This window comes from Salvelinus fontinalis, chromosome 22, assembly GCF_029448725.1.
Source record: "Salvelinus fontinalis isolate EN_2023a chromosome 22, ASM2944872v1, whole genome shotgun sequence".
Lineage (NCBI taxonomy): Eukaryota > Metazoa > Chordata > Actinopteri > Salmoniformes > Salmonidae > Salvelinus > Salvelinus fontinalis.
This window is the reverse complement of record NC_074686.1, coordinates 127,144-246,199: the sequence shown is the minus strand read 5'-3', so window position 1 is coordinate 246,199 and position 119,056 is coordinate 127,144. Positions and strand designations below refer to the sequence as shown.

The 119,056-nt window shown below is 42.7% G+C and overlaps 4 protein-coding genes across 7 annotated transcripts; 2 read left to right on the top strand and 2 right to left on the bottom strand.

Annotated features, from left to right (window-relative positions):
• Positions 1 to 6,622: 6,622 nt before the first annotated feature.
• LOC129819497 (small conductance calcium-activated potassium channel protein 2-like) lies at positions 6,623 to 52,210 on the bottom strand. 2 transcript variants are annotated; one of them, XM_055875801.1, is made up of 10 exons: positions 48,706 to 52,209; positions 48,101 to 48,196; positions 47,517 to 47,798; positions 35,382 to 35,503; positions 30,684 to 30,825; positions 24,280 to 24,390; positions 23,913 to 24,040; positions 23,607 to 23,676; positions 23,234 to 23,458; positions 6,623 to 7,304 (listed from the first exon to the last, which is right to left on the bottom strand). In XM_055875801.1, the coding sequence occupies exons 1-9, from the start codon at positions 49,561 to 49,563 to the stop codon at positions 23,234 to 23,236; spliced, it is 2,034 nt and encodes a 677-aa protein (XP_055731776.1). In that variant the 5' UTR covers positions 49,564 to 52,209; the 3' UTR covers positions 6,623 to 7,304. The 2 variants fall into 2 exon arrangements, with proteins under 2 accessions (XP_055731776.1, XP_055731777.1); XM_055875802.1 differs by lacking the exons at positions 6,623 to 7,304; positions 24,280 to 24,390 and having other exon boundaries at positions 20,195 to 23,458; positions 48,706 to 52,210.
• On the top strand, positions 13,730 to 20,096 carry LOC129819498 (40S ribosomal protein S27). Its single transcript, XM_055875805.1, has 4 exons — positions 13,730 to 13,833; positions 14,576 to 14,684; positions 18,281 to 18,391; positions 19,855 to 20,096. The coding sequence occupies exons 1-4, from the start codon at positions 13,828 to 13,830 to the stop codon at positions 19,881 to 19,883; spliced, it is 255 nt and encodes an 84-aa protein (XP_055731780.1). The 5' UTR covers positions 13,730 to 13,827; the 3' UTR covers positions 19,884 to 20,096.
• A 2,017-nt stretch (positions 52,211 to 54,227) lies between the features above and the next one.
• LOC129819496 (neuronal acetylcholine receptor subunit alpha-7-like) lies at positions 54,228 to 74,427 on the top strand. Of its 2 annotated transcripts, none has more exons than XM_055875799.1 (10): positions 54,228 to 54,633; positions 58,017 to 58,156; positions 58,378 to 58,422; positions 58,568 to 58,677; positions 58,787 to 58,866; positions 63,789 to 63,956; positions 64,101 to 64,295; positions 66,047 to 66,133; positions 67,139 to 67,248; positions 72,292 to 74,427. In XM_055875799.1, the coding sequence occupies exons 1-10, from the start codon at positions 54,582 to 54,584 to the stop codon at positions 72,991 to 72,993; spliced, it is 1,689 nt and encodes a 562-aa protein (XP_055731774.1). In that variant the 5' UTR covers positions 54,228 to 54,581; the 3' UTR covers positions 72,994 to 74,427. The 2 variants fall into 2 exon arrangements, with proteins under 2 accessions (XP_055731774.1, XP_055731775.1); XM_055875800.1 differs by lacking the exon at positions 54,228 to 54,633 and adding an exon at positions 54,886 to 57,653.
• Positions 74,428 to 77,613: 3,186 nt separating this feature from the next.
• Positions 77,614 to 113,238, bottom strand: LOC129819495 (sorting nexin-27-like). 2 transcript variants are annotated; one of them, XM_055875797.1, is made up of 13 exons: positions 112,653 to 113,237; positions 104,692 to 104,923; positions 101,020 to 101,212; positions 95,907 to 95,971; positions 95,718 to 95,822; positions 92,478 to 92,556; positions 91,990 to 92,156; positions 88,433 to 88,522; positions 87,954 to 88,103; positions 87,678 to 87,806; positions 87,370 to 87,429; positions 82,019 to 82,067; positions 77,614 to 81,448 (listed from the first exon to the last, which is right to left on the bottom strand). In XM_055875797.1, exons 1-13 carry the CDS (start codon positions 112,961 to 112,963, stop codon positions 81,381 to 81,383), a joined length of 1,698 nt encoding a protein of 565 aa, XP_055731772.1. In that variant the 5' UTR covers positions 112,964 to 113,237; the 3' UTR covers positions 77,614 to 81,380. The 2 variants fall into 2 exon arrangements, with proteins under 2 accessions (XP_055731772.1, XP_055731773.1); XM_055875798.1 differs by having other exon boundaries at positions 81,439 to 81,508; positions 112,653 to 113,238.
• Positions 113,239 to 119,056: the final 5,818 nt, after the last annotated feature.

The following is a 119,056-nucleotide window of genomic DNA, read 5'->3' as shown; positions in this document are numbered from 1 at the left end:
TTTATTTCAGCTTTTATTTCTTTCATCACATTCCCAGTGGGTCAGAAGTTTACATACACTCAATGAGTATTTGGTAGCATTGCCTTTAAATTGTTTAACTTGGGTCAAACGTTTTGGGTAGCCTTCCACAAGCTTCCCACAATAAGTTGGATGAATTTTGGCCCATTCCTCCTGACAGAGCTGGTGTAACTGAGTCAGGTTTGTAGGCCTCCTTGATCGCACACGATTTTTCAGTTCTGCCCACAAACTTCCTGACTGATGTCTTGAGATGTTGCTTCAATATATCCACATAATTTTCCTCATGATGCCATCTATTTTGTGAAGTGTACCAATCCCTCCTGCAGCAAAGCACCCTCACAACATGATGCTGCTATCCCCATGCTTCATGGTTGGGATGGTGTTCTTCGGCTTGCAAGCGTCCCCCTTTTTTCCTCCAAACATAACGATGGTCATTATGGCCAAACAGATAGTAAGCTGTCCCTGATTGAGAACCATACCCGGCCAAAACATAGAAAAAAGAACATAGAATGCCCACCCAAATCACACCCTGACCAAACCAAAATAGAGACATAAAAAGCTCTCTATGGTCAGGGCGTGACAGTACCCCCGCCAAAGGTGCGGACTCCGGCTGCAAAACCTGAACCCATAGGGGAGGGTCTGGGTGGGCATTTCTCCGCAGTGGCGGCTCTGGTGAGGGACGTAGACCCCGCTCCACCTCTGGCTTGGCCCACTTAGGTGGCGCCTCTAGAGCGGGGACCCTCGCCGCCGACATACAAATTTACATACATACAAATTTATCCAATATAGGTCCAACAGCGAAGGCTGAAGTAAAACGTAGAGCTTATGAAAATAAAACAAAACTTCTAATATATCAATCAGCTCCTGATCTGTCTTCCCCAGAATCTCTGCTCCACTTTCCTTATCTTTTACATTGGGTTTTATACCCTTTAATTGCCCAAGCCCATGTCTCCTTTGACTATTCTTGGAATAGAAACACCATAATATTAATCAAAATAATTAAGTTAAATTCTTCTCAAAGATGCCCTCTGGTGGTCAAACTAGCACTAACTAGCATTAATGGCAACAGTGCCTGACACTTAAATAACGTGTCATAGAATTCTGCGGCAGCCCGCAAGCTTTGATGCAGTATGACGCAACTTTTAAAGGAAGAACCACTGTACCATGCAACACTAGAGGTGGGTCTAATTACATTTACATTACATTTAAGTCATTTAGCAGACGCTCTTATCCAGAGCGACTTACAAATTGGAAAGTTCATACATATTCATCCTGGTCCCCTGTGGGGAATGAACCCACAACCCTGGCGTTGCAAGCGCCATGCTCTACCAACTGAGCCACACGGGACCTAATGATGTCTAATGATGTCATAGCAGTGATAAATTATGATTCAGGCTGCGTTTGTTAATTCGCAGAATAACTGATGAATTTACGAACGCTCAAAACCCGTTGAATATGGCCGGTGTCAGTAAACCTCGGCAAAAAAGCGTAATTAAATGGTTGTCAGCAGCACAGTTATAGTCCCCAACTCTCTGTATAACATTAAAACAGCCTAACCAGCTCTGTTAGGGCGAGTAAAATGGTCAGAGTGAGGTGTTCTCTCATTTGTGTCTGGAAGTAGCTAGCAAGCTAGACAACATTAGCCAGTTAGCTTGGGTGCTTGACTGCCGTTGTGAGATCAGAACACTCGGATCAACCCTACTCCTCTGCCACTCTGAGAGTGAAACGCTCTGAATTTACAAATGGACAATCTGACAACGGACTGAATCTACGAACGCCCAGAGCATACTCTGAGCGCACTCTGGCACTCCAGATCTGGGGACCCATGCCAAATCTTTTCAGTCTCCTGAGAGGGAAAAGGTTTTGTCGTGCCCTCTTCACAACTGTCTTGGTATGTTTGGACCATGATAGTTTGTTGGTGACACCAAGGACACCAAGGAACTTGAAACTCTTGACCCGCTCCACTACAGCCCCATCGAGGTTCCTTTTCCTGTAGTCCACGATCAGCTCCTTTGTCTCGCTCACATTGAGGGAGAGGTTGTTGTCCTGGTACCACACTGCCAGTTCTCTGACTTCCTCCCTATAGGCCGTCTCATCATTGTTGGTGATCAGGCCTACCACTGTTATGTTGTTAGCAAACTTAATGATGGTGTTGAAGTCATGTTTGGCCATGCAGTCGTGGGTGAACAGGGAGTACAGGAGGGGACTAAGTACACACCCCTGAGGGGCCCCAGTGTTAAAGAACAGCGTGGCAGACGTGCTGTTGCCTACTCTTACCACCTGGTGGTGGCCTGTCAGGAAGTCCAGGATCCAGTTGTAGAGGGAGGTGTTTAGTCCCAGAGTACTTAGCTTAATGATGAGCTTCGTGGACACTATGGTATTGAACACTGAGCTGTAGTCAATGAACAGCATTCTCACATAGGTGTTCTTTTTGTCCAGGTGGGAAAGGGCAGTGTGGAGTGCGTTTGAGATTGCGTCATCTGTGGATCTGTTTGGGCGGTATGCAAATTGGAGTGGGTCTAGGGTGTCCGGGAGGATGCTGTTGATGTGAGCCATGACCAGCCTTTGAAAGCACTTCATGGCTACGGGGCGGCAACTTAAAATGTATCATTTTGTTGCAATGTTTTCATAAACCATGTCCAATATTTGATTGGCAATACAAAAAGATGCTGTTGGTCACATTAATGCTAACAGTAACGCACACTGTGCAGTTCCAAAATAATCCAAATGGTGGCAGCCTAAACCACATGAATGTTTTTCATTAATTTTTTTTTATAGTTACGTGCAATTTAGCAGGATTGGGATTTTAGGCTGCCATTCTTGGGATTATGTTGGAACTTGTCATGGAAATTCATGTACACTGAGAGAGACTTGGACAACTATTCAAACAATCAATCTTTATTTAACATTGATTAATTATTGCAAAAATGAAGCTGGTCGACAGCACACTATAAAGTGCGTGTTGCCGAGAGCTTAACCTTTACAGAAATGCAGAGTTCTTTATATAGTAGATCTAAAAATGCTTAGTCTTGGCTGGTTCCACCCATCCCATGCAGATTGGGGCATCATAAGACACTCTGGGTTCATCCTGTCGTTATCTACACAGGGGGGTGTTGTTTTAAACCCCACCCAGTTTAGTCTCCAAGATGCAAGGATGATTTTGAGACTAAGGATTATGTTCTACTCCTCCAGGCTATCCCTATCCAGGTTACACCCACCACATCTTGTCTATGGAATGCAGTCTTTAACTCATTTGTCAGCTCAAGCCATCTGTAGTGACCATACACCCAGATTATCTGCAGGAAGCTAGAGTGAAAACCATCCCTTTACAGAAACTGTCACGTTCCTGACCTATTTCTGTTAGTTTGTTGTATGTGTTAGTTGGTCAGGACGTGAGTTTGGGTGGGCATTCTATGTTTTCTGTTTCTATGTTGGTTTATGGGTTGCCTGGTATGGCTCTTAATTAGAGGCAGGTGTTTGGCGTTCCTCTAATTAAGAGTCATATTTAGGTAGGTTGTTTCACAGTGTTCGTTGTGGGTGGTTGTCTCCTGTGTCTGTGTTTGTCGCACCATACGGGACTGTTCGGTTTGTTTTGTTATTCGTCATTTTTATGTGTAGGCTATTTTCCCTGTTCGTGCGTTCTTCGTGTTATGTGAGTCCGTCGTCCAGGTCTGTCTACACCGTTTGTTGTTTTGTTAGTTTATTAGTCAAGTTCGTGTTTTCGTGTTTTCTTTAATAAATCATGTCTTCAAACTCCGCTGCATTTTGGTTCAATCCCTGCTCCTCCTCATCGGATGAAGAGGAGGAGGAAAACCGTTACAGAACCACCCACCGATCCAGAACCAAGCGGCGTGAATTCGAGCAGTGGCCTGCTACACAGGAATCATGGACTTGGGAGGAAGTATTGGAGGGTAAAGGACACTGGGCTCACATTGGGGAATATCGCAGCGCTCGTGAGGAGATGGAGGCAGCGAGAGCCCAAGAGCGGTGGTATGAGGAGGCAGCAAGGAGACGTGGCTGGAAGCCCGAGAGGAGACCCCAAAAATTTCTTGGGGGGGGGGCTAAGAGGTTGTGGGCCGATGGCAGGTAGGAGACCTGCGCCCACTTCCCAGGCTTACCGTGGAGAGCGGGAGTACGGGCAGACATCGTGTTACGCAGTAGAGCGCATGATGTCTCCTGTACGTAGGCATAGCCCGGTGCGGGTTATTCCACCTACCCGCACTGGTAGGGCTAGATTGGGCATTGAGCCAGGTGTCATGAGGCCGGCTCAACGCGTCTGGTCTCCAGTGCGTCTCCTCGGGCCGGCTTACATGGCACCAGCCTTACGCATGGTGTCCCCGGTTCGCCTACATAGCCCGGTGCGGGTTATTCCACCTCCCCGCACTGGTCGGGCGACGGGGAGCATTCAACCAGGTAAGGTTGGGCAGGCTCGGTGCTCAAGGGAGCCAGTACGCCTGCACAGTCCGGTATTTCCGGCACTACCTCCCCGCCCCAGCCCAGTACCACCAGTGCCTACACTACGCACCAGGCTTCCAGTGCGTTTTCAGAGCCCTGTTCCTCCTCCACGCACTCTCCCTATGGTGCGTGTCTCCAGCCCAGTGCCTCCAGTTCCGGCACCACGCACTAAGCCACCTGTGCGTCTCCTAAGTCCTGTGCACACTGTTGTTTCTCCCCGCACTCGTCCTGAGGTGCGTGCCCTCAGTCCGGTACCACGCACCAGGCCTATAGTGCGCTTCGAGAGGTCAGTGTGCCCTGTCCCTGCTCCCCGCACTAGGCTTGAAGTGCGTGTCCCCAGTCAGGTGCCTCCAGTTCCGGCACCACGCACCAAGCCTACAGTGCGTCTCAGCCGGCCAGAGTCTGCCGTCTGCCCAACCGCGCATGAACTGCCTGTCTGCCATGAGCCTGCAAAGCTGCCCATCTGCCATGAGCCTACAGAGCCTTCCGCCAGACAGGAGCAGCCAAAGCCCTCCGCCAGACAGGAGCAGTCTGAGCCATCCGTCTCCACAGCGCCATCTGAGCCATCCGTCTCCCCAGCGCCGTCTGAGCCATCCGTCTCCCCAGCGCCGTCTGAGCCATCCGTCTCCCCAGCGCCGTCTGAGCCATCCGTCTGTCCCGAGCCATTAGAGCCGCCCGTCTGTCCCGAGCCGTCAGAGCCGATAGTCAGTCAGGAGCCGCTAGAGCCAGTCGTCAGTCAGGATCTGCCAGAGCCGCCAACCAGACAGGATCTGCCAGAGCCGCCAACCAGACAGGATCTGCCAGAGCCGCCAACCAGACAGGATCTGCCAGAGCCGTCAGTGAGCCATGAGCGTCCAGAGCCGTCAGCCAGCCATGAGCGTCCAGAGCCGTCAGCCAGCCATGAGCGTCCAGAGCCGTCAGCCAGCCATGAGCGTCCAGAGCCGTCAGCCAGCCATGAGCGTCCAGAGCCGTCAGCCAGCCATGAGCGTCCAGAGCCGTCAGCCAGTCATGAGCTGTCCCTCAGCCCAGAGCGGCTATTGATTCAGAACTGCCCCTCAGTCCAGAGCTGTCTCTCTGTCCGGAGCTGCCTTTCAGTCCGGAGTTGCCCCTCTATCCTGAGCTACCTCTCTATCCTGAGTTACCTCGCTATCCTGATCTATCCCTCTGTCCTGAGCTATCCCTCTGTCCTGAGCTATCCCTCTGTCCCGGTGCTGCCCCTGGTGTCGATGTTACCAAAAGGATTTAGTGGATGTAAGATGAGGGTGGTCATTCATAGGGGGAAATGTAAGCTGGGATTGACTATAGTGGGGTGGGGACCTCGCCCTGAGCCTGAGCCACCACCGTGGTCAGATGCCCACCCAGACCCTCCCCTAGACTTTGTGCTGGTGCGCCCGGAGTTCGCACCTTATGGGGGGGGTTATGTCACGTTCCTGACCTATTTCTGTTAGTTTGTTGTATGTGTTAGTTGGTCAGGACGTGAGTTTGGGTGGGCATTCTATGTTTTCTGTTTCTATGTTGGTTTATGGGTTGCCTGGTATGGCTCTTAATTAGAGGCAGGTGTTTGGCGTTCCTCTAATTAAGAGTCATATTTAGGTAGGTTGTTTCAGTGTTCGTTGTGGGTGGTTGTCTCCTGTGTCTGTGTTTGCCGCACCATACGGGACTGTTTGGTTTGTTTTGTTATTCGTCATTTTTATGTGTAGGCTATTTTCCCTGTTCGTGCGTTCTTCGTGTTATGTGAGTCCGTCTTCCAGGTCTGTCTACACCGTTTGTTGTTTTGTTAGTTTATTAGTCAAGTTCGTGTTTTCGTGTTTTCTTTAATAAATCATGTCTTCAAACTCCGCTGCATTTTGGTTCAATCCCTGCTCCTCCTCATCGGATGAAGAGGAGGAGGAAAACCGTTACAGAAACACAGCATTTAATAGAACAGAAATGTCTTACTATTTGTTAAGTATATAATTTAGAACAAAAATGTCTTTGTTAAGTATATAATTGTTAACTATTAATATCAAGCAAATCAGGTAAATATGTAATTTTTCGGTCACAAACTGCATGAACTCACATTAGCAATAGGCTTGTATTATAACTTAGAGTGGGGGCGGAGGGGACAACTTTTGCAGATAATATTTACAAACGCAGGCACCAAACACGCTTGAAAATCTGGATTTTATAGCATTTGTGGTAATAAATCACATATTCCAAGGTCAATTAGCTACAGGACAATATTTCTACCTAATTAATTACACAAAAACAAATACACACCCTCCAACACCCCTGTAGGAACAAGACTTCACAATTTTACACACATGTCCATACGAGCATGCAATCCTTTCTCCAACTAAATATTCACAATGTTTGTGAGTTATATTACACAGTACTAGGATGTGAGTCTATCCATCAAGATTAGAAATTAAACAAAATGAAACTGTAGGTGCAAACCTGTCTATGACTTCACTCTTTCCCCAGCGTGTAAGTATGTATTTCATTGTCATGATGCATTCTATCTTGGGTCATTGGGCTCCTAAACCAGGTTTGTAGGCACTGAAAGATCTCTCACAGCTGCTAACTGGGATGGTCAGCGCGGCCTGTATGATTGCTTTCAGTGATAGGAACATATCAGGGTTTAACAATTTATATACACAGCACATGTCAGAAGTGGCATCTTTACTTTTTTTGAGAGGTAATGTTTAGCAAGGACTACTTCTTCTGGCTTGAGAGGAATATGCCATGTTTGTCTTGTGTGGGCCTCCCCTCTATCTTCTCCTGTGTTCTCACTCTGTCCTGTCTGCTCCCCTCTCTTCCTTGCTGTTTGATGTTCTGCTTTCCTGGATTTCCTATATTATTACAGAGACGACTTAGTATCAGTATTGTAGAAATATGGAGTATTCTGAACAGACAAGCACACACATAAGCAACATACGCACACACACTTAGATTGTTGACATTAAAGCTATATTTCGTCCCCAATGTTTATTGAAAACAAATACATTTGCTCAATGACCACTTGTGATTTCAAATACATTGTTTCAGTTGTTGGTTAGCTAGCTAGTGAATCTTAGCCATTTTAGCTAGTCAAAACACCTCAAAACAAGACATGTTATCAATAACATGATGAAACATGCTGAAATAAGCCACTTATGATTCCCACACATGGCAGTGTCATTCTTGCTAGCAATCTGTCCATCCAGAATCACAACAGGCTGACTTATGACCCATGGAAGCGCGCACATCGTTTATGTGACGTTGTCAGCCAACCCATCTATGCAGCTAACGTTAGATGCTAAATAATTGTATATTGTAAACACACACATACACACACAATCTATTAATTTACTCCTGCAAATTTAACAACCGTCCCTGTGTTAGCTGAGCTGCATCTTCAATTCCGCATGTCCATCTTCTATAAATTTGAAAAAATGTTACCAGCTATCCAGCTTTGTTTTTTCAAAAGATAGCGTAACGTTAACTATCTAATTGAGTTGACGTTACCAAAAGTAGCTAACGTCATGTAAGCCTTAAGTTAGCTTGCTATTTTTATTTGTAATTTTTAGCATATTTGGACAGTACTTGATTAGACAGTTATTGGTTAGTTAGTGATACTTTGCCCGGGTGGTGAACAGAGCTCCAATAGTTGGATTCAATGTCCAGATAGCTAATCGACAATAACTGTAACTTACTGTCAAAACCCTGCTCATAACATTTGCTAGGTTTCTAATGAAGCAGCACTGCTAGCTAGACTGGGTAGTCCCTGACATTAGTTAGTTAGTTAGCTTAACGTTGTCTGTCAGTGCAGCTTTTGAGTCCACATCTTGAAATGTCAGTTACTCGAATCTGGCTTACTGTGAGGTCAATATCTCTGAATAATCATCAAATCAAAAATCAATTCAAATTTATTGATTATTGTTTAGCAGATATTATTGTGGGTGTAGCAAACTTGAAAATAAAGCCACACTGTCACGTTCCTGACCTGTTTTCTGTTAGTTTTTGTATGTGTTAGTTGGTCAGGACGTGAGTTTGGGTGGGCAGTCTATGTTTTCTGTTTCTATGTTGGTTTAAAGGGTGACCTGATATGGCTCTCAATTAGAGGCAGGTGGTTTTCATTTCCTCTGATTGAGAGTCATATTAAGGTAGGTGTTTTCACACTGTTTGTTGTGGGTGGTTGTCTCCTGTGTCTGTGTTTGTTCGCGCCACACGGGACTGTCTCGGTTTGTTTGTTTGTTTGTTTGTATGTTCGTTCTTTTATGTAGTCAGTTTTTCCTGTTCATGCGTTCTTCGTGTTTCATGTAAGTTCGTCGTCCAGGTCTGTCTACGTCGTTTATTGTTTTGTAGTTTGTTAAAGTGTTGTCGTGTTTTTCCGTTTTGTAAATAAATATTATGTCGAATTCAAACGCTGCATTTTGGTTCAATCCCTTCGGATGAAGAGGAGGAAGAAAGCCGTTACACACACACTCTAGGAGCTCAGATGCAAAAATGTAATTACCAACGTTTCGACAGCCAAGCTGTCTTCATCAGGGTATAATCCTAGTGAAATGCTTGTGCTTCTAGCTCCGACAGTGCAATAATATCTAACAAGTAATATCCAACAGTTTCACAACATATACCCAAAATACACATAAATCTAAGTAAGGAATGGATTTATATATATATATACACATATATACATTATGTCAGAGTGGCATTGGACTAAGATAAAGTGGCATAGTATAGAATACAGTATATACATATGAGATGGGTGATTACACACAATTAAAGTGACTAAGATACCGTAGAATAGTATAGAGTACAGTTTATACATATGAGATGAGTAATGCAAGATACGGAGACATTATTCAAGTGGGTAGTGTTTCATTTCCTTAAAGTGGCAAGTGTTCCTAATCTATGTCTATAGGCAGCAGCCTCTGATGTGCTGGAGATGGCTGTTTAACAGTCAGAGGTGTAGTATAGAATACAATGCAGTATATACAGCTCTGGGAAAAATTACAAGCCCACTGCAAAATTTCTCTGGTTTTACTATTTCTAGGTATGTGTTTGGGTAAAATGAATTTTTTTGTTTTATTCTATAAACTACTGACAACATTTCTCCCAAATTCAAAATAAAAATATAGTCATTTAGAGCATTTATTTGCAGAAAATGACAACTAGTCAAAATAACAAAAAAGATGCAGTGTTGTCAGACCTCAAATAATACAAAGAAAATAAGTTAATATTCATTTTTAAACAACGCAATACTAATGTTTTAACTTATGAAGAGTTCAGAAATCAATATTTGGTGGAATAACCCAGATCTTCAATCACAGCTTTCATGCGTCTTTGCATGCTCTCCACCAGTCTTTCACATTGATGTTGGGTGACTTTATGCCACTCCTGGCACAAAAATTCAAGCAGCTCAGCTTTATTTGATGGCTTGTGACCATCCATTTTCCTCATGATGACATTCCAGAGGTTTTCAATGAGGTTCCGGTCTGGAGATTGGGCTGGCCATGACAGGATCTTGATCTGGTGATCCTCCATCCACGCCTTGATTGACCTGGCTGTGTGGCATGGAGCATTGTCCAGCTGGAAAAAACAATCCTCGGAGTTGGGGAACATTGTCAGAGCCGAAGGAAGCAAGTTTTCTTCCAGGACAACCTTGTACGTAGCTTGATTCATGCATCCTTCACAAAGACAAATCTGCCTGATTCCAGCCTTACTGAAGCACCCCCAGATCATCACCGATCCTCCACCAAATTTCCCAGTGGGTGCAAGACACTGTGGCTTGTAGGCCTCTCCAGGTCTTGCACCCACTGTGAAATTGTGTACACCAAGGAACTTGAAGCTTTCCACCTTCTCCACTGCGGTCCCATCAATGTGGATAGGGGTGTGCTCCCTCTGCTGTTTCCTGAAGTCCACGATCATCTCCTTAGTTTTGTTGACGTTGAGTGAGAGGTTATTTTCCTGGCATCACACTCCCAGAGCCCTCACCTCCTCCCTGTAGGCTGTCTCATCGTTGTTGGTAATCAAGCCTACTACTGTTGTGTCGTTTGCAAACTTGATGATTGAGTTGGAGGCGTGCTTGGCCACACAGTCATGGGCGAACAGGGAGCACAGGAGGTGGCTGAGCACGCACCCTTGTGGGGCACCATTGTTGAGGATCAGCGAAGAGGAGGTGTTGTTTCCTACCTTAACCACCTGGGGGCGACGCATCAGGAAGTCCAGGACCCAGTTGCACAGGGCGGGGTTCAGACCCAGAGCCTCGAGCTTGATGATGAGCTTGGAGGGTATTATGGTGTTGAATGCTGAGCTATAGTCAATGAACAGAATTCTTACATAGGTATGCCTCTTGTCCAGATGGGACAGGGCAGTGTGCAGTGTGGTGGCGATTGCATCATCTGTGGATCTATTGGGGCGGTAAGCAAATTGAAGTGGGTCTAGGGTTGCAGGTAAGGTGGAGGTGATATGATCCTTGACTAGTCTCTCAAAGCACTTCATGATGACAGAGTTGAGTGCTACGGGCGATAGTTATTTAGTTCAATTACCTTTGCTTTCTTAGTGGCCATCTTTGTGGCCATCTTGAAGCATGTGGGGACAACAGACTGGGATAGGGAGAGATGTTTACAGAATATACCTGTAAACACACCAGCCAGCTGGTCTGCGAATGCTTTGAGGACATGGCTAGGGATACAATCTGGGCCGGCAGCCTTGTGAGGGTTAACACGCTTTAATGTCTTACTCACGTCGGCCACGGAGAAGGAGAGCCCACAGTCCTTGATAGCGGGCCGCGTCGGTGGCACTGTATTATCCTCAAAGCGAGCGAAGGTGTTCAGCCTGTCCGGAAGCAAGACATCGGTGACCGCGACGTGGCTGGTTTTCCTTTTATAATTCGTGATTGTCTGTAGACCCTGCCACATACCTCTCGTGTCTGAGCCGTTGAACTGGGACTCAACTTTGTCCCTATACCGACGTTTAGCCTGCTTGATTGCTTTGCGGAGGGAATAACTACACTGTTTTTATTCTTCCATATTCCTAGTCTTCTTGTCCTGGTTAAATGCAGTGCGCTTTCAGTTTTGCACGAATGCTCCCATCTATCCACAATTTCTGGTTGGGGTAGGATTTAATAGTCACAGTGGGTACAACATCTCATATGCACTTCCTGATAAACTCATTCACCATATCGGTATATGTGTCGATATTCTTTTCTGAAGCTTCTCTGAACATATCCCAGTCCACGTGATCAAAACAATCTAGAAGCGTGGATTCCGATTGGTCAGACCAGTGTTGTATAGTCCTCACCACGGGGGGGGTTCCTGTTTGAGTACCTGCCTATAAGGAGGGGAGAAGAAAGATGGAATTGTGGTCCAATTTGTCGAATGGAGGGCGAGGGAGGGCCTTATATGCATTTTGGAAGGTAGTATAACAATGATTGAGAGTTTTAGCAGCGCGAGTACACCAAACAATATGTTGATAGAATTTTGGGAGCCTTTTCCTCAAATTTGCTTTGTCAAAATGGCATCTTTTTAGAGCTCCGACTTTCTGACCTGAAGATTAATGACGTTATGATTTGACATTGCTTTTTCCAAGTTTCCAGCGGTCTTGAAAGCACCATAAATAGCTAAGGGCCAGCTGAAGTCTCCGCTCTGACAGGAGCCCATGCTGGGGATTAGCCTCCTCCTCCTTACCCCCAAGCAGCTTTGGGTAGAGTTGGAAGCAGGGACTTCACTAGACATTCCGAATATCCGAGGCTCAGCCCTGAAGACCTGGGGGGGGATTTGATCCCTGCGCAACCAATATGAAGCGCCCCGCACTCGTGGCCTCGCACTCTAGGAGTGAATATTTTGCAGAAACATAACGCTGTGTTGCATATCTCAATGCTTTATTCAATGCACTGTGCTCTCCTGATGCCTACTAATTAACACCTTAATATTAATTCACTAGATTGTTGTCAGTAAACCCATGGAATATGGTGTCTATATATACATTTTAAATCTATTAGCAAGTACAAATTACAAATGCATTTTCCATTAAGAAAAATGATTGGAAAAAGCTGACCTAAGGTGCAGTGGGCAGCTGTAGCCTATGCCACTTAGTGTCGCCAGCGGTAGCTAATAACGTGGCCATTTTCTTCCCCTCACAAGGATTATATTTCAAGTAGGATAGCAGCGTACATAAGAGATAGCTAATATTGGTAGCGATCTAGATGTCACCGTGATATAGTCTACTACTCAACGGGGAGAGCATGAACGGCAACAACACCGGGACACAGTGAGTGTCCTCCTAGCTGTCACACAACCTTGTGTGATTCGGGTTCATTCTGCCCTCAGCTGCGACATAAGTCATTGTTTTGCAGGCCAGGAGTGTCCTTATAGCCTCTCCCCGCTAACCATTTGTTTAATTTAAACAACATTGTCCCATAATGTATTAGCTAAACCTGTTCACTTTACCAGTAGTATGCAAACATTTGGTGCCACAGAAAGAAAGGAAAAAGTTGAGTCTTGTAAAATTATCTGTGGTATTAGGCTATAGCAATGTTTTATTAGTTAGCTAATAAGGTCCCCTTGTCACCTGTCTTTTTACCTACAGAGTAACAGTCCCGGTGCTCTCTCTCTCTCTCATTCTATTCTTAATTTTTTTATGCTTATCCTAGGGGTGAGAAGAGATGACGAATCAGAACTGAGGATTGTTACGGAGCCCCATTAGGAACACCTGATGCTGCGCTGACTTTTCTCTCCTGGATGCTCTCCCTAACCCTAGCCTGTCTAGCTTCCGTAGACGCAGACTTCAATCCTACACTGTAAAACTTTCCTCTGTAAATGTACAGCATTCTACTGGCACCAGAGTTGCCAGTTTAATACTGATATTTTTCTTTACACCCGAGATGCTATAATATAATTTACAGTACTATTTACCTTACTGTAAAACATTACAGCATCCCTGTACATTTACAGCAGGGATGCTGTAATATGTTTTACAGTAAGGAACATAGATTTTCTATTTTATTACTAAATCAATGTTCATATTTAGGGATGTAAACAGAACAGTCAGTTTCATAATCACTCATTGTGATGAGTGTAATCACTCACAATCATTATTTTGAATGTTATGTAGGGTAGGCCTATGGATTGTGACGTATTCTGTCATCCATGGGGCTGGGAATATGAAATTTCGAGAGAGGTCTGATCAATAAAATGCATTTGGTGGCTTAATATCTACCTTAATTGAAAACGTGTTATATCTGTCAATAAACTAGTTTTGACCTTACAAATATGTCCACCAACTTCATTCAATTCACTCACTTCCTGCCCGTGCACCAAAGTAGCGTCAATAGAAACCCCTTGTTTCCTATCATGCCTTCTTTCAGGCAACTGCTATTTCTTCGCAAACATGCCAGTGAGTACCGGAGCCTGACATAATCACACTTTTATCGTTAACATGGGTCTTTGGATGACAATCTTGGAGTCAGTCAATGCATAATTAATTCGTGTTTTGACTGTTGTGTGTTTGAGCTCTGTCGTTCCAGTCAGTGTCGAGGTATTATCATAATCTCTTATACGCGCTGATTAGTAGCGCAGTGTGATACAAGATGGCGGCGTACATATCGCAAACATGGAGATGAGTAACCTGAGAATGTAACACGAGCTACCATATGTCTGAATATACGTGCAATTGCATCCACTATATTGAATGATCACGTAGAAAGTGTAGTGCAGATATAGCTCAAATAACAGGTGACGTGTATTTTATTTCCTCGGATAAGGAAAGACCGTTGGTCAACGTTGACGATATCTAATCTAGTAAACAAGAAATCTAGGCACTATGATAGGTTTTAGATTGCAAATTAATTGCAATTATCACTCGCAGGAAGGTCCCTGTTCTAATGACATTTTCTAGTTCGTGTGCAACTCATCTGGCTTTGAGCGAAACACTATCGCATGTGTTGTGTACCTATCTGACTGCATGTCGATATCATTCATAGTTTGCTCAGGATTAGGGTGTCAATTAATTGACTAAAATGTTAAATGCACTGCCTTATTGTCACTTGTAGGGCAACTGCTTACAAGTGACAATTGCTTATCTACTCAAACTAAATGTACTTTTCTAAGCAGTCTTGCTTGTCCACTCTATCCTGCAGCTCGCAAAAGACTTATTGCACCCATCCCCTGAGGAGGAGAAGAGGAGCCACAAGAAGAAGCGTCTTGTCCAGAGCCCGAACTCCTACTTCATGGATGTTAAGTGCCCAGGTAGGTCCTCATTGTTTCCTTCATTGCATTTATGCGTTTGAATCAGCCACCTTGTCTGTAGCATAATGAGTTCAGTACTTATGACTGTATTTACTGCGAAGCATATTTGCTGAAACGAGGGACTTAGTAGTATTTGTCCATTTAAGATAACCTTGTTTTTGGTCCTTTTGCTACTGTGTGCTGTCGTGAATACACCACAGGCACTAATGACTCTGGTTTCAGATGATGCAGTGTGGCATGTAATTGTACTACAAGTGTGCAGGACTCAACTGCGACCAGAACACTGGCATTTGGGACACTTTGACTTGGCAGTGCGACAAATCAATTTTGAATTGGCCGCTAGGGTGCCAGGGGAAAAATGTATCTGATCACGTTAGTTTTTGGTTCACAGTTAGCTTTAAAAAAAAAAATATATATATATATATATATATATATTATCAAGATTTATTCAATCAACAATGGGTATGCAGACCAAGTATTCAAAGTTTGGTCTGTAGTCTTGGTTTAATCTATGTGAAGCACAATTGTCGTCATGCGCTGTTTGAACATTTTGTAAAGGCTTTCCCAAAAAACCTTCCCAATAAATGTTGACTGCAAAGTAGGCCTCATGATGATCAAATTTGATTGGTTACATACACATGTTTAGCAGATGTTATTGCGGGTGTAGTGAAATTAGGTGTTTTTAGCTCCAACAGTGCAGTAATATCAAAAAATGTCACAACAATACACACAAATCTAAAAGAATGGAATTAAGAATATATAAATATTTGGATGATGTCGGAGCGGCTTAGAATAGAATACAGTATATACATATGAGATGCAAAATGTGTTCCAATATTAAAGTGGCCAGTGATTTCAAGTATGTATATAGGGCAGCAGCCCCTAAGGTGCTAGTGATGGCTCTTTAAGTCTGAAGAGGCGATTCTGGCCTTCTAGGCAGAGTTCCTCCGTCCAGTGTCTGTGTTCTTTTGCCCGTCTTAATCTTTTCTTTTTATTGGCTCGTCTGAGATATGGCTTTTTCTTTGAAACTCTGCCTAGAAGGCCAGCATCCCGGAGTCGCCTCTTCACTGTTGACGTTGAGACTGGTGTTTTGCGGGTACTACTTAATGAAGCTGCCAGTTGAGGACTTGTGAGCATCTGTTTCTCAAACTAGACACTCTAATGTACTTGTCCTCTTGCTCAGTTGTGCACCGGGGCCTCCCACTCTTTCTATTCTGGTTATAGCCAGTTTGCACTGTTCTGTGAAGGGAGTAGTACACAGTGTTGTACAAGATCTTCAGTTTCTTGGCAATTTCTCGCATAGACTAGCCTTTATTTCTCAGAACAAGAATAGACTGACAAGTTTCAGAAGAAAGCTCTTTGTTTCTGGCCATTTTGAGCCTGTAATCAAACCCACAAATGCTGACGCTCCAGATACTCAACTAGTCTAAAAAAAGCCAGTTTTATTGCTTCTCTAATCAGGACAACAGTTTTCAGCTGTGCTAACAATTTCAAAAGGATTGTCTAATGATCAATTAGCCTTTTAAAATGATAAACTTGGATTGGCTAACACGACGTGCCATTGGAAAACAGGAGTGATGGTTGCTGATAATGGGCCTCTGTACGTCTATGTAGATATTCCATTAAAAATCAGCTACAATAGTCATTTACAACATTAATGTCTACACTGATCAATTTGATGTTATTTTAATGGACAAAAATGTGCTTTTCTTTAAAAAACAAGGACATTTAAGTGACCCCAAACTTTTGAACGGTAGTGTAAGTATTCAGACCCTTTACATTGTTGAAGCACCTTTGGCAGCCATTACAGCCTTGAGTCTTCTTGGGTATGGCACTACAAGCTTGGCACATGTCTTTGGGGAGTTTCTCCCATTCTTCTCTGCAGATCCTCTCAAGCTCTGTCAGGTTGGATGTGGATCGTCGCTGCACAGCTATTTTCAGTTTTCTCCCGAAATGTTAGATCGGGTTCAAATCTGGGCTCTGGCTGGGCTACTCCTGCGTTGTGGTTAGGGTCGTTGTCCTGTTGAAAAGTGAACCTTTGCCCCAGTGAGTTCCTGAGTGCTCTGGAGCAGGGTTTCATCGAGGATCTCTCTACTTTGCTCCATTCATCTTTCCCTCGATCCTGACTAGTGTCCCAGTCCCTGCAGCTGAAAAACATCCCCACAGCATGATGCTGTCACTACCATGCTTCACCGTAGGGATGGGGCCAGGTTTCCTCCAGACGTGAAGCTTGGCATTCAGGCCAAAGAGTTCAATCTTGGTTTCATCAGACCAGAGAATCTTATTCTCATGGTCAGAGTCCTTTAGGTGCCTCTTGGCGAACTCCAAGTGGGCTGTTGTGCCTTTTTACTGAGGAGTGGCCAAGGCCTTCCTCTGCGGATTGCTCAGCTCTAGGAAGAGTCTTGGTTGTTCCCAAATTCTTCCATTTTAAGAATGATGGAGATATCAAATGCGGCAGAACATTTTTGGTACCCTTCCGCAGATCTGTACCTCAACACAATCCTGTCTTGGAGCTCTACGGACAATTCCTTCGTCCTCATGGCTTGGTTTTTGCTCTGACATGCACTGTCAACTGTTGGACCTTACATAGACAGCTGTGTGCCTTTCCAAATCATGTCCAATCAATTGAATTTACCACAGGTGGACTCCAATCAAGTTGTAGAAACATCTCAAGGATGATCAATGGAAACAGGATGCACCTGAGCTCAATTTAGTCTCATAGCAAAGGGTTTGAATACTCAAAGAAGATATTTCAGTAAAAAAAAAAAAAATACATTTGCAAAAATGTCAAGCTGTAGAAACATTTCAAGGATGATCAATGGAAACGGGAAGCACCTTTTCGAATCTCATAGCAAAGGGTCTGAATACTTTTGTAAATAAGGTATTTTTATTTAATACATTTGCAAAAATGTCTAAACCTGTTTTTGCTTTGTCATTATGGGATATTGTGTGTAGATTGATGAGGATTTTTTATTTTATTTAATCAATTTTAGAATAAGGCTCAAACTTTTTTTTGATAAAAGGTTGAGGGGTCTGAATACTTTCCGAATGCACTGTAGGAGTACCTATTTCTTTAACTGCTCAACACAGAATAGCCTCATGTACGCACTCCCTCAAATCTTTTGGAGAAAATATCCTTTATTTTATTCAGCTTTGTTCAATTGTATTCTTCATACTATAAAATGCCACGGAATTCTAAACAAATAGTGTAGCCCACGGCCATATGGCATAGCCAGATTAGGACCTAACAGAAGGACAACTCAGAGTATGCTTTTCTGTTCATTTGAAATGGACTACTTTTGAAATGGGTCTAAATAAACATGAAAATGTAGTCTAAAATAATGGATTTGTGAAGGTGTAGGCAATATTACAAGGATTTATTAGACTTCTTAAAATGTAAATGTTCCAAAGGTCTGCATCAGTGGCTTGTACGCTGCGTGTGGAAGCCAGGAGATTCTAAATGTGTTTGTTAATTAACGGTCAATTATCATGAGATGATAGTTATTTGCTTGACAATCACCGGCGGCTGATTGTGACCACCACAACCCTAGTCTAGAGCCCTGGTGTCTTAATGATTGTATTTTTGTTTCCCTCAGGATGCTACAAGATCACAACGGTGTTCAGCCACGCCCAGACGGTTGTGCTGTGTGTGGGTTGCTCCACAGTTCTGTGTCAGCCCACTGGAGGCAAAGCACGTCTCACAGAGGGTTAGTAGTCTCATCATTTTGTGTGGGTTCACCTGCACCCACTAGCAATTGCTAATAACCCGTCTGTAACTGCCTGATCTGTTAGAAAATCTGAAGCCCGCACCCAACCCTAACCCGCAAATATAGAAAATGCGCTGTACAGTTGGTTCCCTTGTGTTCTTTTTTTGCTTCGGTGGGTCGATTTGTAACTTTTTATTCCCATGTTTCAAAAAGCATTTGGCAAGTTGGAGCGTGTAAAATTAGGCCCTAAAGCTTAGGCCTATGCATTAATGCCAGATAAAAATATAGAAAAAAACCCTCTAGGTAGTCTATAGATATTAATCTCACAATTATACATTTATGGATTTTACTGCATTGTTTTCACTTCATTCAACCCGCCCGCCACCCATCTGCCTTTCATCCACACAATATTTCATGACCCTAAACCCGCGCGCCCCCCATATATAACCTAAGGGACTGCAGGTTGGGTAAATCCGCACATCACTAGTGTGTGTGCCCCCTTGTGTCTTTGGAGGGGTGGAGCGGTGTCTCCAGCAGTTTTAGGTACTGCAGCAATGTCTATTTATGTAGTTAAGGGCCTTCATGTGCAATCAGAGTTCCGACTGGAAAGTTTCACTTGAGCGGTCCTCCAAGTCGTTATTACAAGTGGGAAACAGAGAAAATGTTACCTGAGTTGTGACGTTTCACCACTGACCTCGCACCCTTTAAACCAAAAGATGACAAAGTAGTTTTTGACAAACGTATTAATGTGGATAATGTAGCTAGTTTGAACATTGTCAATGTTAAGCAAGCTAGCTAACTGTATTATTAGCAACGTTAGCTAGCTTATCTTATCAAGCTAGCTTGAATTGTATTGGTTGAAGATTTTTTCTGACTTCAAAAGCACTTTAACACAATCATTTAAAAAATGTATATTAGATATAATTTTTTTAACTTGAATACCCCCTTTATTTCGTCATATCCAATTGGTGGTTACAGTTTTGTCCTATCGCTGCAACTTCACGGACTCGAGAGGCGAAGGTCGAGAGCCATGCGTCCTCCAAAACACAACCCTGCCAAGCCGCATTGCTTCTTGACACACTGCTCGCTTAACCCGGAAGCCAACCGCACCAACCCTCCCCTAACCCGGATGACGCTGGGCCAATTGTGCGCCGCATCGTGGGTCTCGGTTCACAGCCTGGGATCGAACGCGGGTCTGTAGTGACTCCTCAGACCGCTGCGCCACTCAGGAGGCCCAGCACCTGAACACAATCATGTCGGACAATTCCATTCAAACATTGCGTAACCTTACTATAGACTTAGAAGATTTTAAATGATTGTTTTGGCAGTGAAAGCTTTAGTGCCATTCAATCTGACAGTTTAGCACAAGGTGCTATAAATGTTCATTTGGTTTCACACTGCTCCCCGCAACTCTCTCCTCAGATTCTTAGTGGCCTGACTCTGTCATTTTCTCTTTCCATCAGGGTGCTCATTCAGGAGGAAGCAGCATTAGTTGTAAGAGAAGTGTAAGAGGAGGGGTTGGACATGTTGATCTCAGCGACTCCAGCCTCGATACAGAACCCACTGCATCCAAGAAAGACTGATCCAGAAGTGCTCATGATGCCTGGACACCAGATGGGATTACTCATTCAACAAAGTCCACTTTGTTGCAGTAACTGAACTCTTCAACCCAATCTCTTTTAATACAATTGTTTTGGCTAAAGAATTGGTGGTTTGTACTTTTTTGAATCCTTTTCAATATTTGTATAAATTGGGATTGAAATGTTTTAATCCACATCAGTTGGGTAATTCACATGAAACCAGTTTTTATTTTTTATAAATAAATAGACATGTCTGTAGCAAATTGAGTTACAAAACCATGATGCGTTTGCAAAAATCAACTATCATTATGAGGACTAAGCTCAACATTTTTGTCAAAGTGTCTTATTTTAAATTGTACGTTCTCGCATGAATTCTGTACATTTTCAGTTTTCATTACCTTTTTCGGATTAAATTCTCGAGTCATTTAATACAATTTTACTTTAGAAAAACGTAATTTCTTTGAATAAAACTGCTGTAGTTTGTCCATAAATAACAAAACGATATACTAGTTTAAGTATACATTAAACGATAATATTATGTAGTGTCTGTCAACATGCATCTCACTTTGTGAGATCACACTTGTTTTTACAGGAACTTTAAAATCAGTTCAGGTTATTCACATATAATGCATGATCAAGAGGAGTAGTCCTTAGATGAACACAAGTAAATGTATTTGCTTATACGCCTTCAGAATGAGGTTCTTATTCTCAAACAACCCCTTTAACCAACTTGGTCTTCTCATTACTGAAACGGCAAGAAAAGCTCCAATTAGGAAAGTGATGTGAATTTTATTGTGTAATTAAAATTTCAATATTTGTATTTTCAGTTTAATTCTGGTCTTTTCACAAGGGGAACAATGTTCTATCCGAAGTTGATTTGTTTACTTTTATTGGACAAACTGTTGCGGTAATGAGAATGTTGTGGGAATTGTCAAATGCATAATCTGATTAAAGAAAGAAAAGGAAATGGATAAGTACGGATCCTAATCTCAGTGATCAATGAAAATTTGGTGAAATTACACTTGATCAATTTTGGGGTCAAATGTTAGTTTTGTGGTAATTACCCAGTTGGGCTATTTGCATATGTTTTCATAGCCAGTTACAATTTGGTGAGTGCTTAATTTAAAGAAAATATCAAGTAACCATTTGTCATGGGCTACTTAAAGGGAAGCTTTTCAATTTCATTTTCATTATCCAGCACAAGTGTCAATGTGAAAATGGCACATTTCTAAGTTTTGTAGAAATAAATGCCAAGTTCTAACTGATGAAATCAAAAGTTAAGCCATTTTAAGAACTGATTTCCCAACTATGAGATTTATGGTGAAGTGGGGAGCAAGAAAATACCCTCCATGGGCCTAGAAACTCATTGCAGGTTTTGAAAATAACTTTTTACTTTTAAGTAAATCATGCTCTACTGGAACATTGTAGAAGAAACTTTCCACAGGCAGAAAGTGTACAATGCAGCAGTGGTGGGCCGTCAGGGCCAGCAAGGCCTTCTCTGCTAACCTAAACATCATCAGAATATAATTTTAAAATATATATATTTTCCCACAAATATGTATTAAATTATTCGCCAGAGTAAGAGTTATACTCTTCATTTCATAGCTTTCCTCTTGGTTGCACTGCTTCCAGCCCCAGGTTGAGATTTGGAGGGCTGGTCTTTGTTAGATCTTTTATCCAATCATGTTCAGCCATCATGTGTTGCCAGGGGTCTAAAATCTGCCCTCAGGCCTTCAGAATCAACAGTGCGGGCGCTTGTAGCTTAAAGTGAATGGAAATGAACATTTAGTGTCAACCAATCAGCTTTAGAGTTGGCTATTGTACGCCTGCTGGCTGGCTCCAGTGTTACACAGGAGCCAGCTAGCAGGCGTAGTGCGTGCACGTCTTTTGATTGGATTACCAATATTGAGAGGCAGGTCCTATGGGCAGGTCTATGCAGAACCTCAGAACTAGGAAACTGAATTTGATAAATTAATTAATTTGCGTACTACTAAGCTGTTTTTTCAACCCACAATGGCGGAAGGAGGAGAAGATATCGATTTGGTCGAGGATATAATTATAACGCCATTCTCAAGACGAACTTTTCAAGAAAAGTTAGACATTGTAAGGAGAGGTCGCCCGACGCCGACGCTACAAAGCCTGTCACAGGCGGGAAAGGGGTTCGTTCGCCACTTTCAAAGTTCCAACTACGAGCGCTATTAATGGCTCAGGCTCTGAGAAGCACTGCAAACTGTACTGCTGGGAATGCCTAGTCTAACCAAGGCAGCAACGAGACACCAAAGTACGGCTGGGCACTTACAAGCAATGGTGCTTTTGAAAACTTTTGGGGACACCCGAGTGGATCTACAGCTCAACGAACAAGCGCGCAGGGCAACGGAGCTGCACAATGAAAAGTTGAAGGGAAATATTGAAAAGACTCATTGATTGTGTCATGTTTTTCGGTAAACACTGTTTTAAAAAAATGTAAATTTTTGTCAATTTCAAGGTGACGCAACGCCTGGTTATACTGCGTTTCTGTCTAAATGTATAGTGTCTAGAGCCATGGCATCATAATGATGGTAATAAGAGGTGGATTAATTCGGGTGGGACTGTAGGATCTCACTGAAGGCCCACGGCACGCCACTGCAATGCAGTGTAGCCCAAAGATATTGCTTTTGATGTGTTGGATTTGATAGTAGCACGTGTGAGGGGGGATTATTACATGTTTTACTCAGTGAATGTTATTTTTGCACACATATAGCCTTGTGCCTGTTTGTTTCATTCTATTTCTACTTAAGATGTTTTTTTCCCCCCAAGTGAAAAATGTAGATGTGTGTTTGTGGTCACAAGCGTTCTGTTATAAAGGCTGTCATGGCTAACTGCAATATTAATGTAATCTGTAATCTGCAGTAAAGTCTAGGCAACAAATAACATTGGATTGCTTTCTTTACATTTGTTTAGTTGTTAGGTTCACATTAACCACTATTTTACAAACAGAGACCGATCATTTAGATCATATTCTTTGTTTAATTATTTAAAACCTGCATTTTAACAAACATTTTTTTTTTTACATGTTTCAGTGCAAAACAAAAGCGTTACCAATTTGTGCCCTCACCAGTTTGCATCCCTGATGTAGCCTTATTTCCTGCCTAAAATTAATCTAATTTCATTCTACCCTGACCTAAATCCCATAATTATCCTGATCCCAACTGTTCCACATCACTCCCTACCTCTTCCCGTGATGATGCACAACCCATACCTGCCATCTGTCTTGCTATCTTACCTATCCTGCCCTCCCATTCTCCATGTCTGCCTGCTCTTCCCTCTCCATTAGCAGGTGGCGGATGGAAGAGTTCTGTGTGGAGAGGGTGCTGGAGAGGAGGGGTATCAGAGTCCTGAAGCCTTCTCTCAGCTCCTCCACATTCTGCTGCAGACTGTTTATGTGTGTTTCCAGGTCCCCTCGTAATCCACTCACTTCTGACAGCATGTCATACATCAGATCCTGCATCTACATGGGAAAGAGGTGCAGAGTGGTCCAAGAATGAAGGGACAATGAGAAGATTTAGAAAGTTGATTGCTACTTTCTCTAGAATATTGGTCATATTTGGTTGATGCAACAGTAGCGGGTGAACCTATGGGGTGACTGCCCGTCTCACCTTGCAGAGATCCACAAGCGTGTTGGCCTGGTCAGCCAACTTCCTCCTCTCCATCTTCACATCACGCAGCCTGGGGAGAAGATATTTAACATTCGGAAATGATCACAGGACACGTACAACAAATTGAAAATACAATTCATGATGACCAGAGAATGACCATTTCTATATTACAGTTAGGGTTTCACAAGTTCTAGAGTTGTAACACCTGGGCATGTGATGTAATGTGTGACCGTATCGATATCTCAGGGGAATATCTAAGCTGATTGGTGGGTTACTTGGGGAAGTGTGTTCTGATTGGTGCCTTACTGGTGGATGGCGAGTAGCAGCTTCCTCTGGTGCATGCGTACTCTGCAGTGGTCTCTCTTCCTGGCAAGCTTGGTGTGTTTGTAGATCATCCAAGTCTCTCTCAGTACATTTGCAGCAGCAATTTTTATCTGGAAGAGAACAATTGTTTCCTCGTCCAACACTCAGTTTTCTATGGCTGCGTCCCAAATGGCTCCATATTCCCTACGTAGTGTATTACTTTTGATCGGTGCACTATTATATAGGGAACAGGGTGCCATGATTCATACAACTACAGGCCACCATTGACTGTATCTCACATCACATGTTAAGTCAAGGTTCCAAAGACCACTATTGAATACATTCACATGTTAAATCAGGTGAGTTTTACCCCTTTTGTAAAGTGGGAGTCCATCATGAAGTTGTGGACATGTTTCTCTGCCCTAGTCAGCTCCAGTTTCCTGGCAACCACGGCAACCACCAGCACTGTGCAACCAGCCCCCTGTGTATGTGTGTTTGTGCGCGTGTGTGAAAGAGAAATAAACAAAGGTTAAAGGCCCAGTGCAGTCAAATATATTTCCATATTAGGAGGTTGGAATAATACTGTGAAATTATGATACTGCCCTCACTGGAGTAACACATTTTCTCTGGACCTCTGCAAGGTCTATGCGGCTGCATGCCTATTGAATCGATGATAGGCTTTCTGTGGTGCCAGGGCATGTATAGCATTGCTTTAGCTCATTGCTAAATGTTTATTGGTCGGCCTATTTGGTCATAATTTTCTCATGTTGAGCCTAACATTTCACAAAGCTATATATGGCGTCGCAATGCTACCATTTTTAGACTGCTGGCTGATGGCAATAATGTAATTACTTATTCAGTAATTCAAGTTGTAAATTCAATATATTTTCGATGCAACAGTATACTAATCAGCTACCAATTATTATTATTTTTTTTTAATATACACCTACTGTCCTGTATAGGCTACCTGAACCTGCATGATATAAAGTTATTGTGTGTAAAACCAGTCTTAATGCCAAATAATAGTCAATCCACCTTCAAAACACTAGTTTACTAGGAATTGTTTAATTCTGCAGTGTAATAGCTATACCTATATACTGTATTTAGCGTCTGTTTATAAACTTTTTATAAGAATTACACATCAAATAGCCTAACAATGAGGAAAAAATTGCCCTGCACACAATTTAAACTTAGTCTTGAATGAGGCACGCCAAGATATATCAGACATAAGGGACTGTTGATATTGCAATCACACAACTCAACGCCGGTTCACCAGTATAAACAAAATCGCAAAACGCTTATTTTGTTCAAGCCCTCAAAAACCGCTCAAGATGATAATCTGTTTGTAAATATCAATTTATTGGCTGTCCAGTATCCAGATGATCTGTCCCCAGAGCTTCCTATACAGTTATTCTCTTTCCGTAACGTGTTGAGGCCGGCAATTAAGGAGAATGAGAGGCTAAATTAAATATTTTGCAGAACTGCTGTATTTGAAGCGGCACTTGCTTTCTGCACAGTCCCTAATGTTGTTACGGCAATCAAGCTGTTATACCATCCCTGTAACTGTCGCTTCTAAACTAGAACTCTTAACTACCTAAGAAGCATTATGCTCTCGGTCTGACATGCGCTTTTGAATCAGAGTAAGCTCCCCTAACATGCTGACCAGACCGGACACGTCGCGTGCGCGAGCGTCGCAAAATAAATGTAGAAATCCATGTTATTCAATTATTGCACCCACACTGCTTGCGCACGCCAACGAGCGTCTGCGACACCAAGGGCTAAAATAGATGTCGTTCCTATTTCTGACGCAGATCGCGCTGCAAGTCCTGCCTCTCCCATCTCCTCATTGGTTTATAAAAGCAGGTACCCTCGTGCCATCTCCTCATTGGTTATACCCACGTGGGTGATAGAAAGACGAACTGTTTTGCCGGTAGTCGTGGTAATACAATGAAAGTTTAGATGCGATCACCATATAATTTAAACAATGAAAAAGCCTGGAAGGAGGAGAGATGACTAGAAACGATTCGGTTGGCCGTGTTATGTGTGGATTAATTGTCGGAGTAGAGATCCTTGTGCATTTCAGGTAAAATAACAACTCAATGTTTATATCCCAGGACAAATTAGCTAGCAACAGCAAGCTAGCTAAATAGGACAAATTAATGTTAGCTAGCAAGTGCAAGCTAACTAGTTAAATTACCATACATGTTTAATGCTTTTCGACCTGTCCCCAAATTAATGTCATTGGTTCAGAGTTTGTTTTGATATTTTAACCTGTGTGTCGTGATCGCGTTTGGTGTGGGGGGGGGCAAAATAAATTTATGCACGATAGCGCCTGATGGCGCACTGGCGCTGTCGTATCCTTGACCAAGGAATTTGTTCCTCTTTACTTTTTCAGGCATTAGGAACTTTTTCAGTCACATTCCTGAAGCCCAAGAATCAAACAATTAGCTTCCTCCTAGTACATATGGAAATTAAAAAGGTTTATGAATAGGGTGGAGGGTTACTGTCAAAATTATTTAAATAAAAAAGACTGATGACAGAGCTGTTTGGAAAGACCGCCTGAAATTTTAGCCTGCTTTGGTGGGATGGCGTTTTGGCCTGCCTGGTGAATTACTTAATAGACCAATAAAAAAAGAGTTCCAAACCGCTCTGCCAATGACAGCTAGTTATCAGTTTTCCCCTCCCCTAAAAAGCTATTTTTGTTTATTTTTGACCATTTTAATTTAAAACAATCACAGTAAGGTACTTAATTGTGACACAGAAATTATTTGATATTGAGATAAAAATGGCTGCATTGGAAAAGAAGACTGTGCTAATGACCTCAATTACAGTGCTTTCAGAAAGTATTCACACCCCTTGATTTTGTTTCTCACATTTTGTTGTTACAGCCTGATTTTTTTTCTTCTTTTTTAATTTTTTTTTACCCCCCTTTTCGTGGTATCCAATCGCTAGTAATTACTATCTTGTCTCATTGCTACAACTCCCGTACGGGCTCGGGAGAGACGAAGGTTGAAAGCCATGCGTCTTCCGAAGCACAACCCAACCAAGCCGCACTGCTTCTTAACACAGCGCGCCTCCAACCCGGAAGCCAGCCGCACAAAATGTGTCGGAGGAAACATCATGCACCGGGTCCCATTGGTTAGTGCGCACTGCCCCCGGCCTGCCACAGGAGTCGCTGGAGCGCGATGAGACAAGGATATCCCTACCGGCCAAACCCTCCCTAACCCGGACGACGCTAGGCCAATTGTGCGTCGCCCCACGGACCTCCTGGTCGCGGCCGGCTGCGACAGAGCCTGGGCGCGAACCCAGAGACTCTGGTGGCGCAGCTGGCGCTGCGATGCAGTGCCTTAGACCACTGCGCCACCCAGTGCTCAACTGCCATTGGACATAAACATTACACAACAATCATTATTTTGCTTCCCCTGCCTGCTATTCGGTTGAGAGGGTGTGTGGTCTGGGTTTTAAGGGTCTCTTTACCAAGCTTAAAAGGATAAACATTCACACGCAACACCATGGGCCAGAAAAGGTTGAATCCATTGGCCATGCTGTCAATCCAGCATGACTTCTGCCGCGTTCAAAACAACTGGAAACTCGGAACAATGAAATCTCAGACTTATGAGTTTAAGATAACTGGGACTCTGAAAAAAACTAGCTCTGACTGGGAAAATACATTTTCAACGGTCATCCAACTCGGAATTCCAATTCTGGAACTCGTACCTCTTTCTAGTAAGATCACTGACGTCATGATTTAACCTTGTTTTTTTTTGCAGAGTTCCCAGTTGTCTTGAAAGCACAATAAATCCAGAGAATGACAGATTTTGATGACAAAATTTGCCCACAAGAAGGACCGCCGTGCCACCTTCCTGTTCAATTGAGCACACCACAACAATGGTGAGTCCAAAAATGTATTGTATGCTGCTGCATAAACAATGTAATATGCCAGAGAGATATGTATACTGTAGCTAAGAAAGTAATACTAAGTGTGTGTTGTGTAGTAAGCTGTTAGTAGTCCATGTGCCTCACCCTAATAATTTGGTCCCTTTCCTTATTTAATTGTTTTGCTTACTTTGTGTATTATAATTAGCTCGTGCTTTTCTTGACGAGGAGGAGATAGTATATAATGTTGTTGGGTCTGTAACCATGTTTCCCATTCAAATACTTGTTTTCAACAAAAAGTTCAGTAATAGACCCATGTAATTCCATTGCAAGGGTTGTTTTGTTTGCACAATGTGCTGTCTGTGCATCGGTATATTGTATATAAAAGTGGATCCTCATGATTGTATTTTCCTTATCAACTTACACAAATCCACAAGGAGTCAGTAGTAACCACATTTGTTTAAGAACTAGGGGGCGACATTTTCACTTTTGGATGAATTGTTGCCCAAATTAAACGGCCTCGTACTCTGTCCTAGATCATATGATATGCATATTATTACTACTATTGGATAGAAAACACTCTGAAGTTTCTAAAACTGTTTGAATTATATCTGTGAGTAAAACAACTCATATGGCAGGCAAAGTTCCAAACAGGAAGTGAAAATTCTGAAATGGGTCGCTGTGAAAGGCATCGCCTATTCAATTCTCCTATATTTATGGATCTGTATGCACTTCATACGCCTTCCACTGGATGTCAACAGGCAGTAGAATGTGGAATGAAGCATATAGCTTTATGTGGTACCGGATGAGAGCCTTTGGAGTGCGTGGTCAGGCAGATTTCCAGTTCTTGGCCACGCGCAGAGGGAATGTGATGTCTTTGTCTGCACTGCGTTATATAGACATGAAGAAATGCTCCGTTTGGGACGTTATTGGATATATATGAGAAAGACATCCTGAAGATTGATTCTCAACTGAGTTTGACCAGTTTATTCTATTTGTAATATCACTTTTTGAAGTTTTCGTTCATTCGCGTAAAGTTTTCTGGACACGTGAACGACACATGCTAGCCAAAGTTGCTAAATCGACAGAGGTAATGGACATTATAAAACAAAAAAAACGATTTATTGTGGAACTAGGATTCCTGGTACTGCATTCTGATGAAAGTTCATCAAAGGTAAGGGAATATTTATGATGTTATTTCGTATTTCTGTTGACTCCAACATGGCGGAGAATGGCTGAGCGCTGTCTCAGATTATTGCATGCTGTGCTTTTTACTAAAGTTATTTTTTTAAATCTAACACAGCGGTTGCATTAAGAACCAGTGTATCTTTAATTATATGTTAAACATGTATCTTTCATCAAAGTTTATGAGGAGTATTTCTGTATTTCACGTTGCTATCTGTAATTACTTTCGCTATTTTGGAGCCATTTCTGAACATGGCGCCAATGTAAAACCACGATTTCTGGCTATAAATATGCACACAATCGAACAAAACATAAATGTATTGTATAACATGATGTCATATGACTGTCATCTGATGAAGTTGTTCAAAGGTTAGTGATTAATTTTATCTCTATTTGTGGGTTTTGTGAAAGCTCTTTTCTGTGAAAAAAATGGCGGTGTGTTTTTGGATATTGTGGCGAGCTAACATAAATATATGTTGTGTTTTCGCTATAAAACATTTAAAAAATCGGACATGTTGGCTGGATTCACAAGATGTTTATCTTTAATTATGTGTCCAACATGTATTTTTTATCAAAGTTTTATGATGAGTATTTCTGTATTTCACGTTGCTCTCTGTAATTATTCTGGCTGTTTTGGAGCCATTTCTGAACATGGCGCCAATGTAAAACCACAATTTCTGGCTATAAAATGCACATTTTCGAACAAAACATAAATGTATTGTATAACATGATGTCATAAGACTGTCATTTGATGAAGTTGTTCAAAGGTTAGTGATTAATTTTATCTCTATTTGTGGGTTTTGTGAAAGCTATCTTTGCGGTGAAAAAATGGCTGTTTTTTGGGGGATATGGTGGTGAGCTAACATAAATATATGTTGTGTTTTCGCTGTAAAACATTTAAAAAATCGGACATGTTGGCTGGATTCACAAGATGTTTATCTTTCATTTGCTGTATTGGACTTGTGATTTCATGAAATTATATGATATCCCTGTGGCGCTAGGCTAGGCTATTCTAGTCAGCGTTTCTGATGAGAATGATCCGGGATGGGGGGTCCGAAGAGGTTTTAAACAAGTCAGGCATATCAGCTATGATTTAAAAAAAATCCAGTAAATGAGGCTGATTGAACTGCTTCGCTGTCAGACAAGGCTCCACTGATAGCAAGGTGGTAAGGATTCAGTGCATGATGTTGAAGAAAAGCTCTGCTGTTGGGACAGCTTTATGTAGGCCCTAACAGTTTGTGGGCACCGTTTGTCACCGTTATAGTGCAATTCATGTATTGTTTAGTGTTGTGTTGTGTAGTGGCTTTGCTGGCATGCATAAAAACAAATGGGGGGGAGTGTGCCTCAACAAGATTGACATGCTAAAATCGCAACCGAACATGACAGAGCTTGAAGAATAAAAAAATATATAATTTGCAAATGTACAAGTGTGCAAAGCTCTTAAAGACTTACCCAAAGGTGATTCTATCATGTATTGACTCAGGGGTGTGAATACTTATGTAAATGAGATTTCTGTATTTCATTTTCAATAAATTTGCAAACATTTCGAAATTCCTTTTTCACTTTTTCATTATGGGGTATTGTGTGTAGATGTACCTGCCCATCCCTTTTTCTTCAATTAAAAAAAAAGATGTCATTGAATTATTCCCACGCACCTGCAACAAGTCGACTCAGCTGTGCGAGAGCTTTTCCTATTTTGCAGAAACTGCTTACCATGATGCCAGTGAGTAGACAGATGCTGCGGCCACAGTAGGTGTGGGGAACAACATCCCCGTAACCAATGGACAAGAAGGTGACCGAGACCATCCACAGGGCCTCCATGTAGTTACTGCTCAGGTCCTTATAGTTGTGGTGTCTATAGGACAGGGGAGGGATGATGGTTCAGCCTTTCCTCTGTCTTGTCCACTCATCATATTAACATTAACATTTAACAAATAAACTAGTTTCAGTCTAGGAGTATGATATTTGATTGTATTTGTTATATGATTGACAACTTATGATGGGCCCATCTTGTCAGACACAGCACAGATTGGTCCAAGTCATTATAGTCACCAAGGCCGGGATTCATTGAAAGGCGCGTTGCAGCATGGCCGCACTGTACTACCGACCATGCATCTTTTAAAGGTAATTTCCCAGACGTTTGCAGAGATTGCATTCACAGTAAACGTTGCGGATGTCGGCTGAAGTATAAATGACCTTTTAAAAGGTGCATTGTCTGTAGTGTAGTGTGCACTGCACCTTTGGAATCAGTGTTAATTTTGGCACTCTTTTTTTAGATTTAGTCAAATTTTTACTAAAATATCATTAAGTCAAATTTTTGTCATTTGAATAATGATTAAGTCTAGTTATTGTAAAATGACAAAAACAGTGGGCAATTTTTCAACTAAATGCCCTTTCATTGTAGTCATTAACCTATAGTAAACATGAATCACTGAATTCCATGTGCACAAACAAACATACATAGCCTTGTCCTACTACTTTTTTTCCATTCCTACATAACAACCCATTCTCCCCAACAGCAGAAATATGAAAAAACATAAGAATAATATTATATTCACCTATATAAGAATTATCTGGCCATGTAAATTCCTAATTCAGCCTACAGCACATTACATACAAAACAAACAGACACACACAAGCAGAGAGAGAGAGAAAGAGAGAGAGAATCACCAGAAGGTGCTGCAAAGTAGTATGTGTTTCACCTCCATCACTCGGTCGCGCCATTGCCATTGTTATCAACGTTCCACATGGATGTCCAAAAGTAGAATGGGTGCTAATGACTTTGAACGGGAGCTAATGACTGTTTCGCCCAGTGATGTAGTCGAGTCACTGAACCTCAGGTCCCAAGTCCGAGTCACCAATGGTCGAGTCACCAGTCCCTATGGCTAAAGTCTGACTCCCAGTGATCGAGTCCTGATCTAAGTGCTCAAGTCTGAGTCACTGAGTCCACATTAAAAGGTGGAATATACAGAAATCGCGCCGCCATTTCCTGGTTGCAAAAATTCAAATAGTTCGCCTAATTTCTGTTTATGTGACAAAACAAGCAGTCATTATGTGGAAAATCATTGTACCATCTAAACCGCTGTGAAATATATTTTCTAGGGATGCACAATATATCGGTGAACATATCGAAATTGGCCAATATTAGCTAAAAATGCCTACATCGGTATCGGCCCGATGTCTAGTTTAACATGATGTTAAAAACCGATGTCAAAGCTGCCGTGCATACCTATATAACATACACTACACTTGCAACACAGCATCCCTAACCTAGCCCACAATGTCTGCTGTGTGGATCGAGCAGTCAACAAGTCGAGCAGTCATTTGAAAGAGTAAGAAAGCCAAGAAAATGGAATTCATTGCCCTTGACAATCAACCCTTCTCTGTCCTGGGTGATGTTGGCTTTCGCCGACTGGTCGAGCACCGGTACACACTACCAAGTGCGCTATTTTTCAGATGTTGCCCTACCAGAGTTGCACAGTAATAGCATCACTGCTATTAGCTTCACGACATACATACTATGGAATGCCGTTTGGGTCAGTAGCACTGTCAAAGCTGTACAAAAAAGTCTGCAAACACCAACAACGAACAATGTGTTTATAATACCGCGTTGGTAATAAAGCATAATTTGTTTGACCGCAACTTCTGGGGTAGCTACCTTTAGCTTGGTACCTAGCTAGCACCAATACAACCAGCCTGAAAACAATGACCAGTAGAAACTGCAGTCATTTTCATTATTCTTAGCAATGATTTAGGAATCTTTGTGAGTAAGTATTAGCTAGGTTGCCACTTGTTGTTCGCCTATTGAAATTGAACTTCAGTTCATGAAAATAAATAGCTAGCCAGCTACTTAACCCTGTTACCCAAAGCTAACGTTAAAAGCAGCCTGCTAGCTTCATCTGGTTAGTGAGGCTCGACCGGACCGGGTTATGTGTTGTGAAGCTAGCCACAATAAGGATTACGCACAATAGTGGAATTTGCGGTTTGCCTTCAAAATAAACGTATGACTTTGACAGTGATGCAAATAAATACAAATAGTAGAATTATGCCATACTTTTATTTTGAAGGCTAACCTCAGTCCACTATTGTGGCTAATCCATATTGTGGCTAGCTTCACATAGATGGGTCCGACCACCATTAATCAAATAAGAACTGGCTTATAAATTAGGGTTATTTTAGATGATGACACCTACCTATACAGTTAGCTAGCTAACTATAGCTACTGAAACAGATCATGTCGTTTTGCTATGTTTTTGAGGAAGAACATTGTTTGCATCCGGGAGCTAGCTAGCTTTTTTTTATGACCAGCACTGTAGGTGCTCGATACAATTTTACCAGCATCATAACATACACAACGATTCATCGATACGTATGCTACGATGCTGGTAAAATTGTCTCGCGCACCTACAGTGCTGGTCATAAAAAAAAGCTAGCTAGCTCCCGGATGCAAACAATGTGAAATTGTTGAAATTGACATATGAAATACGAGTGATAGTGTAATCAATGTGTAATAACTACGTAAAAATGTATGGATGCATTAAATTATTATGTGACTTGCAGTCATAGTCAGGTCCTGATTGGTCAACAAGCTTATTTGGTGTATCGTTTTTGACACGCAAAAACCCAAATGGCCTTCCATAGAAATCCTGGTTGAGAATGAAACGACTGAAGAAATGAACAACGAAACAGCACAGCAAGTAAGTGAAAGAAATAGGTTTTGATTATGTTTTACTGGTAATGGGGACATACGTAAATGCCAACAAAAAATGTTTGGGGTCAGTGGTGTGTGTGTGTAACCTTTACTTAACTAGGCAAATCAGTTAAATAACAAATTCTTATTTACAATGACGGCCTACCCCGGCCAAACCCGGACAACGCTGGGCCAATTGTGCGCCGCCCTATGGGACTCTCACTGCCGGTTATGATAGAGCCTGGATTCGAACCAGGGACTGTAGTGACGCCTCTTGTACTGAGATACAGTGCCTTAGAACGCTGCATCCATGTCTGTGTGTGTTAACTATTTAAATGTACTAGAATGCTTAAAAGACCGCAACCATTTTAAATATCGGTTATCGGTATAGTTTTGTTTCGCAAGGAAAATATTGGATATTGGTATCGGCCAAATATGTCATATCGGTGCATCACTAATATTTTCCATAACCAAAAAGATTGTATTTTCAGCTGTTTGGCGCTGGTATACAAAAACAACACTGAAGAACGGGAAGCATAGAAATAGCGCACATAGAACAGATCTTCCGCTTCTTAGACTTGATTTCAATGAGAATGACAGATCTATAACTCAACATTTCTATGTGCATTTAGTCAGGTCGCCCAAAGGGTTACATATCGCAGCTTTAACTCAAAATAAACTTATTTACCAATTCAGAAATAGCGTAGTGGTAAGATACATTTTGTCAATAAATTGTTTGCTATCCCTTTTCCTTTCTTTCTGTGCCACCAAAATGTTTGCATATAGGCTACTGGTAATGTTCCCACAGCCAGGTTCAGTTGAAAAGCGTTGTTGAACATTGCAGATAGAAATTCCATGAATAGAGCCGACATAGAGTGTCTTTCTATTGTGCTGATGCACAATAGAAAGAAAAAAACGTAGCACCAGTATTATGAGTCATGTCTTTTCAGCAGTAGAATCAAACTGTTTCTTCTGAGTAAGAGGGGGACTTGGCAACATAATCTATATATGAAATGCTGTGGAAAAAGTGGGATGGTTGAGAGAGAGACAGACTACTTTTCTATAGTCTACTAAAGAGAAAGGAAAACATAGCTTGACTGTTATTTTACAATTAAACTCAATGCAGCTATTGCTTTTGATTTCGTAAAGCAGCTTGTGTTTCTTAACCAGGCCAAGGCTTGCTAATTAGAAGGCTGGTGGTGAAGCAAGAGAGTCGCCTGCGCAATGTGTAGGCAGGCTATAATCGGAGGCCGAGCCAGAGCAGAGTCTGGCTGGCTGCCTGTCTGTCCACAGTGATTGCTTCCCTGCAGCTCACCACTGAAGTAGCCTGTGTTTGCTGGTTGAGTCCATCCCACTGCTGAACAGAACTGCACTGTGCATCTGTCCTGTTATTTGAGCTTATCACCGAAAAGCTCTCAATCTCTCCAAAATCTCTTGCCCAGTCCATTTAGTAGTCAGATTTTAGTCACAGAGATAATTTTGTCTTGTCTCATTTTAGTCAACTGAAATTAAAAATAATTTTTGTTTAGTTATTTTTTTTCTAGGTCTATTTATTCAGTCATCAATTGCCACTGAAAAATAGGTGTTTGACGAATATTGTAGAGTACTATTTTAGTTGACGAAATTAACACTGCTTTTAATGAATCCTGGCAAAATCTGATACCAATTTCCCTATTTTCCTCCTTCCTCTCTCTACTCCCTTTCCCTTCTTAGTCACTTACCTCTCACAGACATGTAGGCCCCAGGCAGCAACTAGCCACAGAGAGACGCTGAAGATCATCAACACAGTGCCAGGGTAGATGGTCATCAAGGTTTTGACCACAAAACGGCTGTTGAAGTGGATCTGGATACAAGTCAAAATAATAATAATATTAATATCCACAGTGGTAGGGTTAGGGGGAAATAATAAAAAAAAAAATATATATATATACCCCTAAAAATATATTTAAAATAATATATTTATAAAATATATATATATATATATGGGGGATTGGAAATGATGCAGACAATTACATTGACAGAAGTCACAATTTATTTGCAATATTAAAGCTGATCCACCCTTACATAAAAAAATACTTACTACTTATGCAAGGGTTTTTCTTTATTTTTACTATTTTCTACATTGTAGAATAATAGTGATGACATCAAAACTATAAAATAGCACATGGAATTATGTAGTAACCAAAAAAGTGTTAAACAAATCAAAATATATTATATATTTTAGATTCTTCAAAGTAGCCACCCTTTGCCTTGATGACATCTTCGCATACTCTTGGCATTCTCTCAACCAGCTTCAACTGGAATGCTTTTCAAACAGTTTTTAAGGAGTATCCGCATATGCTGAGCACTTTTCCTTCACTCTGCGATCCAACTCATCCCAAACCATCTCAACTGGGTTGAGGTTGGGTGATTGTGGAGGCCAGCTCATCTGATGCAGCACTCCATCACTCTTGTTCTTGGTCAAATCCCTTACACAGCCTGGAGGTGTGTTGGGTCATTGTCCTGTTGAAAAACAAATGATAGTCCCACTAAGCACAAACTAGATGGGATGGCGTATAGCAGCAGAATGATTGGGTAGCCATGCTGGTTAAGTGTGCCTTGAATTCTAAATAAATCACAGACAGTGTCACTAGCAAAGCAGCCCCACACCATCACACCACCTCCTCCATGTTTCACGGTGGGAACCACATATGCGGAGATCATCCGTTCCCCTACTCTGCGTCTCACAAAGACATGGCGGTTGGAACCAAAAATCTCAAATTTGGACTCATTAGACCAAAGGACAGATTTCCAGCAAGTGTCTTCTTCTTACTGGTGTCCTTTTAGTAGTGGTTTCTTTGCAGCAATTCGACCATGAAGGCCTGATTCACAGTCTCCTCTGAACAGTTGATGTTGATATGTGTCTGTTACTTGAACTCTGTGAAGCATTTGTTTGGGCTGCAATCTGAGGTGCAGTTACATTTACATTACATTTAAGTCATTTAGCAGACGCTCTTATCCAGAGCCACTTACAAATTGGTGCATTCACCTTATGACATCCAGTGGAACAGCCACTTTACAATAGTGCATCTAAATCTTTTAAGGGGGGGGGGTCCAGAAGGATTGCTTTATCCTATCCTAGGTATTCCTTAAAGAGGTGGGGTTTCAGGTGTCTCCGGAAGGTGGTGATTGACTCCGCTGTCCTGGCGTCGTGAGGGAGTTTGTTCCACCATTGGGGTGCCAGAGCAGCGAACAGTTTTGACTGGGCTGAGCGGGAACTGTACTTCCTCAGTGGTAGGGAGGCGAGCAGGCCAGAGGTGGATGAACGTAGTGCCCTTGTTTGGATGTAGGGCCTGATCAGAGCCTGAAGGTACTGAGGTGCCGTTCCCCTCACAGCTCCGTAGGCAAGCACCATGGTCTTGTAGCGGATGCGAGCTTCAACTGGAAGCCAGTGGAGAGAGCGGAGGAGCGGGATGATGTGAGAGAACTTGGGAAGGTTGAACACCAGACGGGCTGCGGCGTTCTGGATGAGTTGTAGGGGTTTAATGGCACAGGCAGGGAGCCCAGCCAACAGCGAGTTGCAGTAATCCAGACGGGAGATGACAAGTGCCTGGATTAGGACCTGCGCCGCTTCCTGTGTGAGGCAGGGTCGTACTCTGCGGATGTTGTAGAGCATGAACCTACAGGAACGGGCCACCGCCTTGATGTTAGTTGAGAACGACAGGGTGTTGTCCAGGATCACGCCAAGGTTCTTAGCGCTCTGGGAGGAGTTAACTCTAACAAACTTATCCTCTCCAGCAGAGGTAACTCTGGGTCTTCCTTTCTTGTGGCGGTCCTCGTGAGAGTCTGTTTTATCATAGCGCTTGATGTTTTTTTGCGACTGCACTTGAAGAAACGTTCAAAGTTCTTGACATTTTCCACATTGACTGACCTTCATATCTTAAAGTAATGATGGACTGTTGTTTCTCTTTGCTTATTTGAGCTGTTCTTGACATAATATGGACTTGGTCTTTTACCATATAGGGCTATCTTCTGTATACCAACCCTACCTTGTCACAACATAACTGATTGGCTCAAACGCAATAAAAATAAAATAGATTCCACAAATTTACTTTTAACAAGGCACACCTGTTAATTGAAATGCATTCCAGGTGATTAACTCATGAAGCTGGTTGAGAGAATGCCAAGAGTGTGCAAAGCTCTCAAGGCAAAGGGTGGCTACTTTGAAGAATCTAAAATATATTTTGATTTATTTAACACTTTTTTTGGTTACTACATGATTCCATATGTGTTATTTTATAGTGTTGATGTCTTCACTATTATTCTAGCAATGTAGAAAATAGCAAAAATAAAGAAAAACCCCTGAAGGAGCAGGTGCGTCCAAACGTTTGACTGGCACTGTATTTTGTGAAGGAAAATTGTATGTTTGTGCTTTTCTAATAACCAATTCAACTGGGTTCATGCAAGTGACTGATTTGATCGTGACTGGGAGGAATCCTCACTATCAGTATCGGCATAACGCCCAGAACACTGTTTTGAGAACGGAAAGGGGTGTCATAGTTTTAAGTTCTCAAATTGGAGAGAAGAGGCCTCGTGAGGTATTGGTCAGTCACATGCATGAACCAAACGTTAATGATGAGTTAATTATGAATAATGAATAAGCTACATCATGTAAATATAACTTGTCTGTGTAAGCAGTATATAAGAGAACTAGCGGGATTGCCCCGGCGGAGCTCCTGACCGACATGTGTACTATGGTGCATTGAGTTGGTTAGAACCTCTCCAGCTAGCTGATAATACATATTTATTCATTTAATATTGACTTCAGGTGTCCCTGGTGGTAATTTCAATGACAATTCCATGTCACGAATAGGATTATTGATTCTCCCTGCGGAGCTTTCCAGTGGGAGTATGCGAGGAAACCCGGTGGCGCATTTATGAAGCGTGAGTAAAATTCCCGTCCGACCAAAAGTTGACAAGGACCCGCCCAGACCAGACCCTTACTGTGAGCTGCACAGCTGCGAACAATTGAAGGACACGGCGACTGAATTTCAGTATGTCAATTTAAATGAATTTGTTTAAAAATAATACGAAAAAAATTATAAAACCAATAAAACTCAACATAAAAATGGAGGAGGATACCACTAGTCTTGAGTCAAGTAATAGCACAAGGTGAATGTGGATGTGAGAGTTGTGTGAGTGTGGAAAGAATATAATAAACTGGATAATAAGAGGATTGAAATTGGGATAATAAGAGGATTTAAATTTGGATTGTTAAAAGAGGATCTAAATTGAGATAATAGGAGATTATTACTATTAAGTACTGAGTGAAAGAGCTGTCAGGAGACTAGCTCCGGTGTGAAAGAAGTGCGTGTCTGTATGAATACCCCAACCAGTTCTGTGAGCTGAGTTTTTCGATCTAAAACGCTATATAGGGTTCTGTCCACCACCGCCCATCATAGTCTGGGACTACTAGTAATAGCACAAGGTGTTATTGAGCACAGGGTGTTTCATATGTATAGGAAGTAGCGGCAAGAGAACTGTTGAAGGTATATATGCATAGGATGTAACGATAGAAAAGTCTGCATGGTCTGAGAACCACTGATAATAGCACGAGGTGTTAATGTAGGCATTTAGGAATCATTGAAGATGCACATGGAGAGGATGTCAATATCTAAGCCCCACTGACTATTATCTGTAGGCATTTATGTTGATTTATAACGTTATATAAGGATTCTGTATGTAGATATGAAAGGAGAAGATAACTATTCCCGAATATGCTGTTAAATAGAACACTAGTGTACATATTAAAACCCCTGTATAAATAGAAGACTAGTGTTAGGGAGGTATAATGGGTTACTAGTAACATACACTACCGGTCAAACATTTTTGAACACCTACTCATTCAAGGGTTTTTCTTTATTTGAATTATTTTCTACATTGTAGAATAATAGTGAAGACATCAAAACTATGAAATAACATATATGAAATCATGTAGTAACCAAAAAAGTGTTAAACAAATCAAAATATATTTTATATTTGATATTCTTCAAATAGCCATCCTTTACCTTGATGACAGCTTTGCACACTCTTGGCATTCTCTCAACCAGCTTCATGAAGTATTCAACTGGAATGCACTGGTATGCATGTGTCTGTGCCTATGATTGTGTTTCTTCACAGTCCCTGCTGTTCCTTATTTGTATCTGTTTTTAAATCTGATTCTACTGCTTGCATCAGTTACCTGATGTGGAATCGAGTTCCATGTAGTCATGGCTCTATGTAGCACTGTGTGTCTCATATAGTCTGTTCTGGACTTGGGGACTCTGGTGGCATGTCTTGTAGGGTATGCATGGGTGTCTGAGCTGTGTGCTAGACCGCTGCACCACTACTACATCTCAGTGCTTGAGGCGTCACTACAGACACCCTGGTTTGAATCCAGGCTGTAATACAATCGGCCATGATTGGGAGTCCCATAGGGCGGTGCAAAATTGGCTCAGCATCGTCCGGGTTTGGCCGGTGTAGGCCATCATTGTAAATAAGAATTTGTTCTTAACTGAGTTGCCTAGTAAAATAAAGGTTACATTTAATTACATTAAAAAAAACAGATAGCTCGGTGCTTTCAACAACCTCTAATAAATACAAGTAGTGATGAAGTCAATCTCTTCTCCACTTTGAGCCAGGAGAGATTGACATGGATATTATTAATGTTTGATCTCTGTGTACATTCAAGGGCCAGCCATGCTGCCCTATTCTGAGCCAATTGCAATTTTCCTAAGTCCCTCTTTGTGGCACCTGACCACACGACTGAACAGTAGTCTAGGTGCGACAAAACTAGAGCCTGTAGAACCTGCCTTGTTTATAGTGCTGTTAAGAAGATAGAGAAGCGCTTTATTATGGACAGACTTCTCCCCATCTTAGCTACTACTGTATGTTTTGACCATGACCGTTTACAATCCAGGCTTACTCCAAGCAGTTTAGTCACCTCAACTTGCTCAGTTTCCACATTATTTATTACAAGATTTACTTGAGGTTTAGGATTTAGTAAAGGATTTGTCCCAAATACAATGCTTTTAGTTTTTTTTTTATATTTAGGACTAACTCATTCCTTGCCACCCATTATGAAACTAACTGCAGCTCAATGTTAAGTGTTGCAGTCATTTCAGTCGCTATAGTGTTGAGTCATCTGCCAGTGGCATGTCGTTAGTAAAGATTTTAAAAAAGCAAGGGGCCTAGACAGCTGCCCTGGGGAATTCTTGATTCTTTCTGGATTATGTTGGAGAGACTTCCATTAAAGGTATGCCAGCAGCATACCACCCTGCATACCACTACTGGCTTGCTTCTGAAGCTAAGCAGGGTTGGTCCTGGATGGGAGACCAGATGCTGCTGGAAGTGGTGTTGGAGGGCCAGTAGGAGGCACTCTTTCCTCTGGTCTAAAAAATATCCCAATGCCCCAGGGCAGTGATTGGGGACACTGCCCTGTGTAGGGTGCCGTCTTTCGGATGGGACGTTAAACGGGTGTCCTGACTCTCTGAGGTCATTAAAGATCCCATGGCACTTATCGTAAGAGTAGGGGTGTTAACCCCGGTGTCCTGGCTAAATTCCCAATCTGGCCCTCAAACCATCATGGTCACCTAATAATCCCCAGTTTACAATTGGCTCATTCATCCCCGTCCTCTCCCCTGTAACTATTCCCCAGGTCGTTGCTGCAAATGAGAATGTGTTCTCAGTCAACTTACCTGGTAAAATAATGGTAAAATAAAATAAATAAAATAAAAAAGAACACCCTCTGTGTTCTGTTAGACAGGTGACTCTATCCACAATATAGCAGGGGGTGTAAAGCCATAACACATACGTTTTTCCAGCAACAGACTATGATCGGTCATGTCAAAAGCCTCACTGAAGTCTAACAAAACAGCCCCCACAATCTTTTTTTATCATACATTTCTCTCAGACAATCCTCAGTCATTTGTATAAGTGCTGTGCTTGTTGAATGTCCTTCCCTATAAGCGTGCTGATAGTCTGTTGTCAATTTGTTTACTGTAAAATAGCATTGTATTTGGTCAACACAAATTTTTCCAAAACTTTACTCAGGGTTGGTAATAGGCTGATTGGTCGGCTATTTGAGCCAGTAAAGGGGGCTTTACTATTCTTAGGTAGCTGAATGACTTTTGCATCCCTCCAGGCCTGAGGGCACACACTTTCTATTAGGCTTAAAGTGAAGATATGGCAATATCATCCACTATTATCCTCAGTAATTTTCTATCCAAGTTGTCATTGGCTTGTCATTCTTGATAGACAACAATCATTTTTTACCAAAATGTAATTGAAGGTGCTCCAAAGCTTTTTACTATAATTCTTTATGTAATTTATCTTTGTTTCATAGTGTAGTTTATTCTTCTTTTTATTCAGTTTAGTCACATGATTTCTCATTTGCAGTACGTTTGACAATCGGTTGTGCAGCCAGACTTATTTGCCATTCCTATTGCCTTATCACTCTCAACCATACAATTGTTCAAATCCTCATCAATCCACAGGGATTTAACAGTTTTTACAGTCATTTTCTTAATGGGTGCATGCTTATTAGTAACTGGGATAAGCAATGTGTCATGTGCAGCGTCTGTTTGCTCCTCATTACTCACCACGGACCAACAAATATTCTTTACATCAGCAACATAGGAATCACTACAAAACTTATTGTATGACCTCTTATACAGGCCCAGCCTTTGGAACTTTGATTTTCCTAGATATGGCTACTATATTGTAATCACTACAGTCGATCTGTATACTGGATACTGCTTTCAAGCACATTTCTGCAGTATTAGTAAAGACGTGATCAATACATGTTGATGGTTTCATTCCTATGCTGTTTGTAACTACCCTGGTAGGTTGACTGATAACCTGAACCAGGTTGCAGACACTGGTTACAGTTTTAAGCTTTTTCTTGAGTGGGCAGCTTGATGAAAGCCAGTCAATATTTAAATCACCCAGAAAATATACTAGTGTATCAAGCATTTCACACATGTTATCCAGATACTGACTGTTAACACTTGGTGGTCTATAGCAGCTTCCCACAAGAATGGGCTTTATGTGAGGCAGATGAACCTGTAGCCATATTACTTCTACAGTATTTCACATTAGATCTTCTCTAATCTTTACAGGAATGTGGTTATGAATATAAACAGCAACACCTCCACCACTGGCATTTATGTATTTTCTGTAAATATTATAACCATGTATTGCTACCACTGTATCATCAAAGGTATTGTCTAAGTGAGTTTCAGAGATAGTCATATGAATGTCATCTGTTACTACCAAGTTATTAATTTCATGAACTTTGTTTCTTGAGCTACATATGTTAATGTGGGCTATTTTGAGCACTTTTCTGGGATGCTTGCTTGTTTTCTGTACTTTATTGGGTAGCTTAGCAGAAGTAGATATTCTCATGTTATTTATGTTAGTGCAGGGTGAGCCGCACACAGTGGACTTCCTACTAGGGCACACCGCCTCAATGCTAACAGAATAAATCTGGTTCATAGGCACATGATTGCTGCATACAATAGCTGTATGATCAGCAGAGGCATTCAGGGCAGTTAGGGGGACATAAATTAGGTTAATTACATTGTGTCTATCAATGCCCCTGGTGTAATGTACATTTGCTAAAGCATTATGATGACTCAGCGACACAATGTTAGCGATTAACTGAACTGGGCTTGGGCCATTGATAAGTCATTGTCTCAATGCAGCCTTATAATGCTGTGAAAGGATCCAGAAAAACAAAACACGTTTGATGAGGAGAATGGGATCCACCCAAATCAAGGAGCACAGCATCCCATTCTCCTTATAAAACATGTTTTGTTTCCAAAAGGTATCAAAATTGTCAACAGAAGTTAAGCTAATTCAGCTGCAATAATCACGTAGCCAGTTGTGAAGAGAAAGAATCATGCTAAAGCATTCAATGACATGATTCAGAGAGGGCACAGGGTCAGATAAGATGGGTCTTCTATTAGTGTCTAGCAGAAAGTCAATCAGCTCTTTGAAATCCAGTTTCAACTGTTCAGCGCTGCCCTTTATAATGTCATTAAAACCCACATGTACTGCAATAGAATCGATGTCCATGTCCTGGTGTAGTACATTCGGGTACAGCTTAGTAATGTAATTTACTCGAGCTCAGGGATAGGACATTGTTTTTGCACTGAGAACAGTCACATTTCTTACCATGGAGCTTCCCAAAATCACGGCTGGCAAGAAGGACGGGGAAATCCGCCCTCTCCCACGCTTCACAGGATGGTGTAGGCTTCCGGCAGATCGAGAAGCCTTGCTCGATCCAGAGCAGGGATGGAAGGTCGCCAACATCAACTTCAAAATCATAGGGGAAGGAGTAGGAGAAGGCACAGCGGCCATAGACACATGTACCCCCAACAACGAAGGTGCAGGAAGATCAGGTTCCAGGGCGGCGAAACTATTCGTTGTTTGCATCCGTTCCGGGCCTCTCGTTTGGAGTGTAGACTGCTTTGCGGGAGGCTGTTGTCTTTGGCTTCCACGGCTCGTGACATGCGACCATCCTTGATTGCCTTGCTCTTCTTGCTGTGCTCCTTCGACAGATGGCTGCCCTGGCGAATGATCTTTGGGCAACACCGGCCAGTCGGATAACGACAAACGACAAGCCAGAGATGCATCCAACATGCGCGAGCGCTGTCCAGCGACCGGGATAGAAAAGATAAACATTCCACTCTGCTTTTCCCCCAGTTTCTTACATAGGCTGGCGACCTGCGTGATCAAGGAAGCCACCTCAAGCCTATAATCCTTGGCAAGCAAACAATTGCCGCATTGGAACTCTGAGTGATCCAGTTTGTCCTGAAACAAAGAATAGTAGATACAGTTCCTACAGCGCTGGAACCATTAATTTACTTCTCCAGACAGAGGGCTCCACTGGAAAACTCATCTGGGACTAACTTCGTTAGCTTGATGGCTAATGTTAGCATCTTAGCTAGGTTAGTGTCTCTTTCAAGTAGATTTTAACCTGTCAGTTAAGCGGGATTCTGGGACAATAAATAGCGATCCTAGCTGTTAAACGCAGAATCCATGCAAAAACAAGTTTGGTATTTATGTTTAACTTCATACGGCTGAAATCCCGTTAACGGGATCGATATGACAACAGCCAGTGAAAGTCCAGGGCGCCAAATTCAAACAACAGAAATCTCATAATTAAAATTCCTCAAACATACAAGTATTATACACTATTTTAAAGATAAACTTGTTGTTAATCTCACCACAGTGTCCGATTTCAAAAAGGCTTTATGACGAAAGCATACCATGCGATTATGTTAGGCCAGCACCTAGTCACAGAAAAACACAGCCATTTTTCCAGCCAAAGAGAGGAGTCACAAAAAGCAGAAATAGAGATAAAATTAATCACTAACCTTTGATGATCTTCATGAGATGACACTCATAGGACTTCATGTTACACAATACATGTATGTTCTGTTCGATAAAGTTCATAGACTGCCAAGATGGCCAGCATCCCGGAGTCACCTCTTCACTGTTGACGTTGAGACGGGTGTTTTGCAGGTACTATTTAATGAACCGGCCAGTAGAGGACTTGTGAGCGTCTGTTTCTCAAATTAGACACTCTAATGTACTTGTCCTCTTGCTCAGTTGTGCACCGGGGCCTCCCACTCTTTCTATTCTGGTTAGAGCCAGTTTGCGCTGTTCTGTGAAGGGAGTAGTACACAGCATTGTGCGAGATCTTCAGTTTTTTGGCAATTTCTCGCATGGAATAGCCTTCATTTCTCAGAACAAGAATAGACTGACGAGTTTCAGAAGAAGGTTCTTTGTTCCTGGCCATTTTGAGCCTGTAATCAAACCCACAAATGCTGATGCTCCAGATACTCAACTAGTCTAAAGAAGGCCAGTTTTATTGCTTCTTTAATAATCAGAACAAAAGTTTTCAGCTGTGCTATCATAATTGCAAAAGGGTTTTCTAATGATCAATTAGCATTTTAAAATGATAAACCTGGATTAGATAACACAACGTGCCATTGGAACACAGGAGTGATGGTTGCTGATAATGGGCCTATGTAGATATTCCATAGAAAATCTGATGTTTCCAGCTACAATAGTCACTTACAACATTAACAATGTCTACACTGTATTTCTGATTCATTTGATGGTTTTTCTTTCAAAAACAAGGCCATTTCTAAGTGACGCCAAACTTTTGAACTGTAGTGTTGTCACACCCTGATCAGTTTCACCTGTCCTCGTTATTGTCTCCACCCCCTCCAGGTGTCGCTTGTTTTCCCCAGTGTATTTATCCCTGTGTTTCCTGTCTCTCTGTGCCAGTTCGTCTTGTATGTTTCCAAGTCAATCAGCGGTTTTCCCGTTCTCCTGCTTTTTGCATTCTCCTTTTTCTAGTGCTCCCGGTTTTGACCCTTGCCTGTTTCTGGACTTTGTACCCACCTGCCTGACCATTCTGCCTGCCTTGACCACGAGTCTGTCTGACACTCTGTTCCTCCTGAACTCTGATTTGGTTTGGACCTTTTTGCCTGTCCATGACCATTCTCTTGCCTGCCCCTTTGGATTAATAAATATTGTAAGACGCCAACCATCTGCCTCCTGTGTCTGTATTTGGGTCTCGCCTTGTGCCTTGATAAGTGTATATTCCAATTATCTGATGGTCCGACCGCATTCTATCCCCTATCAACACTTTTTTCACTTTTGGTGCCAACGAGAATGGCATAAGAAAGAAGTCAAGATGACTAGCTTGATTGAGCCTTTTCCAGGTATATCTCACTAGGTCAGGATATTTAAGCCTCCATATATCGACTAGTTCCAATATGAAGGTTAATGAGCCATATCTGTTTATGGTCCAATAACATATTTAAAATCATCCATCTACCTTGCAGATCTGTTTGGACAATTTGCACATTCGGATCAAAATTACTGTTAATTAATGTCATCCCCCCTTTTGAGTTTCTTTGCCCATGAGAGAAGTATATTCCCCCCCCCCAAGTCCATTTTCCACTCACCTTCATCTAAAATTGTTGAATGAGTTTCCTGTAAACAATATATATTATATTCCTTCTCTTTGAGCCAGGTAAATATTGTTCTTATTTTCTTATCTGCTAAGCCATTACAATTATAACTGGCTATATTTATTTCACCATTTACCATAATGAGATACAAGTTTCAAATCCATTCATCATATGTTTGTAAATTTACCATTTAAAAAGTACCATAGTGATTGAGTGTCAATATACTGTAGACGTACCATGATATTTGCATTGCTAATAAGTAACCCTCCAATTGTTCTCCACTACTCCACCCGCCAAAGCCCCTCCCAAGTTGGGTTGTCATCCCAGTGACCGGCAGACCACCCCCGTCCCCCTGGATCCCTAGGTCCCCCGAAAGGCCAGGACCCATCCTTTGAAAAGAGCACACAGTGCCAATCACAGAGTAGAAGCAGATCAACCGTTAAACGTATTTCCAATGCTCTCACCTCAATTTGCAACCCATTTCCCCCACACTCAACCATAAGCTCAAATGCTCAACGATTGTTACATTCTAGAGCCCAACTCAAGAAAGGACTACTTATTTTTTCGTCAGCATGCTCGGCTAGCCAATGCTAAAGCAGCACATTGAATTTCATGAATATGCAACACCTAGCGTTGGTGTGAGTATCTGCTGGAAGTGTTGTGGAATCCAATGGGCTGCTTTAGCATCGTTTCGACATGATGGAGAAGGTACTTACTACTGAATTTCAAGTCAAAACCATTCTGTTTATTGTACAACCTGAGTATGTACAGGTCCATTAAAGCAAGTAACTAAGATTTGAGGGAGAGGTTGCATAACTTGCATGGTGACAAATGTTGACCTCTGACCTTGTTGAGGGCGCCAATGCTGCGCGAGGCGGTGTCTGTGTAGAGTCGGCTGTGCAGCATCAAGGCACGACCCAGGAGGTAGAGTCGCAGGAACATGGGTAGAGCCAGCACGATCTCCAGCTCCGTCTCTGACAGCGTGGGGGACATGGCTTGCCATGACAATGGGAGACCCACTGGGAAAGGGTGCACCGCCGCAACAAACAGCTCAAGGGCGATCAGGCTCACACGCTCCGTTGTCATGGCAATTTGCCAGTCCTCTGATCCGTTATCATGGATGTAGAGCTAACAGTGATGGGAGTATGGGTACACAACAATGTCAGAGTTAGAGCATATATGAAGTACAGTTCAATGAGAGTGTAGTCAAAGTGTAATAAATTATATAATGAGAAGTACCAGACAAGGTTGCCCTCTGTCACCATCTACGTTCCCCATTAGCAATAGAATCTCTACTATAGTCTGGTATATAACAGAATGTATTGTAGAGTAGAATGACTTCAAAGAATCTAAGCTGAGGGATCACATAAGCTAGTTTAAGATAGTGAGAGTATGGGCAGTGTAGTAAGTAGTCAGAGAGGTGAAATTACCTGCACCTCACAGATGTGGTAGGCAATGACCAGACACAGCAGGATGAGAGAGGACAGGCTGATAACAGACTTCATAGCCATAGAGTATATAGAGATCTGTAGGGGAAACATGTAGTGGACACACTTATCTTAACGTACAGTAAGCTTCATTGTGGCAAATATACCTTCTTTTAACATACAGTTGGGATTCAATTCAAGGCACATTATAGCACGCTTGACATTTAAAGGTAATTTCCGATTTATACGATCTCCGCGAACACAGGAACATTTCCTTTAAAAGGCGCATTGTCCACAGCGCTCTACAATGTGCCTCTATTTGATTCCTGGCCACAGTAACCTTAAGTCAGCAACAAATACTGAAGGCCTTCAAATAATGTTCTGTAAGTTTGAACTCACTAATCACCCAGGTGTCCCCAGCAGACCTGGGTTTCAAATACTTGAAAAAGCATTTCAAATACTTGATCTGTGCCTGGTTGAACTTGCATGGCTTAATAAAGCTATAGAAAAGTCCCAAAACTGCAAACCCTGCCAATTTGGCACTCCAGGCAGACTCAGGCAACACTCAAAGTATATATTTGAAAAAATGTCTAGTCCCCAGTGCTGACCTTACTGTAGACGCTCCAGGAGAGTTCTATCTCGGTGATCATGACCACCACTCCAAACATCCCCACAGCGAGTGCACAGTCATTCAGCCTCTGCCTCCTCTCAAACAGCGCCCTTCGGCGGACCAGCCTACGACCGATGCTCTGGGTCTTCTTGTGAGGGCAGTCATGGACACCATCCTTGGGATGCGCACCACTGGTCTCCTCACCTCCACCATAGGCGCCCTTGGCCTCAGACTTCGGGTGATTCTTGTCAGAGCTGGGTGTTTGGTTGGGGGAATGTGGCTGGTAGTCATCTTTGGTTGTAATGATGATCTCAGGTACACTCTGGCGGTCCTGCATCTTCATTGATGGGGCCTCTAGCCTTTGACCTCCTTCACTGGGTAGCCCACTTTCTGTCTCCCTTAAGTCCATTTGAGACATGCAGAGTCCTTTGTAGGGTGACTGAGTGGATGTCATGTCCTGCTGGTGCCTCTGTGGGCTTGCCTTTTTGGTTTTACTCCCCCAAATCTGATCCTTGTGCCCTGCATTCTGTTCATTCCCTGCTGGCTTCTTGCCTCTCTTTTCCTTGTGGACCTCCTTCCCCCTAACCTTTTCCTCATTGTCTCCCCTTCGGGGTGAGGAGCGGGGTGAGGGTGACACATATTGGCAGCCGTTGTAATATGAGAGGGTGGGTGATGACTGGGTTCCATCGAGCCACACTGAGTGATCTCCCCCTTTTTGACATGAGTAGTTTCTTCCGCACTGGTTGCCAAAAGCAGGAGGGGGAGGGACCACTTTTGATGGAAGGAGGGGATGTTGCGCCTCCTCCTCCTCATCCCCATGCTGCATTGTCAAGTTCATAGAGGGAGAGGGCTCCATCTAGAGATTGTTACAGGTGTTGAGTTATTATGTTTGAACGATTTTATGGGGTTTGGAAAGAGACAACTGTGAGAGAGTGCAGCCAGTTTATGGAGTGAAAACAATAAAAATGCATGAGGGAAGCATATAAAAACACAAACTCTATTGTAAAAGAGGGGACGTTGATATGCCTGTGGAATGCTGATAGTTCACAGTAAACATGAACACAAACCCACTGGGCAAAAACAGGTTGAATCAATGTTGTTTCGATGTAATTTCAACCCCCAAAAACTATGTGATGACATTGAATCAATGTGGAAAACTGATTGGATTTTCAAAAAGTCGTCAAAGGCATTTAGTATTTTTTTCACCCAACTTTTAACCTAAATACAATGACATAAACGTTGAACGGATGTCTGTGCCCAGTGGGAATGTTCCTCTGTGATAATGGTTGACATTATATAGAAATTTCCCTATCGGTTTTCCATCCAAGATAATATGATAAGACAATGGAAACCTGTTGGAAAAAAACAACGACATTCTGTCAGAAACATTGATCTAGAAACATTGTAGAATTATTGTATAAAACCCTCATTTAAGTTATTGCAACACCGGGAAATCTTCCAGTCATAAATATTCTTGCCAAATTACTGTTAAAACCTAATTGACTCTGCTCAGTCTTACCTCTCCACGTATTTCAGTTACTTCCAATTAAGTTTTCAATTCCACTGTTGTTGGTTAAGAACTCTTAAATGCCCCTGTTCCTTTTAACTTCCTCAGATTGTCCTCTAGTCCATCTCCTTAAAGTCAACACAAATTAAATGAAGCATCAGTTAAATAGATAATGGTTATTACCTTAGGATAATTAGGTGACAAAACTACTTGTATTCAGATCAAAATATATTCAGTCTCTCTAGTCTCTCAGAAATAACTTTATAACAATCCAGCTCCCTTCCAGCAGACATAAGTAAGGGTTATGAACTATAATCCACATAGCTGCATATAAACCATATGTCCATGGATATCAATTGTATTATGACTCGTTTATTAAATTATTTTCCAGCATTAAGTTGTCCATCATGACGTCTTTGTTTAAGCTGGGTTTATTACTGTAAGATCCACAGCTTCAGTTGTCTCTGGTTACATGGCAAAATTTCATCTGACTTCATTTTTCATCAAGTTGGACAGCTCTTTTGGCTCTCTCTCCTTTTGCGTGTGTGTGTGTTGAAGAATAGTTGACATTTTGTTTTATTGTTTTATTGAGGGATAGGCATTACTATTTTATTGGGTTTTATTTTTATCCAAGGGAGCTCTCCAAGCTGGCAATTTGGATCTTTTCCCATTTAATCTAAGAGAGTGAGTGATGGTCCTGCATATCAATGCAGGGGAGGAGATTATAGAAATATGGCAGATTAATCAAGTTGGTTTGAGAGTCAGATATCTGATACTTAGTGGCTTATGAAATATTAAATATGTCACCCTTTAGCCTGACAATGTGGAGAGGGAAATGGTTTTGGAATTAAAGTCATAACAATGACATTCACCAACATTTATCTCTATCTTTTAATATTTGACAGATGGGGCTCCAGTTAACAGAGGAAGTCAAGGAGGAGGGGTATAGCGAGGAGGATAAAGACAGGTATTGTGTAATCAAAATACAACACATACTCAGAGAGAGAGAGAGAGAGATGCACACAGAGGTCTAATCATCTAGCCCGTATTACAGTTACACAGCTGGGTGTAAAATAGATTAATTAGGGTAAGTACTCTGTTCAAGGGTACACTGCCAGGGTATGCAATCTGGGACTGGGAGCTGAACCCCAAAACACTACAGTTCACTTCCCATCGCTCCATGCTATGCTGTGACTAAAGAACAGGAATCCAACAGCCACACCAAAGCAAAAGACTCAACCTCACTTATTATAGCCATCCTTAGTGAAGAAGATAGGAAACATGTCACGCCCTGACCTTAGAGAGACTTTTTATGTCTCTATTTGGTTAGGTCAGGGTGTGATTTGGGTGGGCATTCTAGTTTTTCTATTTCTTTGTTGGCTGGGTATGGTTCCCAATCAGAGGCAGCTGTTTATCGTTGTCTCTGATTGGGGATCATACTTAGGCAGCCTTTTTTCCACCTTTAGTTGTGGGATCATGTTTGTGTGTAGTTGCTTTCTGCACTGCATGTAGCTGTACGTTCGTTTTGTATTTTGTTGTTTTTTCGGGGTCAAAGAAAGATCTACGCCTACCACGCTGCACCTTGGTCCAATCCATCTCTAAACGAACGTGACAAAACATTAGAACAGGAACCTCTCAAATGTAGATAGTAGCCTACCAGAAGAATGCAATGGGACAGGTGAAAAGGCATTCATCGAGAGGTAATCCATCGGGAAAAGGCTACTTTGAAGTGAGAAGTCAAGGCCACAGATATATGATAATATACTTGTTGCTGATAATACCCTATTAGGTGGGTGAGGTGTTAGCGTAGTATAATGCCCTAATCCAATCAAGAGAGTAATTAAAAACCCAAAGCACAGCACAATGACTAATGGTGTGGCGCTGGAAGTAGGGGTGCTGTGGGTACTGCAGCATCCCCTGAAAAATCTGAATAGAGAAAAAAGTTATTTAAGTAAATGTCTGACAAAAGCAGTGCACTGGGCCTTTACTAGTCCTGTATTAGTAGACCGATATGTTTTTCTTAGCCCCCCCCTATGCCCTATTCCCTATAGTGCACTACTTTTGACCAGAGCCTCCTCTCCTTTACCCTCACCTCATCACAGGTCGATCAGAAATAGTTATCTTGAATGTAGTTTTTGTACAAACCACCAGATGTCAGCCACACCCCAGTGGCTGCCATGCATATTTTTTTTTATAGCTAAGGTGTTATGGTTTTGATTTTGGCACAATATAATAGTACGTAATAGGACAGACACCATATTTTAATCAGACTTTAGTTAATTTTGTACACATTCAAATGATGGAGGTATGTAGTTTCAACAGGATTCATCTAACATTATCTATTACAGGTAACTGACAAAATAAAGGAAATACTTAAGTAAATTCGGGATTTAAAGTACATTGAATGAAGGTGCTTCCACACAGGTGTGGTTCCCGAGTGAATTAAGCAATTTCAATTAAAACATCCCCATCGTCCTTTGCTGTTGTTCTGGGATTGATTTGCACTTTTCGCAACAAAGTACGTTCATCTCTAGGAGACAGAACGCGTCTCCTTCCTGAGCGGTATGACAGCTGTATGGTTGACACAGTAATTCAAAACGCAAGAGGAAGATATCTGTCCAGTCTTCATAACTCCACCTGTGACAAGGAGCTCAAACCGGCATTCCAAACAAAAAGAAAAACAAGAAATTAATTCACGATACGTGATCAACCAAAGGATTTGATTTAACTGTCATGTGACATAAGTATAAAAAAATAAATTAAAATGATCATATCTCACACATGACAGACGGACACTCATGACAGTTGTGGTTTTCAATTGTACAGTTCTGACTCAGTGGCAGAGAGGTGTGAGTGGAATCTCAAGCAGGGGTTTAAAGAAGCTTCATTTAAATAATTAAATAATGTGCATAAAACATAGATTTCAGACATACAAATCATTAAAATCCAGACGGAAAATATTTACACAAGAAGCCACCTAATATCACACGGTCATGTATAAAAATGCGGGTCTCAAAGGAGCATAGGGGGTTTAAAGGGTGTGTGTGTGTTTGTGTCTCAGCCACCAGATCTCAACCCAATTGAACACTTATGGGAGAGTCTGAAGGGGCGCCCTAGACAGCGTTTTCCACCGCCGTCAACAAAACCCGTGGAAGAATGGTGTTGCATCCCTCCAATAGAGTTCTAGACACTTGTAGAATCTATGCCAAGGCGCATTGAAGCTGTTCTGGTGGCTCGTCGTGGCCCAACGGCCTATTAAGAAACTTTATGTTGGTGTTTCCTTTATTTGGGCAGTTACCTGTATATCCTTGTTGTTTCATGCTTGGTGCAGTTTTCTTTACTTCACCGATACCGATGCTTCCTCCCCCCATTCCACAGGCCATTCTTCATTGTGTGCACCCATGAGTCATGAGTGAATCTGTGCCTCTAGGGCACACGGGATGTCTGACAACCCCCCATGGGCCGTGGATAGCAAAGGGCAGCAGAAGTAATAGTGTAATCTATTATACGGTCCCTCTCTTTCTCTCCCTGTCTCAGTTTCTCTCCTCTCCCCTTCCCTGCATCAGCACTTCATGAGAACGAATGAGGAGTGGAGTTTAACTATGCACATTCCTGGGCCCCCATGCAGAGCCCAGCACTTTCTCAATTAGACGAGAGACCATCTGTCCTGCTGATTCAACCCCCCCCCCCCCCCCCCCCCCCCCAACGGAGCTACTTCCCCACCACACACATCCCAGCCAAAACCAACCTCACCTATCTATCACCTCGCTCGCTCACTCACACACAGACTAGTTCTCCCCTCCATCAACTCTCTGCTCCAGTAGACTGTGTATATCACTGTGCGGCACAGACAAATCCGGAGATTGGACCCAAGAGGCATATTTTTATGCACGCACGCACACACACACACTTTGTCAATTAAGATGTTTACACAAATCAATCAGGTGGGGCTATTTTTCTTAAAAAGGTCCCCATCCCTTTTTGTCCTCTCATGCTCTCCTCCTTGGCTCCACCTCCCAGGGAAGCAGAGGGACACGATTAGGGAGGGGGATAAGGAGAGAGAGAGAGCAAAAGAGAGTGGGGGAGAGCTGACTTGTGTCTAGAATCAATCAGTTGTTTTTTTTCTTCCACTCACTCACTGCATTTTTCCAGACGGCATGTGCGAGCTTAGGCTCTGGACCTCATTTCCTACCCCCTATCTCTCTGTCCTGCTCTTTCTGACTAACTCATTCATACCTTCTCATGCTTTGTGGATGTGAATCAGGGGAATTCCTGCCTCTGAATCCAATCTTCCTGTCCGTGCTGCCTCTCCTCTTATCCCTATATCCAGGACCCTCCAAAGCCGGTCTGTCTCAGCACCATTAGAAATGTGGTGCTCTGTGGCACTGGTTGCCTGTGGATTCTCTGCTTTGGTCCAGGGTAGGTCTGCCTCTCTATTTACTCTCTCTGACTACATTGCAAGATTAGAGTTACAAAGCCAGAGGGAAAGACTAGGAAAGGATCACTGGAAAGGAGGAGAGGAGGATTGAGAAGTGTCTGTGTATTTTTGTGTTCTCTCAGTGTTTGTGCTCTTGTTTTATGTTGGTCTGTGTGTATATGCCTACCTGTGTGCCTAGTGAATACAGAAGTCTACAGTTATTCAGAACCTGATGTGATGTGGTCCTCAACGTAAAATACATGTCTGTTGCAGGGACGGACAGAAAAAGAAAGAGAGAGAGTTGGTATATAAAGCGAGAGAGAGAAAACGCTGCCATCATAAATGTCACAACCTCCCTCACTCTTTCACCCTCTATTTTCTCCAAAATCTCTGTGGACAGAGTGCAGTATCAATGGGATTGAACCAGCAGGGAACAGACAATTATCAATGGTGGCACGTCAATTGAACACCATTATAGATCTGGTTCGATCTTGCTTCCTTGTTATGTATGGACATGTTGCTGCAACAAAGAGAGCAGAGTAGCTGTAAGCAGCAGGACAGATATCTTGCTAAGGGAGAGGAGAGTTATTACTACATATCAGAGGCAGCCTGCCCTGCAACTATGTAAAGAGCTACTGAACTTTCCTCAACGCAAAATCGTGAATCATTTCCTGACCGTAACCTTTTGTAGAGATTCTTGTTACTTTCCCGGTGAAAAATGGTTAAAGTCCTCTTGACACACAGTGGTAAAGGATAATAAAACAGCTAGAAGTACACAGACCACTGACAGAGCGCTTAATATCTGTTTGTACACCAAATGGATCTGAAATGACACGCAACAACTAAACACACATAGGGCAAAATAGTAGGACTAAAGTTATGGGCTAGGTGGTTAAAAGACAAAAGCAAATACACTAGACAAGACAATACCCGAATGGCGCAGCGGTCTAAGGCACTGCATCTCAGTGCTGGTAGGCGTCACTACAGACCCGGCTTCGATTCCAGGCTGTATCACTAGCCGTCATTGGGAGTTCCATAGGGCGGCGCACAATTGGCCCAGCGTTGTCTGGGTTAGGGTTTGGCCGGGGTAGGCCGTCATTGTAAATAAAAATGTGTTCTTAACTGACTCGCCTAGTTAAATAAAAATAATAAAGTAATATATAAAAGATGCTGACAAGAATATGCTAAGTCACATCTAAAATATTTAAAATCCACTGACTTTATAGCTGACACACCGGATTGTCAAACGTTTGCCTGCCGACAGTACTTACTTTAGCACCTCTGAACAGTGTCGACAGTCAATCTCTTTTGTGTTCACACAGCATAGACCTTGACGTCGTCAGCCACTCAGCCTCGTTAAAATACTCCAAACCAGAAGGTGCTGCTTAGTTTATGGTCTAGATTTCAATGTTAGCTAGCTAGCTGCACTAATGTTACTATTTTGTAGAAAGCCCTTGTTGATACTAGCCATATGGTCACAGCTAGGTAACTACCTAGCAAGATGGCGAAGAAACTATTTAATTCACTCTCCATAATCCCATACTGCCAGTGCTAACCCATAGCCAAATGTTTAACTAGCTAGCTAAAGACACTGCTCTAACTCGGAAACACAGGCAGCTGTTTCATGGAAACTAATCCATTGGGATTTAATTATAATGCCAATACTAGCTAGAGTTGGAGATTGGAGAACACATCGGGAGGGATCTTAGACCATTCCTCCATACAGAATATTTCCAGATGCTTGATATCCTTCATTTGCATTTATGGACTGCCACCATCAATTCAAACCACAGGTTTGTTCGGAGACTGTTGATTTTGTGGCCAATTAATACTTTTTTTGTGGGTTTTGATGTCTGTTTAGTGTCAGTGTCTTGCTGGCAGAAGCAACCAGGACCTGGCAGAAGCAACCAGGGTTTTGACAAAAATATCCTGGTAATGTGTAAAGTTCACGATGCTGTTGACCTTAACAATGGCCCCAGGACCAGTGGATGCAAAATAGCCGCATAACATTAAAGGTCCATCCAATTTGACAGTAGGTATAGGGTTAGTTTCTGCATATTAACCTTTCTTTGGACACAAAACCTATCACTGGTGTGTGTGGCTAAAGAGCTCCATGTCCATGTCATCCAACAAATGTAAATGCCTGGAGTATGCGAAATGGCATTGGAACTTGGATTGGAACTGGTGCTGTGGTCAGATGACATGAAAATAGAGCTCTTTGGAAATATTCTGAATGGAGGAATGGTCTAAGATCTCTCTAAGATGTGTTCTCCAATCGAATGAAACATTTTAGAAAAAGGCTCATTGCCGATATCCTCGAAAGTTGAGCTATTGAAAGGTATTGAAAACAGGGGTGCTAATAACTATGACCCCTATCTTTTTGAGAATTGTTTTTATTACTTGTTAAACAAAATGTCCTAATTTTTGGGAGAATACAATATATCTCAGTATTTGTATTATGTATTTTATACATTCTTTTTTGTTATTTTTTTTTATCAAGGGTGCCAATAATTTGACCTGACTCTTATCTAAATGAGTCTCCACAACACTATTATGAAGCAGATCCTTTGAACATCATGCCTTATTTAATGATTCACCCACGCTTACTTAAATGTGTAGTGCTTCACGGGTTTTACACTTACGAAACTGCTTGATTATTCATTAGTTAAGCATTGATAAGGTGTGCCTACAACTTTCGCTGAGGTTCCTCTCATCCTCCACTAATTTCCCCGATTCCTCCTCCGCTATTCTTCTTCATCTTTACTTAACCCACATACTTTCCTCTCCTGTCCATGCCCCCTCTTTTGTATATCACCTCGCTTCTGAAATCTTCTACTCTCCTTCTCCCTCTTTCCTTCCATCTCTCTCTGCTCCATTCTTCTCTGTCCATTTTCCTTTCTCCTCCCGCGGGGCAAAAACTGGTTGCATCAACGTTGTCTTCACATAACTTCAACAAAAACATTTAATGTGATGACGGTGAATCAATGTGGAGAACTGATTGGATTTGCAGAAAGTCATCAACGTAAGGGGATTTCGCATTTTGTTCACCCAACTTTTAACCTAAATTCAATCAATGACATGGTGACATTTTTTGTTGATTTCCCGTTGCATTCACGTTAGTTGATAACTCAATCAAATGTAAATCAAAACTAGACGTTGAAATTACGTCTGTGCCCAGTGGGCGGTCCTCTTCACGCACCCTTTTTTTTCTCTTCTATATCGCCTTTTCTGAAATATTTTCTTAAATCTTCTCTCTCTGCTCCCTTCTTCTCCGTACATTTTCCCCTTTCCATGGCCCCTCTTGTCTTCATCACCTATATTCTGAATCTCCTACTCTCCTTTTCTCTCTTTCTTTCCATCTCCCTCTCCTCCTTTCCACTCTCAGTGTCAGTTCAGGGCCCTCACCAGAGGACCTTGTTGAAGAACCTTCTGAAGGACTACAATCGAATGGAGAGGCCGGTGGGCAATGATTCACACTCCCTCACAGTCTTCTTCACTATCAGTCTGATGCAGATCATGGATGTGGTAGGGACCAATGTTCATATTACATTTATGTTCTTTTATCCGTCTGCTTGTCAGTACGTCGACCTGTCTGTTGGTGTCTTCGTCTATACCTGTGCAAACTCTGCCCTGTTAAAGTAAATATTCCACTGCAACTTCAAAAATGACACAGAATTCTTTGAGGCATGTCTCTCAATATAGCTCCTTGGAATAAGAATTGACTCAAAATGATTTACATATTATAGGATGAGAAGAATCAGGTCCTCACCACTAACATCTGGCTTCGGATGGTAAGCACAGCACAGCTTCAAGTGAACAGCTGTCGGAGTGAGAGTGAATGTATTGTATCCTCAGTGGACCTTCTTAGTTATATATTCAGTTGAAGTTGAATTCAATTGCCATGTCCAATATATCCAGTCTGAGTCTGTCTTCCAGAGCTGGTTTGATCATTATCTTCAGTGGAACCAGACTGAATACCCTGGAGTGAAAAACCTTCGGTTCACAACTGACCAGGTGTGGACGCCAGACGTCCTCCTCTACAACAGGTATACCTATGGTCCTATTCATATCGTCACGCAACACATGCATGTGTTTTATGGTTTTAAAACACTACTGTCCAGAGTTTGATCCACCCGTTCCTTTCTCTATCCTCAGTGCAGACGATGACTTTGACTCCTCCTTCAAGACCAACGTGTTGGTCAACTCCAGTGGCTTCGCGGAGTATCTCCCTCCAGGTGAGTCCCTTTCTATCTTTCCTACTCTGCTGATGTTACATACAGTATCAGTCAAAAGTTTGGACACACCTACTCATTCAAGGGATTTTCTTTATTTTGACTATTTTCTACATTGTAGAATAATAGTGAAGACATCAACACTATGAAATAACACATATGGAATCATGTGGTAGCCAAAAAAGTATTAAACAAATCAATATATTTGACATTCTTCAAAGTAGCCACCCTTTGCCTTGATGACAGCTTTGCACACTCTTGGCATTCTCTCAACCAGCTTCATGAGGAATGCTTTTCCAACATTCTTGAAGGTGTTCCCACATATGCTGAGCACTTGTTGGCTGCTTTTCTTCACTCTGCGGTCCAACTCATCCCAAACTATCTCAAATGGGTTGAGGTCGGGTGATTGTGGAGGCCAGGTCATCTGATGCAGCACCATCACTCTCCTTCTTTGTCAAATAGCCCTTACACAGCCTGGAGGTGTGTTGGGTCATTGTCCTGTTGAAAAACAAATTATAGTACCACTAAGCGCAAACCAGATGGGATGGCGTATCACTGCAGAATGCTGTGGTAGCCATGCTGGTTAAGTGTGCCTGGAATTCTAAATAAATCACCAACAGTGTCACCAGCAAAGCAGCCCCACACCATCACACCTCCTCCTCAATGCTTCACGATGGGAACCACACATGTGGAGATCATCCGTTCACCTACTCTACTCTCTGGTTTCTTTGTAGCAATTCGACCATGAAGGCCTGATTCACGCAGTCTCCTCTGAACAGTTGATGTTGATATGTGTCTGTTACTTGAATTCTGTGAAGCATTTATTTTGGCTGCAATCTGAGGTGCAGGTAACTCTAATGAACTTTTCCTCTGCAGCAGAGGTAGCTCTGGGTCTTATTTTCCTGTGGCGGTCCTCATGAGAGCCAGTTTCATCATAGCGCTGGATGGTTTTTGCGACTGAACTTGAAGAAACTTTCAAAGTTCTTGAAATCTTCCTGATTGACTGATCTTCATGTCTTAAAGTAATGATGGACTGTCGTTTCTCTTTGCTTATTTGAGCTGTTCTTTCCATAATATGGACTTGGTATTTTACCAAATAGGGCTATCTTCTGTATACCACCCCTACCTTGTCACAACACAACTGATTGTCTCAAACGCATTAAGGAAAGAAATTCCACAAATTAACTTAGACACACCTGTTAATTGAAATACATTCCAGGTGACGACCTCATGAAGCTGGTTGAGAGAATGCCAAGAGTGTGCAAAGCTGTCATCAAGTGTTTAACACTTCTTCGGTTACTACATGATTCCATATATGTTATTTCATAGTTGTGATGTCTTCACTATTATTCTACACTGTAGAAAATATAAAAAATAAAGTAGGTGTCCAAACTTTTGGCTGGTACTGTATATATATATTTTTTTTTTAAACTTTGGTAGTGTCCTTTTCTGTATCAGTGGGTATGTGTGTCTCCCTATCTGTTTTGTATAATCTCTCGTGGACAGACGCACGTAACATAAATGGTATCATAGTGTCTGTCAACAGACTGTGGAATCACACAACTAACGGAGAACTTTGTTCCGGTGCGCAGATTTTGTCACTGATCATTTGGAAAAATCCCGATTTCGCAGGTGTTTGCATCTTTTGAATTTCTGAAGGGGAGGGGACATTTGGCCCATAGACTTGTCCATAACTTGCAGACAGAGAGGAGTGGAGCTACCGATCTGCTTCTGCTGTTCGTTCTAATATCTTTTCTAACACATCTGCACCAAGAACTTAATTTAGCATCTGACGCAATTACGCAAGATTTTAGTTCTGGGTTTCCGATTATTCTTAATTATGACATCAATATTTGAAGCAGCATCCTCAGCTACTGTAGCAACAAATCCCAATGTGCAGTGTTTCTTCTATATGGGAGATATTTACCCCTCTCATATTTTAAGACCACATTGGTTGAATCCTCTCAGACCTCCCCCAACCCCACATTAAAGACTTCTGGAATCCAGTCCCTTGTGCCAGACTAAACCAAAATGGCCTTTTGAAGTCAAGTCAAGGAATGGGTGCAAAGAAATTCCATAATTTCTTATTCAGTGGATATGTTTATTTATAAGGTGTTGTATGTAAACATAGTTGGCTAATTAAATGTTGTCAGAAGGGGTGATATGGGGCTGTGTCCCAAATTGCACCCTATTCCCTATATAGTGCGCACATTTTAACCAGGTCCCATAGGGCGCTGGTCGAAGTAGCGCACTACGTAGGGTGCCATTTGGGATGAAATCATGATGATGATGTGCATGGAGAATTGGGACTGCGACACACACAGGAATGCTATACTGTACAGAATATCAAAGATCTGATCTGGCCTCTCATCATAAAAGTAATTACTGGGGTCCATTTGGCCTCCATTTGGTCTGGAGATAAAAGACTATGGGCTCTGTATTGCCAGGGAGGGTTTGCGAGCTTGACTCCTGGGTAAATAATTAAAAAGCAGCAACCCTCTGGAGCTCTCGTGGTTTTTAAAATGTTTAGAAATTGTTTTCATAGCTCAGATGAGATATATGATATAGAACTTTAGGTGGATGGTAACGTTTGGAAATAGTTTTCATATATAGCTCCGATATGATGCGTGGTGTATTGGCAGGATGGTGTCTTAGGCTTGTTCCCAAATGGCACCCTATATAGGGAATACGGTGCCGTTTGGGACAAACACTAAGGGAACGAAAATAGATTTTGAATGCTGAGGTGATCCATCTTGTTTCCTGTGCAGAGGTTGTTTTTCAGGGAATTTCACCAGAGATTTAAGATATACTGTATTTTTTTAAGTAAAGAATCTTGAGATATTGGTTGCTGTTTTAGAGGACATTTTGGTCAACGATTGTTGCTTGTCGGATCAGCTTTTAGAGTAACCTAATTATTAGCTTAGAGGATCTGTTACAGAGCTGCAGGAGAGCAGTGAATTACACATGGAAGTAAATGTAGCTTTTAGCTAATCAGTTTAGTTTTAGGTTTAATGAATCTAGAGAAAACAATAAGTTATTACAGAGCCCTTACCACAGCACAAAGAGGTGAATTGTATATTGGACTGTTCATTGTTGACAATTTCACGGCTCAGAGACTATAAAGCAATGCCATTATGAGCGGGGAAAAAAACAACTATTGAATGAAACTACATTTGAAATCTTGCATTGGGAATTTGATATGTGAAGTGACTAAGTTTTATAATTAATGCTGGTTTTAATTTGGTTTGATTGTCAACTTCTAAACCATTAAAATAGCTTTTCAGACCCTTCTCTGTTTTTCTAAAGCTTAATTTGCATGTCTTGTGACTCATAATGAATATTTTTGTGTGCTGTTTGGAAGACTACTTTGGCATTTTGGTTGTGTGCACTACTGGAAAACTCTACAGGCTTGATTTGTTCATTTCAGTTTTTACTTTGCCAGCGATCTCTCTGTGCATCGATTGTGTAGCACTTTGTGTGTCTGTGTGTGTGTGGTTCTGTATAATGAAAAAGTTGATCTGATTATAGTCTGAATAAGCTGTCTGCAGAGTCGAGATCAGTGTCACTTTCTATATGGCACTCTCTGGGTACGTCCCACCAATATATCTCCTTTCTCCTGAAGTGTAGACTCATTTACTACCTCCCATAAATCTAAAAGCATTGGATTGGTGGAGGCAGGGGCCAGGCTAGAGGGAATTTACACAAGTCATTTCCTTTAAAATCAGTGAAGGGAAGTGAACAATTGCAATATGGTAAGAGGGAGAGATAATTGGGACGTAGTCATTCACTCTTGTACTGTTGTCATGTTTAACTGTTGTCATGCTTAACTGTTGTCATGTTTAACTGTTGTCATGTTTAACTGTTGTCATGCTTAACTGTTGTCATGTTTAACTGTTGTCATGCTTAACTGTTGTCATGTTTAACTGTTGTCATGTTTAACTGTTGTCATGCTTAACTGTTGTCATGTTTAACTGTTGTCATGCTTAACTGTTGTCATGCTTAACTGTTGTCATGCTTAACTGTTGTCATGTTTAACTGTTGTCATGTTTAACTGTTGTCATGTTTAACTGTTGTCATGCTTAACTGTTGTCATGTTTAACTGTTGTCATGCTTAACTGTTGTCATGTTTAACTGTTGTCATGTTTAACTGTTGTCATGCTTAACTGTTGTCATGTTTAACTGTTGTCATGCTTAACTGTTGTCATGCTTAACTGTTGTCATGTTTAACTGTTTAAGTGCACTCCTCCAGAGTGCTTCAAAATAGGTGCCAGAACAAGAAGATACAGTATGTGCAAAGTAACATTTTTAAAAGTGTAAGTGAACAACAAGTAAAATGGCTATAATTTGCTCTCACAATCTCCCACTGTATGGATGTCTACACAGTGTGCGAAACATTAGGAACACCTTCCTAATATTGCCCTCAGAACAGCCTCAATTTGTTGGGGCATGTACTCTACATGGTGTCGAAAGCATTCCGCAGGGACGCTTCCCACAGTTGTGTCAAGTTGGCCGGATGTCCTGTCCGGGTGGTGAACCATTCTTGATACACATGGGAAACTGTTGAGCGTGAAAAACCCATCAGTGTTGCAGTTCTTGACACACTCAAACCGGTACTACCATAACCCATTCAAAGGCACTTCAGTCTTTTGTCTTGCCTATTCACTCTCTGAATGACACGCATACACAATCCGTATCAATTGTCTCAAAGCTTAAAAATCCCTCTTTAACCTGTCTCCTCCCCTTCATCTACACGGATTGTAGTGGATTTAACAAGTGACATCAATAAGGGATCATAGATTTCACATGGATTCACCTGGTCAGTCTATGTCATTGAAATAGCTTCTTAATGTTTTGTACACTCAGTGTATATCTCCTACATGTCACTCTTTGCATCCCTTTTATCAATCTCTTTCCTTGTACGTCAGGGATTTTCATGAGCACATGTAACGTGGACGTACGTTGGTTCCCCTTCGACATCCAAAAGTGTGAGATGAAGTTTGGCTCGTGGACGTACGATGGCTGGCTGATGGACCTACAAATGAACGAGGCCGACATCTCCGGGTACATGTCCAACGGGGAATGGGACCTAGTGGGTGAGTGGGATTGGACTGCCCTCCTACATTTCTGCTATCAATTGCTCAATTTAAATTGTCAACTAAGCTAGAACTTTTATGAAAATTCCCACTTTATTCTGTCCCTTACTTTTTTCTCTTTTTTTCTCACCTCACTCACTCAAGGAGTGCCAGGCACTCGTAGCGAGGTGTTCTATGACTGCTGTAAGGAGCCCTACCCCGATGTGACGTTCGTTGTGACCATCCGCCGGCGCACTCTCTACTACGCTCTAAACTTGCTCATCCCCTGTGTGCTGCTGTCCTCCATGACCCTGCTTATCTTCTTACTGCCTGCCGACTCTGGGGAGAAGATCTCTCTGGGTAAGCAGAGAGGATAGGGTGGATGATCCAAGAGTGATAGATATTTTTCTAAAAGAAACAGAGACGAGAGGATGGAGGACAGCAGCATAGAGAGGAGGAGAAGGGGAAAGGCATTAGAGAGTGAAGGGGAATAAGAAGAGGATGGGAGGGGAATAATGGTGATGGGGAAGAAAGGATGACAGGGGAGAGAGAGTAGATTGATTCTAGTAAATGGTGAAAACTAAAGAGTGGAGGAAAACAAAGAAGACCTAGAAGAGTTTTGGGGATGTGTAAAACGTTTAACCTGATTTGAGGATGCATTACAGTGCATTGTATTACTGGAAAAGATGCATAATCCCTCACACACCACAGCCAATTAACCTATTGATGTAATTAAGCCCAGGAATCGATTAGGGAGAGAGAGCTTACATACACAGCCTTCCAGGAATTCAGCTTGACACCATGGTTGATGAACAGGTTTTAAGGAATTCGGTGCCAAGATACAGCCTGGCTGATACCCGGTTATGTTGTACAACACAAGCTATGTACCCAATACCCACCGTGGTGTGGAGAGGCAGTTTTCTTTTAAACTCTCATCGAATCTCAATGTTAAGGGTAGAAATGCACCCAGTTTTGCCTTGGCGCTGATTGATTATCACCCCAAAAAATATTCCCCCAGGGAAGTTGAGACCTCTTTCTGTTTAGATTTGAAAACTAACAGTTGTAAAGCAAGAGGGCAGCGCTCACAGGCTATTTGTATGTGTGGGTGTTTCAGCGAGACAGACGTAGAGGGGAACCAACCAGTGTAAAAGCACAGCTCCCTTCATTATTGAGGCACTATCTCTGGCCCAAATGGCACCTTATTCCCTTTATAGTCTACTACTTTTGACAAGGGCTCTGGTCAAAAGTAGTGCACTACATGGGGAATAGGGTGCCAACATCAAAGGAGCCTCTCCAGATGCTGAAGTCAGGAGGACTTAGAGTTTGGTATCAACCAGGCTTGCCAAGATAAGCATATGGCCTTAAATGAGAGCCACTGTCCATCTCTTCGGTGACATTCTTTAAAGTTAAGTTCTACATTTCCTCTCGACCCTTGAAGTGACACTTGTTTAATCTATTGAGCGAACAGGGCCGACTCACTTGAAAGATGTTTGTTTTATCGGCTTGCTTCTGCAAGGTACCAGTTATGCCAAGAAAGCACTTGGAAAATGTGGGGGGAAAAAAGAAAGTGGGACAGAGGTAATGGGAGGAGATGAAGATTAGATCTGGTGAATGAAGAGTGAGATGGGGAAGAGAGAGGGAGCATAGACAGCCGGGGTAGATGGATTGCTAATATAGGGTAAGCATATGTGTGGGTTAGAAGTAAGGCTCTACTAAGGGCAATTGAAGAAGAGGAATGGTCCAAAAGTAATTCACTTTGAGTATATTACTCTGTCACACTTTGCAATTTGCATCAGATCGAACCAAATCTACTCATATGAAGTTGAAATCAATTACGTTGGCTTGACTGGCAAAGAACATAAAATATTTGCCAAGCGAGATGCCTATAAGGTTTATCTTTACAAATGTGGATTTCTGGAGTCTCGCCCGGGATCAAACCTGATTGAGGCACAGATGTTAATAAATGTGTGATAAGTGTGAAGAGTGGTGTGTGTTATAGTTGTACTGAGTAGCACACAGATTTTATTACCCCATGTCAGTTAAAATGGAGATTGTGCTCAGCAGCCACTCACGGTTTTATACATTTTCAATATCTTCCTCTCTCTGTTCAGGTATCACTGTGCTGCTCTCGCTCACGGTCTTCATGTTGCTGGTGGCAGAGATCATGCCAGCCACTTCAGATTCCATCCCTCTCATAGGTGTGTTCTCATACAGTTTGTTGTTTTGACTCTGTACTTCTGCACTTTGGATTTGAAATGATACAATGACTATGGGGTTAAAGTGCAGAAGGTCAGCTTTCATTTGAGTGTATTTTTTATCTATTTCGAAATTACAGCACTTTTTGTGCATAGTCCGCCCATTTTAAGTGGACCAATACACTTATATATGTATTAAAGAAGAAAGAAATTTGTTGGATGCATTTGCTGTTTGTTTCAGATTATTTTGTGCCAAATAGAAATTAATTCTAAATAATGTATTGTGTCATTTTGGAGTCACTTTTGTCAATAAGAATAGAATATGTTTCTAAATACTTCTACATTAATGTGAATGCTACCATGCTTACAGATAATCGTGAATGAATCATGAATAATGATGAGTGAGAATGTTAGAGGCACAAATATCTTATCCCCAAGACATGCTAACCTCTTACCCTTACAATAACATGGGAGGTTAGCATTTTATGGGGGTATGATATTTGTGCGTCTGTAACGTTCTCACATCATTATTCACGATTCATTCAGGATTATCCGTAATCATGATAGCATCCACATTAATGTCGAAGTATATCCAAAGTGCTGGAGTATATAGCCAAAACAACATGTAACTGTCATAATACTTTTGGAGCTCACTGTATGTGTGTTAGAGTGTAGTGTGTGTGTGTGTGTGTGTTTGAAATAATTGTCCCAAATGTTGGTTAGGCACTGGTGATCTAACCATCTGTTTGTCCTTAATTGTAATTGACTAAATAAATCGTAAAGATTCAATGCTGGAAATGATGTACGGTGAGCTCACTGCACGGTGAGCTCACTGCAGCCAGACAGATGAGTTGCACCCCTTTGACTACTAAAACACAAATCCAGCCCATTAAAGCCCAAGAAAAATGTCATGATCAGCAAGAAAGCCACTGTTAGCATTATTGTTATTACAAATGGCTTCCTCTCTCTACTCTTAATTGTTTTCTCTCTTTCCTGCCCCCCTTTCAGGACAGTACTTTGCCAGTACTATGATCATTGTTGGGATGTCAGTCATAGCTACAACGGTGGTGCTGCAGTATCATCACCACGACCCAAACGGAGGACAGATGCCCAAATGGGTAAGGCCAGACCTCATGCTGTCCAAAGACAGTTATATTTGACATTTTAGTCATTAAGCAGATCTTATCTTATCCAGAACAATTTTGGTGGGGCTTTACCTAGCAAAGACTTGTACATGACCTGGAGACAGTGGGTTTGGCGACGAATATGTAGTGAGGGCCAGCCAACGAGAGCATACAGGTCGTAGTGGTGGGTAGTATATGGGGCTTTGGTGACAAAACGGATGGCACTGTGATAGACTGCATCCAGTGGGCTGAGTAGTGTTGGAGGCTATTTTGTAAATGACATCGCCGAAGTCAAGGATCGATAGGATAGTCAGTTTTACGAGGGTATGTTTGGCAGCATGAGTAAAGGAGGCTTTGTTTGCAAAATAGTACATTTACATTTACATTTAAGTCATTTAGCAGACGCTCTTATCCAGAGCGACTTACAAATTGGTGCATTCACCTAATGACATCCAGTGGAACAGCCACTTTACAATAGTGCATCTAAATCTTTTAAGGGGGGGGGGGGGGGGGCAGAAGGATTGCTTTATCCTATCCTAGGTATTCCTTGAAGAGGTGGGGTTTCAGGTGTCTCCGGAAGGTGGTGATTGACTCCGCTGTCCTGGCGTCGTGAGGGAGTTTGTTCCACCATTGGGGTGCCAGAGCAGCGAACAGTTTTGACTGTACTTCCTCAGTGGTAGGGAGGCGAGCAGGCCAGAGGTGGATGAACGCAGTGCCCTTGTTTGGGTGTAGGGCCTGATCAGAGCCTGAAGGTACTGAGGTGCCGTTCCCCTCACAGCTCCGTAGGCAAGCACCATGGTCTTGTAGCGGATGCGAGCTTCAACTGGAAGCCAGTGGAGAGAGCGGAGGAGCGGGGTGACGTGAGAGAACTTGGGAAGGTTGAACACCAGACGGGCTGCGGCGTTCTGGATGAGTTGTAGGGGTTTGATGGCACAGGCAGGGAGCCCAGCCAACAGCGAGTTGCAGTAATCCAGACGGGAGATGACAAGTGCCTGGATTAGGACCTGCGCCGCTTCCTGTGTGAGGCAGGGTCGTACTCTGCGGATGTTGTAGAGCATGAACCTACAGGAACGGGCTTAGTGGAATTAGTAAGCCGATTCTAGATTTAATTTTGCATTAGAGATGCTTAATGTGAGTCTGGAAGGAGAGTTTACAATCTAACCAGACACCTAGGTATTTGTAGTTGTCCACATATTCTAAGTCAGAACTGTCCAGAGTAGTGATGCTAGTCGTGCGGGAGGGTGTGGGCAACAATCAGTTGAAGAGCATGCATTTAGTTTTACTAGCATTGAAAAGCAGTTGGAGGCCATGGAAGGAGTGTTGTATGGCATTGAAGCTTGTTTGGAGGTTTGTTAACGCGGTGTCCAAAGAAGGGCCAGATGTATACAGAATCTTGTCATCTGTGTAGAGGTGGATCAGAGAAACACCAGCAGCAAGAGCGACATCATTGATGTACACAGAGAAAAGAGTCGGCCCGAGAATTGAACCCTGTGGCACCCCCATAGAGACTTCCAGAGGTCCGGACAACAGGCCCTCCGATTTGACACACTGAACTCTATCTGAGAAGTAGTTGGTGAACCAGGCGAGGCAATCATTTGAGAAACCAAGGCTATTGAGTCTGCCGATAAGAATGCGGGGATTGACAGAGTCGAAAGCCTTGGCCAGGTCGATAAAGACGGCTGCATAGTACTGTTTTTTATCGATGGCGGTTATGATATAATTTAGGACCTTGAGCGTGGCTGAGGTGCACCCATGACCAGCTCGGAAAGCAGATTGCATAGTGGAGAAGGTACGGTGGGATTCGAAATGGTCGGTGATCTGTTTGTTAACTTGGCTATCGAAGATTTTAGAATGGCAGGGCAGGATGGATATAGATCTATAACAGTTTGGGTCTAGAGTGTCTCCCCCTTTGAAGAGAGGGATGACCGCGGCAGATTTCCAATCTTTGGGGATCTCAGATGATACGAAAGAGAGATTGAACAGGCTAGTAATAGGGGTTGCAACAATTTCGGCAGATAATTTTAGAAAGAGAGGGTTCAGATTGTCTAGCCCAGCTGATTTGTAGGAATCCAGATTTTGCAGCTCTTTCAGAACATCAGCTGTCTGGATTTGGGTGAAGGAGAAGGGGGGGGGGGGGGCTTGGGCAAGTTGCTGCAGAGGTTGCTGAGCTGTTGGCCGGGGTAGGGATAGCCAGGTGGAACGCATGGCCAGCCGTAGAAAAATGTTTATTGAAATTATCGATTATCGTCGATTTATCGGTGGTGACAGTGTTTCCTAGCCTCAGTGCAGTGGCCCGCTGGAAGGAGGTGCTCTTATTCTCCATTTACTTTTGGAATTAGTGCTACAGGATGCAAATTTCTGTTTGAAAAAGCTAGCCTTAGCTTTCCTAACTGACTGAGTATATTGGTTCCTGACTTCCCTGAAAAGTTGCATATCGTGGGGGCTATTCGATGCTAATGCAGAACGCCACAGGATGTTTTTGTGCTGGTCAAGGGCAGTCAAGTCTGGGGTGAAGCAAGGGCTATATCTGTTCTTAGTTCAATTCTTTTGAATGGGGCATGCTTATTTAAGATGGCGAGGAAAACACTTTTAAAAGAGCAACCCGGCATCCTCTACTGACGGGATTAGGTCAATATCCTTCCAGGATACCCGGGCCAGGTCGATTAGAAAGAACTGCTCGCTGAAGTGTTTTAGGGAGCGTTTGACAGTGATGAGGGGTGGTCGTTTGACCACGGACCCATCATGCATGCAGGCAATGAGGCAGTGATCGCTGAGATCCTGGTTGAAGACAGCATAGGTGTATTTAGAGGGAAAGTTGGTCAGGATGATATCTAAGAGGGTGCCCATGGTTACGGATTTAGGGTTGTACCTGGTAGGTTCCTTAATAATTTGTGTGAGATTGAGGGCATCTAGCTTAGATTGTAGGACGGCTGGGGTGTTAATCATATCCCATTTTAGGTCACCTAACAGCACGAACTCTGAAGATAGATGGAGGGCAATCAATTCACATATGGTATCCAGGGCACAGCTGGGGGCTGACTTGTTTCTGGAAAGGTGGATTTTTAAAGGTAGAAGCTTGAATTGTTTGGGCACAGACCTGGATAGTATGACAGAACTCTGCAGGCTCTCTCTGGAGTAGATTGCAACTCCGCCCCCTTTGGCAGTTCTATCTTGTCGGAAGATGTTATAGTTAGGGATGGAAATTTCAGGATTTTTGGTGGTCTTCCTAAGCCATGATTCAGACACGGCTAGGATATCACGGTTGGCGGATAAATGGACAGTTAATTGGATAATCACAGCTGAGTTGAAATAGCACAGAATTGCAAACATTGTTAATCTCCAATCAACATTTAATAACCCTAAACCGAGGAACTGTCTCTCTCGCCATCTCTCTAATAGGAGTACAATCTCCATAACTTCACCTACTCAGTGTATAAATTCCAGCGGCATAACCCTCTAATTCAATTAGGCACACCCATTTAGTAACGGGTCGGACCCCCCCCCCTTTGCATCCTGAACAGCCTGAATTCTCCTGGTTATGGAAACATTGCTCAATAGGTATCATGGGACCTAATGTGTGCCAGGAAAACATTCCATATACACCTGTATCGTTGACACCAGGCAGGTTGGGGACATGTTGCTTACGCCAAATCCTGACTCTGCCATCAGCATGATGCAACAGGAACCGGGATTCGTTGGACAAGGGGATGTTTTTCCATTCCTCAATTTTCCAGTGTTGGTGATTGTGTGGCCACTGGAGCTAAGACAAGCGTGGAACCCGGTGTGGACGAGTTGTGCGTTCCGAGACGCCGTTCTGCACCCCACTGTTGTACTACGCCGTTTTTTTGCCTGTTTGTGGCCCGCCTGTTCGCTAGCACGATTCTTGCCATTCTCCTTCGAACTCTCATCAACAAGCTGTTTTTGCCCACAGGACTGCCGCTGACTGGATGTTTTTTGTTTGTCGCACCATTCTCGGTAAACCTTAGAAACTGTTGTGAGTGAAAAGCCTAGGAGGCCGGCTGTTTCTGAGATACTGAAACCGAAGCGCCTACCACATGCTCAGTCACTTAGGTTACTAGTTTTGCCCATTCTAACGTTCAATCGAACAGTAACTGAATTCCTCGATGCCTGCTTTATATAGCAACCCACGTGACTGTCTGTAGGAGCGCGCCACTAAGTGTATATAAATCAAGGAAGCAGCGGAATTGTCTGTGTTCTCAAAACTTGCATTCAGAATGCAGATCGGCATTTCATATTTTTTTCCTAGCCGCTCTCCACTTTAAATATATTATGCACATTGATAATGGTCGACCAGATAATGCTAGAAAACGTCTTCGCCAACTAATGTATAATAGTAGCAGCAGACAGTAGCAATTGGAGCAAAACATGCAAGAATAAATTATCAAGCGATAAAAAGCAAGTGAACCGAGAGAATACATGTCAAAGTATTACTGTGAAGCTTTGTGATTGGTTCACCCAGGTGAGCGTCGTCCCAAAGCTGGGACTTGTTGAACGGCTGGCTCGGTTTTCACAGAGCCATAGGCAGAATTTAAGAAAATAACACAGCAATGACTAGTTCTCGAGGAGAGTTTTAATGTACCACGTTTTTTACCCCATAGCCCTTTCAGATATAAAAAGAAAAGACGGTATATAAGACTGGTTTTGGTCAAAAGGATAAAAGATATGTAAGGAGGAGACAGATGCCGGTGTCTAACTTTAACTCCGTGGTTAGAATTTAAATAAAGCTTTATATCCCCCAAAAGGTAATTGAAAAATTCCTGCCTTAGGCAATTTTCTCATTCTTGTGCTCATGAAAGTAGCGTTGAATACTAAAGGTCAAGTTGAATATACCAGCATCCGCACACACAATCCACAGTGTCAAGCTTTAACTGGCTGAAAGGTTTCCCCCCAAGTGTATTACCAAGTGCACTACCCTTTGTAAGTGTAGTTGTATTCCTCACTAGATGCGTTTTCCTCCCTTGCTATGTATCTATATTATAACATCCTCCGATTGATTCTCCCTTTTCTTCCTTTCAGGTTAATGTGGTCCTACTGCAGTGGGTAGCATGGTTCCTACGTATGAAGCGCCCAGGGGAGAGTGATGACCCAGAGCGACCACCCTGCACCCCCCACCTACGGCGCTGCTCTTCAAGCTCCCAGAGCGGTAGCATCCCTAACCCTCCAGACCCCACGCTCAACCCACTGCACCCCCAAAACCTGGCCCCTCTCCAGGCTGGCCGCCTGCACACGGGTCAACCCCACCTTCACGCCCAGTCCAGCGCCAACAACAACGGAAACCTGCTCTACATCGGCTTCCAGAACCTGGACGACCCCCCACTGCTCCCAGACCACATCCAGAGTTACAGCATCTCAGCCGGGCCTCCTCGAGTAGCAGGCAGCCCCCCTCCACCACCCCCCACCCCCAACGAGGACACTGTGGGCTGCCCTAGCACCATTTCCAGTGGCGGTACCTTTGGAATAGGGGTTGGAGGACAGTACTCAGGAGGGGGTATAGGTGACCCCCAGCTCCAGGCTATTCTGGAGGAGGTGCGTTACATGGCGGACCGCTTCCGTGAACAGGATGAGACAGAGAGCGTGGCCGACCAGTGGAAGTTTGCGGCAGCTGTCATTGACCGGCTCTGCCTGGTGGCCTTCAGTATGTTCAACATCATCTGCACCATCGCCATCCTCATGTCCGCTCCCAACTTTGTCGAGGCTGCCTCCAAGGACTTCTTCTGAGGAAGAAGAGGATGGGGCAGAGGAGAAGAGAAAGAATGAGGGAGAAGAGATGTAGGGGAGAAAGAGCAGGATGTGGAATGATTTTGGGCTTAGTCCAAGAGGGCTATTGTCAGGGACCCTCCTGTCAAGATGAGGGAGGTTCTTTAGAGATGCCTATAGAACATCTCAAGATGTTCTCTTGAAGTCTATCAATGACCTCTGATGAAATGGAACAGGATGGGGTGCGATGAGTTTATGGGCGAAGAATCCAAAAAGGCATGGTTCAACGACTGTACAGGGTGAAGTAAATTGTACTGAATTATGAGGCTTTTTCAAAGACCTTTAAGAAGTGAAGGTGAACAGGAAGGGCAATAAGAAAAGTGGAGCATGGGATAATTCAACCTGAGATTGGGAAGATTGCAGTACTTACAGAAAGAGAGAGAGGGAAATAGACAGATGGATAGGGCTGTTTTATTTGATGTCAAATCCCAGAATAGAAAAAAAGGCAAAGAAAAACTGCATCATTTACTGAACAGGGGACCAGGAGGGAGGGGGAGAGACCGACTTTTACAAGGAATGAGTGTGTGAACAGACAGAGGTTTTCCCTGGAGACAGTGAAGGCGGGAGGGTCAAACAAACTGAACTTGGCCTTGTCTTTGAGATAGACAGAGGAACAAAGCGGATTAGAGGAATGAAAATAATCTCTAATCTTTCATTCTGTCATTTGTTTCATGGGCATCAAATTGAAAGGCCTTAAATATAAAAACATGCAGCCGATTTCCGATCAGTTGAGGTACTAAATGAATTCCCATTTAACAGCCCCATTTCCTTCCCCAGGCCTTATCTTATCAGTGGGTTGCCAGTGTATACCAATCTCCACTTTTTGTCCTACGGTGTGTAGCACTACTTGTGATTGGGCAACTGCATTAGTGTGTAATCAGTGTAATTGCCAGTAATTGTGTTACAGTGGAGGGTCGATCCAATAATGACCCATCAAACAGTCACCTAATAGAATTTGGCAGGTCCTAATAGAGAAGGCTGATCTCATTGAGCTCCAAAGTGAAATCTTAATATACTGTATGTGAGGTCAGCAACTTTAAGAGGAACGTGAAGGAAAGTGATCCTCAAACCTCAAGATGAACACACAAATGACTTGGATGATTGGAATGACACTCATTTTTATATTGCACAATATGGTTGACAATTGATGGGAGTTTTATTTTTCGATATTTTCATATTTTCCAAATTCAACATATACTTACTAAAATATATTTCCTATCGTTATTTTAAAGACCTGAGACAGCTCCCTGGAAGATCTCACATCTCTCGCTCGCTCGATAAACTTGACGCATCTCCTCCCTTCAGTGGAAACCTCAAGCTGGGAGTAGGACTGACTCTCTGGCACACACATGTATAGAACCATTTCCCATCCCGAAATAAAGTATTATTTTTTTACCATCCTTGCCTTCCTCAACGGACACTGGTGCTGATATACGCAAGAGAAAAATGACAGGGGGGCAGAGAAAGTGCTGACATGCAGCGCGCGCCGGACAGGGTTTTAATTGATTACTCCTTCAGGAAGAGAGGAGGGAGGAAGGAAGGAGGGGGTAGACAGGCCATGCTCGGTAATTCAATGGATTTATAAGAGAGGACCAGGGAAATAGCCGCTCGACAAAGCATAACTCAGTCACACAATAACGCAAAATATGTAATATATTAATAGTACATTTTGGTAAATGCACATTTTCAATGTCAAATGGGTTAGCATCTATTGACTGGGATGCTCATTATGTGTCTCTGACATTGTGTACGTTTCAGGCATATGTGGTTCTCTCTCCAGTCCATACAGTATCTGTTTTTTTCTGTCAGTATAATCAACACTCTTGTTCTCTTTCACTCACTCTATTCATCTCTTTCCCCCTCCCATACATCTCTATTTTTCTTTCTTAATCTCTCCCTTTGTGTGTGTAGTCAGTGTTTGAGTTTTAGCATGTTACTCAGTGTCAGACGGATGGAGAGGCTATATTTATCGAGGCAGTTCTCCTACTGCAGGTTGTCTGACTGGGTAATTCTCCCTTTCTATCCTCTTTCCGAGGCACTGGGGTCGGCAAATGTGCAGCGTTGGCACTCTGAGCTCTGAGATTTACTGGGTTCACTCAGATGGAAAAAGAAGAGAGTAGATGAGGGGAGAATGTGTGTGTGTGTGTGTATGTGTCCGTGCAGTTTGTGTGTAGAGGAATGTGTGCTTGCATGTGTAAGCTTCGAATCGAATTGTTTTTTCTGTCTCTCAGTTAATGAGCAGTTGGAGCCAAGGCCCTCTCCGCGGCGAGAGATTTTTCTCAAGGCGGCCAATAGAAGTGTACACGCCTGGAAAGATTGTTTTGAGTATGTGTGAATGGGCGCTGCAATTTCACATTAAAAAGGCACATTACTGCAGTGCACGGGCGGAATGAAAACCTACAGCTTGAATAGAGACCTAAAACACATGCCTGTGGCAGGCACACTTAGATAAACACCAGTCACACACAACTGTTAATACTGCACACACCATTTACATAGCACACGAACACATCCATTACACACACACACACTGAATACACAGGGCTTGTAGGTCAACAACCTTAAAAATTGCACCCTCTCAGCACCCCCCACCATTTGCTCAGTTTCCCTAAGACAGTTCTGTATAATACGGCCATATTCTCAATGTTGTGCGGCTGATCAATGCCTTTTCATTACCGGCCGGACGGAAGCGCTGACGTGAGGTAGAGAGCGGCAGACCTGCTCAGGACCGTGATTAATGCTTGTACCCGCCCAGTCCCACCTGGGGATGCATCGTTAACCTTGATTAAATATGCGTCCCAAATTTCAGCCTACACCCTCTTTGGGCCCATATGGCTCTTGTCAAAAGTGGTAAACCATATAAGGAAACGGGTGCCATTTGGAATACAACCTAAGCCTGCCAAGCCACATTCACTCACCGAGCTGACTGTCATTCAGCTGTCCCAGACCTCTGCGGTCACAAGGTTAAGTGGCCAGCTGGTCGCGGGCGATTAGTGAGCCAACGAAGGGACTGTAGTCTGGCCGTAAGTCAAAATTGGGCAGTTTCCGAGGTGGACTGAAACATGGGTCAGTTGATTTTTATACTGTGTCTTTGTTGATTAAGTCCGGAACATTATTCTTTAGGTAGAAATGGACTTGCAGATGGAGAGAATCTCACCTGGAACAGCTAGGTTGGTCAGGGTTTCAAAGTGTACGTGGGTTGAATTCAATTGTAGCTCAGACTTCCATGATCAATGTGAAATAAATAAAACAGAAATCAAGAGAATCAAATGAAAATTGTTCATGAACTAATGAAATGTTGAACTCCAACTGAAGACAAAAGTACCTGCTTTATCACCGATAACCTAAAATGTACTGTCAGGTAAAAACATAATTCTCTATATAGTGTACTACTTTTGACCAGGGCCCATTGGCCTAAAAAGTACTGCAAAATGGTTTACCGTTTAGACAGGCAGCCCAATATTTTGCCCAATTATTGGCAAAAGACCAGAATTGGCCTGCCTGTGAGAATGCAGCTTTTGTAGTGAATAGTGCAATTTGGGACTCAGTCGGTGTCCATTACCACTGGGGTGCCAGGTTTGACATACAGCTGCAACCTCTCGATTAGAGCTGCACTGTGGGCTGTTGTAATCTCCTAAATAATGTCCCGAGCCCTATATGAATCTACCTGAACAAACCAAATTCCTCTACCATAATGAGAAATTCAAATAAGCCATTTGTTAAGGCTAAAGAGGAGCGATCAAGGATAAATTCCAGATAATTTATGTAACCTTTTATTTTGCTCAGGTAAGAGTCCATTTCACCTTTGCTTGTGCTAGCAGACTGACTGACAGCACAATAAAGACCTTTGCATGGAGTGCCCATTGGACCTTCATTATTTGTCAGTGCTCTTTAACTATAAGTCTTTTTGCCTCTTCAGTCCAGGGTGCATTGCATGGTGCCGTTGCTAATGTCAGGCTCCACTCTGAGAGGCACATCGATCTGCAGGTTGAACATGGTGAGATTGTAGACTCCTAAATTGATAATTCAGTTTAAGGCGATATTACAGTTAACTAGTCCCTTCACATGGTGATATTGACTTTGGTATTATTGTGTGTAGCTACATTTGCTCATAAAGAGAGCATTGCATTGTGGGTTTTGTAGTGGACTTGAGCTGCAACAGATTTTCACATTGCTACCAACCTTATAAACAACAAATTTAAACATTTGTTCACAAATATTGTTCTCACATAAGTTATAGGAATTGGTTATTTTGGGTGGATTTTACCTTTAACATTCAGTGTGCGTGCACGTGTTTAACCATAATTGTGGGGACCACAAGTACCCACAAGAATAGTAAACTAACAAATATTAGACCAACTGGGAAAATGTTGTCGATCCCCAAGGAAAAATACTATTTCTATGGGGTTTAAGGGTTAGAATTAGTGTGGAGTAAGAATTTCGGTTAAGTTTAGGAAAAATAGGATTTTGAATGTTCCCACAAGGTTAGTAAAACAAGACTGAGTGTGTGTGTGACCACAATCAATTAGTATTTCCCCTAGGGATGAACAGGAAGTACAGTAAACAAAACATTTGGAACACTTTTCTTCAATATATCATTTTATTTAAAATAACATTACAATTTGTTACTCTACATTACATTTTCAAACCAGTTTTTCCTTTTTTACATTGGTTAGTAAACCTTCATATATTGTGAGATATAAAAAAAAACTTACCATTTGAGTTTCAGTATCAGTTGTTAATTCATGTCTTTAGTTTGAGTAAATGCAACACTGCTTTACTTCCAGAACTTGACTTAATGTATATTTAAGTTAGCTCTTGCTTTGCCAAATACCCTACACAAAATAACTGACCAACAGTGGTGCTAGCACACAACACTATGATTTCCCACAACTTTAGTAATTTGCTGAAATAAATTATACGTTTTCAATCGAGAGAAAGTGCATTTTTATCCAAATTACAATTTTGCAATAATTTACAAGTTATGCTGAAGAAGAAACAAGTCTCGGTTTTAATGTGCCTATACTTGCCTTCGAACAAAAGCCCTGCTCACCTGAAGCATAAGGTACAGAAATAAAATGTTTTAACTACACAAAGGCCTACCATGTTATTCTTTTAGAACGTCTAGCACATATGGAAAGAAGTGTGTGATGTCCTTTATCGCTGTGGTGCGTTCAGCAGGGCAGAACATTTTGGAACGTTCAGATAGAAATACAGCATGTAGAACAAACACCCCTCTCTGACATGCAGAATAAGGAGTCATACCAGCTCAATTCATGACTTTTCTATCCTCAAAGTTTGACATTATTTGGCTACTGAAAGTAGCCCCGGAGTGGCGTTGTTCCGTTCAGAAGGGTGGTGTAACTGGACTACATCAGTGTCAAGCTGCTATCAGAGGAGGACACTGACCTTTTAATAATACCGCAACAAAAAAGGTACAGGGGTGACTGACCTTTGAAATCCATTCGATAGGGGAGACATGATAATTCTCTTAAAACGGACATTATAGAGATAAAGCAAAGTATGTGCAGGTGACTAGCGTTATTGTCGCTTGGAGCAAATTAAACAAAGACATCTTCTTAGTATCACTGGCATCTTGCCGGCTCCTGCTCCCTGTTACCATGACGATGGACCACTGATGACAAGGACACCCCACTCTACATACAAGTGTGCACCTGTGTATTTGTATGCGTGTCTGTGCCTCTGTATTCCCAGGGTATAAAAGCTAAGAGAGCACCTGCTACAGCCTAGGGACGTACACCGAAGTCTGTCAAATGCTTTATCTCAAGGACACATACCATTATGATGACAAACATTAAAGAACATTAACATGAATACGTTATAAGTGTGAGTGAGTCAGTTACGTGGTCTGGGGCGATGTTAGACTGGGCATGCTCAGACAGCGTAGTGCTGCCAAGGCAACCACATCTAGTCTGATGGCAGACCAACCTGGAGTGGAGGAATGGAACACTGGCACACTGAAAGGAGGCGCGCGCACGCGCTAGTTGTCGCTCTCCCCTCTCTCAAAACCACACACACGTTCTGGTAGAGCATCTGCTATCTTTATGTCATCCATCTCTAAATTGGCTATTACTCTGCCTGTCAAAACGAATAGGCAGCACCTCAATTGCACATCTTCAGCACTCCTTTCAGAATGCAGCAGTGGCATTTATAACGGACATGCTAGTGTTACGTTCTGTCATTGCCAATTCTCCTTTCGGGAGGCAAGAGTGCAGAACCATGCAATTAAGAATGGTACAATTTTACACCTGTCAAACTTCAGTAATAGCCTTCATTTCAACAAAGTTGAGGCATGGAAGGGATGTGGGCTAACCTTACACAGCCTGAAGACGCTGCAAGGCATAGCTCGCTAGGGGAGGGGAAATGCCACCCATCCATCTCTATCTGCACAGCTGTCACCCTGCATAACCCTCTCTGGGTTGCATCCCAAATGGCACCCTATTACCTATGTAGCCCTATGGGCCCCGGTCAAGAGAAGTGCACTACCTCGGGAATAGGGTGCCATTTGGGATGCCGCCTTGAGTCTTTATCTGCTGCCTCAAAACCTAAACCCCCATGGCCACGCCCCAATCGGGCCTACCGCCTTAACAATACTGAGGGAAGACTGGAGACGCATGCTCACACCAGCCTAATACTATAACCATTTGGTTAGGCAAGGTGCAATGAGGGGCAACAGAGAGACAACCTGCATCATAACTGTACCTGCTCGGGCTGCTGTGGCCACGCTCCCACTTGTTAATGCACTTACTTCTACGCAGGAACACACGCAGACACAGGTGCACACACACGCACCATTTGTCCTCCTGACACAGTTAAACAAACTGCAGAGCAGTACTCAGTGGTGAGTTACAGAGCCCAGGGAAGCAATCTCTACGGAAGGTCCTGAAAGACCTTTCCCTCGCTTGGTCCGCTCAACACTGACTCAGTAGTACGGAGTGGTACTTTAGTAGTACTCTACTGCTCTCTGCTGGTTGCGCTAAGCACTGCACCCGAACACAAACACAATACACTACTTCCATCCCTTTCTCCCAGTCTGTATGCATAGATCAATACTCAGAGTGGGGGGAAATTTTCACTTCGTTTGTAGTTTCTCTGAACGTTAAGTTCAAGGTCAAGCCCTGACTTCACTGAGTAGATGCAAACACCACTGATGAAAAAACACATTTTATCTCTGAACTTGGAGATTCTACTGAATTACCACAACAATTTTAAAGGGATAAATGTTCACACTTTCAGTGGTGGTGAACTGCCAACAGACATTCTAAACAAGAGTGTATTAGATAGGTTGGAAAATGTGAAAAATAGAGCAAGGATGAGAAGCCAAGGAGGAAGCGCCACTGTCAACTTTCTACACGGTTAGAATAAGAAAGTAATTTCTTGAGCTCTTATATTAAATCAATCACTAAAGCAGGTTTTCCTAAAACATAAGTGTACAACATAACCCCTTGCATCGGTTACTTTTGTCTCCTAATCTTTTGAAAAGCAATGAGCTGGCGCACACCCCAAAAAAGTTAGAGGTGCTGACTAATGCCGAGTAAACTGTAGACTATAAAAATAGAGTTGCACACACACACTCCCAGTAATTGATTGGGTAAACCACCCAATTAATTACTGGGAGCTTATATACAGATTGTGTGACTATTTTTGTAGCCTACAGCCTCCTTGGCTTTTGACAGATACCTTTTGTTTCTTACCCCCCTTGTCCAAAAAACATAATCTGATAATGTCCTGCGTCAGTGAAAACAATGCTATATCCCGTTTAGCATTGCCAGTGACAATGGTGTCCCGCCCACCCTCTATCATGTTTCCCAGCATGTCATCTTGTAGTTCAGCAGACCAGAGGCACATTGAAAGCATTGGCCCGGACCAAACGTGTTGCAGAACTGGCCTTCACAATCACATCGCAGATGCCGGCTGGCTTCCTGGCTGGCGTGTGTCATCTGTTGATCACGTCAAGGTGTTCCCTTCGTCCAATGGTGTCGCAGGCTGCTGTGAACATTGACCAATCGCACTGTACTGTTCGGTTTCCTCAACCAGTGGGGTGGAAGAACTCAGCTAGTGTCCCGCCTCATGTCAGGGGTGATGCGCGGAGGGAAAAGTATATGCTGTTCTATGAACATCTAGTAATGACATGTTTTTTTCCCCCTTCATTGCTCGTCGTCTATCTGCGAATTCCTGGGTTTGTGTGATACATTAAAAAACATTAAAAATAAATATAATTGGTTTCCAGTTTCTGGAGTGAATCGCCTCAGTTGTCTTTTGTTGTTTCTTTTGCAGATGGCGTTCTCGGCTGTGACGGCGTGAGTGGACCGATTCTGGTGGAGTATTTAGGATGTGGCGATCTCGCCCCCTAGATGGCGCCACCCCTTCTGTGTCTCCAGAGCAGGGAGATATTCTAGAACAGAGAGAAGGTTCAAGAAACCATACTCAACCGCTCACTTCCTGACCAGTAAAGCTGCAGATAGAAATGGAACAATCAGAGCAGACGGTGTCCAATGTTCACTCTACACTTGCTGCCTTTACTGTTCATTTGTCTTCACTGGTCACTTTGCATCTGGCATTCATATTCCCTTGCTCTTCATTTGCCTTTGCTGTATCACTCTCCCACAGGGTAAATACCTATCAGTCTGTGTCTATTCATCTTAGTGAAGTGCCCTTGATGTGGATCACATGGCTGCTGTTCTTTTATGCCCATAAGCATACACCTGTATTTGTGCTCCTGTACACCTCACCCCAGAAGATGATTAACTTAATTCTGTTCTCACTCATTCTTACCTACTGGGAGTGTTGGACTTGGGTGCTTTAAGCTTTTATGTCACTGAGTATAGTGGACTGTTAAAACTCATAAAATCTTTATCTCTCTCACTTCCTCTCATATCCAACATGTACTTACTGGAAACTGCAGCATTGTGAAGGGTTCATGTGGTTTATGTTGGACAACAAGATCTTCCCAGACCACACTTACCATTGTTACTGCAGTTCTGGTTGTCTTTGTCAGAGGCCTCTTTTTCAACCTAAAATGTGGATAGGGAAAGGAGAAAAGTGTGAGACAAGAACCATCGGCAGAGAGAGGGGTTAAATTGACATTTAGACAGCCTAATGTCGTAAATTGTCTAAAACTCTTGGGCCAGTAACTGAAAGGTCGCTGGTTCGAATACCTGAACCAACAAGGTGAACAATCTGTCTATGTGCCCTTAAGCAAGACACTTCACCCCGATTTTCTCCAGGGATGCCGTACTACTATGGCTGACCCTGTAACACATTGCACTGCACCTATCCAGTGTATGTGACAATAAAACATGTATATTTATATAACATTGTAAGACAATGGCTGTGTCCCAAATGGCATCCTGTTCAGGGATTTTGCATAATTTAGTGAGTTTAATTGGCGCATGGGTATTCGTTAGTTGTTATGTATCATATTTATCACACGCACAGCATACAGAGCCTAATTCGAGATGCGGGAAAATAGCCTATCACCTGTCAGACAACGTGAGAGCGCCTAAAAAAAGACAGTACTGGAGTGAAACGTGCTTTTATAAACCCAACAATTCTAAATGCAATCGCGTGCTGAAAACGTTGATGGCCACGATTAAAAAGGACTACAATTTTTATTTCTCAATCTCAAAGATAGGCACCACTGTGAAATGTGAACTTGACGCAGTATAATCATTTAAACCCTGAACGTTTTACTTTACTTAATGAGGTATGTCTTACCTTGCTTCAAAGTAGCCTAGCAAAAACGTGGAGGCAATTCTTTTATAAAAACTTCCTTATGCCATTAACCATAATTTGTCTACTGCTCTATTGGTTTTCATATCAACTTTCTCTCGTTGTCCAGAAGCCAAAGGCACAATCCTAGTCATATTAGCAACCCATCCTAGTTGTTACATATTTAGATTCCCCCTTTTTCTGAGTTTAACAGATTTTCAATTTAATTGAACCTTTATTTACACATATGGAACCTCTCGCATTAGGTGCGCTGAATAAAACAGCGCTGTCCCACGAATCGCATTTTGGCAAATGACGTTAAATTTGCTGCTTCATTACAGGAGTTGCATGTACAACAATGTTCCCTCTAAACTGCGTGCGGTTCCACCTCGGACTGCCGCGTAGAAGAAATATGAGCCCGCGCAGAGAAGCACGAGATTGAACTTCACTCAACTTTTCAACAGTTTTCCCCTTTAGTTAACAAATCAACGCTTCGCTCTTCTGTGGCAATTGTGAGCGAATCAACGCAATATTAGCCCGTTTTAATGTAACATACTGAAACAAAACGAACTACGCAAGATTTAGGATGCAAAACTAACTGCAAGAGATTTTCTTGTAGGCAGAGCACATTGGAGTAGGATTCTATTGCATTGACAGGCACGACTACGAACTACACAAGATTTAGGATGCAAAACTAATTGCAAGAGATTTTCTTGTAGGCAGAGCACATTGGAGTAGGATTCTATTGCATTGACTGGCACGACTACGAACTACACAAGATTTAGGATGCAAAACTAACTGCAAGAGATTTTCTTGTAGGCAGAGCACATTGGAGTAGGATTCTATTGCATTGACAGGCACGACTACAAACTACACAAGATTTAGGATGCAAAACTAACTGCAAGAGATTTTCTTGTAGGCAGAGCACATTGGAGTACTCTACACAGACCTGTGTGCCATAACCAATCAGAGCTGCAGTAGGCCTCTATATGCAAATAGCCATGTCCATATATGAATCTGTGCCATTCACATTGAACTGGACTGTGTTTAGGCTACAGTATGAGTGATCGCGAGTAGATGCCTTGTTTCGAGATCAAAGCGAGAGCTGCATGTTTGTTCATATTTGTTCATATTCTTTGCTAGTTAGTGAGTTATTAGCCCAGTTATAGTTCATTTCTAGTCAACAATGGTGGAGTGGTTGCTTCCAACAAGAGCACAAAATGTGTGCATTTCTAGACATCTTAGAAAGCCAGTCAGGTAAAGAGCTTTTTTATGTCTTAAAAGGGAAGTGTTGTATTTCAGACGGTCTTGAATAAGCTAAGCAGCCAACAGGCAGAGGGTAGCATCATTTGATTTTCTCTAATAATGGTATGGAAATAATAATAAATGGTATTTTGTAAAGTGGTTTCTTGCATCAAACAACATTTTCAGTCACCTTGTCTGAAGAACAAGTGGATAAACAAGATAATGTCAAGCCCTGCATGTTCTTTTTCCTCTCAAAAAATGTTCTGATGGAATGTAGGCACTGAACACCACATATTGGCTGCTACTGTAGGCTGAATGATAGAACAGCTATTTCCACGTTAAAATGTAATGTGATGCATTTTTCTCCATTGGTTCTTATGGTACGCCACTCCGGTAGGCCGACATTATGATCAAATAGCCACAGTAGCATAGTTGGCCACTGTTAAAACTAACTTAAACAATAAACGCAAGCCGGAAGTGGCACAGAATTTTCACAACGTTCAAGTTTTCGCTCAGCAGACTGTGTGCCTCTTTTTTGCCTCTTTTTTTGAGTTAACATTTCTGTTCAATAATAGGCTATAGCCTTTTTGACTGTAAGACTTGCTATTGTTGCATGTTTCCATTAAGCTCGTAATGAAAAATGGCCATTCCTTGTATGCATGAATAGTATTTTCCCGACTGTGCTCATTGCCACACCTCCTGCCTAAACCCCTTTTTGATGCAGAAAAAAACCCTGTTATTCCCTATTTTAGTGCACTACTTTTGACCAGGGGCCTCACTTATAAACCGTACAAAATATAGCCCAAAATGTGCATGCGCCAGTTCACACACAAGTTGACATTTTAACTTTACGTATGTGCTCACCTCCCTGCAAACTTTAGACCATGCGTACGCACATTTGCTAGGTGGTTGAAATATTGCATTGCAAGCTGGCAAGTAAGTATCCTGTGCAAATGGAGGATATGATGAAAACGTTATCCGTAAAAAAATAAAACATGAACAAGAATGCAACCATTTGCCATAAGAGCAAAAATCCGTGTTTTTAGATTTAGAATCAACAGAAGATCTCGATATAGTTTGATTCGTTTAAGACGTGATTCCATATGTGTTATTTCACGTCTTCGCTATTCTACAATGCAGACAATAGCATAAATGAAAACCCTGGAATGAGTAGATGTGTTCAAACCTTTTATAATCCATCTTTTCGGGCCGTAATGGGTTCATATTTCCGAAGGAGACATACAACAAATCACCACGCACATCTCATTTAATTTTAAATAGATAGAGTAAATAGATAGGCTATATATATTTCAACTTTTGCGTGGTTTATAATACCAGTATACATTCATATTTAACAGCTGATCTTTCACATTGAAGGAAGTTTTTAATAGTACTTTTCCAGATACAGCATAAATTACTGCTAAAGATTAGAACTTTCTGCCAACACAGTCAATAGACCAGTAGCTTATATAAAATATTTCACAGTACTGGTAGGCAGTATTGCTGTTCAATAGGAGCGCGACATCATTGCCCAATTCATCTCAGAGCCTAGACCAAGGCAGGACATATCAACCCAATAATAATCTATTGATAAACTAAATTTTGAATCACAATTCGTTTTTTTGCACACAGCAAATAAAGGGCGTTATTGTCACCGCGAAAGGTGAACGGAGGCGTTTTCCAAGCGGAGTTTTAATGCTCGTTCACAGTTTCACGACAATGCTGATTTAGAACGGGAAACATGCGCATGTATGGCATGCAGCAAGTTTCTAAATGTAAATTGTGAAATTCACGCAACAGTTATGAGGCCCTGTAGCCCTTACGGGCCCTTGTCAAATGTGGTGCACAATAAAAAGTATAGGGTGCCATTTGGGATTGTCATGACGTCGCCTGCTTGGGTATTGCAAACCCCATTCCCCTCTCCCTGCCTTTCCCTGCCCCTTCAACCCATGCTGTGGTCACAGAGATACGTCGTAAATTCCTGAGAATCTCCTCATGGCCCAACAGTATTAGACAGAGGGTAAACTTTCAGGACAAAGGAATTTTCTCCCACCTCACAGAACTTGAGGTACGAACATATTTCATGTTCCTGCAAAAGTATAAAAGATCGGTGGAGAGTCCAGCTATTAACATGTCCATTGGTCACCATGTGGGAAACTCATGAGAGACTGTGGGACTACATTACCATACCGCTGTTTATATAATAACCTCAGATATGAGGTTTACATCTGTTTGTTGTATAAAATGAAAGAGTGAGTATGATACTGTTTGTATAATTGTGTAATATGATTTTGGACTGTTTAATTAAGAAAAATACAAATCGCTTTTTGATTTGAACTAAACCCGAGGACCCGCCCCTGAGCCAGTTGGGTCAGACATCCAAGGACAGCCCCTTTCTGCTATCTGAATAAAAGTCAACTCTGAGAAATTACCATTAGACCATGTTTCCTCTCCATGGGGAGAAAGAAGGTTAAGTACAATTGCTGAGTCTTTAACCATACCACGTGGTTAAACTCTTAGCCGAATAAGAACAAGTCTTTGATATTGACTACTAGTCTGCAGCTAGGAATTCGGTATCATTGAACGCGAAGAAAGACAGCTGCCGAAACATCCATTCTATAACGAATGTCACTGAACTATCCACAATAACCGAGACAGAAGGAACTCCAACAGAAACTAACTTCACTCCAACAGAAACTAACTTCTCTCCAACGATCAAGACGACACACACCGAGCGTAAATATATATATATTGATTGCAATTGTTCCCGAATGAGTGAGCGTTCATGTGTAAGGATTAGCATGTCAATTGTTATAAAGAGTATACTCTGTAGTGACTTCTGAATCGACCCCCAATTCTCCCTTTTGTCTAACGAGCCGCCATGCCGGTTCAGCCACTAGGGCATATTTCTCCCATTTCATGTAACCCTTTTTAAGTTTGTTTGTTTGTTTATGCATTTCTGTGAATGAATTAGTTAGTAATAAATAAATGATTTAAGACAATTGATGTATGGATGACTCATAGTGAAGACTGGGTTCGTGCAGATAATCAACAATTTACGACGTTTGGGATGAGACTAACGTGAGGTAAAAGTAAATAAATCATTAATCAGAAGACTATTGATCAGATATGAAAATATCTGAAAGGTTATATTGGGAAATTATAACTTTGTAATCTAATAACTTTCCCTGGTGCCCTCGAATTCATAGTTAATTAGTTACGTTATTTCTCAAGTGATCGCGTAATCCCTAATTACAGGAATCTTTGATAAAACTATAAGTCTTCAATTTAATGATAGCAAAGACACGACAGGATACATACAATTAGTTGTGTATTGGAGGAGAAGGGTGTGACTCGTACCTGTTTCCTCCACTTGAGCTCACAGAAGACCCTCTCGAAGCACTCGTGCATGTAGTTGAACTGGGGAGAGACGACACTCACTTTGTTAGAAGAAACTGATCCAAATATATATTTTTTATCAACAATGTCTACGTCCCAAAAATTGCACCCTATTCCCAGAGCCCTTGTCAAAAGTAGTATGCCATTTGGGACAGACAACACTCTCAATTTCTATATCCTGTTGTATTCCATTAATAGCGGGCTATCTTAACCCAGCGTTATATGTGAGCTGTCCGAGTGTGTTTGTCTGTTGCGTTTTGTAGACTCACGTATGGTGTGAAGATCTTGACCCAGCGAGGTTTCTTCTCCCCCCTGGCGTACTCAAAGCAGAACGCCATGCCCTCCTCGTCGGTGTCCCAGCGCTGCATCTCTGCCCACTCAAACGATATCACCTGGTTCTGATAAGACAGAAGAGAGAATGGTAAGTACACACACAGTATGAGCCAGCGTGTACACACTCAAATGTTTTTGCTTTTGTTCTGTGTGTGATATAGTGTGTGGGCGGGGCTTCTAAGTCAGTGTACTCATACTCCAATCTCACTCACCTCAAGCGTGCCGTCCTCTGTGCAGGCGTGCAGTTTGAAGTGGTGCATGCTGATGGCCGTGATGACGTGGCCCTTCCTCCGGGAGTCACAGGAGCAGTGGGGGAACATAACCTCATTGTATCCCTCACAGGAGCGCAGCAGACTCAGATACTGACAGACAAGATAGACCGCCATCAACCACACAGGTAGGCACCAAACAGGAACGTACACGTACAATATACACATTAATACACCTACACATTATGTCAGCAATACAGCGAAAAGGAACAGCGAAAAGGAAGGCACACTCACACTGTACGTTATGAGATGCTTTTATCGAAAGCGACTTAGTCATCTGTGCATACATTTTACGTACAGGTGGTCCCAGGAATCGAACCCACTATCCTGTGTTGCGAGCGCCATGCTCTACCAACTAAGCTACAGAGGACCACTTGCAATGGGAAGAGAAGAGGAACAAGAGATTAGAAAAAGGGACTAACCATGGCCATCTTGCGCTGCTCTGCCAGTTTCGTCAGCTGGTACGACTTGTCTTCAGTTTTGATGAATCCCTTCTTCACGTCATCCAATGCCTTAGCAGACAGAGAAAGGGGCTTTTGTTAGAGACCACGTTTCATCTAAACTAGCAAAGAGCAGGGGCACGCAGATGTAATCTCATTCAAACTGACCACAGATCAGTATTGACACAGTAGGCTACCACTGACTCAGGACCAGTAAGAGTCACCCAGAAATGTTTCAGCTACAGACAGAAGAATCTTAAAGCTACTGAGTGCAAACCTGAACTATGTGAAAATTCTGTGCAACTTCTGGCATGCATTTACTGTGAACACCAGAGGCTGTACCCGCTTTAAGTTATAGTTAAGTTGGCTACGGTGGATATTTAATCAATGTAGATCTACCAGTGGCCTACCATCAAAAACAATGGAGAAAAATGCATCCCATAACATTATAACATGGAAATAGCTGTTCTATCATTCAGCCTACAGTAGCACCAAATGCGTGGTGTTCAATGTAGGCCTATATTCCATGCAACTTTTGAAAAAAATGACCATGCACATATCAATTAATTGGACCTAGTGTATATATATATATATATATATATATTTTTAGTTTTAATATCATAGACAGTGTGGTTTATAATACCGGTATAAATTCAAATTTAACAGCTGAGCCTTTACATTGAATTAGGCCTATGTATCAAGTTTTTAATTGTCATGTGACCTACAGTGAAATGCCTTTGCTTGCCCTATCCCAACAATGCAGTAATGAATATCAGTAGTACTATAAAAAAAGGAATACAAATGTCAAGTAGAACAAAAACACAAGAAATAGAACTAATACATATAAACTCATCAAAAAAAGAAACGTCCTCACACTGTCAACTGCGTTTATTTTCAGCAAACTTAACATGTGTAAATATTTGTATGAACATGACAAGATTCAACAACTGAGACATAAACTGAACAAGTTCCACAGACATGTGACTAACAGAATTGGAATAATGTGTCCCTGAACAAAGGGGGGATCAAAATCAAAAGTAACAGTCAGTATCTTGTGTGGCCACCAGCTGCATTAAGTACTGCAGTGCATCTCCTCCTCATGGACTGCACCTGATTTGGCAGTTCTTGCTGTGAGATGTTACCCCACTCTTCTATCAAGGCACCTGCAAGTTCCCGGACATTTCAGGGGGGAATGGCCCTAGGCCTCACCCTCCGATCCAACAAGGTCCAGACGTTTTCAATGTGGGATTGAGATCCGGGCTCTTCGCTGGCCATGGCAGAACACTGAAATTCCTGTCTTGCAGGAAATCACGCACAGAATGAGCAGTATGGCTGGTGGCATTGTCATGTTGGAGGGATGTCAGGATGTCAGGATGTCAGGATGAGCCTGCAGGAAGAGATCCACATGAGGGAGGAGGATATATTCCCTGTAACGCAGTGTTGAGATTGCTTGCAATAACAACAAGCTCAGTCCGATGATGCTGTGACACACCGCCCCAGACCATGACGGACCCTTCACCTCCAAATAAATCACGCTCCAGAGTACAGGCCTCGGTGTAACGCTCATTCCTTCGACGATAAACGCGAATCCGACCATCACCCCTGCTGAGACAAAACCGCGACTCGTCAGCGTAGAGCACTTTTTGCCAGTCCTATCTGGTCCAGCGACAGTGGGTTTGTGCCCATAGGCGACGTTGTAGCCGGTGATGTCTGGATAGGACCTGCATTACAACGGGCCTACAAGCCCTCAGTCCAGCCTCTCTCAGCCCATTGCGGACAGTCTGAGTACTGATAAAGGGATTGTGCGTTCCTGGTGTAACTCGGGCAGTTGTTGTTGCCATCCTGTACCTGTCCCGCAGGTGTGATGTTCGGATGTACCGATCCTGTGCAGGTGTTGTTACACATGGTCTGCCACTGCGAGGACGATCAGCTGTCCGTCCTGTCTCCCTGCAGCGCTGTCTTAGGCGTCTCACAGTACGGACATTGCAATTTATTGCCCTGGCCACATCTGCAGTCCTCATGCCTCCTTGCAGCATGCCTAAGGCACGTTCACGCAGATGAGCAGGGACACTGGGCATCTTTCTTTTGGTGTTTTTCAGAGTCAGTAGAAAGGCCTCTTTAGTGTCCTACGTTTTCATAACTGTGACCTTAAATTGCCTACCATCTGTAAACTGTTAATGTCTTAACGACCGTTCCACAGGTGCATGTTCATTAATTGTTTATGGTTCATTGAACAAGTAGTGTTTAAACCCTTTACAATGAAAATCTGTGAAGTTATTTGGATTTTTACAAATTATCTTTGAAAGACAGGGTCCTAAAAAATGGACGTTTCTTTTTTTGCTGAGTTGCATATATATATATATATATGCGTCTCCTTCCTGAGCGGTATGACGGCTGCTTGGTCCCATGGTGTTTATAATTGAGTACTATTGTTTGTACAGATGAACATGGTACCTTCAGGCGTTTGGAAATTGCTCCCAAGGATGAACCAGACTTGTGGAGGTCTACAATTTTTTTTCCTGAGGTCTTGGCTGATTTCTTTTGATTTTCCCATGATGTCAAGCAAAGATGCACTAAGTTTGAAGGTAGGCCTTGAAATACATCCACAGGTACACCTCCAATTGACTCAGATGATGCCAATTAGCCTATCAGAAGCTTCTAAAGCTATGTCATTGTTTTCTGGAATGTGTGTATGTAAACTTCTGACCCACTGGAATTGTGGTACAGTGAATTATAAGTGAAATAATCTGTCTGTAAACAATTGTTGGAAAAATTACTTGTGTCATGCACGAAGTAGATGTCTTAACCGACATGCAAAAACTATAGTTTGTTAACAAGAAATTTGTGGAGTGGTTGAAAAACGTGTTTTTGTGTATGTAAATTTCCAACTTCAACTGTACAATGACGGCCTTCCCCAGCCAATCCCGGACAACGCTGGGCCAATTTTGCGCCACCCAATGGGACTCCCAATCACGGCCAGATGTGATGCAGCCTGGATTCCAACCAGGGACTGTAGTGATGCTTCTTGCACTGAGATGCAGCGACTTAGACCGCTGCACCACTCAAACAGGCCTACTGCAACTCTGATTGGTTATGGCGCACCAGTCTGTGTAGAGTACGGGCCTGAGTCGTGCCTGTCAATGCAATAGAATTTTACTCCAATGCGCTCTGCTGACAAGAAAATCTCTTGCAGTTAGTCTTGCATACTAAGGCTTGCATACTTCGTTTTGTTTCGGTATGTTACATTGAGAGTGGCTAATATTGCATTGATTCGAGCACAATTCCCACAGTAAAGCAACATGTTGATAGTGTTAACTAAAGGCGAAAACTCTAGAAAGTTGAGTGAAGTTCAATCTCATGCTTCTCTGAACGGGCTCATATTTCTTCTGCACGGCAGTCTGAAGGGGAGCTGCGCGAAAGCGCGCAGCTTAGAGGGAACATTGGTCTGGACTACAACAATTGCCAGCCAGATTTGAAAGTTTAAAGTATTTTAAGCCTCCAACAGATAGTTGGAACGACAGTCAAGAGAGAGCTCTTACCTGGTGGAAGCAGTAGTGAACGGCCAGAGGTTTGTCCCTGAGCAGCTCCTCCTCCTGATGAGAGGTGAAGAGCCACTTGCGGAGGGCCAGACAGGTACCCGGCACGGCCGATGTGTAGTTCTGCACATACAACTTGTGGGGGAACTCGTTGGGGGCCAGTTTTCTCACTAGGGAAAGGGGGAGAGGAGGTTAAGGGCGCGTCTCAATAGACTAGAGGTTTCACCTTCCTGTCATCAGCACAGATCTGGAGAAACACAGGCTGTGAGGAGACGGCATGGCAGAAACATGTTTCGGTGGCTACGTTCATTTCAATTTCTCTGCGTTTGAAGATCAATGCAGTTGAAGGGAAGGAGACATGGAGAGGAAGCCACTTTAGACTACTTGAGACGCAACTGTACTGATCAGAAGAGTAAAGGTGAATGGGGTCGGTACATGGACTAGCTGTGGACTCCAGAGGAATGAATGAATAAACAGATGAATGGTCTTACCAAAGGAGTGGTTGATGACTTCAAAGAGGGCAAAGTAGCTGGCCATGATGCTGTCCATACCAACCTTCATCACTAAAGCCTGGGGGATGGAGAGAGGGAAAGTACAGTGGCGGCCCATCAGTTATTGATAGTCAAGCACCATTCAGTCACATAAGAGCTATGCATGCATTGATATTGATCTAGTGTTATACACTCTGGTCCTATGAGTGCAAACTTTGTCCCAGCATTAACCCACCAGATGATTCAACTAGCCAGGGTCTTGATGATTTCATTAATCTCTCCATTGTTCGTCTGTCCTTATGTTTAGTGTACTTCTATGTACACTTATTTTAATGTGAGATTTAATTATTTTTATCCTGCAGATTTCCTTGTGCATATAAAGTGACTTTGGGTGTCTTGAAAAGCACTTGAAATAAAATGCATTATTAACATAGAAGTTGATTGGTTGAATCAGGGGTGTATTCAGTGGTGTACTGACGTTTAAAATTAGAAATAGAATGAAGAGCTGACGAGTCCCCATCATATCTGACACAGCAATCATATCAACATTTCTATCTGAAAGTTCTGTAATGTTACGGTCAGCGTAGGAGCGCTGATCACGGATCAGTTATGACTTTCATATCATAATAAGACAGGAGGTAAGGACGTGATCCTAGATCAGCACACCTACTTTGAGATGCTTTGTGAATACAGGCCACGCAGGCCCCAGGTATTGCAGTGCTGGGCTGTAAAGAAAGCCAGTACACAGTGTTGCCCTCTAGGCAGGCCCCCCCCCCCCCCCCCCCAATGTCATTGGTAGCACTGGTGCTCCCGACTTAGAAAAAATAATAAGCTAGGAGCACAACATAAAATGTACAAGCACCAGAAAATATATATTTTTAATTGACATCATAGCCTATATGAATTCTAAATACTTCTGGACCACGTTGTACACTAGAAACTAATACGTAACCTATAAAGACATTTGATTATTATAAAAAGCTAAAATGTTGATACAAAAACCTGTCATTGAAATTACAAAGTCCTTGGTGGAATACTAGTTTCTACATTGTGTAAAAGCACTATTTAACTATCGAGTTGCATCACATTGAAAATGATACACTCTTTAAAAGGGTGTATACATAAACGGTTTGTAAAGTACTGCAGCATATTACTGTAGCAGAGGCCATAGAAATAGCCAAGAAAAGGAGAAATATTTTGTATGAAACCGATAGCCCATTGCATAATACCAGATTTAAGATGGACCTGCTTATTCATTAATATAGGTATCTGCTTCAAAAATATATATATATTTTTTGAGCATCCACATGTGATAGGCCTGTATGATCAATGGCTTGTGCTTCACATTTCCATGCACAATGGGGGCTAAATTGGTGGCTAGAACCTTACCTACTTTGTTGGATAATAATCCCAGTTGAAAAAAGCAATCATAATCCAATTTAATGAAACATGACAGCCAGTCAAAGGTAGGCTACTTCATTTTAAACTACTTATTGCTGGTTATTGATTCATTTAAATGACTGTAGCATTTCTGTTGTCAACACTGCCGACCACAATAGTCTAGCCCAGTAGCTGAAGTTTGGCTGTGGCACTGAAAAGGCGGAGATGAGGGCTCGCAAGTCTATTACAAGCAGCACCAGCCCATCAATCAAGAGAATGGCGTATAACATGTTTACCAGCATTGCAGTTTCTGTAATCGTCATCATTGCATCTACAGTGCCTTCAGAAAGTATTCATACCCCTCAACTTATTCCACATTAGCCTGAATTCAATTGGATTAAATATATATTTTCCCCCTCACCCATCTACACAAAAGACCCCATAATGACAAAGTGAAACATTTTGAAATGTATGACACATTTTCAGAAAGAAATCTAAATAAGCATCACACCTCTTTGTTTTGACATGACACATATTGCTCAGGTGCATCCAATTTCATTTGATCATTTTTGACATGTCACTACAACTTGATTGGAGTCCACCTGTGGCCAATTCAATTGTTTAGACATGATTTAGAAAGAAACAGCTGTCTATATAAGGTCCCACAGTTGACAGTGCATGTCAGAGCAGAAACTAGACCATGAAGTCCAAAGAACTGTATACAACTATTTCTAAAAAGTCTTGAAAGTTTCCAGAAGCACAGTGGTCTCCATCATTGTGAAATTGAAAATAAATATGGAACTACCCAGACTGCCAGTCCAACCAAACTGAGCAACCAGGCAAGAAGGACCTTGGTCAGAGAGGTGACCAAGAACCCAATGACCACTGACAGAACAACATAGTTCATTGGCTGAGATGGGAGAATATGCCAGAAGGACAACAGTCTCTACAGCACTTCGCCAATCTGGGCTTTATGGGAGTGGCCAGACAGAAGCCATCCTGAGAAAAAGGCAAATAACAGCACGCCTGTAGTTTGCAAAAAGTGACGTGAAAAACTCAGAACATAAGGCAAAAGATTATGTGGTCTGATGAGAAAAACTTAACTCTTCGGCCTGAATGCAAAGCGCTATGTCTGGAGAAAACCAGGCCAGGCTCATCACCTGTCTAACACCATCCCTACTGTGAAGAATGGTGGTGGCAGCATCATGCTATGGGAATGCTATTCAGCAGCAGGGACTGGGAGACTGGTAAGGATAGAGGAACGACGAATGGAGCCAAATACTGGGAAATCCTGGTTGAGAACCTGCTTCAGAGTGCACTCCAGACTTGAATCCCATTGAAAATCTGTGGAAGACTGCTGTTCACCGCTGCTCCCCATCTAACGTAACAGAAAATCGGAGAAAATCTGTACAAAGCTGATAGACAAACCCAAGACGACTCAAAGCTGGAATCGCCACCAACGATGCATCTACAAAGTATTGACACGGGTGTGAATTATGTAAATGAGATATTGCTGTATTTCATTTGGCCCCCAAAAATCGAATGTTTTCACCTTGTCATTAAGGGGTATTGTGTGTAGATGGGTGAGAAATCAATTTAATCAATTTTGAATTCAAGCTGTAACAAAGTGTGTCAAAATAAGTCAAGGGGTATGAACACTTTCTGAAGGCACTGTAGCTAGCTAGCAAGGGCTTTGTTAACTTTATTAGCACCATGTTTTGAGAGGTGGAAAATGCACACACCATAGCCATCTGGGGCTGCCAAATCCTCTCCCTCTCTGCCTTATTCGTGCTTTGTGCTGTCACACTTTAGAGCCCTGCCTCTAGGACTAGAAGTGAGGAACACAGCACTGCTCTATACCTGGTAGACTTGGTCAGTCGTGCTGTTCTTGCGCACCCTGACCGAGATGGTTGTCTTGTCTGGCAGAGATATCCGCAGCTCCACGTCTGACACACCATTGTCATTCTGACAAACAGAGAAAGAAAGGGTGAGCATCAGTGTGTGTGTGTGTGTCACACACAGCTATGGAAACTGCCTGCACAAACATACCTCATCTGATTCAGACAGGAATTCCTGCATGATGTCACTCTCCCCAATCACCCGCACAGAACAAACTGCAGAAGGAGAAGAGAGCAAAAGGTCATCTTAACATATTGCATTCACATGCACACTTTGAACATACACATTCATACAGTTGAAGTCGGAAGTTTACATACACCTTAGCCAAATACATTTAAACTCAGTTTTTCACAATTCCTGACATTTAATCCAAGTAAAAATACCCGGTCTTAGGTCAGTTAGGATCACCACTGTATTTTAAGAATGTGAAATGTCAGAATAATAGTAGAGAGAATTATTTATTTCAGCTTTTATTTCTTTCATCATATTCCCAGTGGGTCAGCAGTTTACATACACTCAATTAGTATTTTGTAGCATTGCCTTTAAATTGTTTAACTTGAGTCAAACGTTTTGGGTAGCCTTCCCACAATAAGTTGGGTGAATTTTGGCCCATTCCTCCTGACCGAGCTGGTTCAGTTCTGCCCACAAATTTTCTGTAGGGGGATCTTTGTCCCCATGTGCAGTTGCAAACCGTAGTCTGGCTTTTTTATGGCGGTTTTGGAGCAGTGGCTTCTTCATGCGGCCTTTCAGGTTATGTCGATATAGGACTCGTTTTACTGTGGATATACATACTTTTGTACCCGTTTCCTCCAGCATCTTGACAAGGTCCTTTGCTGTTGTTCTGAGATTGATTCGCACTTTTCGCACCAAAGTACGTTCATCTCTAGGAGACAGAATGCGTCTCCTTCCTGAGCGGTATGACGGCTGCGTGGTCCCATGGTGTTTATACTTGCGTACTATTGTTTGTACAGATGAACGTTTGGAAATTGCTCCCAAGGATGAACCAGACTTGTGGAGGTCTACAATTTTTCTTCTGAGGTCTTGGCTGATTTCTTTTGATTTTCCCATGATGCCAAGCAAAGAGGCACTGAGTTTGAAGGTAGGCCTTGAAATACATCCACAGGTACACCTCCAATTGACTTAAATGATGTAAATTAGCCTATCAGAAGCTTCTAAAGCCATGACATAATTTTCTAAGCTTTTCAAAGGCACAGTCAACTTAGTGTATGTAAACTTCTGACCCACTGGAATTGTGATACAGTGAATTATAAGTTAAATAATCTGTCTGTAAACAATTGTTGGAAAAATGACTTAGTAGATGTCCTAACCGACTTGCCAAAACTATAGTTAGTTAAAGAAATTTGTGGAGTGGTTGAAAAACAAGTTAATTATTCCAACCTAAGTGTGTAAACTCCCGACTTCAACTGTCCACGTACATACACATTCAAGGGCATTCAACAAGTATTGCAATGATTAGCGATACGTCAGCAGGAGATAAAGAGCTATGTCGAAGTTCAACACACTGCATTACAGCATACTTGGTTTCTCACTTCTCGAAACACTCGGCAGGTAGCCTAGTGGTTAGAGCGTTGGGCCAGTAACCGAAAAATTGCTAGATCGAATCCCCGAGCTGACGAGGTAAAAATCTGTCGTTCTGCCCCTGAGCAAGGCAGTTAACCTACTGTTTCCCGGGCGCCGAAGACATGGATGTCGATTATGGCAGCCCCCCGCACCGCTCTGATTCAGAAGACACATTTCTGTTGAATGCTTTCAGTCGTACAACAGACTAGGTATCCCTACTTGAACTCACACAGTCATTCCAAAAATAAAACATGTGCTAAATGTTTTCTAATCTCTCCTCAACTGACTTCTCATCTCCAGCACTGACAGATGGAAGGGGTGTAATAACACATAATTAAATAGACAATAATAATAATAGCCACCGGATTTACAGAACATTAAGAACACCTGCTCTTTCCATGACAAAGACTGACCAGGTGAAAGCTATGATCCCTTATTGATGTCACTTGTTAAATCCATTTCAAATCAGTGCAGATGAAGGGGAGGATACAGGTTAAAGAAGGATTAATAGGCCTTGAGACAGGGATTGTGTATGTGTACCATTCAAAGTGTAAATGTAATTGTCTCTGGTAGTAGGTGCCAGGCACACTGGTTTCTGACCATAAATCTATCCTCCTGATTCCTGCTTACAAGCAAAAACTAAAGCAGGAAGTAGCAGTGACTCGCTCAATAAGGAGGTGGTCAGAGGACGCAGATGCTAAGCTACAGGACTGTTTTGCTAGCAGACTGGAATATGTTCCGGGATTCTTCCGATGGCATTGAGGAGTACACCACATCAGTCACTGGTTTCATCAATAAATGCATCGATGACATCGTCCCCACAGAGACCATACGTACATACCTCAACCAAAAGCCATGATTACAGGCAACATCCACACTAAGCTAAAGGGTAGAGCTGCCGCTTTCAAGGAGCGGGACTCTAACCCGGAAGCTTATAAGAAATCCCACTATGCCGTCCGACAAACCATCAAACAGGCAAAGCGACAGTAACAGAACTAAGATTGAATTGTACTACACCAGCTACGAAGCTCGTCAGATGTGACAGGGCTTGCAAACTATTATGGACTACAAAGGGAAGCACAGCCGCGAGCTGCCCAGTGACATGAGCCTCCCAGACGAGCTAAATAACTTCTATGCTCACTTCGAGGCAAGCAACACTGATGCATGCATGAGAACACCAGCTGTTCTGGACGACTGTGTGATCACGCTCTCCGTAGCCGATGTGAGTAAGACCTTTAAACAGGTCAACATTCACAAGGCCGCAGGGCCAGACGGATTACCAGGACGTGTGCTCGGAGTACACGCTCTCGGAGTGTCTTGACTGACATTGTCAACCTGTCCCTGCCCCTGACCGAGTCCGTAATACCAACATGTTTCAAGCAGACCACCATATTCCCTGTGTCCAAGAACACCAAGGTAACCTGACTATATGACTGCTGACCCGTAGCACTCACGTCTGTAGCCATGAAGTGCTTTGAAAGGCTGGTCAAGGCTCACATCAACACCATTTTCCCAGAAACCCTAGACCCACTCCAATTTGCATACCGCCCCAACAGACCCACAGATGATGCAATCTCTACTGCACTCCACACTGCCCATTCCCACCTGGACAAAAGGAACACTTACGTGAGAATGCTATTCATTGACTACAGCTCAGCGTTCAACACCATAGTGCCCTCGCAGCTCATCACTAAGCTAATGACCCTGAGACTAAACACCTCCCTCTGCAACTGGATCCTGGACTTCCTGACGGGCCACCCCCAGCTGGGAAGGGTAGGTAACAACATCTGACACGCTGGTCCTCAACCCAGGGGCCCGTCAGGGTGCGTGCTCAGTCCCCTCCTGTACTCCCTGTTCACCCATGACTGCACGGCCAAGCACGACTCCAACACCATCATTAAGTTTGCCGATGACACAACAGTGGTAGGCCTGATCACTGACGATGAGACAGTCTATAGGGAGGTCAGAGACAGTGTGGTGCCAGGATAACAACCTCTCCCTGAACGTGATCAAGACAAAGGAGATGATTGTGGACTACAGAAAAAGAAGGACCGAGCACGCCCCCATTCTCATCGACAGGGCTGTAGTGGAGCAGGTTGAGAACTTCAAGTTCCTTGGTGTCCACATAGCCAACAAACTATCATGATCCAAACACACCAAGACAGTCATGAAGAGGCCACGACAACACCTATTCCCCCTCAGGAGACTGAAAAGATTTGGCATGGGTCCTCAGATCCTCAAAAGGTTCTACAACTGCACCATCGAGAGCATCCTGACTGGTTGCATCACCGCCTGGTACGGCAACTGCACGGCCTCCGACCGCAAGGCACTACAGAGGGTAGTGTGTACGGCCCAGTACATCACTGGGGCCAAGCTTCCTGCCACCCAGGACCTCTATGCCAGGCGGTATCAGAGGAAGGCCCAAAAAATTGCCAAGGACTCCAGCCACCCTATTCATAGACGTTCTTCTCTGCTACCGCACGGCAAGCGGTACCGGAGCACCAAGTCTCGGTCAAAAAGGCTTCTTAACAGCTTCTACCCCCAAGCAATAACTCTTGAAAAGTTAATCAAATTGCTACCCAGACTACTTGCATTGTCCCCACCACAGATTGTCATGTTGCTGCTACTCTGTTTATTATTCATGCATTGTCACTTTACCCTTTTCTACATGTACACCACTGTTCAAAAGTTTGGGGTCACTTAGAAATGTCCTTGGTGTTTGAAAGAAAAGCACATTTTTTGTCCATTAAAATATCAAATTAATCAGAAATACAGTGTAGACATTGTTAACGTTATAAATGACTATTGTAGCTGGAAACGGCTGATGTTTAATGGAATATCTACATAGCCGTACAGAGGCAACAATCAGCTCCTGTGTTCCAATGGCACGTTGTGTTAGCTAATCCAAGTTTATAATTTTAAAAGGCTAATTGATTATTAGAAAACCCTTTTGCAATTATGTTAGCACAGCTGAAAACTGTTGTACTGATTAAAGAAGCAATAAAACTGGCCTTCTTTAGACTTGTTGAGTACCTGGGGCATCAGCATTTGTGAGTTTAATTACAGGCTCAAAATGGCCAGAAACAAAGAACTTTCTTCTGAAACTCGTCAGTCTATTCTAGTTCTGAGAATTTAAGGCTATTCCATGCGAGAAATTGACAAGAAACTGAAGATCTCGTACAACGCTGTGTACTACTACTCCCTTCACAGAACAGTGCAAACTGGCTCTAATCAGAATAGAAAGAGGTGTGGGGGGCCCCGATGCACAACTGAGCAAGAGAACAAGTACATTAGAGTGTCTAGATTGAGAAACAGACGCCTCACAAGTCCTCAACTGGCAGCTGTAATAAATAGTACCCGCAAAACACCAGTCTCAACGTCAACAGTGAAGAGGAGACTCCGGGATGCTGGCCTTCTGTTCTGAGGGCAAAATTGGGGGGGTGCAAGTCAATATTAGGAAGGTGTTCTTAATGTTTGGTATACTCAGTATATATGTGAAATATACGTCTGCGTAATATGATGCCTGTGGTGCCGGATCTATAGGCACTATCCGCATGTCAGCGTTACAACATTATTGAATGGAATTAAGTTGCCATCCTGAACCTTGAGTATTTTCCTTATTTACCTCTCCTCAATACCTCCTTCACTACCTTGGCTCCCTTATTCTCCTCGAACACCTCACCTCTCTCCAGATACTCCTCCAGGCCCCTGCGGCGTGCGTCCAGCTGCTGCTCAGACAGGGAGAAGGGCCACTTCCCGGGGATCTTGGGGAAGGTGTAGCTGGCAAACTCCCTCTTTAGGTTCTGGTTCAGGATAGCAAACTCTCGGTAACGCTTGGCGCACAGCTGCCTGCCCGACATGTACACGTTGTACACCTGTAGGGAACAGGCCGAGGTGAGCTGGAAGGCATCATATGACAGAGCACTGGGGAAATGATGCACCGTATTCACTTGTGAAGATTGGACATGTACACGGGACTCTTAAGTGCGACCATTTTGGTTACATATGCTCTTACAGTTTTTGCCGTGCGACATGAGCTGTGTTCGAATACTCATACTAACCGCACGAATCACACTATTTGTGTCGTAAATTGAGTATATATTATGCTTATTTGTCACAGTATGGATATAGTTAGTATGCCAAAAGTTCCCTGATGTCGTACTACATTCGTCAAAATACGAAGTATACAATCATTATTTCCATGCTTTTAGGGCCAACAATGCAATTCTTCAAAAAGTGGGCGTGGCTTCACATCGTTTTCAGATTTTAATAAAATCCCACGAGAGCGGATACAAATGCAATGCTTTAACTAATTATGACAATGTTAAGAAAATGTTGAGCAATGTAATAAAGTAATTACTTTTCAAATAAGTTACCTTACACGTTATGTTGGCTGACAATTTGTTAGCTACGCTATCCTTACAAACCACATAGCATATCATTACAGCAGTATGTACCGGTTTGTAAGCTAGCTACCTAACGTTAGTTGCCTACTAATACATTGAACTTGCCAGTATATTAACTATATGCTATCTAACTGCCCAACGTTTATTGACTTGATTATTCCCGTCATTCTTAGCTTAGCTGTATAGACACGAGCTTCCCAGTGACGCGAGCCTACCAGATGAGCTAAATGCCTTTTATGCTTGCATCGAGGCAAGCAACACTGAAGCATGCACGTGAGCACCAAATGTTCTGGAGCACTGTGATAACGCTCTCGGTAGCCGATGTGAACAAAACCTTTAAACAGGTCAACATTAACAAAGCTGCTGGGCCAGACGGATTACCAGGACGTGTAATTAAAGCATGCACGGACCAACTGTCATGTCTTCACTGACATTTTCAACCTCTCCCTGACCGAGTCTGTAATACCTACATGTTTCAAGCAGATCACCATAGTCCCTGTGCCCAAGGAAGCGAAGGTAACCTGCCTAAATGATTACCTTCCCGTGGCACTCACGTCAGTAGCCATGGAGTGCTTTGAAAGGCTGGTCATAGCTCACATCAACAGCATCCTCCCAGACTCCCTAGACCCAGTCCAATTCGCATACCGTCCCAACAGATCCACAGATGATGCAATCTCCATTGCACTCAGCACTGCCCTTCCCACCTGGACAAAAGGAACACCTATGTGAGAATGATGTTCATTGACTACAGCTCAGCGTTCAACACCATAGTGCCCACGAAGCTCATCACTAAGCTAAGGACTCTGGGGCTAAACACCTCCCTCTGCAACTGGATCCTGGACTTCCTGACAGACCGCCCCCAGGTGGTAAGAGTAGAAAATAACACGTCTGTCAAGCTGATCCATAACACCAGGGCCACTCAGGGGTGTGTACTTAGTCCCCTCCTGTACTCCGTTCCCCCCCAACTGCGTGGCGAAACATGACTCCAACACCATCATTAAGTTTGCTGACGACACAACGGTGGTAGGCTTGATCACCGACAATGATGAGACGGCCTATAGGGAGTAGGTCAGAGAACTGGCAGTGTGGTGCCAGGATAACAACCTCTCCCTCAATGTGAGCAAGACAAAGGAGCCGACTGTGGACTACAGGAAAAGGCAGGCCGAACAGGCCCCCATTAACATCGACGGGGCTGTAGTGGAGCGGGTCGAGTTTCAAGTTCCTTGGTGTCCACATCACCAACGAACTATCATGGTCCAAATATACCAAGACAGTCGTGAAGAGGGCATGACAAAACCGCAGATCCTCAAAAGGTTCTACAGCTGCACCATCGAGAGCATCCTGACTGGTTGCATCACCGCCTGGTATAGCAACTGCTCAGCATCTTGGCGCTACAGAGGGAAGTGCATACGGCCCCGTACATCACTGGGGCCAAGCTTCCTGCCATCCAAGACCTATATAAAATAGCCGGTATCAGAGGAAAGCCCATAAAATTGCCAGAGATTACAGCAATTATAGACTGTTTTCTCTGCTACCGCACGGCAAGCAGTACCGGAGCGCCAAGTCTACGACCAAAAGGCTCCTCAACAGCTTCTACTCCCAAGCCATAAGACTGCTGAACAATTAATAAAATCGACAAATAGTTACATTGACCCCCCCTCTCCCTTTTGTACACTGCTGCTACTTGCTGTTTATTATCTATGCATTCACTTCACCCCTACCTACATGTACAAATTACCTCAACTAACCTGTACCCTGCACACTGACTCGGTACCGGTACCCCCTGTATATAGCCTCGTTATTGTTATTCTTATTGTGTTACTTTTTATTATTAGTTTTTACTGTAGTCCATTTGGTAAATATTTTATTAAATCTTCTTGAACTGAGCTGTTGGTTAAGGGTAAGCAAGCATTTCCCGGTAAGGTCTACACTTGTATTCGGCGCATGTGACAAATAAGGTTTGATCTCTACCAGAAGGATATCATTAGCATAATCGCTAACTGCTACACAAAGTGTAGATCTACACGCCCTGCATACACAAACAGGGGCATGCCTCTGCAGTTTCAGAAATTTGCACAAAAATACAATTCACTGATGGATTTTATTCATGTCTTAACATTAACTTGGTTCAATACATTTTAGTTGACTCCACACTAAATTTAATACATTCAGTTTTAATGTCTGGAGTCTGTGATTATACCGCGTTCTCCGAAACACAGATTTTATAGTTCCCCATTTTAGCTTTGTAATGCTGTGAACTGTATGTCTCAACTCCCAGTATTAAGGGAATAACATCCTCTTAAAACGTGAGTAAATAGTGAACATTGAGAAAGTTGCTCTTGAAGTCCTTCATTTAGCAAATCGTCACGCAACTCAAGTTTTGATTTAGTTGTCTAGTGTGTTAACTAGCCAATGTGTTTACAGTTTCATTATGAACATACCATGAGAAAAAGGTTTGTGAAAAAAGCAAGTGTACAATTTATGTAATGCATCGCAGTGTGAAAATATTGCTTTTACATAATGTTGAAACCTTATATTCCACAAATGACTTATTTCAATGATTAGGTATTTGTATTAACATTTTAAAACAAAACATGTATTTATAGGGTTATATATTTATTTGTAGGGCACAACATGTGTTTCAGAAGTAGGCAGAAGCCTATTTTCTGGTACTCCTATATATTATACTGTGCTCCTACATTTTTAAGTTAGGAGCAGCAGTGCCACCAATTAATGTATTTAATTTAGAGCCGTGCACGTACACATTCTTTAACTGGGAAGGGATACATATAGGTTGCATTGTACATGTGTTAACTGACAGTGGCCTACACATTTTGGCTTGGCCGAAATCTGCACAGGAAAAGACACTGACTAAACTTTTCTTAAAGCCCACATCTGAATTAAACAAGGCCGTCCAGAAACCTCACTGTAATCAATTTTTTACTCACCACAAACCTCTCGGCGTGCTGCTCCACGTGCTTGAAGGTGGGGATAGAGATGGGTACGGCCTGCTTGTCGCTGTAGTCGTAGCTGAGCTGGGCAGCGCTCTCGTCCCCAGCCTCCAGGCAGTCTGCCTCCTGGAGAGGCACAGACAGCACGGACAGCACCAGCTCCCTCTCTCCGGCCCGGATCAGATCCACCACCTGCTTGTGGGTGGCCCCTTCCACGCTCACTCCATTACTGTGGGACACATAGATGGCAGAATGGAATCAGTTGTGCTCATGTTATGCCCATTCATGGTGGTAGTTTTTGGTGACGTTTGAGGCGGCTTATGGTAGAGAAATTAACATTAAATTATCTGGCAACATCTCTGGTGGACATTCCTGCATTCAGCATGCCAATTGTGTGCTCCCTCAAACCTTGAGACATCTGTGGCATTGTGTTGTGACAAAACTGCATATTTTAGAGTAGCCTTTTATTGTACCCAGCACAAGGTGCACCTGTGTAATGATCATGCTGTTAAATCAGCTTCTTGATATGCCACACCTGTCAGGTGGATGGATTATCTTGGCAAATGAGAAATGCTCACTAACAGGGATGTAAACAAACATGTGCACAACATTTTAGAGAAATAAGCTTTATGTGTAAATGGAAATTCTGGGTTCTTTAATTTCATCTCATGAAACATGGGACCAACACTTTACATGTTGCATTTATATTTTGGTTCAGTGTACATTGTGAATTGACGTGCAATTGTATGATTTGTTTTGTTTGAATGGAACCCCGATTTAAAAAGCAAAATTGTCAATTTGTCACATCCCTACCGTATACCGCCCAAGCCTAACTAACAGTACTGAGGCCAGATGGCAGCAGCATCAGGTGTATTGGCTAATCTGCTTATCAAAACAAAGGGGTGGAGGGTGGGAGGGCAGGGGAGCACCTGCTTGCCATACACACTGTTTCCATCATTACTTATTCATTTCAGTAATACCAAAAAAAAAGAGTGAGAGAGACAGAGGCTGAGAGGTGGGGGGGAGATGGAAGAGAACGGAGTTTAATATGAAAGAGAAAGCAAAAAGCAACAAGACTTGAGGGGAAATTGGATCTTTCCTCAAGCTTATTCAGGGGTACTCAAAAGAATGGGAGGCAAAAAGGGCTAGTGGGTGTAGGCCAGGGATGGGCAACTGATGGGGGTTGCCCATGTCAAACACATTTTGAATTGATCTGAGGGCCACCAGTTGCCCATTCCTGGTGTAGGATAACCCCTCTCCGCAACACAGCTTCGATGTAGCCTTGATCCTTCTATCAAATCAGAAATACAATTCAGTGAAGCACCAAATTCATCTCACGAATACCCTAAATAGAAACGAGAAGGTAGGGAACTGAATAGTGATGAAGTTGAGTTGCCCAACTTCTTGATACTAGGCTACTTCATAAGACATTTTTCACTCATTGACAAGGGTGGATCTAAATACATTGAAATCGCGAATTAAAATATTGCCTACATTTTATGTTTTGCACAATCAATAGTGGCGATTGACATCAGCCTAAAGCCATCTGGTAAAACAGAGAATGTGCATGCGGAAATAAAACAACCTGATCCACTGACATGTGAGCTAGAGGTGGTGTCAGCACCGGGGGAATAACTTGATGACTACAAAGTTTATTTCCAATCGTGGGGAAAGCAGTAGTAGCTGGTTAATGTGTCACATGAACACTACCGATCATATGACACAGGCAGAGTGGCAAGTTGCAGTAGTTGTTGATAAAAAAATATAGCCTAGCGTTAGGAAGGCAATCCCAACGGCACCTCATGTTCTATATATTGACCAGGGCCCGTAGTGCACTACATAGGGAATAGGGTGCCATTTGGGACGCAGAAAAATGCTGATGGCTCAAGTTGGGTCTACCATGTTCCTCATTCTTTCTCGCTTTTTCGTTGAGAGAGAAAAGTTTGGTATCAATTCCATTTTCCACTCATGTTCTTCAAGAGTAAGGGAAACTAACATTTCATATAAAAGCAGAGACTGCACCGCTTCTGCAATGACATAAATCGAGTAACGTGGTACAGAAAGACCATATCCTTTGCAGCCTTTACTTTTTTAAAGGATGGTATGAAAAGTTAATTCTCTCCTCTGAGGTTGATTAAAATAGGCTATTTATGACTTGAGGTGTTGGCCTTGCCAAAAAAACATTGCTGTAGTACAGTGTCTCAAGGGTCCAGCCATGCCTGTTTCAACTCCACCCAGACACTCGGACTTACACTACAAACAACCCATAGGCCGGACACACACACACACTTCAAAGCATGATTTACTGGCTACATAAATAGACTGGGGTAATTAGCATGGTTATGGTAGACCGTCAGACAGTTCAAAAAAAACTATTGAGTTGAACTGTGTACAGCTGGTTGAGTAACACGTTGAATAACTGACCTCACTGTCATTATACTGAGGACACTGGAGTGAGAGAGCGCCCTGACTTTATAATCTAACACCATCCTTTTATTATACTGATGTTAGCAAGAAACCAATGACAACTGACACTCAGCTCATGATCATAGGATTAAGATCACCTACCGACTAATTATTGAATTAGATGAGCTAGATTAGGGTTGGAGTGAAAACCTACAGGATGGTAGCTCTCCACGAACAGGGTTGGTGAGCACCGTCCTATGCAATAGATTGCAAAGCTGGACATCTGCGCTAAACTTTTTGGAAATGGCAAATTCACTTTCTCATCCATAAACGCATCTCAAGTGAAAATACAGTTCAGAAGGGGGTTATATGGAAGGATGTCTACCATGGATCGCTAAAATAATGATTATGATCACACTTCAATTGAAATATTATGGATGGGGACACCTACACATTTGGCAGCCAAGCATGAGTTAGTGTAGCCTATTAACTTCTAGAATGACTGAAACATTTTCCCGTCTAGAAGAAAAACCTCCATGATTCCATCAATTCAATTTGAAAGAATTAAGAATTACAGGGGGGGCAGTTTGAAAAAAATGAAGTGTGTATTGTCCTCTTAAATAATGTGCATGCTTGGATAATAATTACATAACCAATGTCTCCAGTAACACCGGTCCGAATAGGGCTATAGTGGCAAAGAATAGACTTAGAGTAGAGTGCGCCACATCCTCCCATGGGATTCGTTAGGCTGCGCAGAGCAGACATATCACCAAAGTATTCTAGTTCCTACAGATCAGCTATAATCAAACAAAATAGGCCTTTTATATGCTAAATTGATGAGCAAATGAGCAGCATTATGCTCATGTCAGTCCTCTAGAATGCAAATGTAGTCTTCCTAGTAGGATTCCGCAATAATTTGGTAATGTGTGTGTGCTCATTCATTTCTCCGTGTCAGAGTTGACTCCAAAAATCCTGTTGTGCACCACGAGCTAACGTTACCTAACTAGATTTGATTTTAATGCTGAAGGGTATTGACACACCCGTGTATCAATCTAAGTAAAATATACACTACTGTTCAAAAGTTTGGGTCACTTAGAAAGGTCCTTGTTTTCCATGAAAATATACATGAAATGAGTTGCAAAATGAATAGGAAATATAGTCAAGACATTGACAAGGTTATAAATAACGATTTTTAATTGAAATAATAATTGTGTCCTTCAAACTTTGTTTTTGTCAAAGAATCCTCCATTTGCAGCAATTACAGCCTTACAGACCTTTGGCATTCTAGTTGTCAATTTGTTGAGGTAATCTCTAGAGATTTCACCCCATGCTTTCTGAAGCACCTCCCACAAGTAGTATTGGCTTGATGGGCACTTCTTACATACCATACGGTCAAGCTGCTCACACAACAACTCAATAGGGTTGAGATCCGGTGAATGTGCTGGCCACTCCATTATAGACAGAATACCAGCTGACTGCTTCTTCCCTAAATAGTTATTGCATAGTTTGGAGCTGTGCTTTGGGTCATTGTCCTGTTGTAAAAGGAAATTGGCTCCAATTAAGCGCCGTCCACAGGGTATGTATGGCGTTGCAAAACGGAGAGATAGTCTTCTTCTTCAAAATGTATTTTACCCTGTTCAAATCTCCCACTTTACCACCACCAAAGCAACCCCAGACCATCACACTGCCTCCACCATGCTTGACATATGGCATCAAGCACTCCTCCAGCATCTTTTCATTTTTTCTGCGTCTCACAAATGTTCTTTGTGACACGAACACCTCAAACTTAGATTTGTGTGTCCATAACACTTTTTTCCTATCTTCCTCTGTTCAGTGTGTGTTCTTTTGCCCATCTTAATCTTTTATTTTTATTAGCCAGTCTGAGATATGGCTTTTTATTTGCAACTCTGCCTAGAAGGCCAGCATCCCGGAGTCGCCTCTTCACTGTTGACGTTGAGACTGGTGTTTTGCGGGTACTATTTAATGAAGCTGCCAGTTGAGGACTTGAGGCGTCTGTTTCTCAAACTAGACACTCTAATGTACTTGTCCTCTTGCTCAGTTGTGCACCGGGTCCTCCCACACCTCTTTCTATTCTGGTTAGAGCCAGTTTGCTCTGTTCTGTGATAGGAGTAGTACATAGCGTTGTACAAGATCTTCAGTTTCTTGGCAATTTCTCGCATGGAATAGCCTCCATTTCTCAGAACAAGAATAGACTGATGAGTTTCCGAAGAAAGTTTTGTTTCTGGCCATTTTGAGCCTATAAATCGAACCCACAAATGCTGATGCTCCAGATACTCAACAAGTCTAAAGGCCATTTTTATTGCTTCTTTAAATCAGCACAACAGTTTTCAGCTGTGCGAACATAATTGAAAAAGGGTTTTCTAATGATCAATTAGCATTTTAAAATGATAAAACTTGGATTAGCTAACACCACGTGCCATTGGAACACAGGAGTGATGGTTGCTGATAAATTGGCCTCTGTACGCCTATGTAGATATTCCATTAAAAATCAGCCGTTTCCAACTACAATAGTCATTTACAACATTAACAATGTCTACACTGTATTTCTGATCAATTTGATGTCATTTTAAAATGGACACAAAATGTGCTTTCTTTGAAAAATAAGGAAACTTCTGCGTGACCCCAAAATTTTGAACGGTAGAATATATATATATAGTTTGAAATAACCATCAAAATCTGTCCGTTTAAGCTAGAGTTATTTTGGCATGGGCTGCATCTCGGGCTGCATCTCAATCCGCATCTGGCTATGTGGGCCTTCTGCATCTGCAGTGGAAGATGGCTGAGCTACAACTATGTTTGACAGACCATGAGACATACCAGATATCGGTCTTCTCACAAAAATGTCTAGAGTCCAAGCTCCACGGGACTCATCTGAAGTCGGCAACGTGTATCTCACAATGTATTGTAATGGCTCGTAAATGCACAAAAAGTTTAGATATATATTACACACACAGATTTCTCTTTATTTTTTACTATGTTCTACATTGTAGAATAATACCGAAGACATCAAAACTATGAAATAACACATATGGGATCATGTAGTTACCAAAGTGTTAAACAAATCCAAATATATTTTATATTTGACATTCTTCAAAGTAGCCACCCTTTGCCTTGATGACAGCTTTGCACATTCTTGGCATTCTCTCAACCAGCTTCATGTGGTAGTCGCCTGGAATGCATTTTGATATACAGGTGTGCCTGTTAAGTGAATTTGTGTAATTTCCTTCTTAATGCATTTGAGCCAATCAGTTGGTGTTGTGACAAGGTAGAGGTGGTAAACAGAAGATAGCCCTATTTGGTAAAAGACCAAGTCCATATTATGGCAAGAACAGCTCAAATAAGCAAAGAGAAATGACAGTCCATCATTACTAAGACATGAAGGTCAGTCAATCAGGAAAAATTAAGAACTTTATTCTTAAAGTTTCTTCAAGTGCAGTTGCAAAAACCATCAAGCGCTATGATGAAACTGGCTCTCATGAGGACCGCTACAGGAAAGGAAGACCCAGAATTACCTCTGCTGCAGAGGATAAGTTCATTAGAGTTAAATGCACCTCAGATTGCAACCAAAATAAATGCTTCACAGAGTTCAAGTAACAGACATCTCAACATCAACTGTTCAGAGGAGACTGTGAATCAGGCCTTCATGGTTGAATTGCTGCAAAGAAACCACTACTAAAGGATACCAATAATAAGAAGAGACTTGCTTGTGCCAAGAAACATGAGCAATGGACATTGGACCAGTGGAAATCTGTCCTTTGGTCTGAAGAATCCAAATTTGAGATTTTTGGTTACAACCGCTGTGTCTTTGTGAGATGCAGAGACGCATGTATGGTGTGATGGTGCCTTACTGGACCGCAGAGTGAAGGAAAAGTAGCCAACAAGTGCTCAGCATATGTGGGAACTCCTTCAAGACTGTTGGAAAAGCACTCCTCATGAAGCTGGTTGAGAAAATGCCAAGCTGTCATCAAGGCAAAGGGTGGCTACTTTGAAGAATCTCAAATATAAAATATATTTGGATTTGTTTAGAACTTTGTTACTACATGATTCCATGTGTGTTATTTCATAGTTTGTCATCCCTATTATTCTACAATGTAGAAAATAGTTAAAAAAATAAAACCTTGAATGAGTAGGTGTGTCCAAACTTTTGACTGGTACTGTACATATTTACAGCAAGTAACAATGATAATTGTCCATTGAGAAATGTCCTCCCCAGATACATACACTACATGGCTAAAAGTATGCGGACACATGCTCGTCGAACATCTCATTCCAAAATCATGGGCATTACTATGGAGCTGCTATAACAGCCTCCACTCTTCTGGGAAGACTTCCACTAGTTGTTGGACCATTGCTGGGGAGACTTGCTTCCATTCAGCCACAAGAGCATTAGTGAGGTCGGGCACTGATGTTGGGAGAAAGGACCTTCCCCAAACTGTTGCCACAAAGTTGGAAGTACAGAATCATCTACAATAGGGGTAAGTAACCCCGTTCCTCGAGTGCCTCAGGACTGTTCCAACTAGGCACCACACCTGACCAACTGAGCTAATTGATCAGTTCAGTGACTGACTAAATTCCACACACCTGGTCCAGATTGGTTAAATCAAAAACCATGAACATGCTGCAGCACTGCAGGACCAGGGATGCCTACCCCTGTTCTATAATGTTATTGTATGTTGTAGCGTTAAGATTTCCCTTCACTGGATCTGAGGGGCCCGAACCATAAAAAACAGCCCCAGACTATTATTCCTCCTACACCAAACTTTACAGTTGGCACTATGCAATGGGGCAGGTAGCGTTCTACTTGCATCCGACAAACCCAGATTCGTCCGTCGGACTGACATGGTGAAGCGTGATTCATCACTCCAGAGAACCAATTTCCACTGCTCCAGAGTCCAGTGGCGGTGACCTTTACGCCACTCCAGCCGACATTTGGCATTATACATGGTGATCTTAGGCTTGTGTGGCTGCTCGGCCATGGAAGCCCATTTTATGAAGCTACCGAGGAACGGTTCTTGTGCTGAAGTTGCTTCCAGAGGCAGTTTGGATTGGTGGTCCCGTTCTGCAAGCTTGTGTGGCCTACCACGTTGTTGCTAGACATTGCCACTTCACAATAACAGCTGACCAGGGAAGTTTTAGAAGGTCAGAAATTTGAGGAACTGACTTGTTGGAAAGGTGGCATCCTATGACGGTGCCACTAGCTACTGCCAATGTATGTGTATGGAGATTGCATGGCTGTGCGCTCGATATGCTCGATTTTATACACCTGTCAGCAACTGGTGTGGCTGAAATAGCCGAAACCACTCATTTGAAAGGGGTGTCCACATACTTGCCTATATATAGTATATATTGACTCTGGACAGCTAACTTAGCTAGCTAGTTTAAAAAATCTGAGGTAGAGTTGACAATTAACCTAGCTAGCTAGGTTAGACGTAGCTAGATAGCTAGCTTGCTAACGTTAACTAGCCAGTCTTGGTGGATATGCCAGCTAGGAAGCTAACTACCGCTATTATGGGTAAAGAAAGACGACTTACACCTCAAGAATCCTATCACCCTTTGATATGCCAGCTCGGTCCGCCGCCCCTCCAGGCAAAACAGCACTGACATGCTGAAGAGGGGCGTACAATTCCCCATTAATGCTTCGCAGTTGTCCTCCTTCGCTAACTTGTCCACGAACGTTGAATCCATATCCTGATTCCGACTTTACAATTCTAACCATCCGTGGACCTGACGTCACCTGGGTAGCATTTTGGCCTCCGGTACCGACTACCGAACCTGCAGCGGGTCCATTACTGGAAGCCGAAAGGAGAGCCGACCGAATTTCATCGCCTTCAACATCCGCCATCTTCTACTCAAAGCCGTACCCCCTCCAGTCTGTGTCTAGCAGATTCAAAACAACAGAGAGTTCGATTAATCTCGCCCGTGTACGCGTGTTTTGCACCGGCTGAAAGATTTGGAATCGGGGACGGGCCACCTCCCGGGCGTGAACCAAGTGCCCCCCACTGTTATATGGCGAAGTCGGCTCAGAGCCAAAGCGACGTAGAAGCATTATGTTTTCCCCTGGTTTTAATGCCTATGGTTTTCCTATGCAAACGTGATTACAATTCAACCCGGCCAGCGTAAAATAACTCCCTCAGAAATACACTCAGACAAGCTCCTTGTTATTAATCCGCCCCTCGATCGCATCACGAGACACCATACGGAGATATGGGGAGATACATTTGTGAGTACAACTCAAAACAAAACAAAACAATGTACAAGTATAATTTACTATCCACACACAACCTCTTGAATTGCATTTTTTTTTTTTTTTATAAATGCAAAATTATTTGTAAATATGGATAAAGGTGTGAGTAAATGCTCTCACATTACTACTAAATTCAATTTCAAGCCAGTTAGTGAACATCCTCTAGATGTGCTTTATTTTTGATGGTCATAGTCTAGACCGGGAGACCAATTCTGATGAAAAATGTTCACTAAATTGGCATTTTGACCAATCAGCTCAGCTCTGAAAAAGATCTGATGTGAAAAGACGATGTGATTGGTCAAAAGACCAATTAGTATAAAAAAATATCTGAATTGGGCTGCCTGTCTAAACCCAGCTATAGTGCAGCATCCTCTTCTAAATTAGAAGATTAGATGGTATTTACCCTCTGACATGCTCCCATCTGAGCACAACAGTGACCCTCCCCTCCCCAGTCTGAGTGTAGACTGCTACTGCCCGATCCCACACCTGGGGAGTAGGAGTAGTACTGAGGCATGGCTGGAAAAGAGAAACACAAGACAATGGTTACTCTACTGTTACCCCTTAGAGAACAGGGCCATAGCACCTACTATAAACTACATTTAGCTTGCGGTGTTGGGGAGTAGTGAAATACATGCAGAATATGCATATACTATTTACTTATCTCCAACATAATAAATGGGCACTTTCTCACACCACACAAAAAGAGAGGAAGGAAAAGGGCCGCCCGTGAGGTCACCAAGGATGAACTAGTGCTCTTCTTCATTATTATGGCGGTACGCAAACAAATTGTTACAGGTGCATGTGCCACCTAATGTATTGAATGTGTATCAGCCTACTATTCTTTAGTAGGAATTCATTACACTCTGGAGAGAAAAAAAACAACTACACGTACATACCGCAACCAGAAGCCATGGATTACATGCAACATCCACACTGAGCTAAAGGGTAGAGCTGCCGCTTTCAAGGAGCGGGACTCTAACCCGGAAGCTTATAAGAAATCCCGCTATGCCCTCCGACAAACCATCAAACAGGCAAAGCGTCAATAGAGGACTAAGATTGAATCGTACTACAACGGCTCCGATGCTCGTCGGATGTGGCAGGGCTTGCAAACTATTACGGACTACAAAGGGAAGCACAGCTGAGAGCTGTCCAGTGACACCAGCCTACCAGACGAGCTAAATAACTTCTATGCTTGTTTCGAGGCAAATAACACTGAAACGTGCATGAGAGCACAGCTGTTCCAGACGACTGTGTGATCACGCTCTCCACAGCGTGATCACACAGGTCAACATTAACAAGGCCGCAGGGCCAGACGGATTACCAGGACGTGTACTCCGAGCATGCGCGGACCAACTCACAAGTCTCTTCACTGACATTTTCAACCTTTCTCTGTCTGAATCTGTAATACCAACATGTTTCAAGCAGACCACCATAGTCCTTGTGCCCAACAACACTAAGGTAACCTGCCTAAATGACTAATGACCCATAGCCCTCACGTCTGTAGCCATGAAGTGCTTTGAAAGGCATCAACACCATTATTCCAGAAACCCTATACCCACTCCAATTTGCATACCGCCCCAACAGATCCACAGATGATGTAATCTATATTGCACTCCACACTGCCCTTTCACACCTGGACAAAAGGAATACTTACGTGAGAATGATATTCATTGACTACAGCTCAGCGTTCAACACCATAGTGCCCTCAAAGCTCATCACTAAGCTAAGGACTCTGGGACTAAACACCTCCCTCTGCAATTGGATCCTGGACTTCCTGACAGGCCGCCGCCAGATGGTAAGGATAAGTAACAACACATACGCCACGCTGATCCTCACTCAACACAGGGCCCCCTCAGGTGTGCGTGCTCTGTCCCCTCCTGTACTCCCTGTTCACTCATGACCGCACGGCCAAGCACAAATTCAACACCATCATAAAGTTTGCCGATGATACAACAGTGGTAGGCCTGATCACCGACAATGACGAGACAACCTATAGGGAGGAGGTCAGAGACCTGACCATGTGGTGCAACAACCTCTCCCTCAATGTAATCAAGACAAAGGAGATGATTGTGGACTATTGGAAAAGGAGAACCGAGCACGCCCCCATTCTCATCAACGGGGCTGTAGTGGAGCAGGTTGAAAGCTACAAGTTCCTTTGTGTCCACATCACATACAAACGTTTATGGTCCAAGCACACCAAGGCAGTCGTGAAGAGGGCACGACAAAACCTATTCCCCCCCGGGAGACTGAAAAGATTTGGCATGTGTCCTCAGATCCTCAAGAAGTTCTACAGCTGCACAATCGAGAGCATCCTGACTGGTTGCATCACAGCCTGGTATTGCAACTGCTCGGCCTCCTACCTCAAGGCACTACAGAGGGTAGTGCGTACGGCCCAGTACATCACTGGGGCCAAGCTTCCTGCCATCCAGCACCTCTATACCAGGCGGTGTCAGAGGAAGGCCCTAAAAATTGTCAAAAACTACAGCCACCCTAGTCATAGACTGTTTTCTCTGCTACCGCATGGCAAGCGGTACCGGAGCGCCAAGTCTAGGTACAAAAGGCTTCTCAACAGCTTCTACCTCCATGCCATAAGACTCCTGAAAAGCTAATCACATGGCTACCCAGACTATTTGCATTGCCCCCCCCCCCCCCCCGTCCCCGTCCCACCACATTTTACGCTGCTGTTATTCTCTGTTTATTGTCTTTGCGTAGTCACTTTAACTTTACCTGCATGTACATATTACCTCAATTACTTTGACTAACCGGTGCCCCTTCACATTGACTCTGTACCGGTACCCCGTGAATCTGTCACACGGATATCAAAGCAAACTCTAATTTCGAAGTTACATTCTAGATTGCGCTTTAAGCCAATCCAAATAGAGTATTCAACAATACCACGGGTTCCATAAAACATCACAGTCATTTTAGGCCACTTAGCATCACAAATTACAGTTAAACGGTAATGAACCTGCATTTTAGGGTGTGTTCGTAATTTCAATCTGGAGTACCCTCTGCGTTTGTAAATTCAGAGCATTGTCTGATTGCCCGTTCGTAAATTCAGAGAGTTTCTGGCCTTGCAACGGCAGTCAAGCATCAAGCTAACTGGCTAAAGTTGGCTAGCTTGCTAGCTACTTCCAGACACAAATGAGAGAACACCTCACTCTGACCATTTTACTCGCCCTAACAGAGCTGTTTAGGCTGTTTTCATGTTATCCAGAGCGTTGGTGACTGTACTGTGCTGCTGGCAACAATTTAATTACGCTTTTTTGCCAATGTTTACTGACACCGGCCATATTCAACAGGTGTTGAGCATTCATAAATTCATAAATTATTCTGCGTTCTGGCACATCGGAGTAGATCGCCAGAGTGAATTTACGAATGCACCCTTAATGTTCAATGTCTTTAGGCTACTATTATAAATACAGCATCAGTCAAAAGTTTGGACACACCTACTCATTCAAGGGTTTTTCATTATTTTTACTATTTTCTACATTGTAGAATAATAGTGAAGACATCAAAACTATGAAATGACACATATGGAATCATGTAGCAAGCAAAAAAGTGTTAAACAAATCAAAATATATTTGAGTTTCTTCAAGGTAGCCACCCTTTGCCTTGATGACAGCTTTGCACACTCTTGATTGAGGTTTTGCTATATGTTGGGAATGTCAAATATGGGTCTGGATGATGAGGTTGAGACCTGTGCTCCCGAGTGGCGCAGCGATCTAAGGCACTGCATCTCCGTGCTTGAAGTCTCACTACAGACCCTGGTTCAATTCCAGGCTGTATCACAATTGGATGTGATTGGGAGTCCCACAGGGCGGTGCACAATTGTCCCAGTGTTGTCTGGGTTAAGGTTTGGCTGGGGTAGGCTGACTTGCCTAGTTAAAAAATAAAAGGTTCAGATCATCCACAAAGGTCCAGGAGTTTGACAGGGTGCCCTCTGATGCACCGTGATGTGAGCCACAATACAATTGTACCAAGCTGTGTGACCTGGGGGAAGCCACAAGAGAGTGCTTGGGATAGAGTCTTTTGGTATCTTGTTACCTAGCTCTGGTAGGAAAAGGAAGTAAAAAATCCTTGGTCTCTGGTCGGACAGATAATTGCAAAAGGTTTCATTGCAATGGTGTGATCCACAAGATCAAAGGCCGTGCTGTAGTCTGTCAGGACCCAAGTGCTTCTGGTGTCAGCTGGTCTGCCATGCTTACAAGGCAGTGGGTGGTTGAGCTACCCTTGAAGCAGCTGAACTGTTGGTTGAAGATGTTCTTTTGGATATCCTGTTTTACCCATTCAGCAACAAAACCTTCACATGATGAGGCCTGGGGCTTTTCTGAATGGAGACTTGTCTCATGTGCATTTCCCATGGTTCAACAGTAGCTGGTAATAATGCATGTAAGTCTGAAATCTTTAGTTGTGGTAATGATGTGGTGACAGATTAAAACTGGTAATTTATACACTCTTAGAAAAAAAGGTGCTATCTAGGACCTAAAAGGGTTCTTTCCCCATGGGAGAACCGTTTAAAAAAAAGTTTTGGTTCCAGATAGAGGACAAAACGTAAAGCTTAATAAAGAGCAGTGACACTAGCAAGAGCAGTGTGTGGGTTTCACATTTTTTTCTCATCTTGTTCAACTGTTACCATGCACCTGCAACAAAGATAGCTCAGATGTGAGTGCCTTTTGCATTTTGGTTCCAGGTAGAACCTTTTGGAGTTCCACAGAGGGTTCTACATAGAACCCAAAAGGGTTCTAGCTGGAACCAAAAAGGGTTATCCTATGGGGACAGCCGAATAACCCTTTTTTACAAGAGTGTAGCAATGGCAATAGCAGAATGGTTTTCTGGGTCGAGCTCGTCAACTTTGATGGAAATTGTCTTTTTACTGCTGGTCAGAGATTCAATTTGATGGTACCATGTTGCTGGGTTCTCCCTCTTGTTTTTCTGGATTTCAGTATGGTAGAACATTGATCTTGCTGCCTTGATCTCTCTCTTGAGTTTTGTTCCTCAGAGCGTGCCATGAAGGCCAGTCTTTTTCACTGAAGGCTTTCTGTCTGCTTTTTATCAGCTCTTTAATTCTAGATGAAATCCACTCCTTATCCTGTGCATGCATCCTAGCCACCTGTTTTGGGAAGTAAGCTGCAATGGCGTGATTGAGGGTGTTATAGAAGTTGTCTGTTTTCTGCTGTGTGCTCTCCATGGGAACCATGTGTTTGATGTATTTGATACCATTTCATGTATTACCCTCCAGCTACTACCACGAGCCCGTCCTCCCCAATTAAGGTGCCACCAACCTCCTATGAGGGAACACCACTAGCCACATCCTCTGATGCTTAATTCTTTCATTGGTTGAATTACTTTCTTGATGATTGTGTTAGTGACAGAACTACAATAGTATGATCACTGAGACCCAAAGGTGACATTGTTGTAGGGGTACTATAAAAGTCCGCAAAGTTGGTAATGACAAAGTATATGATGGAATTCTGTCTAGTTGGAATGTTAACAAATTGTTGTAATCCATTTCCTGAGAATAGTCCAGACACACCTTAACATGGTCAAAATCACCCATAATAAGGATCCCAGCACCAACATACTTTGCTCTGATATCATCAAGGCTAGGAGTGAAACCCGGTGTGGTTGTCTGCTGCAAAAGACAACATATTTTTACCTTGTCAGCTCAGGGTTTCAATCTAACTGCCT

Excerpts from the sequence above, each read along its gene's own strand:
- LOC129819498 (XM_055875805.1), top strand. Across the intron at positions 14,685-18,280 it reads CATGGATGTTAAGTGCCCAG|GATGCTACAAGATCACAACG; the intron begins GTAGGTCCTCAT and ends TGTTTCCCTCAG. Across the intron at positions 18,392-19,854 it reads CAAAGCACGTCTCACAGAGG|GGTGCTCATTCAGGAGGAAG; the intron begins GTTAGTAGTCTC and ends TCTTTCCATCAG.
- LOC129819497 (XM_055875801.1), bottom strand. The coding sequence starts at position 49,563 with ATGGAGCCCTCTCCCTCTATGAACTTGACAATGCAGCATGGGGATGAG. Across the intron at positions 30,826-35,381 it reads GGCCTACATGTCTGTGAGAG|ACACCACAACTATAAGGACC; the intron begins GTAAGTGACTAA and ends CCTGTCCTATAG. Across the intron at positions 23,459-23,606 it reads CGCTTGTGGATCTCTGCAAG|ATGCAGGATCTGATGTATGA; the intron begins GTGAGACGGGCA and ends TTTCCCATGTAG.
- LOC129819496 (XM_055875799.1), top strand. The coding sequence starts at position 54,582 with ATGTGGTGCTCTGTGGCACTGGTTGCCTGTGGATTCTCTGCTTTGGTC. Across the intron at positions 58,678-58,786 it reads GACGTCCTCCTCTACAACAG|TGCAGACGATGACTTTGACT; the intron begins GTATACCTATGG and ends CTCTATCCTCAG. Across the intron at positions 64,296-66,046 it reads TGGGGAGAAGATCTCTCTGG|GTATCACTGTGCTGCTCTCG; the intron begins GTAAGCAGAGAG and ends CTCTCTGTTCAG.
- LOC129819495 (XM_055875797.1), bottom strand. The coding sequence starts at position 112,963 with ATGGCGGATGTTGAAGGCGATGAAATTCGGTCGGCTCTCCTTTCGGCT. Across the intron at positions 92,157-92,477 it reads AGTCATCAACCACTCCTTTG|TGAGAAAACTGGCCCCCAAC; the intron begins GTAAGACCATTC and ends CCCTTTCCCTAG. Across the intron at positions 88,523-91,989 it reads TTCACTACTGCTTCCACCAG|GCATTGGATGACGTGAAGAA; the intron begins GTAAGAGCTCTC and ends CTGTCTGCTAAG.